Source organism: Leptopilina heterotoma, unplaced genomic scaffold (genome assembly GCF_015476425.1).
Source record: "Leptopilina heterotoma isolate Lh14 unplaced genomic scaffold, ASM1547642v1 Lhet_325, whole genome shotgun sequence".
In the NCBI taxonomy this organism is placed as follows: domain Eukaryota; kingdom Metazoa; phylum Arthropoda; class Insecta; order Hymenoptera; family Figitidae; genus Leptopilina; species Leptopilina heterotoma.
Genome location: NW_025111019.1, coordinates 1,321,444 through 1,465,622, shown reverse-complemented (window position 1 = coordinate 1,465,622; position 144,179 = coordinate 1,321,444). Strand labels below are relative to the sequence as shown.

The 144,179-nt window shown below is 24.2% G+C and overlaps 8 protein-coding genes across 24 annotated transcripts; 7 read left to right on the top strand and 1 right to left on the bottom strand.

Annotated features, from left to right (window-relative positions):
- Positions 1-60,826: 60,826 nt before the first annotated feature.
- LOC122504896 lies at positions 60,827-65,801 on the top strand. Its single transcript, XM_043616219.1, has 10 exons — positions 60,827-61,247; positions 61,385-61,515; positions 62,005-62,210; positions 62,720-62,905; positions 63,097-63,376; positions 63,854-63,998; positions 64,318-64,448; positions 64,665-64,870; positions 64,976-65,161; positions 65,451-65,801. The coding sequence occupies exons 1-10, from the start codon at positions 61,097-61,099 to the stop codon at positions 65,716-65,718; spliced, it is 1,890 nt and encodes a 629-aa protein (XP_043472154.1). The 5' UTR covers positions 60,827-61,096; the 3' UTR covers positions 65,719-65,801.
- A 1,897-nt stretch (positions 65,802-67,698) lies between these two features.
- Positions 67,699-68,845, top strand: LOC122504862 (acyl-CoA Delta(11) desaturase-like). The gene is made up of 3 exons (XM_043616175.1): positions 67,699-67,825; positions 67,981-68,173; positions 68,363-68,845. The coding sequence occupies exons 2-3, from the start codon at positions 68,073-68,075 to the stop codon at positions 68,652-68,654; spliced, it is 393 nt and encodes a 130-aa protein (XP_043472110.1). The 5' UTR covers positions 67,699-67,825; positions 67,981-68,072; the 3' UTR covers positions 68,655-68,845.
- Positions 68,846-72,672: 3,827 nt separating this feature from the next.
- On the top strand, positions 72,673-73,860 carry LOC122504864 (INO80 complex subunit C). Its single transcript, XM_043616176.1, has 2 exons — positions 72,673-72,863; positions 73,349-73,860. The coding sequence occupies exon 2, from the start codon at positions 73,349-73,351 to the stop codon at positions 73,724-73,726; it is 378 nt and encodes a 125-aa protein (XP_043472111.1). The 5' UTR covers positions 72,673-72,863; the 3' UTR covers positions 73,727-73,860.
- Positions 73,861-77,292: 3,432 nt separating this feature from the next.
- On the top strand, positions 77,293-84,749 carry LOC122504915 (myb-like protein H). 6 transcript variants are annotated; one of them, XM_043616253.1, is made up of 6 exons: positions 77,293-77,463; positions 78,848-79,380; positions 79,973-80,082; positions 81,047-81,217; positions 81,656-81,853; positions 84,500-84,749. In XM_043616253.1, exons 2-6 carry the CDS (start codon positions 78,864-78,866, stop codon positions 84,689-84,691), a joined length of 1,188 nt encoding a protein of 395 aa, XP_043472188.1. In that variant the 5' UTR covers positions 77,293-77,463; positions 78,848-78,863; the 3' UTR covers positions 84,692-84,749. The 6 variants fall into 6 exon arrangements, with proteins under 6 accessions (XP_043472188.1, XP_043472189.1, XP_043472191.1 ...); XM_043616254.1 differs by lacking the exon at positions 77,293-77,463 and adding an exon at positions 78,306-78,397; XM_043616256.1 differs by lacking the exon at positions 77,293-77,463 and adding an exon at positions 78,361-78,519 and having other exon boundaries at positions 81,089-81,217.
- A 3,690-nt stretch (positions 84,750-88,439) lies between these two features.
- LOC122504914 (transcription factor GAGA-like) lies at positions 88,440-94,329 on the bottom strand. Of its 5 annotated transcripts, none has more exons than XM_043616250.1 (6): positions 94,010-94,329; positions 93,499-93,694; positions 93,096-93,278; positions 90,637-90,910; positions 90,499-90,516; positions 88,440-89,162 (listed from the first exon to the last, which is right to left on the bottom strand). In XM_043616250.1, exons 2-6 carry the CDS (start codon positions 93,685-93,687, stop codon positions 88,567-88,569), a joined length of 1,260 nt encoding a protein of 419 aa, XP_043472185.1. In that variant the 5' UTR covers positions 93,688-93,694; positions 94,010-94,329; the 3' UTR covers positions 88,440-88,566. The 5 variants fall into 5 exon arrangements, with proteins under 5 accessions (XP_043472185.1, XP_043472181.1, XP_043472184.1 ...); XM_043616246.1 differs by having other exon boundaries at positions 90,499-90,522; positions 90,643-90,910; positions 94,010-94,328; XM_043616249.1 differs by lacking the exon at positions 94,010-94,329 and adding an exon at positions 93,820-93,880 and having other exon boundaries at positions 90,499-90,522; positions 90,643-90,910.
- Positions 94,330-94,617: 288 nt separating this feature from the next.
- On the top strand, positions 94,618-99,405 carry LOC122504874. Its single transcript, XM_043616195.1, has 10 exons — positions 94,618-94,822; positions 95,148-95,339; positions 95,444-95,571; positions 97,123-97,165; positions 97,281-97,427; positions 97,534-97,624; positions 98,008-98,169; positions 98,575-98,751; positions 99,051-99,196; positions 99,343-99,405. The coding sequence occupies exons 2-10, from the start codon at positions 95,160-95,162 to the stop codon at positions 99,397-99,399; spliced, it is 1,131 nt and encodes a 376-aa protein (XP_043472130.1). The 5' UTR covers positions 94,618-94,822; positions 95,148-95,159; the 3' UTR covers positions 99,400-99,405.
- A 1,508-nt stretch (positions 99,406-100,913) lies between these two features.
- Positions 100,914-136,654, top strand: LOC122504870. Of its 6 annotated transcripts, XM_043616186.1 has the most exons (20): positions 102,305-102,536; positions 106,428-106,818; positions 107,949-108,064; positions 108,264-108,412; positions 112,764-113,012; positions 113,178-113,741; positions 117,420-117,598; positions 117,793-117,838; positions 118,987-119,151; positions 122,354-122,480; positions 122,761-122,940; positions 124,174-124,341; positions 124,650-124,826; positions 127,172-127,317; positions 127,622-127,707; positions 127,916-128,522; positions 131,523-131,587; positions 131,703-131,922; positions 132,388-132,884; positions 136,365-136,654. In XM_043616186.1, the coding sequence occupies exons 2-20, from the start codon at positions 106,622-106,624 to the stop codon at positions 136,492-136,494; spliced, it is 4,068 nt and encodes a 1,355-aa protein (XP_043472121.1). In that variant the 5' UTR covers positions 102,305-102,536; positions 106,428-106,621; the 3' UTR covers positions 136,495-136,654. The 6 variants fall into 6 exon arrangements, with proteins under 6 accessions (XP_043472118.1, XP_043472121.1, XP_043472117.1 ...); XM_043616183.1 differs by lacking the exon at positions 102,305-102,536 and adding an exon at positions 100,914-101,151 and having other exon boundaries at positions 112,764-113,741; XM_043616182.1 differs by having other exon boundaries at positions 112,764-113,741.
- A 1,586-nt stretch (positions 136,655-138,240) lies between these two features.
- LOC122504873 (aquaporin-11) lies at positions 138,241-142,584 on the top strand. Of its 3 annotated transcripts, none has more exons than XM_043616192.1 (5): positions 138,241-138,434; positions 140,099-140,311; positions 140,817-141,091; positions 141,836-141,974; positions 142,261-142,584. In XM_043616192.1, exons 2-5 carry the CDS (start codon positions 140,131-140,133, stop codon positions 142,449-142,451), a joined length of 786 nt encoding a protein of 261 aa, XP_043472127.1. In that variant the 5' UTR covers positions 138,241-138,434; positions 140,099-140,130; the 3' UTR covers positions 142,452-142,584. The 3 variants fall into 3 exon arrangements, with proteins under 3 accessions (XP_043472127.1, XP_043472129.1, XP_043472126.1); XM_043616194.1 differs by having other exon boundaries at positions 140,090-140,311; XM_043616191.1 differs by lacking the exon at positions 138,241-138,434 and adding an exon at positions 139,180-139,378.
- Positions 142,585-144,179: the final 1,595 nt, after the last annotated feature.

Below are 144,179 nucleotides of genomic sequence, written 5' to 3'. Positions count from 1 at the left end.
TAGTATAATATCCGCCTACTTTAAGGCGTTACCTAACATAGTGTCCGCCTACTTTAAGGCGTTACCTAATATAGTATCCGCCTATTCTAAGGCGTCACCTAATATAGTATCCGCCTACTTTAAAACAAAAACTAATATAAGTCCCGCCAACTTTTTGGCGTCAGCTAATAGTATCCGCCTACTTTAAGATGTTACCTAATAATGTCCGTCTAATTTAAAGTAGAAACGAATAAAAGTCCCGCCTACTTTAAGGCATTGCCTAATAGTTACCACCTACTTTAAGGTGGAAACGAAATGAAACCCCGCCTACTTTAAGGCATTGTCTAATAGTTACCACCTACTTTAAGGGGTTAGCTAACAGTACCCCGCCTATTTTAAGGCGGGGTATGAATAGAAGCCCCGCCTGCTTTAAAGCGTAATCATCAAAGGCCCCGCCTACTTTAGGGCGTTACCTCATAGTATCCGCCTACTTAAAGGCGTTAACCAATAGAAGCCCCGCCTACTTTAGGGCGTAAACTTAAAAAGGCTCCACCTATTTTAAGATGGAACCGAATAGAAATCCACTTGCTTTAAGGCGTAGCTCAAAATAGGCCCCGCCTACTTAAAGGCGTTAACTCATATAAACCCCGCCTACTTTGGGACGTAAATCTACAATGGGTCTGCCTACCTTTAAGTTGAATAGAAGCTCCACCTACTTTAAGGCGTGGGCATAAAAGGCCCCTCCTACTTTAGGGCGTTACCTCATAGTATCCGCCTAATATAAGGCGTTAATTAATAGAGGCCACGTCTACTTTAGGGCGTTAACCAATATAAGCTCCGCCTACTTGAAGGCGGAAACGTATAGAATCCCGCCTACTTAAAGGGGTAAAGCTAAAAACGCTTCGCCTATTTTAAGGCCTTACGTAAACGATTTACAAAAATAAGAAGTTAATTAATATAAGCTCCGCCTACTTTAAGGCGGGAACGAATAGAAGCCCCGCCCTATTTAAGGTGAAAACGTAATAAAGACCCAAAAGAAGGCGGATTTAATATAGAAAGCCACGCCTACTTTAAGGCGTGGACGGAAAGAGTATTTTGAAGTTGGTGGGGAATTTTTTTGCATTTTTTTAAAGAGGGGAGAAAAAAAGGAGAATTTTTTGAAATAATAAAACTTCTCTAAGCTGAAATATCAATTATTCGAAATTGACTTCTGTTCTGTTTTTGCCGACACAACAACACCATCTTTAGGGTACAATTTCGGAGTGAACGTTTTCCAATAGTAATTTTTTAGCATGTATACACCAAGTATCTAGAGTAGATAACACACATCGTTTTTCTATAGCTATATATACGTAGTCACTGCCTGCGTCTACATATACGCTCACGGCACACTTGGGCATTGTTATTCACTAACTTAACGGTCTTTTTGGACAAACACCACACCCAACTCGTATCATCATTTCAGGGTTTAAACAAAATATATAATACTGTCGGGTGCAATATTAAATTAGTATTCTTTTGACTTTTTTTTTGACTATTTACAACTCTAAAAATTAATTCAAAAATTTTCAACCCCTAAAGAGTAATTGAAGGGATTTAAATCGAAATGAATATAGTGATCGAATGAATAGAAGATAAATCCTAAATTAATGAAAATGATAATTATTATAATTTTCACATTTCTCTAAGTTGTTAATTTCTTTTTTGAGGTTAAGTTGACAGTATATATAATTAGTAATTACTGACAATGAGAGAATGAATTTTTTTTTACTAATTAATTAAATTTTCGCGATTTTAATTTTAAGGAGAGAGAAAAAAGAAAAAAAGAGAGGAGAGAAAAGAGAGAGAGAGAGCGAGAGAGGGGGGGTGGAGAGTTTTCCTTAGGGCGGTTTAAACCAAGTATCAAAAGAATAAAGTAAGAGTGGCCCGCAAAAAGAAAAGAAGAAAGAGAGAGAGAGAGAAAAAAAAATTTCAAGCATGGCACTCCATTTGGCTGAGCAGATTCTGTCTCTCCTGTTCTATTCTCTCTTTGCAATGTCTACCATCTTTCACTCTTAATTCTCCCCCCTCTTCAGTGTTTTCTTTGTATCCGCCTTGCTGATTCTTCGCAAACCCTCAACCCGTCACCCATTTTCAAAAGTCTTTGTTAATTACTCGGTTCACTGCGCCTTCCTTATAAGATTCACACCCTAAATTATTTTTACTCTCCAAATGAACCAAAAACACTTTTTTTTTGAAAGTCAAATATATTCTTTATAATGTAAACAAATTTTTAAATTTTAAATATTTTCTTCAATTTAAACTTCACTTTCACTTCACTATTCTGCGTTATTCCTTCACTTTATAATCCCTTCACTTCACTTCACATTCACTTTACTTATACTTTAATTTTATTTCACTTTACTCTCACTTCGCTTTTGGTACACTTTACATTCGCATCACTTTATTTTACTATCAATTTACTTTCACTTCACTTTTACTTTACTCTCACATTACTTTCATTTCACTTTTACTTAACTCTCACTTTACTTTCACTTCACTTTCACTTTAGTCTCACTTTACTTTCACTTCACTTTTACTTTACTCTCACTTTACTTTCACTTCACTCTCACTTTAATTTCACTTTTACTTTACTCTCACTTTACTTTCACTCCACTTTCACTTCACTTTTACTTTACTCTCACTTTACTTTCACTTCACTCTCACTTTAATTTCACTTTACTTTTACTTTACTCTCACCTTACTTTTATTTAAATTCCACTTCACTTTTTCTACACTTTACTTTCACTTCTCTTTATTTTCACTTTACCTTCAAGTCACTTTCAATTTATTATTACTTTACAAGATAAAGTAGAGTGAAATGAAAGTGAAGTGAAATTGAGGTAAAAGTTAAGTGATTGTAAAGTGAATGTGAAGCTGAAGTTAGAGTGAAGAGAAAGTAAAGTGAGAGTGAAGTGAAATTGAAGTGAAAGTAAAGTAAGAGTGAAGTGAAGGTAAAGTAAAATCGAAGTGAAATCAAAGTGATAGTAAAGTGAAAGTGAAGTGAAGCTGAAGTTATAATGAAGTGAAAGTGAAATGAAAGTGAAAGTAATATGAAAGTAAAGTGATAGTAAAGTGAAAGTGAAGCTGAAGTTGGAGTGAAGTGAATGTAAAGTGAGAATAAAATGAGAGTGAAGTGAAAGTAAGGTAAAAGTGAAATTGAAATGAGTCAACTGAAAGTAAAGTGAGCGTGAAGTGAAAGTGACGTAAAAGTGAAATGGAAATAATGTGAAAGTGAAGTGAAAGTGAAGTGAGAGTGAAAATGAAAGTCAAAGTCTTAATAGTCAATTTCAAAGTCAAATTCGAATACAAAATCGCACCCCAGAGAGAAATCCCACTTTCTTTTCGACACCTCTCTCATCTTCATATGTTAATTTCTTCGCAAACTCTTTTTCTCTCTTCGTAATTCGAAAACTTGTTCCAATTCCAAATTGAGGATTACAAATGTATATAATATAATACCCGGAATAAAATTCTCTCCACACTTTGCAATAACAATAATAAGTTTCTCTATTCCGCACTCTTTTTTTTGCAAAATTAGATTTCTCTCCTTGCAAAAATCCATTAATTGGGTCACGCATTCAACGACGTAATAGCACAATTCCAATTATTGTGAGAGTTGGAAAAAAGAAAAAAAAATATTCTTTTTTTCTTTTCTTTTCCAAATGGCAGATGTCGTTACGTGCTCACCTTACAATTTGGTGTATATAGCGCGAGCGGCGTATAAACCAAGAAATGGGAGGTAAAAAAAAGTGAGGGAGGAGTTAAAAAATCGAATAAAACAGGCAGGATAACGATTATTGTTTTGCTTTTACGACCAATTAATTTTCGTCGACATTTTTAGTGCTGAAACTCGAAACTGCTCCCACTACCATGCCATGCCATGCCATAGCTTCGTTGTCGTTGTCGTTGTCGTCGTCACCGCCGCCGCTTTTGCTTTGTAATCGATTCTCGCCAGGCTGCCAGGAAGTGCTTCGAGAGATTCTCGCAGCAGGAATTAAAACCCCCTCCCCTCCCCTCCTCCCTCACCCCGCCACAAAACCTCCCCCTTCCTCGATCGACCGCGCACGCGACCAACAAATTTCGATTTATCCAAAATATTTAAATTGTATTTAAGTGAATTCTGAATTTCGGTAATTATGGTCGATTAGGGTTGTATATTATTTATGGAGCTTTTAAATTCTCGTCCTGTTCTAGGCATTTTCTGGTATATTTCCAATTTCAAAGGTACTAGGCATCATTAGGAAGTTATCTAATCACTAGGTACTTACCCTACTAATACCTACATTAATAGGGTTAATGTAAATAATATTTCCTACTAGTTACAATACTATTACTAATAATTCCTACTAATATCAATACAATCACTACTAATTCCTACTAATATCGATATTATTGCTACAAACTCTTACTAATATCAGTACTATCACTAATATTTACTAGTAATAATACTACTATTTCCTACTAATTGTAATTAATAGTATTATTACTAGTAAATAGTAGCATTATTACTAGAAAATAGTAGTAATAGTACTGATATTAGTAGACATTTCTAGTAATAGTATTGTTATTAGTAGGAATTAGTATAGTAATAGTATCGTTAGTAGTAGTAATAGTATTGATATTTTAATGAATTAGTGGTAATAGTATTGATATTATTAAGAACTTCTAGTAATTGTATCGTTATTAGTAAGAATTATTAGGAAATAGTATTGATTTTAGTCGGAATTAGTAATAGTATTGATATTAGTAGTAAATATCATAGATATTAATCCTACTAATGTAGGGATTGGTAGGGAATAGTATTTATATTTGTCCTACTAATATCAATGATATTTCCTACTAAATGCATTACTATTACTACTAATTCCTACTAATATTAATACTATTACTAATTTTTCGTGTAATAATACTATTACTTACTAGTAATAATAATACTATTTATTGCAAATAGAAAATAGTAGTAATAGTATCAATATTACTAGTAAATAGTATTACTACTACTACTAGTAAATAGTAGTATTACTACTAGTAAATAGTAGTATTACTACTAGTAAATAGTAGTAGTATTAGTAGTAAATAGTAGTATTACTACTAGTAAATAGTAGTAGTATTAGTAGTATTACTACTACTAGTAAATAGTAGTATTATCACTACTAGTAAATAGTAGTATTACTACTACTAGTAAATAGTAGTATTACTACTACTAGTAAATAGTAGTATTACTACTAGTAAATAGTAGTAGTAGTATTAGTTGTATTACTACTACTAGTAAATAGTAGTATTACTACTAGTAAATAGTAGTAGTATTAGTTGTATTACTACTACTAGTAAATAGTAGTAGTAATACTAGTAAATAGTAGTAGTAATACTAGTAAATAGTAGTAGTAATACTAGTAAATAGTAGTAGTAATACTAGTAAATAGTAGTAGTAATACTACTAGTAAATAGTAGTAGTAATACTACTAGTAAATAGTAGTAGTAATACTACTAGTAAATAGTAGTAGTAATAGTAATATTACTAGTAGCTGATACATAACTAACTAGTGATTAGGTTTCTTTATTAAATTAGCTAGTGATTCAATGGAATTTCCGATGGTCGGAAAATTTTTTTACCCTTTAAATTCCACGAGAAAATTAACCTAATTGGTTTTTCTTTAATAAAAAAAGAAAAATCAGAAATAAAAAAGAATAATCAGAAGAGAAAACTAAAAAGAAAAATCAAAAAGAAAAATTAAAAGTAAAAAGAATGTAAAAAAGGTGAATAGAGATTTAAAAATTAGATCAACGAATAAGAAGAGACAGGAGATATGAAGGAATTGGCGTAAGGAAATTCTAATGGTAATCACCCTCCCCTCCCCTTCAACCCTCCATCTTTACCTCACCCTCGACCCCACGGAGCTAAACTTCATCGACTCCCTTGGATATCTTAAGACGCAATCAAATTACCTACTCACTTTCCAGGACATTATCGAGTCGAGACTTCTACTCCTCTCTCTCTCTCTCTCTTACTTTTTTCTCTTTCTCTCTTCAACAATTTCTCCTCACGAAAATACTTTTCTTCTCGATCGGAAATTTTCCCTTTAATTTAAAACTTTAAAAAAAAATTTCCCCCTACATGTCAATATTGAAATTATTATTTCCTATTTACCAAAAAAAAAGAAAAAAAAATTTTAAAAAGCAGGAGAAGAAATGAGAAAAATTTTCTGTTTCTCGCAGGACCACATTTCTTCCATGACACTAGTACTACTGCTATTACTTGCACTACTATTACTATCAATTCTACTATTTTTACTAATAATAATACTACTATTTCCTAATAATATTAATATTATTACTACTATTACTACTATTTCCTACTAATATCAATACTTTTACTACTATTTCCTAGTAGTAATTCTACTTTTACTACTATTTCCTAGTAGTATTTCTACTATTACTACGATTTACTAGTAGTAATGATACTATTGCTATACTAATTCCTATTAATATAAATACTGTTCGCTACTACTAATAATACTACTATTTCCTACTAATTGTAATAAATAGTATTATTATTATTACTAGAAAATAGTAGTAATAGTATTGGTATTAGTAGGAATTAGCATTCATATCAGTAGGAATTTTTAGTAATAATATTCATATTAGTAGACATTATTAGTAATAGAATTGATATTAGTAGCAAATAATATTGATTTTAGTAGGAAGTAATAGTAATAGTATTGATATTAGTAGGAAATAGTATTAATATTAGTCCTACTAATGTATATATTAGTAGGAAATAGTATTAATATTATCCCTACTAATATATGTATTAGTAGGGAATAATATTAATATTGGTCCTACTAACGTATGTATTAGTAGGGAATAATATTAATATTTGTCCTATTAATAAGAATACTATTTCCTACTGTTTGCAATAATATTACTACTAATTCCTACTAATATTAATACTATTACTTCTAATTCCTACTAATAACGATACTATTATTATTAATATTTTCTAGTAATAATACTACTATTACTACAATTTACTATAGTGATGATAATACTATTACTATTATTCATTAGCATTACCACCAATAGTAATAGTACTACTAAAATGACTTCTAGTAATATTACTGCTAAATCTACTCCTACTGATACTAATAACACTGCTACTCCAGCTCACGCCGCAATTACCAGCGCGATCCATCTTTTCAGTGGAAGGAGTTGAGTTGAGTTTAGCCAAACAAGGCTAATTAAGATAAAACGTTTGCCTCTCTCCTCTCGCAAACCAAAAGGTTAATCTCAATTGCAAAACACGCGAATGCATTTTAATAAAACAAAAAAAGTAAATTCCAATCTGTGTGTGACCCAAATTGCATTATTCTCAACTGGATCAATACAGAAATTCCGAGTAGTGGCTTAAAAAAAGAGAGTGCTAACACAAACCAGTGGCACTGCACGACGAAAATCATTTATGATATATAGCGGGGCTCACGGCCGCGCCGGTGTTTTTCGATTTGTATTCATTCGTCCATAAAGTAACTGCCCGAAGAAAACAATATTTCTCCTGAAAAATACTCTTTTCGATAAAAAAAGGAAAGAATAAAAAAAAAATGCAAAGCTATTTTTGTTTGTGCACTTTTCTGCATTTGGCATTAGGAATATTAGTTTTGTAACTCACATCACTTTAACATCACCTTCAGTTCACTTTCACTTCACATTCACTTTACTTTCACTTCACATTCAATTCACTTTCACTTTACTTTCAATTCACTTTCACTTCACATTCAATTCACTTTCACTTTACTTTCAATTCACTTTCACTTCACATTCACTTCATACTCACTTTACTCTCAATTCACTTTTACTTTATTTTCACTTTACTCTCTCTTCATTCAGACCTCACTATCATTTCCTTTCACTAAATTTTCACTTTACTCACACTTTATTTTCACTTCATTCCCACTTCACTTTCACTTGATTTTACTTCGACTTTACTTCACTTTCACTTTACTTTCACTCCACTTGCACTTCACTTCACTTTCATTTTATTTTCACTTCACTTTTACTATACTTTCACTTTACTTTCACTTCACTTGCACTTTACTTCACTTTCATTTTACTTCCACTTTACTTTTACTATACTTTCACTTTACTTTCATTGTACTTTCACTTTACTTTAACTTCTATCTCACTTTAATTTCACTTCGATTTTAATTTACTTTCGTATAACTTTCACTTCGTTTACACTTTACTTTCAATCCTCATTCACTTCACTCTCTCTACTATCACATTACTTTTACTTCGATTTCACTTTACTTTCGTATCACTTTTACTACGATTTCACTTCTTTATTTTCACTTTCATTATCCTCTCACTTTACTTTATTTTGTAAAGTTACAATAAATTAAAAGTGAAATTGAAAAAAAAGTGAGAGTGAAGTGAATGTGAATTGAAGGTAAAGTGAAAGTAAAATGAAAATAAATAGAAAGTAAATTAAAGTAAAGTGAACGTGAAGTGAATCTGCAGATAAAGTGAAAGTGAATTGAAGGTAAAGTGAGAGTGAAGTGAATATAAAGTGAAAGTAAATTGAGAGTGAAGGGAAAAGGAAGTGAGAGTAAAGTGAAAGTAAAGTGAGAGTGAAGGGAAAATGAAGACAAATAAAGTGAGAGTGAAGGGAAAATAAAGCGAAAGTGAATTGAAGGTAAAGTGAGAATGAAGTGAAAATGAATAGAAGGTTAAGTGAAAGTGAATTCAAAAAGAAATTAAAATGAATTGAAGGCAAAGTAAAAGTAAAGTAAAAGTGGATTGATGGTAAAGTAAGAGTGAAGTGAAAGTGAATCGAAAGTTAAGTAAAAGTGAGAGTGAAGTGAGAGTGAAAGTGAATGTGAAGTAAAAGTGAAGTAAAAGTAAATTGAATATGAAGTGAGAGTAAAGTGCAAATGAAGTGAATATAAAGTGGAAGTAAATTGTGAGTGAAGTGAAAGTGAATTTAAGGTAAAGTGTAAATGAAGTGCAGATTCAGTCACACTACTCGACTATTTTTCTCAATATTTCGCAAGAAAAACAGTCGGTTCGTATAAAAAGCCAATCCCAGAACCCCCTTAGAACAAAAAGCAATAATTAAAAATCAATATCGACATGATGAATTAAACCACTTTCTATACATGCACACATGTATACAAAGACGACGGATCTGATTTCCGCAGCGAAGAAGAAGGAATTTCTTTTTGCACACACGATTCGTGCGAGAGTGAATGCCTTCGGGTTAGTTACACATGCGAGAAAACCACAGAACCGGTCGACCACCTGCTCCAATTACGCTCGTTAGGGGTGGTCGAACCCCCAACATTCACCCTTCTACCTCCACTTCGCTCCGTGTCTCGACTCACCACCTCATTCATTCACCCCCCTTCTCCCTCCCTCCCCCCACTCTATCCACACATAAACTCGTGATACGTATGCAGTGACGAGCTAGTAGACGTTTCTCGCTCAATCAACGTTACTATGTACGCTCAGGGCATATGCCACTTACTCTCATGTACGAGCGCCATATTTAATCCCCACCCTCACCCTCAACCTCACCCTCTACTCTCTACTTTCCATTCAAGTCGATTCAACGCTTGCGCAATATTTCGCCTTTTTTTCATTTTGTGATTCATTTATTAGGATCTCTCGTAGCAAAAGTTCACTTGAAAACAGAGTCACCAGAAATGAATATTATTGGATTAAGAGGATTTTCTTTTTCTTTTTTTTTTGGTTCCTTTCTAGGGGATTTTGGTGTGTGGAAGAATGAAAGGAGTGGTCGTGGAGTTTATCAGACACGCAAAAGTCATTTTGGGAGAAGGGACTAAAAAGAACAAAAGAGATGAAAGCGGGAGGGGGGGGTTTAACATTTCTCACAATTGAGAATGAACTCTCAAAAGGAATGAAATGCGGATCCTTTTCGTGTTCAACGATCCGGGTAATCAATTTTCGAGGCGAAAGAATTATGCACTTTTGGCTTTTTAATTGTGGAAAATAGGGTAATTTCAATTAAGTGGTGTGTTTTTTAAATTATGGTATTAAGAGGATTTTAAAAGATGTCGTCAATCGTAATTCTGTAGAATCGAATGTTTCTTCGAAATTCATTTTTGATTCATTTTCACTTTACTCTCACTTTGATTTCAATTAACTTTCACTTCCATATCACTTTGCTTTCACTTAACTTTCACTTTACTTTCACTTCACTCTCACTATACTTTCACTTTTTTTCACATCACTCTCACTTTACTTTCACTTTACTTTCACTTCGAGTTCACTTAACTTTATTTCATTTCATTCTCACTTCACTTTCACATCGCTTTCACTTAACTTTCACTTTACTTTTATTTTCACTCTCACTTCAGTTTCACTTCATTATAACTTTAATCTGAATTCACTTTCACTTAACTTTCACTTTACTTTTATTTTCACTTACACTTCATTCTGACTTTACTCTGAATTTACTTTCACTTCATTTTCTCTTCACTCTCACTTTACTTTGCAAGCTGGTAAGTTATTTGGTAACTAAGTTGGTAATTTAGTTAGTATCTACATTACTAAGAGAACAATGTGAGTTAGTAAGTTAACTTACTAACAAAATAACTAACTTACTAAGGTAAATGAAAGTGATGAGAAAGTAAAGGAAAAATAAAGTGAAAGTAAAGTGAGAGTGAAGTAAAGCGTGGAAAGGTAGAGTAAAGTGAGAGTGAAGTGAAAGTAAATTTAAATTGTAGTGAAAGTGAAGTGAAAATGAAGTGACAGTGAATGTGAAAGTAAGAGTGAATTGAATAAAATCAAATTTAAATAAAAGTGAAGTGAAAGTGAAGTGAAAGTGAAAAATCAACGAAAAACGTTTAAAAAATCCAGTCATCCAACATTTATACACTCGGGACAAAAATGTTCTCCCCCGTCGGTAAATACCTTTACTAAAAAATAAAAAATAAAAAAAACACTCGAAAAAGTTGACACAAAAAAAGTGTATCGTATATACGAGTATACATGGGAAAGATGCAGTAGTTGCGCCGACAGTTACAATTGAGTCCACTCACGTTTGCCGATAGAAAAGTTGTTCAAAGATTCGACCAATCGGTGCTGGATTTGCACTAAACTTCCTCAACGATCTGTTTTTTCTCTCTCTTTCTCTCTCTCTCTTTCTCTTCATCCTTTTTTTCTTTTTTTTAGTATCTTCTTCGCAGGAAATCCTCTACTCTCAATCGAGTGTTGTTCCAATCAAACAAAAAAAGAAAGTCTTTGAAAACACTATATATATAAATACTTATTTCGAAAAAAATTTACCGTAAATTACAGTTACATGCTTCCTTCTTTTTTTTATGTGTTATTTGATTTCTGATTTCTCTTTTTTTTTATTTTCCCATTCTCTGCACTTTTTGATTCGTGGGAGGTTATAAAAAGAGGGCAATTTCATTAGGATCTTTAAAAGATAAGAGCAAAACGACTTTTATATGAAAAAGGTAGTTTGACCTAAAGGTTGAATCTAGTAGGATTACAACAGTAGCAGTAGAAGTAGTAAAAGGTGTGTTTCAGTTCCTTTTTCGTTTTCGTATTAACTTTCGTTTGAAATCAGATTTCTTCCTTTACTGTTTTGTTCCTTTTTCCTCTTAAATCTCTTTTGTTTTGGCATTAAGTTTGTTTTGATTTTAAGTCGCCTTAAAATACTCTTATTCGACCTTAAAATACTTTTTAAGACCTCAAAATACTCTTTAGACCTTAAAATACTGTTTAGGTCTCAAATACTTTTAAAATACTTTTTAGACCTTAAAATACTGTTTAGGCCTTAAATAGTCAAATACTTTTTATACCTTAAAATACTCTTTAGGCCTTAAAATACTCTTTAGACCTTAAAATACTGTTTAGGTCTCAAATACTTTTAAAATACTTTTTAGACCTTAAAATACTTTTTATACCTTAAAATACTCTTTAGACCTTAAAATACTCTTCAGACCTTAAAATACTGTTTATGCCTTAAATAGTCAAATACATTTTATACCTTAAAATACTCTTTAGACCTTAAAATACTCTTTAGGCCTTAAAATACTCTTTAGACCTTAAAATAGTCTTTAGGATTTTATTCCTACTTGATTCTAACTTTGAATACTCCCAAGGTTAGAATCAAGTATAGGGCTATAAACATAAATGACTATAAAATCAACTATATATATAAATTACTTTCAATACAAACAGTAAAAATGAAAGGACCCTTGTAGGGCTCGAGATTAGAAGGCGGCGACACAAACGCTCAATGTTGTTCACATACATATAGACGACGAACACAACATTTTCCAGTACAACACGCACGACGCGACCCAAGGAGAGGTTCAACGTTGTTGGCGAGAGAGCCTTTGTCCTTTCTCTGTTTCTATCAAAACACTCTGCACCGAATACGAAGCACTATGGGACAAAGGGCGCTCCACATTGTCAACCACATGCACGCAACCTCCGCCATGACACCATCTCGTCGGCGGGACGGGGGCGGAATTTCTCACAATCTAAATTGTAAATTCCCTTCTCTTCTCACTCCCGCAAACCAACTTATCCTCAAAATTCATTAGTCACTTTTGCCGACATTTTGCACATCAGCGCAACGGACCGGGCGAAATAAAAATGTGTATTCCACTTTTGAACTCGTTTTCTCAATTTGAAACTGAGTATTTGGCCTACTGACACCTACTGCTGCTCACTTCAAGTTAACAATTTCTAATTCGAGGCCTGATTTTTGACAAAAATCGTTTACAGTTTTGTGAAGTGTCTAAAACTCGTTTTTTTTTGGTCGTCAGATTTAATTTTTCGATAGCTACTTTCTTACCACTTTTTTTTTAGTGAAAGCTCCTTTTTGAAAAATAATTATCGTCTGCGCAGTCTGAGAGTATGATTCTAATAAGCAATAGGCTTAGAAACTGTTGTAAAGAAAAAATTGCCAGGAATTGAATAATTTTCTCCGCCGTGGGATCTAGTGACGGATACATGCGTTAATGACGCGTAAATCTGTAAATTTCCAAAAGGGGGCTGGTGGTGGAAATTCGCCATTGTCATAAATAATACAAGCAGCGCGCTTTTGATACGTGCAAAGCATTCCGGACGTGAATTATCAGTTTTGGCGCTCGCGGCGGAGATAAATCAGACTCTATATATAGGACTATATTCGAATAGCGTTTCATGTGTCACTGAGTGTGTGTGTGTGTGTGCATCGACTTCAATGTGTGTACTTATCTAGATTAGGAAGAGGAGACTGAGAGATTTTTCTAAAACACTTTTTGAAACCTTAATCACAAACCTTATATAAACATTTTTCATTTCCGATCTTAAAAATTTAAACCGAAATTCTAGACACTTTTGTCAAATGAAGTCAAGCTTTATGCAAGATTGCAGCAATCTTACAGCCAGTTTGATGTCGTTTGCCAAAAGTGTCTGTACTTTTAAAAATTTGATTAATATTCCTCGGAGAATAATGGTTGGGTGTTTTTTGACTCGACTTAATGAATGTGTAAGCATGAAAACAAGAGGCACGTTCATGCAGTGCCATTGTAACGTATGGCGCGACAATAGATCTGATTTATTTTAGTAATTTAAACTGGACTCTCAACCCTCCCGATTCCGCCGCCGCTGCTGCTCCAGCTCCGGAAGTTGATTATTAAAAGCAAAAGTCTAGCGCGAATTAAAACAATATTTTATGTCGCAAGCATTGCCATACACTCCATGTTTTACACTGATTAAAAATACTTTCAAGGGGTGCAGGCGGCGGAGCATTTTTCGCAGAAGAAAATAGCATTTGGCGTTTACTAGTAGCGATGGTAGCAAATACTAGTGTACTAGCAGCAAATACTAGTATACTGTCATAGATAATTTACTAGTAGCTTATATGCTGTATATAGTATTCTATTATATAGAATTCTACCAGTATGCAGAATACTACTAGTATATAGTATTCTACTGGTATACAGAATATTACTAGTGTACAGAATATTACTAGTGTACAGAATTCTACTAGTATATAGTATTCTACTAGTGTGCAGAATACTACTAGTTTATAGTATTCTACTAGTATACAAAATATTACTAGTATACAGAATATTACTAGTATACATAATTCTACTATTATACAGTATTCTACTAGTACATAATTTGGAATACTTCAATTAAATATAAATTAAAAATTAAAACTTGAAATAATTTGAAAAAAATTTCGATTAAGCTTCTTGAAAAAAATTAGTTCCATAAAATTTTTAATTAAAAGTATGAAAAATTCAAATTTAGAAATATTTTTAATTATGAAATCTTTACAAAATTAAAATTGAATTCTTATTCATAATTTTATCAATAAATTTTTAAATAATTAAATTCTTTCGACGAATTTTAATCAAATTTTTAAGAATAATTACATTTTTCGAGGAATTCGATTAAAATTGTATTAAAAATAATTGAAATTCTGCAATGAGTTTCATTATTTATGAAAATAATTGAATTATTGAGTAGAATTTTATAAAAAAAATTCAAACAATTGATTTTTTTTCGAATAAATTCATGCGAATTCAATTTTTAATAATTGAATTGCTGTGAAATTTTCATTTTTTTTTAAAGAAAATAATTGAATATTTGTGTAGAACTCTGTCAAAATTGTTTTTAAATAATTGAATGGTATTAAAAATAATTGAAATTTTTAAACGAATTTTATTATTTATAAAAATAATTGAATAGTTGCTAAGAATTTTATTAAAATTCTCAAAAAATAATTGAATTCATGAAAAGAATTTTATTTTATTCGTGAAAGTAATTGAATTTATTACTTTCAAAAATAATTTAATTTTTCTAATAAATATTGTTATTAATAAAAATAATTGAATTTTGCAAACAATTTTAATAAAATGCCTTAAAATAATTGAATTTTTGGGAATAATTTTGTTATTTTTCTTTAATAATTGAATTTTTTCGAATAATTTTTAAAAATATTTTTAAATAATTGAATTCTTGTGAAAATTTCTAATATTTTTGTAAATAATTAAATTCTTCCTAAGAATTTAAAAAAAAAACATTTTTTTAAAAAACTGATTTTTTGATAAAAAATTTTATAAACATTGTTTTTAATAATAAATTTTTTTTTTTGAAACTTCCCGTGTGGAAAATGAAAATTGGTCCTAGCCAGGTCCTACCTATTTTGCCCTGTTAATAGCTTGGTCCTAGGTTGGCAGTGTAGGTTGGACCAACAATGGGTGGTGATGCGATTCTAGCCTGGTCCTAACTTGGGAGCCTAGTTAGGACCAGTTTATGGGTCCATTTTAGGACCTAGAAAGGACCATCTCAGACAGTATTTTCTATTTCATTATAATTTTAATTAGTTAATAATATTTGTTAAAGAAATAACCTAAATTATTAATAATAAGTATTAGTTTTAATTAATTATAATTTTTTTCAATTAAGTGATGACCAAAAGCGAATTCATAAATAATGTTAGTATATGTAGAGATTAATATATATTCCTCTAATATATACATTAAAAATTATAAAAAAATTAGAAATTTGTTAATTAAATTATTTTACAGTATATATAATCATTAAATTGCATACTTATACGAATACAATGCAGAAAAATCGGAATAAACGCAAACCTAAGAAGTAAATAAAATCTAACGCACGCGGGAATCGAACCTACGACCTACGGACTACGAGACTAACGCCCTAACCACTATGCTAATGAAACTAGTTGAGATAAAAATTTTTATAGTCAGTGACTTGTTGACTTGCTTTTGATGATTCAATATAGTATTTATTGACACCAATACACGATAATAAATAAAAAAAAATAGTTTAACAACAACAATAATAATAAAATAATATTCAAATATAAAAATTCAAAAATTAATATTTTTATATTATATCAAGAAAAAAAATATCTATACATTTTCGTTAAAAACAGGTTTTTCATTGTTCTCAATCATTTTTAACATTAATTTCTTGGTCTAAAAAAAATATTCGTCTTTTGGACTTGGAAATTTTTTCTAATTAATTAAGCGGGTGATCCACTTTTTAAAAAAATGTCAAAAAAATTTATGTTAAAAACACGTTTTTCATTATTCTAAATCATTTTAAGCATTAATTTTTTGTTGCAAAAATTTTTTTAGACTTGGACTTAGAAATTTTTGCTAATGAAACTAGGAAGCCCAGGTAGGTCCTGGGTTGGACCTGGGTGGGTCAGCCCACATTCGAATTGCAATATCTCTTAGTGTTTAGCACCAACTTAAACGAAACTTAAAATCAGCGAACGAAATTAGAAATATATTTTACTAATGATAATTATATTGCAGTCTGTATCTGTTTAAATAAATAAATAAATTTTGCTGTTATATTAACTTTTGTAACAAATTACTTAAAAATTTGCAGTTTTTATCTAACTTCGCGATTATTACACTTGAGTAGTGAAATATGAAGATAATTTATAATTTTAACAATTCAGCATTTGTTTAAACAAAAAATTGTTGTTATTTATTAATTCTTAAGACAATAAAGCGTCTAGACACTTGTAGTCTTTTAAAATTTTGCAATTAACTAATCTGAGTATTTACTTATTGCAAAATTAGAAAAAACTGCTAGTTTCTAGGTTGATTGTGTAAAAAGTTAGTAAATAACAATTATTTGTTTAAACAATTGCTGAATTAATAAATTAATAAATTAACTTTATTTTATAGTATTTGTATAATTTTCTGATTTATGTCAAACAATAAATTGTTTAAACAAATATGATTATCAATTAATTTTATAAATATTAATTGAGAATATTTATCAATTTTTACATGTTTTTCATGTATCAATTTTGACACTTTATTTTCCTAAAAATTTTTCTAAGTCATAACTGGATCTCCTAGCTAGTACCAAGTTAGGACCAGCCTAGGATATATAAAAAGGGGTTGCCAAGTTAGGTCCAAGCTAGGGCCAATAATCATTTTAGGCATAGCATGGTGATTTCTACACGGGTTTATGAATTTTATGAAAATTTTATTTTTAATAATTGAGTTTTTGTGAAAATAATTGAATTTTTCGATCAATTAATTTAAATAATAGTATTAAAAATAATTGAAATTTTTTTATGAGTTTTATTATTTATGAAAATAATTGAATTTTGGATAAATTTTATCAATTTTTTTTTTAATAATTCAATTCTTTTGTTCAATTTCATGAAAATTCAAGATATTGAAAATAATTTAATTTTGAATATTTTTTAGAAATAATTAAAACGTTTTAAAGATTTTGATTATAATTTTTGAGAATAATTTTTTAATTTCTATAGTATTAACAAATAAAAGTAAAAAAGGTAGTTAATAGTAGGTTTTAGTAGGATTTAATTACTAGGATACCGAGCAAGTAACTACTATACATATACTTGGATATTATGCTAGTAACTACTAAATACCAAGTTACTAGGTTAGTAACTACTATATATTAAGTTACTAGGATACTAGTCTAGTAACTACTATATATACTTCAATACTAGGCTAGCAAATACTAGGAGCTAGGCTAATAACTACTATATACTAGAATACTAAGAATACTAGAGTAGTAACTTGTTATATAGTAGTTACTAGCCTAGTATCTAAATATATGGTAGTTATTAGCCTAGTATCTATATATGTAATAGTTACTAGTCTATTATCCTTAGTATCCAAGTAACTACTATATATCAAGTTCCTAGGCTACTAATTACTAGGATACTAGACTAGTAACTACTATATGTTACTAGAATAGTTACTAGAATAGTTACTACTATATACCTGGATAGTAGTAGTAGAATATTCTAGTAATTACTAGGATAGTACTAGTAATTACTAGGATAGTACTAGTAGTTACTAGGATAGTTACTACTATATACCTGGATAGTAGTAGTAGAATATTCTAGTAGTACCTGGATATTAGAATTGTTACTAGGACAGTACTAGTAGTTACTAGGATAGTACTAGTAGTTACTAGAATTGTTACTAGGATAGTACTAGTAGTTACTATGATAGTACAAGTAGTTACTATGATAGTACAAGTAGTTACTATGATAGTACTAGTAGTTTCTAGGATAGTACTAGTAGTTACTAGTGTGACGCCCCAAGATGTCAAGGTGTCAAATTTTCTTTTTGATTAATATCATAGGAACAAAAGGATGCAGAATGTCCCATTTTAACTTTTAATTTTAATTTAATCATGCTTTTAAATGTATTTGTATTGTCTTGTATGAATGTATGTTGTGAATGTATTTTAATTTTAACTTAATTATTAACCATTTAATTAATTTAAACTATTTTATATTTTTGTTAGTTCAAATTTCACATCGTTCTCAACATTATAACCTTACAATTTTTACACAAAAAGGATGCACAACCGACAATCTGGTTCCTCGGGTTTTTCCTCTCATTGTTTGAGATCATTTGCGGGAATTCCTCTTTTTCCTTAATGTACTAACTTTCCAAAAAGTATAAATCTAAGTTACAATAAAGGAGTGAGCCCTCGAACTGGAAATAGTGTCAAACCAATTTTTTTTATTTTGGATCTTAATCCTTAAAATAACATCTAGCAATAGATAGAATTTTAAAGGAAGAGTGCAATAAAATTATTAAAAAGGACAAGAGTTGAGCCCTGCAATAAAATGCAATTCGGCTGGTCCTAGGGTCGCAGACCCCCCCCCCCCCCCGCAAGCATATGTTTGCTAATTATTGCACCTTCCTGGTATAAAAATTATACCTGGTCCACGTGGACTACGACCAGATTTTTTTTGAGTTTTTGGGCGTTACTCTATTTATTTCTTAGGAAATAAAAATCCTTAATTCCCCTTTTTTCCAAAATTTTTCCACTTCCTAAAATTTTCGCAAATTCCTCGGAGAGTGGGAACGAACGACGCGGGTACCCGGAGCGTCGTCCAGCATCTTTAAGTTAGTTCTTTTCGGTCACTGTTCAGGGATTTGGAAATTGGTTCTTTTCTTGAACATAATTTTTTTTCCTTGAGGTTCGACCTAAAGATTCTAGCAGTCCAAATTTGGCTGAAAACGCATTTTCTTTTAACAAGTATAAATCCTCGGAATAATTTTGTTTAAGTTAAGAGCCAAGGACCATTTCTCTTGAACATACCGTTCAAACATTTAAAATATTTAAATTCGCAACTATTGTAACAAAACAAATTTCTCAAGTGTTTATTAATAAATAAGTGTTTAAACTAAAATTCTTACTTTCCTTAAAAATTCCCTAAAACAACAATAAGGTGTAGTTTTAACTCCTTAAAACCTAACAAAATCTCACGACTATTTCTTTTGCCGCTCGAAGAAATAGTAATTTTTTTAACAATTAAATAATTAGATGAACGAGATTCACCATTTTTATTATTAATAAATTTGTTTTCTTTTAACTAAATATTAATTATTTTTGGTGACATTTTATGTTGATTTTATTAAATTGTTATTTTTCTTATTATGTTATGTAACATAAGATATTTTTGGTGACTAGCTTCCAATTTTATCTTATTTCCATGCCGTTCCGTAACACTAGGATAGTACTAGTAGTTACTAGGATAGTACTAGTAGTTACTAGGATAGTACTAGTAGTTACTAGGATAGTACTAGTAGTTACTAGGATAGTTACTACTATGTACCTGGATATTAGTAGTAGAATATTCTAGTAGTACCTGGATACTAGAATATTTACTAGGATAGTACTAGAATTGTTACTAGGATAGTACTAGTAGTTACTAGGATAGTTACTACTATATACCTGGATAGTAGTACTAGGTTAGTAACTACTTTATACTAGTATCCTAGTAGTTACTAGCTTAGTAACTTGGTATATAGTAGATACTAGTCTAGTATCCTAGTATATTCTAGTAAACTAGTGGAACACCCTAGTATAAAGTTAACAGCGAAACTAAAAGAGGAATTAAAACTTTTTCTTTTCTAAAAACTGAAAATTCGCAACTATCGCATAGTTTTATGAAAGGAGGGAAGTGTTTTTTCACAAATACGATTTTCACACGTGCGTTGCGGGGGATTAATGCAATAATTTTCATTCTGAGCAGGGAGGGTACATTCATGCGTTCGCAGTTGTTACTCGAGCGTATGCATGCGCACTTAGCTTTTCAAAGTCATGCCGCACATTCGTCGGCCGCAAAAGTGTTAATGCTCCATAGAAATATAAATGTGGGTCGAGTATCGCGTGCTCCAGTTCTACAAGAGACGATATCACACACAACACACTGAGTGCATTATATGAATTACACTGACACCTACACACACACGAGAATATATTATGCATATAAGAAAAGAGTAAAGATGCTGCATGCATATACAACACTTCTCGAGAAACAATATATACCTTCTTCCTTTTTGCAATCAACGTACTCTTTGTTCCGTGCATGCTGTATATAAAACCTGAATCAATATATATCGTAACTCGAGTGTGAATTTATACTTTTGTTTCTTGTATATTCTGTAAAACAAAAGAATTTCTAAGGGATAATAAATTATTCACAAGTTTCGAGTAAGAATTATGTACAAGTTTCAAGTAGGAAATAAACTTTCTTCTTGCGATAAAATTGATTCCAAAGAAAAATTATAGTTGTGTATTGAAACTAATTTCTTTTAACGAAACTGAAATAATTTTTTTTAAACCCCTTAACTGTCAAAATCTTTATCATCCGCAGTTAAGGGGTTAATAAACAGTAAGGTAACTGCAAGCTTCAGAAATTATACTTTACGCGAATAAATTAATTACCCGTGCAAATAAAAATACTGCAGTTATGAGGAAAAACAAATAATTTTCCCTTTTTAATCCTCAAAAGTTGCTCCACTTGCATAAATTTATGTTTTCAGTAAATATTTTCCATTTGAAATGCGACTAATTTTCATTTATTTCCTGATGGTTAATGTATTAAATGCTCGATATAATCTCTCATTCAGTGGTTAGATTTAATTCATAAACAGAATTTATCCTTTACAAATATAATAATTTACCCGCAGAATCCTATTAGAATCAAAGTATCGTCAGATAATGTATGGCTTACGGTTTCTGTCTATTTAATGCCTATTAATTGCATTTCAGTTCTCATGCACGCATATATACGAAACATTTGTCTATGATTATAATATATAATAAATTTTGCTAGCGAATTGATTCAAATTCATTCGCTATCATCAACTTTCTATCGTCTCTCTTTTATAATTGTTCTGATTCTAATCAATTTTAAGTTTCCTGTTAATTTTTTTTTATTTTAATTACTATAGTTGTTAATTTTATCAAATTAAAAATCTTCTAACTTTTGAATTTGATAATGGTTACAAATATCAAATTTTAGATCTGGGGAAGGATTATCTAACTTTGAATTCACTTTCACTTCGTTTTCAGTTCACTCTCACTTCACTTTCACTTTGTTTTCAGTTCACTCTCACATCACTTTCACTTCGTTTCCAGTTCACTCTCACTTTACTTTCACTTCAATCTCACTTCATTTCCACTTCATTTTCATTTCATTTTTACATCACTCTCACTTTACTATCACTTTTCTTTCATTTCGATGTTACTTCACTCTCACGTTACCATCACTTTCCTTTCACTTCACTTTAATTTTACTCTCACTTCAGTCTCAAGTCGCTATCACTTTCCTTTCACTAAGTTTCCACTTCACTCTCATTTATTTTCACTTCACTTTCACTTTACTTTCTCTTCATTCTCACTTCATTTTCACTTTACTCTCACTTCACTTTACTCACAATTTACTTTCCCTTCACTCTCACTTTACTTTCACTTCATTCTCACTTTATATTCAATTTACTTACACTTCACCTTCATTTCACTTTCTCTTTACCTTCAAATCACTTCAATTAACTTACACTTCACATTCACTTTACTTTCACTTCAATATTACTTTACTTTCACTTTCACTACACATTTACTTTACTTTCACTTAACTTTCACTTTACTTTTACTTCACTTTCACTAAACTTTTACTACAGTTTCACGTTAAATTCACTTCACTTTCACTTTACTTTCACTTCATTCTGACTTCACTCTCCATTCATTTTCACTTCATATTCACTTTACTCTCACTTTATTTTCCCTTCACTCACACTTCACTTTCACTTCAATTTCACTTCACTCACAATTTACTTTCACTTTATATTCACTTCACTCTCACTTTACAATCACTTTATATTCACTTCAATCTCACTTTACTTTCACTTCATTCTCACTTCACTCTCACTTTATTTTCACTTTACTTTCACTTAACCTTCACTTACACTTCACGTTGACTTTGCTCTCAATTTACTTTCTCTTCACTCTCACGTAACTATCTTTCTCCATTCACCAAATTTTCATTTCACTCTCATTTTTTTTAATTTCATTCTCTCTTAACGTTCAATTCGATTTCATTTTAATTTCTCAGTAAGAGTCAACTTTGAGTAAGATGAAAATAAAGTGTGGTTGATATTAAAGGGAAAATAAAGTGAAGTCGAATGAAAGTGAAGAGAGTGGGAAGTGAAAATGAAGTGAGAGTAAAGTGAAGATAAAGTGAGAGTAAAGTGAAAATGAATTGAGAGTGAAGAAAGAATGAAGTGAAAGTAAAGTGAGAGTGAAGTGAGAATGAAAGGAAAGTTAAGCTGAGAGTGAAGTGAATATAAAGTGAGAGTAAAGTGAGAGTGAAGGGAAAATGAAGTGAAAGTGAAATGAGAGTGAAGGGAATGTAAAGTGAGAGTGAAATGTATATAAAGTGATAGTAAAGTGAAAATGAAGTGAGACTGAAGGGAAAGTAAAGTGAAAGTGAAGATAAATGAGAGTAAAGTGAAAATTTAGTGAAAGGAAAAGATAGTGACTTTAAAGTAAAGTGAAAATGAAGTGAAAGTAAAGTGAGAGTAAAGTGAAATTGATGTGAGAGTGAAGTGAAAGCAAAGTGAGAATATAGTGAAAATAAGGTAAAGTCGAAGTAAAAGTGAAGTGTAAGTAAATTGAAAGTGATGTGAAAATTGAGTGAAACGAAAACAGTGACTTGAGAGTGAAGTGAATGTAAAGTGAAAGTGAAGTGAAAATGAAGTGAAAGTGAAGTGAAAGTGAAGTAAAAATGAAGTGAAAGTAAAATGAAAGTGAAGTGAAATTGAAGTGAAAGTACAATGAAGTGAGAGTAAAGTGAGAGTGAAGGAAAAATGAAGTGAAAGTGAAGTGAATGTAAAGTGAAAATGAAGTGACAGTAAAGTAAAAGTGAAGTGAAAATGAAGTGAAAGTGAAGTAAAAATGAAGTGAAAGTAAAGTGAATGTGAAGTGAAAATGAAGTGACAGTAAAGTAAAAGTGAAGTAAAAATGAAGTGAAAGTAAAGTGAATGTAAAGTGAAAATAAAGTGACAGTAAAGTGAAAGTGAAGTGAATGTAAAGTGAAAGGGAAGTGAAAATGAAGTGAAAGTAAAGTGAGAGTGAAGTGAATATAAAGTGCCAGTGAAGTGATAATAAAGTGACAGTAAAGTGAGAGTGAAGTGAAAGTAAAGTGAGAGTAAAGTGAAAGTAAAGTGAGAGTGAAGGGAAAATGAAGTAAAAATAAAGTGAGTGTGGGGTGAAAATGATTGGAAGTGAAGTGAGAGTGAAGTGAGAATGAAAGGAAAGTTAAGCTGAGAGTGAAGTGAATATAAAGTGAGAGTAAAGTGAGAGTGAAGGGAAAATGAAGTGAAAGTGAAATGAGAGTGAAGGGAATGTAAAGTGAGAGTGAAATGTATATAAAGTGATAGTAAAGTGAAAATGAAGTGAGACTGAAGGGAAAGTAAAGTGAAAGTGAAGATAAATGAGAGTAAAGTGAAAATTTAGTGAAAGGAAAAGATAGTGACTTTAAAGTAAAGTGAAAATGAAGTGAAAGTAAAGTGAGAGTGAAGTGAAATTGATGTGAGAGTGAAGTGAAAGCAAAGTGAGAATATAGTGAAAATAAGGTAAAGTTGAAGTAAAAGTGAAGTGTAAGTAAATTGAAAGTGAAGTGAAAATTGAGTGAAACGAAAACAGTGACTTGAGAGTGAAGTGAATGTAAAGTGAAAGTGAAGTGAAAATGAAGTGAAAGTGAAGTAAAAATGAAGTGAAAGTAAAATGACAGTGAAGTGAAATTGAAGTGAAAGTACAATGAAGTGAGAGTAAAGTGAGAGTGAAGGAAAAATGAAGTGAAAGTGAAGTGAATGTAAAGTGAAAATGAAGTGACAGTAAAGTAAAAGTGAAGTGAAAATGAAGTGAAAGTGAAGTAAAAATGAAGTGAAAGTAAAGTGAATGTGAAGTGAAAATGAAGTGACAGTAAAGTAAAAGTGAAGTAAAAATGAAGTGAAAGTAAAGTGAATGTAAAGTGAAAATAAAGTGACAGTAAAGTGAAAGTGAAGTGAATGTAAAGTGAAAGGGAAGTGAAAATGAAGTGAAAGTAAAGTGAGAGTGAAGTGAATATAAAGTGCCAGTGAAGTGATAATAAAGTGACAGTAAAGTGAGAGTGAAGTGAAAGTAAAGTGAGAGTAAAGTGAAAGTAAAGTGAGAGTGAAGGGAAAATGAAGTAAAAATAAAGTGAGTGTGGGGTGAAAATGATTGGAAGTGAAGTGAGAGTAAAGTGAAAACGAAGTGAAAGTATTAAATAGTAATAAATAATTCCTATATATATTTTAAAAATAGTTTTCAAATACTCTTTAAATATTTTTCTTCGACTGAATGTAACTAACTTTATACACGAATAAACTAAAGAACACGTTACATGTAATCGTAAATTGACACTAACACACGGTTAAAGAGCCTTTATAAGTAAATCCATAATATACACCAAACTAACGAGCGTATAACAATATTTTATAAATTCATAAAATATTTGGAACTTATATAGGTATTATATTTTAATAATGTATGCGTACATAAATCATTGAAAATACCGTATAAACATTATGATTACTGCAAACATAGGTTGTCTTTGTATTTTTTCATTCTTTTTAAAGAAAAGGCTCACAAGACTATTTATGAATAATGTTCGTCGGGGAAAATCGATTTCAGTTTTGTTTTTTCAGTTTTATTTTTCTTTTTGCGCTAATGACTCGCTGCCATGCTATATATCAATGTATAAAGACCATAGGCATCGAAGTGCGAAAGGTTCGTTGTCTTCACGAAGGAGGAAGTCAAACTTTGAATGACTGGAAAGTTAGATAATTAGTTAAAACACCGAAAACTTGTTCTAGTTATACTGGAGAATTACTTCTTTTTCAAAAAAAAAAAAAAAAAAAAAAAAATCAAAGGTGAAAGACAAACTTTACCCTGTTTTATTAAGCGAAATAATTGTTCGTTCACTCGCTTATGTTCGTTAAATTTAGTTTCTACTTCACATATTTATTTGTTTGTATATTTAGAAAATATAAAAAATATGAAAAAAAATATGAAAAAAAATTTTCCAAAAAACAAAATTTTTTTGGGAACAATAAAATTGTTAGTTTTCCTTGACACTTTTTTGGTTGGAATATTAAAAAAAAAATAAAAAAAAAATCCGCAACAAAAGTCTCTTTATTTATGAATAAGCGGAAAGTTTGAAAGCAGAATGTTCCCGTGGCTTGACTATTAATTACACAACCACACATCACACAGTTGTCTCGAACTGCGGTCAAGTTGTGTAAAGCGCATAATACTGTGAAGCGATCGTTTCCATTCCAATCTGTTCATGACAGTTTTGGTCTGTCTTCGCGGTCATTCGATTAACCATTGACACGAAATTGACACTATTACGTTTCCAGAGAGCTTTTCAGTTTGTTTTCGGTCTTTTTACAACAACAAAAAAACTCGAGTCCAGCTAAACTATTAAAAAAAAAATCAAATTGGTCAATTTTTTGGTCAAATTAGTCAAGAAACAAACAAAATTCTTTACAAATTAGGTCAAATTGCTATTTTGGCCAAATAGGTCAAGAAACGAAGCAAAAAAATTTAAATATTAGGTCAAATAGGTCATAAAATAACGAAATCCTTCAAAAATTTAGGTCAAATAGGTCAAAAATAACAAAATCCTTCAAAAAATAGGGTCAAATTGTTATTTTGGTCAAATAGGTCAAGAAACGAAGCAAAAAATTAAATATTAGGTCAAATAGGTCATAAAATAACGAAATCCTTCAAAAATTTAGGTCAAATAGGTCAAAAATAACAAAATCCTTCAAAAAATAGGGTCAAATTGTTATTTTGGTCAAATAGGTCAAGAAACGAAGCAAAAAATTAAATATTAGGTCAAATAGGTCATAAAATAACGAAATCCTTCAAAAATTTAGGTCAAATAGGTCAAAAATAACAAAATCTTTCAAAAAATAGGGTCAAATTGCTATTTTGGTCAAATAGGTCAAGAAAAGAAGCAAATTTTTTTTAAACATTAGGTCAATAACTGAGTTCCATAGTTTTTTGGTCATAAAGGTCTAGAAGCAAATCGAACGAAAAAAATAGGGTCAAATTGCTATTTTGGTCAAATTTTAGTCAAGAAACTAATTTCTTTTTAAAATTAGGTCAAATTCTCTAGTTTTTTTGTAAGAAAAAGTTGAAGAACCTATTTTTAGGTCAAAATATAACAAATTTTGTTCAAATGAAGCACATTATTCATTTTTGACGCCGAAATATCAGCAAGAAATGAACACAGCCTTAAAATTCAGGTCAATAGAGCCGCAATGTAAGGGGGACAATTTAAAAAAATAAAATGTCTAAATTTTTGAAAATTACATAATGCACTATGCAGGCGAACTGGTGTTAAAATTGTATGCCATTCGGAGGGGGAGAAATGTTTCCAGAATAATTATGCGCTATTAGCGTGAAAGACCTACAGTTCTGAGGTGTTAGTTAAAAATTCCAAAACACAGTGTGTGCAAGTGTGTGTAATTTTATATTCCTGTGGAAGGTGGTTAGTAAGTCGAGTGAAATAAGAGAGAAAAAGAGAGAGAAAGAAGGAAACAACTTTTGACCATACATGATCGATCCGCCTACTGCAAGTTTGCAACAAAATGGTGTTACTTTACGCTTGCAAAAATTTATATATATACGGAGAAAGAGAGAGAAATCGAGAAAGAAAAAAATTGAATTCAATTATTTTCATAAATTATAAAATTCTTCACGAAAAATTCAATTATTTTCATAAATAATAAATTTCTTCTCAGGAATTCAATTATTTCTGAAAATTTAAATAAAATTCTCAGCAACTATTTGATTATTTTCATAAATAATAAAATTCATCGCAGGATTTCAATTATTTTTAATTGAATTTTACAAGAATTGCTCGAAAACTGTAATTATTCTTAAAAATTTAATTTCAATTCCTCGCAAAAATCAATTATTTAAAAAAATGTTTTTTTAAAATTCTTTAGAAGAATTAAATTATTTACCACTATGTTAGTTAGTAACTAAGTTAAGTACGTAAGTAAGTTAGCAAATTAGTAAGTTAGTTAGTAATTTAATTAGTAATTAAGTTAGTTAGTAACTTAATTAGTAAGTTAGTTAGTAATTTAATTAGTAATTAAGTTAGTAATTTAATTAGTAATTAAGTTAGTTAGTAAATTAATTAGTAAGTTAGTTAGTAAGTTAATTAGTAATTAGGTTTGAAAGTTAGCTAGTTAGTTACTAAATTAGTTAATAAGTTAGTAAGTTATTTAGTAAGTTATTTAGTAAATAATTTAATAAGTTAATTAGTAACTAATTTAGTAAGTTAGTTTGTAACTAAGTTAGTTAGTTAGTTAATAATCGTTGAAAAAAAGATAAAGAGTGAAAAAGAGAGAAAAAAAATAGAAAAAGAAAAAAAAAAGAGAGAGTGTGAAAAAAGAGAAAGAGAGTGAAAAAAGAAAGAGAGAGAGAGAGAGAAAAAGAAAAAGAGAGAGACCTATATATACAATGAAAGGGTTATGTCGCCTGGGGAAGAGTGGTATGAAAGAGTTTTTCCTTTGTCAGATGAAAAAAAAGGGGGCGAGTGAGAGCATTTTTTTTTCTCCCCAGTTTCTTCCAAGAAAAGCGCCATATCGCCCCTCAAGTATGACCCGCTTGGTTTACGACCACGTTTTGCTTGTTGCTTGCGCGTACACGTCTCGTCTCATATTATAAACCTCCACTTCCTTAAGATCATTTAGAAATTTATTCACTACAAAAATAAAAAAAGCAGAAAAAAATAAGAACAAGAAGAAATTAAATATAGGCATAAAAACCCAAATTATCCTCTGAGAAGTATAAAAATTTTTCACGAGCGCTATACAAAAATGTCGTTAATATTATTCCTCTTCCTTCTTCACAAATTTCATAGAAAAAAAAAATAAATAAAGAAACAATAAAAAAGCAAAAAAAAAAATCGTAGGAGAAAAAAATATTCGTGATTTTATTTTGTTTTTTACTACCACACTATCTGCTAATAGTATTTTTTCTTCCTTTAAATTAAATTTAGACACTTAAACGTATCAGTCACTTTATTTTCACTTTACTTTCACTTTGCTTTCACTTCTCTTTCACTTCCCTTCCACTTCATTTTCACTTCACTCTCATTTCATTTTTACTTTATTTTCCCTTCGCTCTCACTTTACTTTCACTACATTTTCAATTCACTCTCACTTTACTTTCACTTCATTTTCACTTCCCTTTCACTTTATATTGACTTCACTCTCACTTTACTTTCACTTCATTTTCCCTTCGCTCTCACTTTACTTTCACTTCATTTTCAATTCACTCTCACTTTACATACACTTCACTCTCACTTTACTTTCACTTCATTTTCACTTTAGTTTAACTTCAGTTACACTTTAGTTCCAAATCCCTTTTACTTCACTCTTTCTACTTTCACTTCGATGTCACTTAACCTTCACTTCAATTTCACTTTTGTTTCACTTCAAGTTCACTTAAATTTCACTTTTGTTTCACTTCAAGTTCACTTAAATTTCACTTAAGTTTCACTTTACTTTCACTTTATTTTCACTTTACTTTCACTTCAATTTCACTTAACTTTCACTTCACTTCCACCTTACTAGTGGTAGAACAGTAAAAGTGAAATGAAAGTGGAGTGAAAGTAGAGAGAGTGAAGTAAATAGGAATTGAAACTAAAGTGAAATTGAAGTGAAAGTTAAGTAGAGTCGAAGTGAAAGTAGAAAGAGTGAAGTAAAACGGATTTGGAACTAGTGTAAGTGAAGTTAAACTAAAGTGATAATGAAGTGAAAGTAAAGTGACAGTGAAGTGAATATAAAGTGACAGTCAAGTGAATATAAAGTGAAAGGGAAGTGAAAATGAAGTGAAAGTAAAGTGACAGTAAAGTGAAGGTGAAGGTGAAAGTAAAGTGACAGTAAAGTAAAGGTGAAGGTGAAGGTGAAGGTGAAGGTGAAGGTGAAGGTGAAGGTGAAGGTGAAGGTGAAGATGAGAGTGAAGGTGAAGGTGAAGGTGAAGGTGAAAAGAAGTGAAAATGGAGTGAAAAATGAAGTGAAAATAGTGTTAAAGTGATATTAGAGTAAAGTGAAAGTGGATCGAAAAAGGTGTTAGATTTACATCAACGCAGCGTAACTCTTACAATTGAATTTCCCTTTTCAAATTCGAATTCATTGCCCTCGGGGTTAATTGACACTTTTTACTCAAAGTTCCACTGAAAGCCTTTGTCTCCTCCACAACTGAATAAAAAAAATCCGATTCTAAAGCAATAATTCTCCAAAGCTTTAGAAATCCAAAGTCGAGATTCAATGCAAGTTTTCAGACAATACCTGTCACTTCGATCTGCTCCTTATAGAACACAAATTCGAACCAAGAAGAAGAGGTCCAAAATCCAATTGTCCAAAAATTGGCATTTTTCATCAATTTCCTTTTTTTTGGGAATTAATATAACAATTCTTTTACCATAAAAAAAACTACGTGAGATTTTTTTTCCTCTTCTTGAGATACACTTTTCATCAAGGAAAGAAGAAATGAGGAAAAAAGTTTCTGGCTAAAAGTTTTAAGATTCACTCTGTAGGTATAGTATTATATAAAGGACGTGAAGGGTAAAGTTTGGGGCCATCGTTTCCAAATAGAATGGGGCGACTTGAAGTTGGCTGTACTGGCGGAGCGCTGGGTGGGGACACTTAGAACGATGCTCATGCTCGGTTTACGAGCTCAAATACCGAGAGGCTTTACAGGCAAAGAAAAGTATGTAGGTACTTGCGTGTATGGCTTTACAACGACACGAGAGAGGCAGAGGACTGGGGAGCGTGCTTCACCATCCGGGCAACGAAATCGACCGCACCGTAATGAGATTTCGTTTACGAGGGACACCAAAAACAATTTGTAAGCAATTCGTGTATATCTAGTGCCTGCTCACTATTCCCATCCGCCTCTGCCTTTAACAAAACGCTCTCCCCTTGCTTTAGCGTCCTGTATGTGTGTACTAATACTAAATGACAATGAGAAAAATAATCAGCGATGGGAGGAAAAAAGGATTTTTTTTAATTAGGTTTTTCGGAGTTCCTTAGGCTGTGGCCTAAGGAACTCCGAAAAACCTAATTAAAAAAGGTCCTTCTGCTGTAGGCTACGAATAAGACCGAAAAACAAATTTTAAAAAAATTGCATTTGAAACTTACTAACTTAGTTACTAACTAACTTACTAACTAACTTAGTTACAAACTAACTTACTAACTCAGTTACTAACTTACATACTAACTAACCTACTAAGATAGTTACTAAATTGAATCCTACTGCAAATTTAATTCCTGCGCAACGAATTTTATTATTCATGAATGAATTTAAATATTTATAATAATAATTTAATTCTTGCGAAGAATTTTATGAAAATTTTTAAATAATTCATTTCTTTTCGACTGATTTTTAAGCAAATTCTAATTTAAAATTTAAATAATTGAATTCATGAAAAATTTGTATTATATATGAAAATAATTGAATTACGAAGATTTTTACAACTTTTTTTTTTAAATAATTGAATTCTGTTTGGAAATTTTATGCAAAAAAAGTAGATATTGAAAATTATTTAATTGCAAAAATTTTTTAAAAATAATTAAATTTTACAATAAGAATTAAATTCAAATTTGTGACAATACATTGAATGTCTGTGTGGTATTTTATTTAATTTTTTTGAAAATAATTGAATTTCTAAAAAGCATTTTAATATTTATGAAAATAATTGAATTCTTGCAAAACGATTTTACTAGAAATTCTTAAAATATAATTAAATTCTTCTAAAGAATTGAAAGAAAACATTTTTTTTAAATAATTGTTTTTTTCGAAGAATTGAAATTAAATTTTTAAAAATCAATACATTTTTTGAGCAATTCCTGCAAAATTGTATTCCGAATAATTGAAATCCTGCTGAGAATTTTATTATTTAGGAAAATAATTGAATTCATGTAAAGAATTTTATTATTTATGTAAATAATTGAATTCTTGCAGTGAATTTTTTTATTAAACTTTTTGAAAATAATAGAATTTTTCTGATTTATTTTATAATTTATAAAAATAATTAAAATCTTGTGAAAAACTTATTACTTGTGAATAAAATAATTTAATTTTTTGATTAATTAATTTAAAATAGTATTAAAAAAAAAATTAATTGAATTGTTATTAAAAATAATTGAATTTCTGTGAAAAATTTTGTTATTTTTTGAAAATAATTGAATTCTTCATAAGAATTTTATAAACATTGTTTTAAATAATTAATTTTTTCCAAAATATAATAAATATCATGAAAATTTTATTTTTAATAATTGAATTCTTATCTGGAAAACTTTATTTGTGAAAATAATTGTATTTATTTCGATTAAATTATTTAAAATCCTATTAAAAATAATTGAAATTCTTCGATTAGTTTTATTATTTATGAAAATAATTGAATTCTTGCGAATGAATTTTATCAAAAAATTGTTTAAAATAATTGAATTTACATGAAAAATGTTATTATTAGTGAAAGTTGAATTGAAAATTGAATTATTGTGGAGAATTGTAAAAACCCCCTGAGTAACAAGTTTCAAGCGAATCGAATTAGTTTTTAAATTTGTCACCCGCCATATTGGATCCGCCATTTTGAATTTTGAATTCCAAGGGGATATTCGTCGAGAAAAGTCGAAAATTAAAAAAAAACCACAAGAGTCGGATTTTGGAAAAGAAGAGAGAGGGAGAGAAGAAACTAAAAAATAAAAATGAGAAAAACCGAAGAAAGATGGAAAGGGGAAAAACGGAAATAGAAAGAGGAAGGGAGAGGGGAGGGAAGGGGCGTATTTTATAAAGTGCCAGACACTTTAAAATGTAGTTCACGAAGTGGATTTCGTTGCCCGAATGGTGTTTCTCTCTCTCGTTCTGAAGAAGAAAAAAAAAAACTTTTTTCCTCGGGAGGACAACTTTATCGATAGGGAATGATACATGATCCGGAAATGGCGAGCTCGTAGTATTCCTTGATCGGAAGTATGGGCATGTCCGAAACTGTCTGTCTGTGTGCGTCAGTGGGTTTGTATGCGCATTTACACCACAAAGTAACTGCCTCTGCCTCTGCCTCTGCCTTCTGGCTTCCTTTTCCTACCTGATTTTCCCTTTATCGTCTCAAAACTTTTTTTTGCGAAACTAACAGATTTTCCTCTCCTCACCCTCGAAAAATACGCCAAGAAACTAAAAGCAATTTTCGCCATCGTATTACTATGTATATGCGGGGGGCATTTTATTTACGAGCACGAATAAGTGTATATGTATATAATATGCATGCATAGATAAAATACTTTCTTCAAGAAATTGTTCAAAAATAGGGGGTGGAAAAAAATGTTTTTTCAATATCTGCGGTATTTTCATCGAATTTCGCAAAACAATTCAATTATTTAACAAAGAATTTGATAAAATTCAATTATTTTCATAAATAATAAAATTTTCACAGGTATTAAATTATTTTTAATACCATTTTAAATTAATTAATCGAAAAATTCAATTATTTTCAACAAAAAAAAAATGTTTAACACAAGAATTCAATTATTTAAATTTAAAATCAAATTTTCATAATATTCATTATATTTCCAAATAAATTAATTATTTAAAACAATGTTTAACAAAAATTTTTATGTAGAATTCAATTATTTTTCAAATTACCAAAATTTCTCACAGAAAATCAATTTTTATTAAAATTTTTCGCAATAATTTCAATTATTTTTATGAAAAACAAAAATTCTTCTCTGGAATTCAATTATTTTTAAAAATTTAATTGAAATTCGCAGTAAGATTTATAATAATTTTTTATAAATTAATAAAATACTATTTAGAAAAATTTAATTATTTTCAAAAATTTGAATTAAATTCACTGCAAGAATTCGATTATTATTTACATAAATAATAAAATTCTTCACATGAATTCAATTATTTATCTGAATAATAAAATTCTTTGCAAAAATTCAATTATTTAGAAAAATATTAGAATTTTCTACAAGAATTCAATTATTTTCAAATATTTTCAGAAAATTGTTCGAATGAAATGAATTATTTTAAATTCAATTTTAATTAAACTTTTTTTTGAAATAATTCAATTATTCTTTTAGATTTTAATAAAATTCTTCCGAAGAATTCAATTATTAAAGATAAATAAAAAAATTATTCCTGAAAATTCAATTATTTTGAGGGCATTTCAATAAAATTGTTTGGAAAATTCAATTATTTTCATATATAACAATATTCATCACAAGAATTCAATTATTTTTAAAAGTAATAAATTTCTTCTTGAAAATTCAATTATTTTAAAAAATTCTAATAAAATTCTTCACAGGAATTCAATTAGTTTCAAATATTAATAAAATTCTTCCTAAGAATTAAATTATAATATTCAAAACTTTGAATAAAATTCTCCGCAGCAATTCAATTATTTTTTAAAAAATTAGTAAAATTCTTAGTTGGAATTCAATTATTTTTAAAAATTAGTAAAAGTTTTTATAGGAATTTAATTAATTTCAAAAACTATAGTAAAATTCTTTTCAGAAATTTAATTATTTTCAAATATTTATAAAATTTTTCACATTAATTCAATTATTTAAAAAAATATTAAAATTTTTGTTTCCAGAAATTAAATTATTTTTTAAATGGCGGATGACGAATTTGAAAACTAATTCGATTCACTTGGAATTTGTCGCTTATCAAAAATAAATAATTCTCCGAAAGAATTCAATTATTGAAGATAAATAAAAAAAATTATTCCCGAAAATTCAATTATTTTGAGGAATTTTATTAAAACTCGCTTTGCAAAATTCATAATTATTTTCATGAATATAACAATATTCATTACAAGAATTCAATTATTTTTAAAAATTTTAATAAATTTGTTTTTGAAATCGCCTGATTACGAATATGATGTCAGATTCTAAAAATTCAAAATGGCGGATCCAATATGGCGGAGGAAAAAATTGCAAATTTGTCAAATTTGCACAACTCGGGCGTTTTTTGGTCGCTGATTACAAATACGAAGTTAGATTTTTAAAATTTGAATATTTCTATATTGAATCTCTCTTTCTTTCACAAAAGAGAAAACTCTCTTCTTTGTTTTCTCTCTCTCTCTTTCTTTCTTTCATAAAGAGAAATCTCTCCCTTTATAATAAAGGGACATTATAATAAAAACGAATATCACGATTAGATACATTGACAGTAGCACACTGTCAAGAATATTGTTGGTACATATAAAGTGAGTTTTTTAATAAATCTCTATATTATTTTTCGGAGAAAAGAAATATTTTCCGATTTTCCTTTTTTTTTTTTTTGCGAGAATAAAAAAATTGTTCATTTTAATAGTCGTTTAAAGAGAGTATACGATTTTGTGAATTTCTGTACAGTACTCTATCTTGGCTACGTCTGAAATATTAATAAAATGCTACTATCCGTCAGATCGTTTATGAGATTTGCGCATAAACTGCATCTTTCTCTCTCACTCTCTCTCTCTCGCTCATAAAGTTCCAATGGTTGTAAACTCGACGAAGGTGGAATTGTGGAAAGCAAGGAAGTAGTAGGCATAGGTGTACGTTGGGGGTTGTATGTGATGTGATGTGATGAAACTGGGCGAATAAAGAGGGATGAAGAGGGATGGGGTGGGGTGGGGGTGACATGATTGTGAGCCCGACAGAGGCGCCACTCCGTTTAAGAGGAGAATGCGGGTCAACAGCCCGTACGAGTAAGTCGAAAGGCTTCTCTCTTCCTGGCATCTCTCTGAAGTCTGATAAGCCTCTCTCTCTCTCTCTCCCTCTCTCTTACTCCCTATTTCTCTCTCTCTTTCTCTCTCTCTCTCTTACTCTCTTTCTCTCTCACTCTCTCTCACTCTCTCTTCTATTTCTCCTTCTCACTTTCTCTCACTCTCCCAAGTGAGAGAAACCCTCTTTCTCTACTCCAGACGCCTTCAAGTCTCGCCATTCTCATCCAAGCGCATATAGCCGGCTTGGAATTGAAAATTGAATTGAGACACATAAGAAAATACAAAAATGAGAAAAGTTTGAAAGCTCTCGACAAATAGAAATAATGCATTGGAATGTAAAAATCCACCCTCACCCCCACCCCCCTCCAAGCAACAGAAAAATATGGTCAAATTTGTCTTTCTATATTCCGAAATGTTCCCCTGATTTGGCAGAGAATGATTTCAATTTTTAAAGGGACTTTGATAGTTTCATTTTTAGGTTATGTTTTTACTCACATTTTACTCGCTTAAGTCTTAAGATTTTGAGCTATTAGCCTAAAGTTTTAAGATTATAGTGAAACCTACCGGCCTAAGATTTAAAATTATAGGTTAAGCTGTACTGACGAAAATTTTAAGATTATGTCACACCATTGGTCTCTGTGTTAAACTTCTGGCCTAAAATTTTCAAGATTTTTTAAAACTACAGAACCTTAGTTTTAAGATTAAATTAAACTAGAGATTTGAAATTCAAAGTCTAAGGTAAAACATAGTGACATAAATTGTAACTTTTTGATACACCACCAACCTTAATTTTAAGATTATATGTTTGTTACGACTCGCGTGATTTTTAAGATTATTTTAAAATACTGATATAAATTTTAAGATTATGTACTAAACTACTGACCTGATCTTTATAACTAGATTATATTAAATTTCTGGCTTAAACTTAGTTACAAACTAACTAAGTTAGTTACCAAATAACTTCCTAACTTACTAATTAACTTACTAACTAAGCTAACTTACTAACTCAATTACTAACTAACTTACTAACTAATTTACTAACTAACATAATAATTAACTGGCTAACTAACTTACAAACTTAATTATTAATTAACTTTTCTAACTAACTTACTAAATAACTTACTAAATTACTAACTAACTTACTTACTAACTTACTAAGAAAATTACTTACTTAACTTAGTTACTTACTATCTTACTAAGTTAATTGGTAACTAAGTTATTAATTTAATAAGTCAGTTAGTTCGTTAGTAAGGTAATAAGTTAGTAAGTCAGTTAGCTAATATTTAGTAATTTTCTTAGTAAATTAGTTAGTAAGTTAATAAGTAATTAAGTTAGTTAGTTAATTAGTTAGTAAGTTTATAAGATAGTTGATTAGTTAGTTAGTCAGTTAGTAACTAAGTTAGTTAAATTAATTAGTAAGTAAGTTAATTAATTAGTAACTATGTTAGTAACTAAGTTAGTTCTTTATGTAAATAATTAAATTCTTGAGAAGAATTTTATAAAAACATTTTTTTCAAATAATTGATTTTTTCGAGGAATTGGAATTAAATTTTTAAAAAAAATTACATTTTTCGAGCTATTCCAGTAAAATCGTATTAAAAATAATCGAAATCCTGCGATGAATTTTATTATTTATGAAAATAATTGAATAGTTGCTAAGAATTTTCTTTAAAATTTTCAAAAATAATTGAAATCCTCTGAAGAATTCAATTATTTTTAGAAAATAATTGAATTCTTGCGAACGATTTTAATAGAATTTTTTAAAATAATTGAATTTCCAAAAAAATGTATTACTTTTAAAAATAATTGAATTCTTGTGATGAATATTGTTATTTATGAAAATAATTGAATTTTCCAAACAATTTTATTAAAATGCCTATTAAAATAATTGAATTTTCGGGAATAATTTTGTTAATTATCTTTAATAATTGAATTCTTTCGAAAAATCATTTATGTAAATAATTTAATTATTCTGAAGAATTTTATTAAAATCTAAAAAACTTTAAGGTCATATTTTAACTAATTTTTGGCGTGTGTGACCTGTGGGTGAAAAATTCTTGAAATTTGACCAAAATTGATGTGACTTAGAAACCCTTGAATTGTAGGTCAAGAATTAGGTCATATTTAACATAAATTTCTGACTCAATCTTATAACCTTCAAAATGTAGGTCAAATTGCACCTTAATTGACCTAACCTAAGGTCAAATTTGACCTAATTGTTATCGTATACTTCAAACCCTGGACGTATTGGTCAAATTTGACCTAAATTGACATAAATTATCAATCCTTGACCTATGGGTAAAAATTTATGTCAAAATGACCTAAATTTGACCTGAAACATGTCGTATACTTGAAACCCTGGACATGTAGGTCAATTTTGACCTAAATTGACATAAATTATCAATCCTTGACCTATGGGTAAAAATTTATGTCAAAATGGCCTAAAATTTGACCTAATTGTTGTCGTATACTTGAAACCCTGAACCTTTAGGTCAAATTTGACCTAAAACCCGTAAGAAACTTATTTTATGAATATATAGGAAGGTGATAATAATTCTCCCTCTCTCTCTCTCTTGCTCTTATTCTCTCTATATTGAATATTAGACAGATAAATGGGTTGAATTTGACAAAGCTAAAACAATACTTGATAATGGAGTGCCGTGCTTGGCCAGCAGTCTTGGCGCTCTGAACTCATATTGGCTCACCAAATAATCGAGTTTCGTCCGCTGTGTTGGGTACAAATTAATGCATATCTCATTCGAGTCTAACTGATTTTGCCTCTACTCTCGCACCTGCCACGATTCGAATTGATTCTACCTGCGCCAATAATGACAATGGGCTTTCAATTGCTCCTCAATTACATTTCAATTTTCATTTCATAAAATCTCCACGCGCCCTTCATATACATATACATATACATATATATGTAATTACAGATTCAAATTCAATCTGCTATTTTGACTTTTCACTCTCCTACTGCTATGGCTTTAAATTATCAAATTTATTTTAAATTGGGATCATTTTCAAAAAATTTATAAGTAAAGGTAACAAAATTTTTAAAAATTCCTAAAGTAAGGTAACTTTAAAATTTGGGAAACAATTAAAAGTTAAAATTAGGCTCGAAATTAACTTCAAGTTAAAATTAGGTTCAAGTTAAAATTAGGTCCAAGTTAAAATTAGACTCAAAATTAACTTCAAGTTAAAATTAGGTTTAAGTTAAAATTAGGTCCAAGTTAAAATTAGGTTCAAAATTAACTTCAAGTTAAAATTAGGTTCAAAAATAAGTTCAAGTTAAAATTAGGCTCAAAATTAACTTCAAGTTAAAATTAGACTCAAAATTAGGTCCAAGTTAAAATGAGGTTCGAAATTAGGTTCAAGTTAAAATTAGACTCAAAATTAGGTTCAAGTTAAAATTAGGTTTAAGTTAAAATTAGGTCCAAGTTAAAATTAGGTTCGAAATTAGGTTCAAGTTAAAAGTAGGCTCAAAATTAAATTCAAGTTAAAATTAGGCTCGAAATTAGGTTTAAGTTAAAATTAGGTTCAAGTTAAAATTAGGCTCAAAATTAATTTCAAGTTAAAATTAGGTTCAAGTTAAGATTAGGTCCATGTTAAAATGAGGTTCAAAATTAACTTCAAGTTAAAATTAGGTTTAAGTTAAAATTAGGTCCAAGTTAAAATTAGGTTCGAAATTAGGTTCAAGTTAAAATTAGGCTCAAAATTAATTTCAAGTTAAAATTAAACTCAAAATTAGGTCCAAGTTAAAATTAGGTTCAAGTTAAAATTAGGCTCAAAATTAACTTCAAGTTAAAATTAGGTTCAAGTTAAGATTAGGTCCATGTTAAAATGAGGTTCAAAATTAGGTTCAAGTTAAAATTAGGCTCAAAATTAACTTCAAGTTAAAATTAAACTTAAAATTAGGTCCAAGTTAAAATTAGGTTCAAGTTAAAATTAGGCTCAAAATTAACTTCAAGTTAAAATTAGGTTTAAGTTAAAATTAGGTTCAAGTTGAAATTAGGTCCAAGTTAAAATTAGGTTCAAAATTAAGTTCAAGTTAAAATTAGGCTCAAAATTAACTTCAAGTTAAAATTAGGTCCAAGTTAAAATGAGGTTCAAAATTAACTTCAAGTTAAAATTAGGTTCAAAAATAAGTTCAAGTTAAAATTAGGCTCAAAATTAACTTCAAGTTAAAATTAGACTCAAAATTAGGTCCAAGTTAAAATGAGGTTCGAAATTAGGTTCAAGTTAAAATTAGACTCAAAATTAGGTTCAAGTTAAAATTAGACTCAAAATTAGGTCCAAGTTAAAATTAGGTTCAAAATTAGTCCATTGGCTAAAAAACAAGGCCTCAATCTTGACCTAAAGATAATTATTTCTTTTTCTAAATAAAAGTAGGTTATTACAAAAATTAAATTTCACATTTTGAGCTTTTTAAGAATTTGCCTAAAAACGAAGATTTGAGTTTGAAATATAAGAGAGAGAAAGAGAGAGAGAGAGAGTGAAGAGAAAAATGAAAGAAGCAAGCGAGGGTAAGGAAGCTGCAAGGATCCAATCATAGTGGGATATTCTGGAATCATAACTCGTGAGCTCGCTTTCAACGAGAGTACCCAACTTCTCAAGGACTCTTTCTCTCTCTTTCTCTCTTTTTCATCCTTTCGCTTATTTTTTTCCTCCTTCTCCTTCTCCCCTTCTCCTGCCATATATAGCTCATTTCAGTTGCACACTGAGGGTATCTAATCAACGTGATATTTTTCATGTTGAAAAAAAAGAGGGAGGGAATAAAAAAAATATTCTATGCCCTTCATTTGAAACGTGAAATTACATTCAATTACTCACAAGCACTCGTCATTATCATCATCCTAATGAGTTTAACAAAAATAACTCCCCGAGTCTTTCGAGAGACTTGTATAAACTAGCGGAAAAAGAAGTTTCACTGGAAATTCATAATTCAATGGAAGAAAAAAGTTTACAGTGTTCTAGTTTTCGCTAAAAGTCAAATGTTCCTTCTGACCTACAGGTCCAGGATTTTTGGGATACAACCTATTTTAGGTCAAATTTGACCTTAGGTTACGTACAATTTAGGTCGAGTTTAATTTATTTTTCACAAAAATTAGGTCAAATTTGATTTTAATGTTACGAATTGCCACTTTTGCAAAATATTATTTTTACGAATTGTCATTTTTACAAATCGTTATTTTTTCGAAATGTTCATTTTTTCGAATTGTCATTTTTACGAAATGTCACTTTTTGTGAATCGACATTTTTACGAATTGCCACTTTTGCAAAATATTATTTTTACGAATTGTCATTTTTACAAATCGTTATTTTTTCGAAATGTTCATTTTTTTGAATTGTCATTTTTACGAAATGTCACTTTTTGTGAATCCCCATTATTGCGAAAATTGCTACAGTAAACTTGTATGATTTACTATAGCAAATTTTCGCAAAAATGACAATTCGAAAAAATGTCAATTCGCATAAATGACAATTCGTAAAAGTGGCAATTCGTAAAAAATGACGATTCGCAAAAGTGACAATTCGTAAAAATGGCGATTCACAAAAAGTGACATTTCGTAAAAATGACAATTCGTAAAAAATGACAATTCGTAAAAATGACAATTCGTAAAAATAATATTTTGTAAAAGTGGCAATTCGTAAAAAGGACAATTCGTAAAAATAATATTTCGCAAAAGTGGAAGCTCGTAAAAATGACGATTCGAAAAAGTGACAATTCGTAAAAATGGCGATTCACAAAAAGTGACATTTCGTAAAAATGACAATTCGTAAAAAGGACAATTCGTAAAAATAATATTTTGCAAAAGTGGCAATTCGTAAAAATGACAATTCGTAAAAATAATATTTTGCAAAAGTGGCATTTCGTAAAAATGACAATTCGTAAAAATAATATTTCGCAAAAGTGGCAATTCGTAAAAATGACAATTCGTAAAAATAATATTTCGCAAAAGTGGCAATACGTAAAAATGACGTTTCGCAAAAGTGACATTTCGTTAAAATAACAGTTCGAATGAATAAAAAAATAAAAAATAGAAACAAGAATTTGTAAAATTTCACACCTCTAATATAATTGAGGGAAAGAAGCGCAAAAATCGACTTGTTTTTGGCAGGGGGAGAGAAATATCGTGAAACGTAAGATAAGTCATTGTCACTCGCTCCTGATGGGGAGAGAAGGGGTTAAGTCGAGAAAATTGCCTCTCTTTCTTCTTTTTCTTCTTTTTCTTTTTTTTCTTTTTTTTCTTCCCTTTTTACTCTCCATCGTCCATCTCCGTTCCTTTGATGGAGAGTAAACTTTTTCTCTCGTCTATTTCGCTCCTCGTCGAACATTATTCTTCCCATTGGGCCCTACTATGTGGAAAAAAGAAAAAAAAAGAAAAAAACAGGCGAATAACACACAAGCAGAAGGGTTTTTCAAATAGTTGATGGTATGTCCGAGAAAACATGACCAAAAAAAAAAAAAAAAGTGTGCGAAGAGACTCATTCTATAGAGGCGAATATTGGGTGGCTTTAGTTCTTTACGTTCAAGTTCCTTGAGATGACATAGTTTTAGCAAAAAAAAAGGAAGGAAAAAAAATGAGTAGAGAAAAAAAAGAAAAAGAAAGAAAGAAAAATAAAAGAAGAAAAAAAGTAAAAAACGTGAGAGAGAAAATGGTCAAGTTTTCCATTGGGAGTCTGTATGTTAAATCTAGACCACAAATAGTGTTACTGAACCGCGACTGTGATTTTTTTCTTTTTTTTTTTTGAAAAATTTCTTCTTTTTTTTTATTAGGTACGTTTGTGAAAATATTTACAATATTGAACTGTAATTAATTTTTGTCGTGTATGATTTATGAGTGAAAAAGTCAAACTTTGTATTCGATAATTAATTTTAATAAAGTAGCAAAAAATAGCTAAAACTAAAAAAAGTAATTAAAAAAGTAATAAAAAAGTAAAAAGTAATTAAAAGCCATCGAAAAATTAAACTTGACAACCAAAAAAATCTCGTTAAAGACACTTCACAAACCTGACAAAAATTCCATTCTATTTTTTATTTTCCCGACTTTTTCCTAATTTTTCACCATAAATATTTACTTCTTTCTTATCCAACTGCTTTAAATTGAATTCCTGCGCAACTAATTTTATTATTCATCAAAGAATTTCAATATTTAGAAAAATAATTTCATTCTTGCCAAGAATTTTATTAAAATTTTTAAATAATTCATTTCCTTCGACTAATTTTATGCAAATTGCGAAAATTTTTTAAAAATAATTAAATTTTACAAAAAATTCTATTTAAATTTTTGCCAAAAATTGAATGTCTGTGTGGTGTTTTATTAAATTTTTTTTTTTTCAAATAATTGAATTCCTAAAAAACATTTTAATATTTATGAAAATAATTGAATTCTTGCCAACAATTTTATTAGAATATTTTAATGAATTGAATTTCCAAGGGGAAATTTATTATTTTTAAAAATAATTGAATTCTTGGGATGTATTTTTGTTATTTATGAAAATAATTGAATTTTACAAAGAATTTTATTAATATGCCTAAAAATAATTGAATTTTTAGGAATAATTTTGTTATTTATCTTTAATAATTGTTTCTTTTAAAAATAATTGAATTCTTGTGATAAATATTGTTATTTATGAAAATAATTGAATTCTTTTGAAGAATTATTTTTATAAATAATTGAATTCTTTCGAAGAATTGAAAAAAAACATTTTTTTAAATTAATTCATTTTTTTGAGGAATTGAAATTAAATTTTTTTAAAAAAAAAATTACATTTTCTGAGCAAATTCTGTAAAATTGTATTAAAAATAATTGAAATCCTGACATAAATTTTAATATTTATGAAAATAATTGAATAGTTGCTAAGAATTTTATTAAAATTTTCATAAATAATTAAATTCCAGAAAAGAATTTCATTATTTATGAAAATAATTGAATTATTGCGAAGAATTTTATTATTTAGGAAAATAATTAAATTCTTGTGATGAATATTGTTAGATATTTATGAAATTAATTGAATTTTGCAAAGAGTTTTATTAAAATGCCTCAAAATAATTAAATTTTCGGGAATAATTTTGTTAATTATCTTTAATAATTGAAAAAAAACAGTTTTTTAAATAATTTAATTTTTCGAGGAATTGAAATTATTAAGAATAATAAAATTTTTTGAGCAATTCCTGTAAAATTGTATTACAAATAATTGAAATCATGCGATGAATTTTATTATTTTATGAAAATAATTGAATAGTTTCTAAGAAGTTTATTAAAATTTTCAAAAATAATTGAATTTCTGAGAAGAATTTTATTGTTTATGAAAATAATTGAATTACTGCGAAAAATTTTATTAAAATGTTTAAAAAGAATTGAATTTCAGTAAAAAATTTTGTTATTTTTGAAAATAATTGAATTCTTTATGAGAATTTTATAAACATTGTTTTAAATAATTAATTTTTTTCGAAATATAATAAATATTATAAAAATTTTATTTTAAATAATTGAATTCTTATCTGGAAAACTTTATTTGTGAAAATAATTGAATTTTTCAATTAATTAATTTAAAATAGTGTTAAAAATAATTGAAATTCTTCGTTGAGTTTTATTATTTATGAAAATAATTGTATTCTTGCTGAGAATTTTATAAAAAAAGTTTTTTTAAATAATTGAATTTCCATGAAAAATGTTATTATTAGTGAAAGTAATTAAATTATTGTGAACAATAATTGTATAAAAATTTGGTTAAATAATTGATTTTTTCAAAATTTTGTTGAAAATGTAGTTCTAAATTAATTGAATTCCTGTGGAAATTTGATTATTTATGAAAATAATTGAATATTGAAGGAATTTTATCAATTTTTTAAAAAAATAATTGAATTTTGTTGGGAAATTTAATGAAAATGCTTGATATTGAAAATAATTGAATTTGGAATATTTTTTGAAAATAATTGAATTTGGAACATTTTTTGAAAATAATTGAACCCAAATTGTAGCCTAACGTAAAAAAGTAGTAAATAGTTATAATTTACAAATATATTTTTTAATAAATAGATGAGAGAGAGAGAAAGAACTCGCACTAATAAAGAGGAATGTTAGAATTTGTCAGAATATTGCTCTCCTGCTTTTCAACTTTATTGACAGGAAAGTTGAGAAAAGGGAACAAAGAGGAAGAAAAATGAAAAAAAAATGAAGAGGAAAAAAAACAATTTGACGCAGTTTTCTCTGTGTGATGTCGCAGATTTATTGGTCTCGCCTCATCACCACTGGGAAAACTCCTGCTCTTTCATATAAAATTTTCAATATAAAATGTCTCCACATTTTCCATTTCCTTAAACTCTCAATTTTCAACTATCGTAATATTATACAGAAAAATTAAAAAATAAATATTAATGAAAATTAAAAAGAAAAATAATAAAAAAATTTCTATTATTTTAATTTTAATTTTCAATTTCAATAAATTAAATTAGTAATAAAAATAAAAATAATAATAATAATAATAATAATAATAATAATAATAATAATAATAGTATATAATTGTAACAAAAATACTTTTAAAAATTATCACTTTCGTAATTTTACTTTTCGTATTTCGTAGTCCACTAATATTCCCATTTAAATATAAGTTGTAAATCAATAATTTTCTTTAATAATATAACAATCTGTTTATAACAAAAAAAATTTAGTATTTATTTATAGTTTCGAATCAATATTGAAAATTTACGAAAATAGTAAAATTATTTATAAATATTCTAAATCGGTAGGTATTTATTTGTTATCTAATAATATTTTCTATATTCTAATAATGTTTTCTAATAATATTAAAATTATTATTTGATTTAAATTAAATAAACTAGATTTAAATTTTATTAAATTATTAATTAAATGAAATTGATTTCATTACTAATAATTAATCCAATTAATTATTAATCATGTAATTTTACGTTCTTTTTTAAAAATGCTTTGTCAAATTAATTTCACGAGGCCTTTAAACTAATTAGGTATTATTTATTTTTATTGCTTTTTATATTTTTTATATTAAAATATTAATAATATTTGTTATTATTAATATTAATTATTATATTAATTATTATAATAATTATTATTATTTATTATTATTTATAATTATTATGATATAATAATTTTTCTAAATTTTAAGTTATTTTTGTTTTTAATTTTAATTTTTTAAAGAATTTAAAATTTAGACAAAAAGCGTATCAAAATTGTTGCAAAGCAACGTTTTGAAACGTTTTTTATCTGAATTTTTATTTAAAATTTAGACAAAAATCGTATCAAAATTGTTGCGAAGCAACGTTTAGATACGTTTTTTTCTCTAAATTTTAAATCCTTAGAAAAACCGTGAAAATCAAAAATATTTTCTTTGTTTTAAAACATATTTCAGTGGAAAAATAAAAAATTTAGTTTTTGTAGCAGGGCTGCGTGTTACGTAGGCCATGGTTGAAAGACCAAGTAACATAGCTAAGCACAAGCCATAGTTTTAATGTACCACAGAAGGGAACGCCAAGTGCACGTGGGTAACTGATGCACAAGGAGCAAGCCGTGGAAAATGAGAGAGAAAATTTTGAAAAAATCTTAGGACCACTAGGGATCGAACCCCGAACACCCGTTGGTGAGGTGAGCCGTGGGCAGGGTAGCCTTAGACTCACGGCCAACGTAACTGGTGTTGTACTACTGCGCCGAGAACGACCAGACCATTCACGTGCACTCGCTCTGTCTCCATCACTGCACGTTGACTTTTACTACTGATTTTCACGTTACGAGGGACAATTTATCTCTACCACTGATGTGAGCAGTGAAACATACGTGTATACGGCGGACTTATAAAGCGTACGACCAACAGCGGCTTGTTCTCCTTGTGCATTGGATGAAAATAATTCTACGATCATTAGAATAATAATTGTAATATTAATTGTTTAATTATAATATTAATTATTAAATTATAATATTGATTATTAAATTATAATATTAATAATATAATTTAATTAAATTATTATAAATTAAAATAATTTAATTTAAAAAATTATAATATTAATAAGTAATAACACACTCTAAATTTAAATTAGTAAAAATTCTAACTAATTTGAATTAGTGACTGAGGTTTTCTTTTGAATTAGTCAATTTTTCTAATCAATTTTCAATTAGTAGATCTGACAATTTATTAGTAATTTACCAATTAGTATTTAATTAATAAATATTAATTTCAAATTTTTAATTACAATTTATTAGTAATTTAACCATTAGCATTTGACTAAAAAATAGTAATCTCTACTACTAACTAATGGTAATTTACTAATTACTATTTTACTAATAAATAGTAATTTACTAATTACTACTTTACTAATAAATAGTAATTTACTAATTACTATTTTACTAATAAATAGTTATTTACTAATTACTACTTTACTAATGAAAAGTAATTTACTATGTACTATTTTACTTATAAATAGTAATTTACTAATTACTATTTTACTAATAAATAGTAATTTACTAATTACTACTTTACTAATGAAAAGTAATTTCTATTACTAAAAGTAATATTTAAAAATATTTAAATTATTTTAGTAAATATTTTAAAATTTACTAATTAGTATTTTATTAATGAATAGCAATTTCACAATTTTAATTACTATATTTTTTTACTGATAAATAGTAATTTCTACTAATAACTAATGGTAATTAACTAATTACTATTTTACTAATAAATAGGATTTTCTACTACTAATAGTAATTAACTATTTAGTATATGACTAATAAATAGTAATTTCTACTATTAAGAAATTACTATTTATTAATAATTAACTAATAAGCACTTACAAATTAATAGTAATTTCTACTACTAACAGTAATTGACTAATTAATATAAATTTTACTAATAAGTAATGTTTTTTTATAATACTAAGAAAGTACTATTTATTAACAAATGTACGAATATATATTCACTAAAAAATAGTCATTTCTACTACTAAATAATAGTGATTTCCACTATTAAAAAGTTACTATTTATTACTACGTTACTAATTAGTATTTTACTAATAAATAGTAATTTCTACTACTAATAGTAATTTAGTAATTTGTATTTTACTAATAGTAATTTAGTAATTTGTATTTTACTAATAAACAGTAATTTCTACTACTAATAGTAATTTTATTTACTAATAGTAATTTCTAATACTAATAGTAATTTCTACTACTAATAGTAATTTACTAATTAGTATTTGACTAATAATAGTCATTTCTACAACTAATAGTAATTAACTATTTAGTATTTGACTAATAAATAGTAATTAGTACTACTAATAAATTCTTATTTATTAATAATTTACTAAATAGTATTTACAAATTAATATTAATTTCTGCTACTAAAAAATAGTAATTTCTACTACTGAGATTTGAGAAAATACTACTTAATAGCAATTTACTAATCAGTATGTTACAAAAAAATAGTTATTTATATACTACTAACTAATAGTAATTTTTACTAATAGTAGAAATCCTATAATAAATAGTAATTCTACTAAAAATAGAAATTTGTATTTATTAATAATTTACTAATTAGTATTTCATTATTAAATAGTAAATTAAAATTTTTAATTACTATTTATTACTAATTTACTACTTAGTATTTTTTTGAATAGTAAATTATAGTAGTAAATTAGTAGAAATTACTATTTATTAGTAAAATGCTAATTAGTAAATTATTGTCAGTTAATTGCTATTAGTTAGTAGAAGAAATTACTGATAGTTAATTACTATTAGTAGAAATTACTATCAGTTAATTACTTTTAGTAGGAATAACTATTAATTTGTAGTAGAAATTACTATTAGTTAGTAGTAGAAATTACTATTAGTTAGTAATAGAAATTACTATTAAATAGTAATATACTAATTAATAGTAATTTCTTAGTAGTAGAAATTACTATTTATTATTAAAATACAAATTAGTAAATTATTTTGAAATAGTAATTCCTACTAATTTATTATTATTTACTAATTCAAAATCAAAAAGTCAGTCGCTAATTCAAATTAGTCAACATTTTTTCATAATTCAAATATCGTGTGCAATAATAATAATAAAAATAATAATATTAATAATAATTATTATTAGTATTATTAATTTTATTATTATTATTATTAATTTTATTATTATTATTATTATTATTATTATTATTATTATTATTATTATTATTAGAAATTAATTTTTCTCGTTTCTTTTTTACGTTATTTAAATTAAAATTAATATTTCTCTCGACCCCTTATTCTATATTATTATTATAAATGTAATTCGTAGAGAATATATGCGAGGTTATAAATTATTCGGGTCACTCGCAAAGGAAAAAAGATTAGCAATTTTCGTGAACAATTTCCGGTATGCAAAGAATTTAACGATCGAAAAAAGTGAGTTTATAGGTCCACGCGATTATGGTGCTGCTTTGACGCTTTAGAGATCCTTATTTTTTTTTCTTTCTTATTTGCTGAGAGAAAATAATTTTGTCGAAAAATAAATATTAGGAATTGAATAAAGAAATCTCGCTACTTTTAGTGGTATAATAAAATAACTTAAAATTTATAAATATAGTAATAGTAGATTATTAATAGTAGCAAGAGTAGTATTAATATTAATAGTAATAATAGTAGTAGCAGTAATAGTAACGTCAGCAGTAGTGACAATAATGGTAATAGTAGCAGCAGGAGAATAGTAGTTGTAGTAGTGATAGTAGGAGTAGGAGTATTGATAGTAGCAATAGTAGTAATAGTAGCAGCAGGAGAATAGTAGGAGTAGTAGCAGTAGTGATAGTAGGATTGATAGTAGCAGTAGTAGTAATAGTAGCAGCAGGAGAATAGTAGGAGTAGTTGTAGTAGGAGAATAGTAGGAGTAGTTGCAGTAGTGATAGTAGGATTGATAGTAGCAGTAGTAGTAATAGTAGCAGCAAGAAAATAGTAGGAGTAGTTGTAGTTGTGATAGTAGGAGTAGGAGTAGTAGTTGTACTTTTATTATTATTTTCCAAATTATTCTTCGATTAAAGGATCAATTAGCACCAGTTTGTGAATTTGCTTCTAATAAAAGAAAAATATTGTTCGAAAGGGAAACGGTGTGGGAAGGCAATTCGAAAATAGATATTTCCTTGTCAAAAAGTTTTGTCAAATTGGAAGCCACCAAACAACTATCAAAGCTGCTGAATCGAAGTTCCCTCTCTCTCTCTTTCTCGTTCCTATCAGCGCTGAATCGTTTTCCTCGTATAACTCTATTTATCTGCCTTTTGCCTCGACCTTCTCCTCCTCTTCCTCGTCCTACTACTACTACTACTGGCAATACCTTTGAAATGCATTGTACTTTTGTATTTGTGTCTCGCTTTCTGTCTGTGCTTGTCTTTGCTCTCTCGCGTGAACTTTCTTCATCTCTCTCTCTCTCTCTCTTTGGCTTGCGAGAAATTCTATCAAGTGCAACTTTCAAACTAATCGGTTAACCACATTAGTGAATTAATCCCAGAACAGTATTGGGTCTATATATATAAAGTCATTCTCGAAGAAGTTTCGCGACGATAGTTTCGTTTGAATTGTTTCGGTGTAGCTTTGCAGTATTGCAAAAGAGATCCCCCTTTGATTGGATGTATTGCGAGAGAAATCTCTTTTTATTTTCTTTCTCTGATAATTTTCTTGTCAATTCGATCTATTTTTTTTTTTTTTTTTTGATTTTCAATTATTTAGTTAATTAGTATTTAGTAGTTTCTTCTTTTGGTCATTTTTTATTTTTAGTCACTTACTCTCTAAATTTAAATTAGTAAAAATGTTTATTCATTTGAATTAGTTCCCGACTTTTTGCTATTAAATTAGTAAATTCTACTACTAAATAGTTAATTTTACTAAAAAAATAGTAAATTCTACTACTAAATAGTGAATTCTACTAGTAAATAGTAAATTTTACTACTATATAGTAAATTTTACTACTATATCGTAAATTCTACTACTAAATCGTAAATTTTACTACTAAATAGTAAATTCTACTACTAAATCGTAAATTATAATTAATTATAATTAATACACTCCATAATGAAGAAGTTTATATAGTTTCCTTGACTTGCAATTGTATATATATAGTAGATAAAGGAAAATTTAAATTAACATTCCTTTTTTTTGGTGGAAGGGGTGGAAGAAGGTGGTTTACACGTTGAACGGAGCTTGAAGAGAGTAAATAGAGAGGAACGAGAGTGCAATCAACGTTATTTAGCAAGACGATAAATACACGGACCGAATCTTATGCCCAGGTACATCAGAAGTTCAAGTTAAGAGTAATTAAAAGCACAGAGAGAAAACGAGAGACAATGGAAACAAGTCAACTTGCATGCGCGCTGGGCGATGCTCTCGGCGCAATAAACATCAACAATCGAGTCACCAGTGACAAGAGTCGACAAACTTTCAAGTTTAAACTACTATCGCTGCTGGAAAATCACCCCCTATATAAATACTAAAAACTACTATATCGACGATACTGAAAAACTACAACAAAACTATTATATCGATGCGGTATGAAAATTACTCTAAGTACTATCGATGGAATAAAAAGTACTATAAATACTGGAAACTACTATCGGTGGTGTAGAATTTACTAAAATACTGAAAATTATTTTCTTTACCATCGGTAGTAGGTTTTTGGTAGTTTTCAGTATTTATAGTAATTTTAGACCATCGATAGTAGTTTTCACTATTCATAATAATTTCTATATCATGAACAGTAGTTTTTACTAAAAATGTAAAAACTACTATCAATGGTGTAGAGAAACTGGTATAAATTTAATACTGAAAACTATAAAATACTATCTATTGTAGAGAAAGACTACTATAAATACTGAAAACTACTATCAATGGAATAGAGATTACTGTAAATACCGAAAAACACTAAAAACTACTATCCGTGGGATGGAAATTACTATAAATACTGAAAAATACTAAAAACTACTATCCGTGGTATGGAAATTACTACAATTACTGAAAACTACTATCGATGGTTCGAAAATTACTATAAATACTGAAAAATATTTAAAACTACTATCCATGGTATGGAAATGACTATTATTACTAAAAAGTACTAGAAACTACTATCGATTCACGGAATTTTTTAGATAAAAGAATTCTAAGAGTATAATTTGGTAGGATTAGTGCAATTGGAAGAATTGTTGGTGGATTAGGTCTCATTCTTTTATTAGAGAAGAGAACCATTCTCTTTCCCCTATGGAACTGCGAGAGAAAAACCTAACAAAATAAAGTATAAAAGACTAAAAATCCTTTTACTGGCAAATAAATTATTTTTCTAATAATTCATAACCCCCTCAACCCAATTCCTTGAGGAAAACTGCAAGCAAGTTGGATGAGGGGAAAAAAAAGTAAAAGTGTGATACTATTTTCAATCCAGGGAGAGTAGCAGCTACTGCTAGTAGCTTCATCGTCGAATAGGAAATGAATCCAGGAGCGATTCGATATCAGGGGCGACAACGTATGGCTACCACCCTCATAAATCTGACGCTTTTGCTCCTATAACGGAAAGTAATATTAAAGGCGCCATCTTTCTCTCTCTTTCTCTCCTACTCTCTCTCTCTCTCTCTCTCTCAATATTTTCTCTCTCTTTCTCTCTTACTCTCTCAATATTTTTTCTCTCTCTTTCTCTCTTATTCTCTCTAAATATTTTCTTTCTCTCTTATTCTCTCTCAATATTTTCTCTCTTATTCTCTCTAAATATTTTCTTTCTCTCTTTCTCTCTTACTGTCTCAATATTTTCTCTCTTACTTTCTCCCTTACTCTCTTACTGTTTTAATATTTTCTCTCTCTTACTTTTTCTCTTTCTCTCTTACTGTCTCAATATTTTCTCTCTCTTACTTTCTCCCTTACTCTCTTACTGTCTCAATATTTTCTCTCTCTTACTTTCTCTCTTTCTCTTTTACTCTCTCAATATTTTCTCTCTCTCTCTTACTTTCCATCTTTCTCTCTTACTCTCTCTCTCTCAATATTTTTTCTCTCTCCAATTCTCTTTTCTTTCTCTTTCCGACTTAGTTTTCTCTCTCTCTCTCTCTCTCTCTCTCTCGCTCTCCCGTGAGGATACCACTGACTACACAACTAACGCTACATCGACATTTTTTCTCTCTTCAACGATTTTAACTCCCACCGCTTTTTCGCCACCACTTTGCGGCATTGCTCCCCCTCTCTCTCACACACACCTTGTAAACTTATGCAAAAAAAATAGAGAGAGAGGGAGAGAGAGAGAAAACGAAAATGCATCATAATCTACTACGATCCAGGAAGCGAAGGAGGAACATAAATTAATTTACACAATATACACAGTGCACCGATCGGATCAATACACAACAACAAAAAAAAAAAAGAAAACTCCTTCCCCCCATAAATTAATCTACCTTTCAACTAATGTAGGGAGGAAAAAATTTCACCACGAGAACGAGAGGTATTAACAAAAAAAAGCCGAGGAAAATCTTGTTCCAAGTATTGTAATTAGTACCAGAGACTCGAGGTTTTGATTTATTACTGTAACAAACAAAGTGTATTGTATATTTAACACTAAACTGAAGTATTTATCACTGAATTGAACCGTTTAACACTAAACTGAACTGTTTATACCTAAAATAAAACGTTTATGACTAAATTGAACTGTTTAACCCTAACGTAAACCAATTAACGCTAAACTTACTGTTTATCCCTAAAATAAACCAATTAACGCTAAACTTACTGTTTATCCCTAAAATAAACCAATTAACGCTAAACATACTGTTAATCCCTAAAATAAACCAATTAACGCTAAACTTACTGTTTATCCCTAAAATAATCCAATTAACGCTAAATTTACTGTTTATTTCTAAAATAAACCAATTAAATGTTTGTACCAAAAAAGTAGAAACAAGCTATTAAAGCAAAAAACAAGGGAAAAATAAAGCTTTTTATTTTTTTTATTAACCCTTTTGAGTGGGGTAATTTTGAATTGTCCAAAATGGAGTCAATTGGTAATCGGGTGGGGGAAGGGAGGGAGGGGATTTGAGAAGAGGGGCTTACGGGTATGAAATTATGGTGACGTTGTCGACGCGAAAATTGCGGTAATCTCTCCGAAGCGATGGTAACGGAACAAAATTAAGCGTTTGCGCCAGTGGAGGATCGAGATTAGTAAGAGAGAGAGAGAGAGAGAGGACGTTATACAGCTTGCGATTGAGCCCATTTCGATCTTGAGCCCTCTTCCAAACTTTATTATATGTATAGTAAATCTCATCTAAAACTTTACCATATTTTACCTCGCCGTTATCTTAATATTCTGGGCAATAAAATCAAATTAGAATATTGTAACTTTTTGGTTTGGGGTTAATTTTGTAATTTGGTGCGGTGAATGAAATTTTCACGATGATTTAGTTTGTTGTAGAGAAAAATTTGCTTTTGGAATTCATTTTTAAATTCGAATCTTTAAACCAAATATTTTTCACACTTTTGCTCCTTTAGCTAATTTCTTCTTTAGTTTTTCGCAGAGGGTTAGTAGTCCCCTACCTAGTCAACCTTTTTTATTTTAATTTACGAAAAGTTAAACTCAGTGTTAAAAAGTTAAATTCAGTGAAAAGATATTTTTACTGTTTTTGTCAATTTTTCAAAAAAAAAGATTTTTTCAGTATTTAGTACTTTCTTTGGTTATGTTTACAAGGTTGTTTTTATTATTAAAATTAATTACTCTTATTTCACAATAAATTAACATCTGACAGATTTTAATAAAAACAATTTTAAGTCTCGTTCCTCTGGTCTAAAAAAAACTATGTTCGTTCCAAAAAAAAAACATGATTTTTTTGCACAGACGGGTTAGATTAAAAATAAAATTCTTTCTCTATATGAAAAAGCAAAATGTTAAATTAATTCAAAAATCTTTTTGGTATAATTTAAAAATAGAAATTTTCCCTGTCCCTCGAATTAAATTGTCTGACATTCCCTGACTTCTCTCATATGAATGAGAAATTCCTAGACTTCCCTTGAACTTTGGCCTCCCCAATTATATAATAGAAGAGCGAGAAAATTTTCGATGGTAGATGAAGAAAATATTGGTGATAAATAGGAAAAAACACCAAAAAAATAAAATTTTGCTCCTGCAATTGTCGTCCATTTCAAATTTTTATTAATTTGAAAATTGTATTTTCTTCAAAGTGTTTCTAAACTGAAAAAAATGGTAAAAAATTACTGACTTACTAAAGAATTATTTAAAAAAATAAATTACGGTTTGCTTTTGAATTACTAAATTTTACTAATAAATAGTAATTTCTACTAATTTATTGGTAAAATTTAATAAATTTTAATAAAGTTTAATAAATTATAGTAGAAATTATGATTTAGTAAAAATCTTAACTAATTTGAATTAGTGACTGATTTTCTGCTTTCGAATTAGTAAATATCACTATTAAATAGTAATTTTTTATTATAATTCATTAGTAAAATATTATAAATTTTAATAAAGTTTACTAAATTAGTCAGGCCTGAAATTTGAAATTAATATTTAGTAGTAAAATTAACTAATTCAAAAACAAGTCAATTACTAATTCAATTTAGTAAACATTTTTTTACTAATTCAAATTTCTAAAGTAGTAAAAAATTACCAAAATACTAAACTAAATAAAAATTACTAAATTACCAAATATTTTCCAAATGACCAAAAGACATCAGCTGATAACTTCACTTTGTACCTATTTCTGCACTAATCCAACCAATACGTTAAAAAATTATCAAACAAGACAATATTTTTAAATATTTCACTAGCTTTGCGCGGATAAAACTGACCGTCTGTTTATCATCTCAAGAAAACGAAAACAAAATGATATAAAAACTTTCAAGATTCAAAAGAAGTCCATTTCTTTTCTCATTGTTTCAAAAGAATCTTATATTGAATTTATTTAAATTCTCTCCGAAAGCTAATATAAAAGAAAGAGAGAGAGAGAGAAAGAGAGAGAAGAAGAAAACCAGCAATGGAAATTCGTTCAAAAAGAAATGTTTCAAAGACAAGAAGATATAATATATATACGTTATTCTTTTATCATATCGAAATAAGAATATTGAATGGAAATTTTAGTTCTTAATACATAATGAAAATTATTTTTGAATTAAAGTTATTTTTATGACGGAATAAAATTGTAATATGAGAGAGTGATATTCATGTTCCAATATACGACGAGATATTTCTGTTGTAAATTAATGTGAGAGGGTGGAGTTTACAATATAATTGTTGTGTGAAATTTTATTTTTAAATTCCACATTTTCCTACATTTACGAGATATGTGGAACAAATTTGTAAAATACGGTCATTGATTAATTTTTCATGGATAATAAAAGTTCGAGTTGATAAAATTAGACCGCGTTGTAATAATTAAGTGGACTTTTAGTCAAATTCTAGGTCAAATATTATATTGTTTTCGTGTCAATTTTTACGAGTGCTATTTCCAGTTAATTATAACTAACTTTAACTTTTGATCTTCATTATTTCCCCCTAATATTTTACTGTTAATTATTTGCTATTAATATTTTACTATTTACTTATTTCCTGGTAATATTTTACTATTAATTATTTCCTATTGATATTTTACTGTTAATTATTTCCAACTAATATTTTACTGTTAATTATTTCCCAATATTTACCGTTGATTATTTCCTACTATTTACTGTTGATTATTTCCTACTATTTACTGTTGATTATTTCCTACTAATTCCCTGCTAATATTTACTGTTTATTATTTCCTACTTATTTCCTACTAATTTCCTATTATTATATTACTGTTAATTATTTTCTACTAATATTCAAAATTTTTACTGTTGATTATTTCCTACTAATTACTCCCTACTAATTATTTCCTACCAGTATTTTACTGTTAATTAATTCCTACTAATATTTTACTGTTTTTTAACTTCCTAATAATTTCTTACTAAAATTTTGCTGTTAATTAGCTATTTCCTATTAATTCCCTACTAATATTTAACTGTTAATTATTTTCTACTGATATTTTCGTGTTGATTATTTCCTATTAAAATTGTACTGTTAATTATTTCCTACTAATATTTAGTTTTCTTCTATCAACTATTTTACTACTTAACTATTAATTTTTTACTATTAGTTTCGAAATTTTTTTACTGTTAATATTTTAGTTATATATAATTATACAAATTAAAAATAATATTAAAATTTATTATCATAAAATTAATAAAATTAATTATGATAGTAATTAATTTGAAATTAATTAAGTCAAAGAGGCATCGAGCACAAAATTCGTTTCGAGGTTACAAGCACCATTGCTTCACGATTATTAATGTTTATATTAACATTATGGCCTGGATTTTATAATTAAAACGCTAACTCTTTACTTGTTTAAATTCTAAATTACAAAATGAAAATAAGTAATTAATAATTAATTCGAATTTAATTTTTTTAATATTTATTATTATTATTATTAATGAATAAAAAATTTGTGTATTCTTTTACAAATATTTTATTACTTTTTAAATTAAAATTAGTAAAAATCTTTATTAATTTGAATTAGTAACTGGCTTCTTTCTTTTGAATTAGTAATTAGTAGTAATTATTTACTAATAAATAGTATTTTCTACTAATTTATTAGTGAATTTATTTTACTTTTTTTTAATATTTATTTATTATTTATTTTATTTACTTATTTTACTGTTAAATAGTAATTTCTTACTAATTTATTGGTAGAATAAAAAGTAGTAAATTATTACTAATTATTAATTATATTACTAATTACTATTTGTTAATAAAATTTACTAATCTTAGTAATAATTATTAATAAAATAAACTATAATAATTTACTAATTTTTTTTACTAATAAATTAGTAGAAACTACGATTTATTAGTAAAATTTACCAAATTTAGTAATGATTAGTAATAATAATAGTAATTAGTAATGAAATTAATAGTATTAATTGTGATTTCTACTAATTCATTAGTTACATAAAAATTAGTAAATTATTATTACTTATTACTAATAATTACTATTTATTATTCATTTTATGACTAATTATTATTACGTTTATTAATTATTACTAAAATTAGTAAAATTGACTAAAAAATAGTAATTTTTACGAATTTTTTAGTAAAATTATACTAATTCAAAAGCAAAAAGTCAGTCACTAATCAAAGTTACTAAACAATTTTACTAATTCAAATTTAGAGATGAGTTGAATTAGTGACAGAATTTTTGCTTTTAAATTAGTAAATTTTACTAATAAATAGTAATCTCTACTAATTTATTAGTAAAATTTACTAATTCAATAGCAAAAAGTCAGTCACTAATTTAAATTAGCAAACATTTTTACTTATTCAATTTTAGAGAATAATATCCTTTTTATTTTTATTAAAAAATAATTTTTTATATATATAATTTTTTATGTTTAATTTTTTTAATTTTTTATACATATTATTTTTTTATATTTTTAATTTTTTTTATCTGTAATTTTTATATATAACTTTTGACCTAAAACATAATTGATAATAAAATTTTCGATGAAAATTTATTATCAGAAAAAATCCAAATGGAAAAACAATTATTACAATAAAAAATAAATTTTCCAAATTTAAAAATATTGAACTACTTACATTCCTTGCTGGGTTCACCGGTGGCCGTATGTGTCAATGAACCAAGAATCACAATGAATCCAAGTGCCATGATGATGAGCCACCTTGGAATATAGTTCCTCCTAAGACGACCCCGCGGTCTTCGACAATGTGCCATTTCACCCCAATAGTCGTTGCACATTTTTCTTCATTTCATTTTTATCATTTTTTTATTTAAAATCAACGACGACAAATTTTACACCGTCTCTTTTGACAACGCCGAGGCGCACACCCGCGACGCTCTCTCCCGGTCGACATAACCTCCTGAAGCAAAAAAAAAAAAAGAAAGAAAATTTCCCTTCACAAATTTTTCTTTTAACACTTCAAAACCCCATCTTTTCTCCCACTCCACTTTCTCTTTTTTACATTTTCTTTTTCTCCCCCAGAGTAAAAAAAAATTTACAAAAGTTGATCAAACCGATAAGCTTGCACACACCGGAAATCGAATTTTTTATTTCTTATAACAATTAAATGAAAGCCGCCGGTTTATCTTTTTCACTTCGGGTGAGAATTTCGATCTGAAATTGACCGGAAGTATAAGAGTGAAAAGCGCGGACGCTGTTTAAGGGTCATGCACACACATAGACACACACCGGATGAGAGGGACAGAGAAGAAGAAGAAGAGGGTTAAGAGAACATTATACGTGAGGTTGTATGAACACGAGAGCCCGTCGTCAAGTTTCGTGGAAATTCCGTTTGAGGCCGTGGAAAGTTCGTATCGATCGTTTGAAAAAGAAACCCGCGACGTTGAACTCACATGAACGGCACCACCTCAAACTAGACCATGGAATAAAGTTAATTACACAATTTTTCTCTCTCTCTTTCGATACTGAAATTTTTACCCCTCTTGAATTATTTTCTAACTTTGAAAGTCTTTTCTTTTTTGGAAAATTATTCTTTTCTTTATAAATTTAAAGCAAGGGGCTTTTTTCATGAAACTATTTTGAATTACGTTTGGTAAATTAGTGCCGATCCTGACAATTCACATGAGGGTAGAAACACCCAGACGTACGCTTTGTTTTTGCGCCGACGCCTTAGGCGCATGCGAAGACATCTCGCGGAGGAAGTTGGGAAATAATTTTAGGCGCGTTTTATTCGAAAACCCACTTTGCATTTGTTTTAAGAAATAATAACGGTTTATTCGAAATACTATTTCTAAATAAGCAAACTTCTTTCAATCCTTTTAGCCCTATATAGCCTAATTTTTATAAAATTTGGTTCCGAATAATTTTTACAACTAATTTAGTGTAATGTAAATTTATTTTAAATTTAGTTTTAAGTTTCTACTATTAATTTTTTACTTCTCCTTTCTTACTATTAATTTTTACTACAAACATTTTAATATTATTTTCTACTACTATCGTTTTACTATTTGTTCTTACTTTTAAGTTGTTACTATTCATTTTTTACAACTAACATTCAACTATTAATATTCTAATACTAATTTTTTAATACTAACCTCTTTACTATTATTTTTACTGTTATCTTCTTACTATTAATATGTTAATATTAATTTTATATTACTATCTTTTCACTATTAATTTTTTACTATTAAATTTCTACTATTAATATTTAAATATTAATTTTTAAATACTATATTTTTTACTACTAACTTTCTACTATAATTTTTTATTACTATCAATCATTTTACTATTAATTTTCTACTACTAACATTTTACTATTACTTTTTTACTACTATCTTTAGTATCTTTTTACTTCTAAGTTTTTATTATTAAATTTTTACTAATACTTTTTACTATCTATTTAATTAATAAAAACAACTATTAAAAAAAGTAATAATTGACAATAATTAATATGAGTTATTTACATATTGAATCAATAAATAAACTATCAAAGAATATATATGAAAAAATTGTTATATAAAAAAATTTCAAATTCGTAACGAAATTTTTTGTACTTTTTTGTTTTTTTGCATTTTAAGAGAAATTTTCCCTGACTTTGAATGAAATTTCCCTGAAAATTCATGATTTCTCTTTGAATAAAAAAAAATTCCCGACTTTCCTAAAAGTTGTGCACCCTGATTATATAATAGAAGAGAGAGAGACAATTTTCGCTTTCCCATGGTAGGAAAAGAAGTGTTGATGATAAATAGGAAAAACACCAAGAAATAAAATTTTGCTCCTGCAATTTTCGTCAATTTTTGCAAATTGCAATTCCTGCCTTTGGTTTTAATCTGGAAAAAATAAAAAATTACTGAATTACTATAAAAAAAAATACTAAAATTAAAATAATTCTAAAAATTTCAAAATTATTAAAAATTTTACTAAATTGCTAAAAACAGCCACTTTAATATTAATTTAGAAATAATTTTCAGTACTAACCCATTATTTGTTTTATTTTAGTACCTAAGACCGGCTTTGATTACTATTATTAATTATCAATTTTCATAATTAATAACCAATAATTATTAATAATATTAATAGTAATCAACGTCTAATAATAATAATAATAATTATTATTATTATTATTATTATTATTATTAATAATTAATAATTATTTTTATTATTAATAGTAGTAATAAAAGTAACTAATAATAATTATTAATATTAATATAATAAATATTATTAATAATAATATTTATAGAAAATAACCTGACGAGGCCATAAAGGGCGAGTGAAACTAGAATCGGAAACCCTGAGCTCTGGCGAATAATTAATTTCTAATTCTGTAAATTAAGTTGTTTAGTATAACGATAGGTCAAGAGTTGGGGTTTTGTTTCAAGATACCATTGAGTCTCGAACCCTATGATTAATAAATAAATTAATTAAATTTTACATTTATCTTGGTAAATACATGTATATATAAAAAATAATTAAAATTTATAGTAATTCTCATTATTAGAGAAAAGAAATAATAATTGGTAATTGACATTAATTAAAATTGCATATTGAAACAATGAATAAACTATTAAAAATAGTAAAAAAATTGTTTTCACGTGGCAACACTGTTTTATTCAGTATAAGTGACTATATAACTGCTTCTCTCCACATAATTAACTAATAGTGAAAAAAAATACTCCACAACCTCACATTTCGCGTCACTTATTCGATCAAAAAGTCCATTTTTTCAATTCGATTATAATATTTTAATTTTTTAATTTTATTCCACAATTTTAAGTATTTTGGATAATTTTAACAATTTTAAAGACTCAGATGTTTAAATTATTTTCAATTTTTAATTATTTTAGAATTTTACTCATTTAACGAACAATATATATATAAAAGTCATAATAATAAATAAATAGAAAAAATAATTTAAAGGAAAATGGTTGCTGTCAGTGAAAAAATAAGTGAATCAAATACGAACGAAAAATTTATCTACACATATTTTATAAGTCTATTGGTGTATCATATTATTTGTTTCTATGGAATATTCACTTTTCCGTATTTTAATAAAAAGCGAACTTTTGCATGGTGTAAGTAATAAAAAAAAATTGCGATAATTCAAAAGATGTTTCCAAAAATGGCAAATTTTGAATCTTCACTAAAGAATAATAGTGATTATAATTTAGCGTTTTATGATTTATTTAATATTTTTTATTATTTATTATAGTGATAGTAAGCTATTCATTAACAGTGATTGGAGTAACGGCAGGTGTTCACCGTTTATGGACTCACTCTTCCTACAAAGCAAAGTGGCCAGTTCGATTGATACTTGCCATTCTTTTCTACTCTAGTGGTCAGGTAAAAATAAATTTCCAAATTTTTCTATTCTTGTATTTTATTAAAAATCCCCTTATAATTAAATTTTTAGCAAATTTACTTATTTCATTTTATAAATAATAAAGGACCCTCCCCAATTTCACTAGAAACCTCGACAAAATAAAATTTCTCTTGTTCAACACTTTAATATCAATATTTTCCAGAAGTTACATTTTAGTAAATATTTAAAAAAGCTGATTATAATTTATAAACAAATAAAATGTCTTTTCATTAATTTTGATAATTAAATTTTGAATTAAAAATTTTTTATGAAGCTGAAATTTTCACCTACTTAAGTTTTTGAAATTTTATGTTGATTTCAAACAGATAATGAAAAAAAATATTTAATAAATATAAGACTCTAAATATTTAACTTTGAAAATTGAAAGTTAATTTAATTTCCAAAATTAAGTCGGTGCTCATTTTTAAATTATAATTTAATTTTAAATTCATTAAATAATTGTGTTATAGTTTAAATTAAAAACCTGGGTTAAATTGCATCGTGCTCACCATAAATATGCAGAAACTGATGCCGATCCTCATAATACAAAACGTGGATTTATATTTGCCCACATTGGTTGGGCAATGTTGGAAAGACATCCAGAGTGTATTAAAAAAATGAGACAACTCAATATAACTGATATTATGGCAGATCCAATAGTAAAATTCGGTGATAGGTAGGAAAAACACCAAGAAATAAATTTTTGTTTTTACACAATTGGCAATAAATGTTGAGCCATTCACTTCTGTCATTAAAAAATTGCCAAAACCATACTCTTGGACTGTGAGAGTGTTCTGCTCCAACTGCAAAAAGAAATAAATTCAGAAATTAAAGATAAATATTAATAATAATTAACAGTAAATATATTAATAGTAAATTAATAATAGTTAGTAATTAATTAATTAAATTGTAATTAATAATTATTTAGCCCTCTGTTTACTCAGTTGACTGTCATGGACAAAAACGACAAATGCAGTCATCTGGTGAGGACTATAGAAAATAATTCCAGAGCGCTAGAGTGGGGATAGCTCAGTTAAATTATAAAGAATTATGATAAAAATAATATAATACTTCTTTAAATATAATTATTTAATAATCCTAATAAATAATTATAATAAATTAATAATTAATTTAAATGCATTGAGTAATGTAATTAGTTAATGATTGTAATTGTTTTAAATATAGATTCTTTGGTATTACGGTAGTAACATGTGCCATAATTCTTCCATCATTAGTGCCGATAATTTTTTGGAATGAAACCTATTACTGGGCAATAATGAGTCAGTTTTTTATGCGCACTTTCTTCAGTACTCATGTTGGTGGATTTGGAAATAGTCTCTTGCATATGTGGGGGACAAAACCTTACAATAGGTAGTTGCTAACATTTTATATCATTTCAAAAATGTTAATTTTTTGTAAGCTCGAACTAAAAAATGTATAACGACATTGATCTTAATGCGTATGCACCTCTTGGATAAATATAACCACATTAGAATGTACTCAAATAATCTATTTTAAATTGCAAAATTTCATTTTAATTTTTAACTGAATTTTAATTTCAGAAACATTAATTCAGTGAATAATCGAATAATGAATATAATTACGTTTGGGGAAGGTTGGCACAATTATCATCATTCCTTTCCAACGGATTACAAATCTGCCGAATTTGGATTTTATAAATTTAATTTCGTCACATTTCTCATAGAATTATTGGCGAAAATTGGTTTGGCCTATGATTTAAAACAACCGTCTGAAGCTTTAGTTAAAATGACATACGAAAGAAAGGGCGATGGCAGTCATCCAATATGGAAAACCGAGATTCCTTTTATATCCAATACTATCAATAATTAAATTTAATTAATTTATTAATTAATGTAATTAGAATTACCAATTATTGTCATTTCTCTAATTACTAATTAGTAGAATTATTTTAATTACCTCACGCATCAGAAAATTTTCAAAACTTTCTAACAAATTGACAATTAAAATTTTATTAGTACTTTTCTAGAACTTATATGTATTTAATTCAATATTTTTCCACGAAGAAGTAAAAACAGAAATTGAAAATTTGTATATCGAAAAGAAGAAAATATTTAAAATTATAATCTTAAAAAATATCAAGTGATACATTATTTATGATTATGAAAATAAATAGAAGTGAAAATGTTAATGAAAATAAAGTATATAATTTACATTTGTTAAACTGTTTCTTTCTCTGAACAATGTTGCAAGCATTTTAAGTTATTAAATTTATAAATTGAAATTTTAAGGAAAATTTTTTCAAAAACAGCAAAAAAAGTTAAAATTTTTAAATAAAAAATCGTCACGTCCCGCAATATGATTGAAATTAAATTCGGAAAATTAATGATTAAAGACATTGTAACTATTTTACTGTTTCACATTATCAGTCTTTATGCCATCTTTACTTTTCCATATCTCGATAAAAAGGCAACTATCGCATGGTGTAAGTAAAATTAAAGAGAAAAAATTTATATTTGATTACTTTTCATAATATTTACATAATATTTACACTCTAAAAATTTTACTTTCAATTTAACACTAAAAAACCGTTTAGATTAGAAACAATATTTTTGACTTAATCTTAGCCTTGAGAGTATTATTTTAGATCCTTAAGTTATGACTATTAAAGTCTTTCATGTTTTAAATTTTTTAATTGGCTTCTTTACAATCTGTTTTTGCTTTGAAGGATGTAAATTTTTTTGAACGTGGGTAATATTATATTTATTAATTTATAAAAATGAAAATTTGATTTTTATTATTAGTGATGCTTGGTTACTTGTTGACGGCACTTGGAATAACAGGAGGTGCCCATCGTTTATGGTCACACCGTTCTTATAAAGCAAAATGGCCTATTAGGTTACTACTTGCAATTCTTTTCTACTCTAGTGCTCAGGTAAGGACCGCTTTACTTTTAAAACTCAATTTTGACTAAATACCTCTAATCCTACAAACCCCCATCGTAATGTCGATTTAAAAAAAATTCGTTTAAATTAGAAACATTTTTAACTGATTCTTAGCCTTGAGTTATTCAGACGTTAATAATTTAACAAATAAACTAGAAAATATTTTTAAAAAGAAGAAAAAAGGACATAAATAAATTTATTTTCAGTCCCGTTTGTCATATTGGGTGAGACATCATCGAGTTCATCATAAATATGCAGACACTGATGGTGATCCAACAAATATTAGACGTGGATTTTTTTTCGCCCATATAGGTTGGATGATGGTGGAAAGTCATCCAGAGTACATTAAGCGAATGAAGGAAATCAACCTCACTGACATTGAGGCAGATCCAATAGTGAAATTCGGTGATAGGTAGGAAAAACACCAAGAAATAAATTTTCTTCATCCGAACAACAACAAAAATAATTAACATAATTTGCTGTATGGTAAATAAAAATTGTTATACCATTTTTGTAGATATTATGGTATTACAATATTAACATGCGCAATAATCCTCCCATCAATAGTGCCAATTATTTTTTGGAACGAAACCCTCTATTGGGCAATAATGAGTCAAGTTTTTATGCGCATTTTAATCAATGGTCATGCAACGGCTAGTGGAAGTAGCCTCTTGCATATGTGGGGTACTAAACCATACAACAGGTACAACTGAGTTCAATTAAATAATTATTTATTATAGTTATTTTGTAGTTTAATTCTAATTATAGTTCTGAAAGGTGTAGTTTTCATGTTCGAACAGCGTGACGAAAGTAGAACTTTTCTCAACTCCTCTGTACAAAGTGGTGAAAGTAAATATTAGTCACGCCAAAATTTACTTTCGTCACTCTTTTTCTTAAACATAAAAACTACTTCTTTCAGAGCAGGCTATGGAGAAGACAATTTTATTTATTTAAATAATAATAATAATTTTCAATTCAATTTATTTTTTCAGTAATATTCCTCCATCGAATAACAAGATATTAAATTTAGTCACACTGGGTGATGGATGGCACAACTATCATCACACATTTCCCACGGATTATAAATCAGCTGAATTTGGATTTTATAAAATAAATATTGTCACTTCTTTCATTGAATTATTCGCAAAAATTGGATGGACATATGATTTAAAGCAACCGTCCAGGGAATTAATTAAAATGACTTGCGAAAGAAAGGGCGATGGTAGTCATTTAATGTGGAAAGTAAAAGACTTGCATTAATTTTTTAAAAACAATAATAATGTAAACTTATTAATGAATTGACAATTGTTTCGTGAAAAATTCTGGGAAAATTCAAATAATAATAATAATGTAATTATTATTCTTATAATTGTAAACTTTAATTTTTTTGATTAAGTATAATTATTATTCATTTATATTTATAAATAATTGATAGTATTTAATAATAACGAAGAATTTAATAATATTTACATATTATCGAGTGCTGCTGACTGTATAAAAATGTCTATCTGTTATTTAAAGAACAAAGTAAAACATTGTGTAAACAAAATACATTTTTGATCTAAAGCGGTTAAAATGTTAAGGACATTGAAATCAGACAGTATTTAAATAAATAATAATTATACGTATGTTAAGTCTGACATTTAACCTCCTTTGTTTTAATATACAAATGAAGCGACAATGTATAAAGTAGAAAGAAATTTGTCAACTCTTGCTTTTATTAATTTGTAGCACGAAATAATAATTATTTCACCTCTTACATTGTTAACTGCAGGACGAAAAATTTTTCTCTCCGCGCAATAAGAAAACTTTTATATCATTTTTTATTTAATATATTTTTTTAATTTTAAATACATTTAAAAAGATTTTTCTCAAAAAATATATTTATTTATATTAATAAATATATTTATTAAAAATTTTTGTTTTATTTTAAAAAAAATAAAAATGAATTCAAATGATAAAAACGAAGTACACGAAAAATGGATTTTTCAAAATGTTATTTTTGTAATGTTTTATCATTTACTCAGCGTTTATACGATTTTTACCTTTCCATATTTGAATAAAAAGGCCACTTTTTCATGGTGTAAGTAAAAAATTAATTTCAAGTATTATTTAAATATTTTAGTATTGTACATTTTAAAAATTTTTTCTTATAGTTTATTTTATCTTTTATTGTTTATTTATATATTATTATTTACTCATAGTGTTTATTATTTATAGTACTTCATTTTTTATACAAATTTATTAGTGTTACAGTATTTTATTTTCTATCCATTTATTATTTAGCTCGTTGTTTATTATTCTAGAATAAGTTTTAATTTATTTACCTTATTTAATTTTTGAAAGTGTGCATAATTAATGTGAAATTATTTTAAAAAGTTAATTTTTTGATTCAAGTAATATTCTGCTATACATTTTCAATGATATTCGGATTATCTGCTAGTGCTCATCGTCTGTGGGCTCACTCAACTTACAAAGCAAAGTGGCCCCTTCGAATGATCCTAACAATGTTTTATTACACCAGTGGACAGGTTAAAACTTACTTATTTTTCATTTCAATTTCTGTTCTACTGCAAAATAAAGCTAAAAACAAACTTAATTCTAATTATATAATCATTTTTTTTCTACTGTTTATTTTAAATATGTAACGCGCTCCTAAGATAGGTACCCAACAAGAAAACGAGTTATAGGATACATTTGTCTTACTTTCATCTTTATTTAGAAGTTTCCATTCAATTATTTAAGACTAAAATCAATTTTTATTGAATATTTTGGAATAGAGTTGAACATTAATAATTTGTAACATTGTAATTGATTCTCTTTCTGTATTTTTACTCCAAAAATTAAACGTAACCTAAATTATTTTGCTTCTTAGATATATTTCTTAAGAGCGCGTCACATTATTATTACATGATTAAATTTTTTAAATAATTATATTATTATAATTATTATTGTTTTTATTGTTTCAAAAACGAACCAAAATCGAAAATTTTCTCTTGAAAGTCCAACACTCAAATTTGGCAAATAGGAAAAAACACCAAAAAAATAAAATTTTTTTAAACACGTTCAGAAGAAATGCTGAAACATACATGAAAGAATTAGTATTTATATATATATTTCTTACTATTATCATTATTATGATTATTAATTATTAAACCTAGTTTAAACTACATATCTGGGTGAAAATCCATCGCGTTCATCATAAATACCCAGACTGTGATGCTGACCCAATGAATTCAAAACGTGGAATGTTCTTTTCGTACCTTGGTTGGATTCTGATGGAAAAACATCCGGAGTGCACTAAACGATTACGGGAAATTGACATAAGTGACCTTAACTCAGACCCCTTCGTTAAATTTGGAGATAGGTACTTTTCATATTTTAATATAGAATTCAAAATGAGACACTGAATTATCGAAAAGCAAATCTCTGCCTTAAAACGAAGAAAAAACTATATAGTCAAAATTTAACTCACGATTTCTATCTTTCTTTCTCCTAATAAAAAAATGTATTTTTAAACAGATTTCATATTTTTTCCGTAATAATCTGGGCAGTAATTCTTCCATCTCTAGTACCGGTATTTTTTTTGGAACGAAACTTGGTATTGGGCAATTATGAGTCAAGTTTGTATGCGTCTTTTTGTACAGTATCACGTAACTTCATTTGGAAATACTCTCTTGCACACTGAAGGTTGGGGTACAAAGGCATATAATCGGTAAACTTTTTTTTCATTATTTCTTAAAAATTAAATAAAAATACAGTGGAACCTCGATGATCCGAACTGAAACCCGAATTAGTTCGGATAATCGAGGTTACACTGTAAATAAAAATTAAAAATTTTTTTAAAAAAATATTACCATAAAAATGTATTGTTTCACCATCTACAAAAAATGATTTTTTTTAGAAACATTCAGTCAGTGAATAGTCGCCTATATCACAATGTAACATTTGGAGAAGGATGCCACAATTATCATCACGTCTTTCCCTATGATTATAAATGTGCTGAAAATGGATATTCTAATATAAATTTTGCAGCCCTGTTCATTGAACTAATGGCTAAATTTGGATGGGCTTACGATCTCAAGCAACCATCTAAGGAATTGGTTAAAATAAACTGGGAAAAACAAGGCGATGGCACTCATCATCTTCTGAATGAGAAAAATTCCCCGAATTCAATAGAAAATGAACAGAAATAATTAAAAAATAATAAATCTTAATAGCATCACTGTAAAAAATAAGTCTTCGTTTAAGCCTTTGATTTTGCGGCTAAAACAACTAAATTTCTTATTTTTAAGACCTAAAATTATCTAAATTTTATTTCAAGCCCAAAAATAAGTTCAATTTAATAAGAAACAGGTATATTGATAATAAATAGTAATAAAATAAATAATTCTTAGAATTCACTTCCCTTTAAAAAAAATTTTAAAAGTCACTAATTTTACCAGACGATAATTTTTATCACTATTTTGTATTTTTAAAATGAATTCAATGAATAAAGAAAAAATAAATGTTTTATTAAAATTGTTAATTTTACGGAATAAATTTTTATTTCCGCCAGAGAGGGAAAGGGGTGTACCGAACTTTCATGAGAACCGAAAATACAATTTGATTTTCAAATCACGTGCCACTTTTCCCATTATTTCGATCAATTTCGCATTGACAACCACGACACAACGTTTAGCACGCGTTCAAAATAAATTTATGTTAAATAATATGCAATATTATCCATATGCATCAAATTGCCTGTGTATATATGTAGGAAAATGCGGGCAAATAAATATTTTATATGTATAGGTATTCAAGCACAATATATTGAGAAATTATCGTTCGAAATTAATTTGATTCAATATTTCATTATAAAATTTTTTCTTTAAAAAAAAGTAACACACGAAACAAAAGTATTTAAATACAAAATTTTTTTAAAATACCAATATTTTACTATTATTATTATTTTCATAATTGACATTATTCATGTAAACGATAGTAAATTGGTTTAGTGTTTCTATTTTAATTCCCTTGATGATAATAATTCGAAATTTCCCCCTTAGCATTGATAATAAATGATTATAATTTAATGACGTCACTATATTTGTAATTGAATAATTACATTAAGAGATTCTTTCTGTGTATTAAAAAAAAATAACAAAAAAAAGAGCAAAAATACACCGAAAAAATTTAGATTAAACGAAATAAGATAAAATTTAAAGGCTGACCTTGATATTATAAAATTCTCAGATAAAAAATCAAAGTCAGCTGGTAGTCTCGAATACAAGATTGATCGGTATCGAGACAAGCCGATAGTTAATAGTACCCCTAGACCACAGGCTGACTGATAGGAAATAGCAAATTGCGAAAGTTAATCGAAAACAATATAATTGGTATATATATATATATGACACGAGAAATATATAGTTTGATTGCTTCAATAGATTTCTTATCGGGAGAATTGCATAGCAATATCTTGATATACGCGATAAATTATTATACAAATATATAACGCAACTCAATATTTATTACTCGCGACTATTATCAAATAAATTATATATTCAAGGCTAATGAATACTACCGTAATTTAAATTTGCTTATTTTTATTTAAAATTAAATGCATTTTTTGAAAAAGAAAAAACTCAAAAGGCCAACTAAAATAAATAAAAATTTTGTTGATATAGTACAAATTGTTGTCCCACGTACATTTTTTTGCCGTATAACATTATAATTATTCAGTTAACTATATAAATTAATTACTTTTAATTAATTAAGTTATCTATAATACTAATAATATTTAGACTTTGTTAAACCAGTGGCATCATTTGCCCAATTTGATGATAAATAGGAAAAAGACCATATTTAACAAAAACTTTTATGCCTTTTAAAAGTAATTAACATTAATTAATATCATACTTTACTAACTTTCTTTCAAAATTTGTATTAATTAATATTAATTGACTAAAAAAGTATAAAATAGCTTTGGTAAAAAATCAAAAATTATCAAAGATTCGAAAAACCGAATTTCTTAAAATTCAACATTTTTTCCTCTCTTTTATAGGATTTAGCTTCATTATTTTTGTGCTTTTGGAAAATACTTTACTTATTTAATAGTCTCGACTCTTTGGTAAAAAATCTAAAATTATCGAAAATTATCAAAAATTCAAAAATCCGAATTTCTTAAAATTCAACGTTTTTCCTTCTTTTTTGTGGCATTTAGCTTCATTATTTTTGTGCTTTCAGAAAATACTTTACTTATTTAATAGTCTCGACTCTTTGGTAAAAAATCTAAAATTATCGAAAATTATCAAAAATTCAAAAATCCGAATTTCTTAAAATTCAACGTTTTTTCCTCTCTTTTATGGGATTTAGCTTCATTATTTTTGTGCTTTTGAAAAATACTTTACTTATTTAATAGTCTCGACTCTTTGGTAAAAAATCTAAAATTATCGAAAATTATCAAAAATTCAAAAATCCGAATTTCTTAAAATTCAACGTTTTTCCTTCTTTTTTGTGGCATTTAGCTTCATTATTTTTGTGCTTTTGGAAAATACTTTACTTATTTAATAGTCTCGACTCTTTGGTAAAAAATCTAAAATTATCGAAAATTATCAAAAATTCAAAAATCCGAATTTCTTAAAATTCAACGTTTTTCCTTCTTTTTTGTGGCATTTAGCTTCATTATTTTTGTGCTTTTGGAAAATACTTTAGTTATTTAATAGTCTCGACTCTTTGGTAAAAAATCTAAAATTATCGAAAATTTTCAAAAATTCAAAAATCCGAATTTCTTAAAATTCAACATTTTTCCTTCTTTTTTGTGGCATTTAGCTTCATTATTTTTGTGCTTTTAGAAAATACTTTACTTATTTAATAGTCTCGATTCTTTGGTAAAAAATCTAAAATTTTCGAAAATTATCAAAAATCCAAAAAACCGAATTTCTTAAAATTCAACATTTTTTCTTCCTTTTTATGTCAATTAGCTTCATTATTTTTGTGCTTTTAGAAAATACTTTACTTATTTAGTAGTCTCGACTCTTTGGTAAAAAATCTAAAATTATCGAAAATTTTCAAAAATTCAAAAATCCGAATTTCTTAAAATTCAACGTTTTTTCTTCTTTTTTGAGGCATTTAGCTTCATTATTTTTGTGCTTTTGGAAAATACTTTACTTATTTATTAGTCTCTACTCTTTGGTAAAAAATCTAAAATTATCGAAAATTATCAAAAATTCAAAAATCCGAATTTCTTAAAATTCAACATTTTTTCTTCTTTTTTGTGGCATTTAGCTTCATTATTTTTGTGCTTTTGAAAAATACTTTACTTATTGAATAGTCTCGACTCTTTGGTATAAAATCTAAAATTATCGAAAATTTTCAAAAATTCAAAAATCCGAATTTCTTAAAATTCAACGTTATTTCTTCTTTTTTGTGGCATTTAGCTTCATTATTTTTGTGCTTTTAAAAAATACTTTACTTATTTAATAGTCTCGACTCTTTGGTAAAAAATCTAAAATGATCAAAAATTCGAAAAACCAAATTTCTCAAAATTCAATATTTTTTCTTCTTTTCTATGGCATTTAGCTTCATTATTTTTGTGCTCTTTAAAAACACTTTACTTTTTTAATAGTCTTCACACTTAACTATGATCCTAAATTACTTTTCATTAGTATTATTTTTAAAAAATTATTATGTGGCAAATTCACTTGTTCAATTTGTCGATAAATAGGAAAAACACTATATAAAGAAAAACTTTTTAATTTTAAAAATAATTAAGTGATTAACTTTAATTAATAGCATACTTTACTAATTTTCTTTCAATATTTGTATTAATTAATATTAATTGATTTAATAAGTAAAAAATAACTAATAATTCCAATCAATTAATATTATTTTTAACAAAATGTTGATATAATGACAAATTCACTTGTTTAATTTGGTGATAAATAGGAAAAACACCAGCAAATAAATTTTTGTTCATATTACTATTAATCAGTAATAACAAATTTATTCGTTTATTATTAATATTCATATTAATAAATATTAATAAATTTACAAAATAAACAAAATTTGCTAATTAATATTAATACTACAATATTAATGTTCACTTCTTCTTGGTTTCGTTGCACTTTGAATCGATCGCTTTAAAGATACAAATTTTTTACAATGAACGGGGTGCCGATGAATGTTTGTACCTCAGTGTGCTTGAGCGGTGCATCGCCGAACGCCGACTATTCTCCGAACTAGTACGAAGGGGAACGGAAGTACTCGAACTAACTGAGAATCGTCGGCAACTGCATGTCAAGTTTCACATTAATCACTGAAAACTGTTTTCTTCGAAATCGTGTTAAATAAATTGTTAGCGGACAAATTTAATAAATATCGTTGGTCCGGAAACGAAACACTTCGAGTTAAACACAAGAAAGGTAACGACAAGCAACTAATAAGTAATAACGTACACAACGTTCTGACAGACACTATACTCACGCATGCGCAGTACACTTGTCTGATCAACGAATCACAACTCACGAACTTTTCGCGCAGTTTTTCAAAAAGTCGAAAACTATTTCTCAGAATAAATAACTTTATTTCAGAATAACTAAATGAATTTTTAAATAAATAAATTTTAAAATAAGTCATTAAATTATAGTAAAATAAATTAAGTTCAAAATAAATAAATAAGTTTAAAAATAAATAAGTAAATTATAAAATAAATTAAATACAATTAAATTATTGAAATATAATTAAATTATCCAATTTAAAATTAATTGTATTATTTAATTTAAATTAAATTATTCATTTTTAAATTAATTGATTTATTTTGAAAATCATTTGAATTTCAAAATTTATTTTCAAAATAAAATGTAAAGAAATAAAATTCAAAAAAATGTAATTTCTTTTTTTTTTGAAGATGGTAAACGAGGAAATAGTGGAAATAAATAAAAAGCCAATGCCAGTTTATAAAGATCCAACATTTCAACAACGCTTTCGACCAACAAATAGTTCGGGGAAAAAACGCATTTGGCGTTCATTGAAGCAAGTACTTGCACAAGAACGAGCCCTACCATGGTCCAGTGACATTGTACATTACAGTTCAATTAATGCACCGCCAAGTTTTAAGCCGGCGAAAAAATATTCCGATATTTCTGGCTTATCAGCACGTTACACGGATCCACAAACAAAATTATATTACGCGACAACCGAGGAATTCACAACAGTACGTAGTTTACCAATGGATATTACTGCCGGTTATTTAGCGTTGCGCGGTGCCTCAAGTATTGTAGGTTAAAAACTTTATTTTTTCGGCAACAAAAAAATGAAAATTGTGTTCTAAATTTAAAAAAAAAAATTTAATCTATACTTACAATAAAATTTATTCTATTCTTACAAAAAAATGAAAATGAAAAAAAAATGTATGTAATATTTATTTTAAATAAACATTATTGTTAATGGATTTTCTACGAACAAAAAATGTATTTTTAATTTCAATCCTATCATGAAATATTTTACTAAGGGCCGTCCATAAATTATGTAAATTTTTTTTTTGAAAATTTACCCCCCCCCCCCTTCCCCCTAAAAACCTTACGTAACTTATAAACGACCCCTTATTAGTAAAATTTAATTTAAAAAAACTAAATTTTACTAATTTTTAAAAAATGTATCAAATTAGTAATTTTTTTATATTAGTAAAATAAATTAACTAAATTTTACTATTCTTATAGTAAACTTTACTAATTTTGAATTTAATTTTAGGCAAAAGTCAATTTATGTAGTAAATTTTACATTATTAGTAAAATAAATTTACTAAATGTTACAATTTTTTTAGTAATTTTTACTATAATTAAAAGAAAATTCGTTAATTTTACTGTATTAGTAAAATAAAATTAGTTAATTTTACTAATTTTGAATTTAATTTCAAAACAAAAATTAGTAACTTTTACAATATCAGTAAAATAAATTTACTACATTTAACTGTAAGTAAATATAAATTAGTAACTTTTACTAATTTTAAATTTAATTTAAGAAAAAAATAAAATTATTAAATTTTACCATATTAGTAAAATAAATTCACTAAATGTTTCTATTTTTATAGTACCTAATTTTTACTAAAAGTAAAATTAAATTACAATATAAATTTCACTGTAAATAAAATTAAATCCGTAAATGTTACTCCACTGATATAAACTAATTTAATATTTTCTCATTTTCCAAATTTTCACACAAAAAAAAAAAAATTTCTTCGTTGTGTTGAAAAAATATCCTATAAAAAATAAGGCTAATAAAATTTTTCCAAAAAAAATAAAGGCAAAACGAGAAGTGCAGTGTTTTGATAAATAATTGAAGACACTCGTGATTCAAGGTGAAAATTGAATATTTGGACATTTGAACGATTAGAGTTTGCTCGATGCAAACGCAACTGTCCAATTCAATTAATACACGTTGAATTAGAATAAGCGAATATTTACAATGGCGCACTGTCTCGTTTTGATGAGTGCCAATCATGACCTAGTAAATGCGGTCTGTACATGAACTCTGTGACACACAATAATGCGACGAGAGCGTTGCACATGGATTTGTTTATTCGACAAATTTCCATCGCCCTCATCATCTTTATTGTTTCCTTTTTATTATTATTTTATTATTGTCATCGTCACTATTATTATTACTGTTATTATTATTATATTATAATTATTATTACTATTTTTTTGTTAATATTATTATTGTTTATTCGACAAATTTTCATCGCTTTCATCATTTTTATTGTTTCCTTTTTCTTATTAATTTATTGTTATTATTATTATTACTATTGTCATTACAATTATTTCTATTATTAATTAATTTCATATTAAAAAAACTATTTAGTTTTAAAAATAATTAAGTAATTAACTTTAATTAATATTTTTTTTTCATTATTTGTATTAATTAATATTAATTGACTTAAAAAATAAAAATTCACTAATAATTACTATTAATTAGTATTTTTTAACAAAATTATGATATAATGACAAATTGACTTGTTCGATTTGGTGATAAATAGGAAAAACACCAACAAAATAAATTTTTATTGACATTACTATTAATCTGTATCAACAAATTTATTCTTTTGTTATTAATATTCATATTAATAAATGTTAGTAAATTAAAATAATAAACAAACATTGCTAACTTTTATTATTATTATTACTATTTTATTATTATTGTTTATTCCCCAAATTTCAATCGCTCTCATCACCTTTATTTTTTTCTTTTTACTGTTATTATTATCAGTATTTTCACTACAATTATTTCTATTATTATTATAATTATTATTATTATATTATTACTATTATTATTATAATTATTATTATTATATTATTACTATTATTATTATAATTATTATTATTATATTATTACTATTATTATTATAATTATTATTATTATATTATTACTATTATTATTATAATTATTCTTCTTATTATTTATTTAATTAATACTATCATAACGTTTTACACAAATTTTGATGTCATAATGGTTCAAATGCTCTTAAAAGTAATAAAATTCGAGTATTGTCAATAAAAAAATGGTTAATTTCAGCTATACACGAAAAAAAAAAATTCAAGAAGAAAATATACTTTAAGTTTATTGATATTTCTATATGTATACTCACACAATACGTCCAAATTGTCATCATTCAAATGGAATATTTTCCTTCTCGTTGTCAATGAACACGTTCTTTTTATTATTTTGTCTAAATGTTCGAAGGAGAAATCGGAGAAATAAACACAGTGCGCGGAAAATCGGCAAACAAAAAAAGTGAGGTTAGGTTTGTGTTAAAATGTTCCAAATCGGAACTCTTCGGAAAATAGTTTCGCGGACTTTCATTATTATACATTTTACGTTTGATCGTTTATTTTTTTAAAACAGTTTCTCGTATTTTTATGGTTCGATAATAACGATAACAATAAAAAAACTTGCGAAACGAAACAAAAAACGGTGGGAATTTGACAGTTTTCATTTTCACACTGACAGAAAGCAGGGTTGCCAATACTAACGCAGAGATGGGAAGTTACCAACAGCGTCAGGGTTGGGTACGTAAAATAGAAAAACACTTTTACATTTTTCTTTTTTTTCTTTAATAAAATGAGTTTTTTTTTGTAGAGAAATACTTCTTTCTATCTTTTTATACTCCAAACGAAATTGAATTTTCAAATTCCGGTCTTAAAAAAACACACGACTAAAATAGTTTAAATAACCGAAAGAAAATCTAGGTATTTTTACCTTGCGTTTTTAGGTTTTTACTTACCCAACACTGTTTGCAGCTAACTTCAGAGTTATTTACCATTTAACTACAAAGTGTTTGGGTATTTACTAATTTACTATTTACTGTATTTACCGTATTTACTATAAAAATTAATTTTTTTTTACAGAAACATTGAAATTAACGAGTAAAATACAAGACTTTTTTTTCTCTCTGTGTATAGAAAAATAAAAAGTTAATTTGCATAAATTTTATCCACTCGGGACAGTTATAACACAGAGATGGGGGGTTCATGGTTTATCGGTAAAACGCGTGGATGCGTCATTCGCCAGTCGACCGTGCCATATAGACTTTGGGGTTATTATCATCGAGTGTAAATCATTCGTGTTTTTTTCCTGTTATTTTTCCTATTTTTCTCTCTCTCTCCTTCTCCTTCTCTTTTGATACGATTTTTCTCTTTCTCTCTCCTCTTTTGATACTATTTTTCTCTCCCTCTCTTTTGATAATAATTTTTCTCTTCTACAATTTGCAATGTCTGCTTGATCTCTGCTTCAACGAACACAAATTCCCTTCCGATTCCGAATGATGCGTGTATGTATCTTCTCCGTTCTCCCCCTCGATATCAACGCAAGTGAACGCAAGTAACACGTCAAGTAGAATCGCGATAGTAATTTTTATTTTGCTTTAAACGATTGGACCCGATATACTTTATTATCTCACAAAAATGCGTTTATTTATATTATCGAGAAGAAAATCTACAAATTTTTCAGTTTCGCGTAATTTTATTGGTTAAGTACATTATTTATTTTTTTCGTTTAAGTATTTGTTTTGTTTTCTTTCAATTTTGTTTCGATAAACGTTGATAACATTCATTCATAGATATAAATACGACGATTATTATATAGTTAATAAAGTAATTTTTTAATTTTTAAATGTTTTAAATATATAATTATCAATTTTAATTATAACGTTCAGTCCGTTTTTAACTTTTAATCTCTTTTTACACTTTTTGCTTATCTTTTCAAATACATTTGCAGCGACTGTTCATCGTTACATTGTTAACAATCTAAATAAATAAATTTTCGACAATTTTTTTATTTTTTTGTTCTAAAAAATATTCTATTATTATTTTTATTATTGTTATTATTAGTATAACCTTGGATATAATCCAGGTATCTGAATTTACAGATTTTCCACTTTCGACTACAAAAAACTAATTTTCGCCAACTTTATTATTTTTTCTATTATATTCATTATAATTTTTTTGTTATTATAAAATAATTTGTTATTATTGTTACAATTTATTATTAACTTGTTATTACAATTCTATTACAATTTCCTATTATTTATTATTACAATCTCATTAATTATTATTATAGTTGTTATTATTTTTTACAATTTTTATTTTTATTATTTTATTTATTTATTTACTTTTATTATTTCGAAAGTTTTTTCATTTTCTGTCCTTTTTTCCCCTTTAATTGATTTAATTTACAATTATATTTTTAATATTTATTTTTTAACAGTTATTTCAATATAATAATACTTGAAAATTTGTCCAATTGTTCAAGAAAAGAAATAAATAAAATAAAAATACTTTTTCTTCTCGTTTTTTTTTTTATTTAATTAGCGTTTCTATGACAACGATGACTGATTAGGTCTTCGGTTGAACAATCGCAAAGAACTTCAGTCTATCAATTGCGGTTACAAAGAAATAAAGAGGTCAATATTTTTTCTCTTTTTTCCCCGAACAATGCAGTTTGTAATTTTATTTTCGAAAATCGTTATATTACTTTCTTGAGAAATGCAGTAGAAAAATAAGAAACGTATTTTTTTTTGAAAATGTAAGAAAAATTTCTATAATTCAGTGTGTGAAGGACGAAAAAAAAATAATTTCCATTGGCGAGAAAAAAAAAGTGGAAAAGAAATATTAAATTTTATTATTAAAAACTGTGCCAAGGTGTTCGACCTACTGAAAAAAATATATGATTTTGTGCTGACGATTTGAAAACTATTTTAATTATTTTAAAAATAAAAATAATTATTAATTTTAATTTTATTATTTTATTATTTATCATTTATTATTTATTATTTATTATTTAGAAAAAATAAATAAAACGAAAAAATACAGAAAATAGAATTTTTTCCCTAATTTATTTTTTTCTTTTCCAGATTCAATGACAAAAAAATGTTTTGCCCTTCGTACGAAAACGAAAAATGCAAAAACGAATTCGGCTGGTGGATTTGCGAAACAGAAAATATTTCGTCATTTTCATCAACTTTTTCTTCTTCTTCTTCTTCTTCATCTTCGATTATCAACGAAAAGAATTTACAAGAAAAAAATTCATCGAATAGAAAAAATTTCGATAATAATAATTTAAAGCAAAATTCAATTTTTTCATTAAAAAATCATGAGTACAATTTTAATATTAATAATAATAATGATGAGAAAAATGAGGAAAAGGAGAAAACGAAAGAAATAAAATTGACAGTAAATGTCGATTTCGATAAAATTCAAGATGGTGAGGATGAAAATTTTATTGAAAATGGCTTTAGAAAATCTCACGGATTTTCCTACACTCCAGAAAGATTAGTGAAATCCAAAGAGTATAAAATTCTTTCTCCACCTTTTCAATTTGCCTGCATTCACTCTTCAAAGTTCAGACAAAGGAAATTGAGTGAACTTATCGATCCAAATAAAATTGGTGCGTTTTTTTCATCCTTTTTTTTGTATAGTAAAGGGAAAAAAAATATATTTTTAGTCTTTTAATTTGTTAAAGTTTTTTTTATTACTTTTTTCTTTTTCTTTTTTTCTTTCTTAATTTCAAATTCTGAATTTCCAAAAATTTCGAGAATAATTTAGCAATAAAATTATTAATTAATTTTCTACTCCAGAAATTCGGTTTTTATTTTGAAGAATTTTTACTTAATTTTTTTTTAAATAAGAAACTTGTTTTAAAAAAATGGAAAAATTTCAAATTTTTTTAAATTGCTTCTTATTTTTTTTCATTTATTTTTAATTTCAAGTATTTTTGCTTCTTTTCTTTAAAAACTATGGGAAATTCTAAAAGTATTTCTTTATTGTTAATAATAATAATATTTATTACTTTTTTACTTCAGAATTTTTTTTTTTAATTTTCAATGTTTTTACACTTTTTTTTCTTTATAAAAAATCGGAAACTCTAGAAAATATTTTTTTATTAATAATAATACTAGTCTAGTAATTAAATTATTATTTTATTGTTATTTTAATATTATTCACTACAATTCTAATTTTTAATTATTTTTATTTTTCAGGAGGAATTAATTTGCAGAAACTTTTGTGTCCGAATATAATGCCAATAGAGGATTATTTTCACTTGAAGGGAGATTTCGATTTTCACGACGTAAAAAATCGAATTAAAGAGGTAGCAAATTTTTTTAAAGGAAAATTTTCTGTTTTATTTACGAAAACAATGATTTTTGACGAATTTAAATAGTAAAATTATTTCCATTTGTATTTAAATTAGAGTTTTTTTTAATTTTAATTTTTTTTTCCTTTAAATTTAAATTTCTAAATTTTGAAAACAAAAATTAATTACTCAATTTCAAAAAAATATTTTTTTTAAAATTTTTACAATAATTTAGTTATAAAAACACATTTTTTCAGAAAAAATTTGTTAATATTTAGTTTATAATTATTCTCAATTTTTACAACAAGATTAATTGAAAATCTTCTTTTTTAAATTCTTTTTTACAAAACATTTAATTGAAAATCTTAATCTTAATTCTTAATCTTGAAAATCTTCAATTTTTATAAAATTTGGTTAAAAATACAATTTAAAAAAAAATTTACTAACATTTTTGTCTATATTTTATAAAAAATATTCAATTAAAAATCTTTCTTTTCATTTTTTACAAAATATTTTAGTTAAAATATTTCTTTTTCGATTTTTACAAAATATTTTTATTAAAATATTTCTTTTCAAATTTTACAAAAAAATTTTTATTTAAAATCTTTTTCTTCAATTATTTACAAAAAATATTCAATTACGAATCTTGTTTTTCCAATTTTTACAAAAACTTTTATTTAAAATACATTTTTATGGAAAAAAAAATTTTTTTATTCACTTAATTTACTTTCAATTTTTTGAATTTTAAATTCTCTTCGTTTTTTTTAAATATTAAATATTCTCGAATTTACAATTAAAAATATTTTTGTTCATTTCTTTTTGTTTCTATTTCTTTTCTTTTATTTCTTTTTTCTCTTTTTTTGTTGTAATTTTATTTATTGTTTCTTTTTTGTACCATTTTTGTTTTTTTTCTTTATTTTTTTATTTTTAGTTGTAATTATTGATAATTTATGAAATAGAAAATTAATCAATCTTAAAGGACAGCTTTTCCAGTTTAATATCAAATTTCAAGGAACTTAAGACGCTTTCAGAAGAAAAGGGGAACCACAAGTTCTCATCATCTGAAGATGAGAACACTTCGGGAATTCAAAGTCCCGGTTGGAGTTTGGATACTTCCAGTGACCCGACAAAAGCACTTCCAAGAGTTGAGGTAAAGAAAACAAAAAAAAAATTATACAAAAAATTTTATATATTTATTTATACAAAGGAAAAAAGAATTTATTTATTCAATAATTATTCAGTAAATCCTACAAAGACCAAAATAATTAATTACAATTATTAATTTTTACTGAAAATTTCTTTACAAAAAAGAATTATTTTCTCTTAAATATTCGCAATATTATTTTTAATATTTGAAAATAATATTGCGAATATTTAAGAAAATAATTCTTTTTTATAAAGAAATTTTCAGAATTATTTTCTTTATAAAAAATAATTATTTTCATAAATATTCGCAATATTATTTTTAAATATTAAAAATAATATTGCGAATATTTAAGACAAAAAAAAATTACAAATGAAATAATTTCGAAACAAAAAATTGATAAAAAATTGATAAAAAACAAAAATTAACCGCAAAACATGAAAGAATCTCAAAGGAAGTTCTAATGAGGAGGAGGGATTGATTTTTGAGGACCTTGAAGTTGAATCTGAATTTTCGACAAATTTATTATTGGATGATGATGATAGGGAGAATTTATCTGAAATTCAATCTAAAGTTAGAAGGCTTCAAGATGTCAATGAAGATATGCAGAAAGAAATTGTGACATTAAAGGAGGATTTTCAGGTTTGTTGAACTTTATTTCATTTAATATCACCGAAGAGTTTTTTTTTCTTTAGTTTTTAATTTATTTTCAAGCAAAAAAAAAATTATCCAAGTTTAATATAGTAGCTGGAAATTAATTTTCAATATTTGACAAATTTCTTATTTTGTCTATTAAAAAAAGTAGATTTTTCATTTATTTATTAAAAAATACATTTATTTATTTAAAAATATATTTATTTCTCTGAAGAATTTTATTATTTAGAAAAATAATTCAATTATAAAAATTTAATTATTGTTGAAAATAATAGAATTTTTCAAAAAAAATTTATTATTTACAAAAATAATTGAATTTTTGCAAAGAATTTTTCAATTTATACAAAATAATGAAATTTTCCCTGGAATTCAATAATTTTAAATACAATTTTAATTATTATTTACAAAAATAATTCAATTATTATAATTTAATTATAAAAATCCAATTATTTTTTAAAAATAATTGAATTTCTCGAGAAAAATTTTATTATTTACAAAAATAATTGAATTTTGGCAAAAAATTTTCACAATTTATACAAAATAATGAAATTTTCGCTGGAATTCAATTATTCTAAATACAATTTTACTTGAATTCCAGGAAACATTAAATTATTTTTTAATTCTTCGTAAGAATTCAATTATATCAATGAATTGTAAATTTTTTCCCAGAAATTCAATTATTTTAAGTACAATTTTCATAAAATTCTTTTTCCAAAAATTCACTTATTTTTTTAAATTTTGCAAAAATTCAATTATTTGTAGAAATAATAAATTTTTTTATGGCAGTGACTCTATTATTTAAAAAACTTTTAATAAAATTCAATTCAAGAATTCATAGAAAATTAAACTCTTTTAAACAATTTTATTCAAATTTTCGTAAATAATTCCATTCTTTTCAATTAAAAGAATTTCATTAAATTTCGTAAAAATAATGTAATTTTTTGAAAATAATTAAAATTGAAAATTTTTGAAAGAAAAATTGAAATTTACAGAGTTTTATTCAAAAAATTTTGAGAACAATTGAATTGTTTAGAAAAAATTTTATTACAATTTATCTTGAATATATAATTTAATTTCTTTTTTATAGAAATTTTTATTAAAATTGTATTTGAAAATAATTGAATTTCTCAGAAGAATTTTATTATTTACATTAAAATAATTGAATTCTTGTCAAGAATTTTACAATTTATAAAAATAATTTGTTTCGGAGAATTTTATTAGAATTATTTGAAAATAATTGAATTTTTATTAAAACTCTTAAAAATAATTGAATTTAAAATTTTAAATAATATTTTTTTTTTAAATAATTGAATTCTTTCGAGAAATTTTATTAAAATTGTATTAAAAATAATTGAATTCCTCCGAAACCATTTTCTTATTTATGCGAAAATAATTGAATTCTTGCTGAGGATTTTAATTAAATTTTTAAAAATAATTGAATTGTTACGAAGAATTTTATCTGAATTTTTGAAAATAATTGAATTTTTTGCAGGAATTTAATTAAAAATTTTGAAAATAATTTTATTTTAATAGAATTTCATCAAAATTGTTGAAAATAATTGAATTTATATTAAAATTGTTGAAAATAATTGAATTTATATTAAAATTCTTGAAAATAATCGAATTTAATTAAAATTATTTAAAAAATAATTGTATTCTTTCGAGAAATTTTATTAAAATTGTATTGAAAATAAAATTGAATTTCTCAAATTTCATTAATTTTTGTTTAATAAATTTTTGAATACTTATTTATTTATAGAAAGAAAAAATGAAAATTTTTTTAATCATTTTATTGATAGAAAAAAGAATATAAAATGTTTTCGTAAAAATTTTGATTTATTGGAAAATTATTTACAAGGGCCATCAAAATAAGAAGAGTAATTTTTCGATACATCGAAAATTATTGTAATTTTATGGAAAACAATTAATTCCATCGTAAAAATTTGAATATTCATTTTTTTATTTTTTCTGAATTTTCAAAATATTTTATTTTCTAATTTTCTTTTTAATTCGAAATATTCAATATTTTATTCTTAAATATTCCATATTTTTATTGTTGATTATTTTGGTATTTTAATTTTGAATATTCTTTTTAAATTCGAATTTTTTTTTTAATTTCGAATATTGAATTTAAAAATTTTAAATTTTAAATTTTGAATTTTGAATATTTTCATTTTTTATATTCAATATTTTAATTTCGAATGTTCAATAATATTTTAAATTCGGAATAATTTAATTTCGATTGTTTAGTATTTTAATTGAATATTTCAATTTCGAATATTCAATATTTTAATTGAATATTTTTATTTCGATTATTTTTGTTTCGAATATTGAATATTTTAAATTCGGAATAATTTAATTTCGAATATTCAGTATTTTAATTGAATATTTCAATTTCGAATAATCAATATTTTAATTGAATATTTTTATTGAATATTATTTTTTATTTCAATTATTTTTATCTCGAATATTGAATATTTTAAATTTCGATCGAATATTGTAATTTTTGTTTTCTCTCTAGTTTCTTTTTCTTTTTTTTGACGAATGACGATTAGAAAGTATTTTTATTTCGAATATTGGATATTTTAATTTTTGTTTTTTTTTCTTGTTTCTTTTTTTTTTCTCTTTTTGCAGAATGACGAGTGGAGAGTAAATATTCTATTGGAAGAGGCAATTAATTATCGACGTGAATTACAAGAATTGCAATATTTAGATAATCTCGTAAATCTCCTTCGCGGTGAACTCGAAAGAATATCACCAAAAACATGGCCATTTATTCGCAATCACACAGATCCTTACAGCGATGAAATTAATCTAATTATATGACAGTGAATGAAAAATTCTTTTTATACTTCGGCTTTATAAATTTTTATTAATTCCGTCCTATCTTCTTCTTATTATTCTTCTTATTCTTTTATATCGCATAAAAACTATTATTTTTTTCCCAAAAATCGTTTTTCTATTTTTTATTTTCTATATTTATTTATATAAAATTTCAAAAAAAAAAGAAAAGAAAGAAAATCCTCATTTCCTTCTTCTTTTTTATCTCCCTGATTATTATTCTCACATTCCTTTAAATATATTTTATTTACATTCACTTGTAATTATTAAAAGTGAGTCGCAATCGCAAACATTCAGCTTAGCGTCTAATTAATATAATTACTTTTTTAATTATAAAAACAAATCACGACTTTTAATTTTTACAGAAAGTTTAATTAAAATTCTTTCTTTTCAATTTTTACGAATAAATTTTAATTAAATTAATTTTGTTCTAATTTTTACAAAAAAATATTCAGTTGAAAAACTTTCTTTTCCATTTTTACAAGAATTGTAATTAAAAATTGCTCTTTTTTAATTTTTACAAAAAAATATTTAATTAAAACATTTTTTTCAATTTTTACAAAAAATATTCAATTGAAAATCTTTCTTTTCAATTTTTACGAAAAATATTCAATTGAAAATATTTTTAATTCAATTTTGTGTAAAAAAATTAAAATAAATGGTTTTTAATTCAACTTTTTGTAAAAATTAAAATAAATGGTTTTTAATTCAACTTTTTTGTAAAAATTAAAAGAAAGAATTGAAATTCATAATTTCCATTATTATAAAACAAATAACGATTTTAGAAATCTTTTTTCATTTAAATTTCCACAGAAAAATTTAATTAATAATCTTTGTTTTTCTTTCACTTCTTTTTACAAAAAAAATGAAATTACCTACCTAAAAATTCATTTTTAGAAAAAAATATTTTTTTTACAAAAGTTACGTATTTTTTTCTTGTATATACAACTTTTTTTCTTATTACACAATTATAACTAAAAGAAAATTATTTTCTTTTCTCTCAAAAGAAAACAAATTTTTGAAAAAAAATATTCCACTTGACCAGAAGAGTGTCAAAAAATAAAATTGAAAACTTAAAGAATATTTTTCAATAAATAAAATTAATAATTATTTATTTTTCCTCCTGAAATAAACATTTTGTTTTTGAAAACATTTCAATCTCATTAGAAATATTGAATTTTATCCTTTTTTCGTCTCTTTTTTGTAGAAAAATGATTGCGATACAAATGTGATCACAAAATTTACAATTTACAAAAATTTTCGAAAATTTACTATACAAATAATTAATAATTACCAATTAATAAAAATATAATAATATAATAAAAATATTTCAAATAATAATAATAGTAATATTGGAAAAAAAATTAAAAAAATTGTAATAATATAAAAATTTTTGAAATTTAACATAAAATTTTTTGTATACAAAAAAAAAAGGAAAATTTCGTGTATAGAAAAAAATGAAGAAAATGTAACAATTTTAAAAAAATGAAAGAAAGCGAAAAAAGAAAATTAGAGAATATTAAAAAAAATAAAAATAATATAATACAGACTTCGCACTCGATAAATAATTTAAAAAAAAATTGCTTTCAAAAATGCCTCAAAATAATTGAATTATCGGGAATGATTTTATTATTTATGAAAATAATTTATTTCTTGGGAAGAATTTTTATTGTTCATGAAAAATATTTGAATTTTTGTAAAGATTTTTATTAAAATTTCTAAAAAAAATAATTTAAATCTATCGAAAACATATTATTTAAGAATTAAAATTGATTTTTTGCAAAAAGGGTTTTTTTTTAAATTTTTCGAAAATAATAGAAATTATTTAAGAGAATTTCATTAAAATTTTACAAAGAATTCTATTAAAAAATTTTAAGAATAATTAAATGTCAGTGTGGCATTTTATTAAATTTTGTTTTTGAAAATAATTGAATTCCTAAAAAGCATTTTATTATTTATGAAAATAATTGAATTTTTAGAAGAATTTAATTAAAATGCCTCAAAATAATTGAATTTTTGGGAATAATTTTGTTATTTATCTTTAATAATTGAATTCTTTCGAAAAAATATTTCATAAAAATAATTGAATTCTTTGGAAGAATTTTATTAAAATCTAAAAGATTGAATTATTTCAAAAAAATTTAATTAAAATCGTACTTAAAATAATTGAATTCTTTGGAAGAATTTCATTGAAATATTTTAAAGTAATTGAATTCCAGTGAAAAATTCTAATATTTTTCTAAATAATTGAATTCTTTCAAAGAATTTTAAAAAAACGTTTTTTTTAAATAATTGATTTTTTCGAGGAATTGAAATTAAATTTTTAGGAATAATAACATTTTTTTAACAATTCCTGTAAAATTGTATTAAAAATAATAGAAATCCTGCGATGAATTTTATTATTTTTGGAAAATAATTGAATAATTGCTAAGGATGTTACTAAAGTTTTGAAAAATAATTGAATTTCTGAGAAGAATTTTATTATTTATGAAAATAATTGAATTAATGCGAAAAATTTTATTAAAATGTTTAAAAATAATTGAATTTCAGTGAAAAATTTTGTTATTTTTGAAAATAATTGAATTTTTCATAAGAATTTTCTAAACATTGTATTAAATAAATAATTTTTTCGAAATATAATAAAATATCGTGAAAATTTTATTTTAAATAATTGAATTCTTTTGGAAAACTTTATATTTATGAAAATAATTGAATTCTTGCTTAGAATTTTATGAATGATTTCTTTTTTTTAAATTGAATTTCCATGAAAAATGTTATTATTATAAAAAAAAAAATAATATAATTCTTGTGAAGAATTATATCAAAATTTCTAAATAATTGAAAATAATTGAATTCTTACCAAGATTTTTGACAAAAATTTTTTAAATAATTGAATTCTTTTTTCTTTATGAAAATAGTAGGTATTAAAAACCATTGAATTGCGAAAAGTTTTTAAAAATAATTGAATTTTTCAAAGAATTCTATTAAAATTTTTGAGAGTAATTTGAATGTCTGTGTGTTATTTTATTAAATTTTTTTTGCAAATAATTGAATTCCTAAAAAGCATTTTATTATTTATGAGAATAATTGAATTCTTGCGAACGATACTATTAGAATTTTTCAAAATAATTGACTTTCTAAGAAGAAATTTTTTACTTGTAAAAATAATTGAATTCTTGTGATGAATATTTTGTTATATTTATGAAAATAATTGAATTTTTGTCATGAATATTGTTATTTTTTTGAAAATAATTGAATTTTGCAAAGAATTTGATTAAAATAACTAAAAATAATTAAATTTTTGTGGAAAATTTTGTTATTTATTTTTAATAATTGAATTCTTTCGAAGAATTATTTATGTAAATTAAATTTTTGCTTAGAATTTTTTTTAAACTTTTTTTTTCTAAAAAAAAGTAACCAAATAGTAGCATAACGTAAAAAAACTAATAAATAGTAGGTTTTAGTAGATGAGTGCGAAGCCTGTAATAATAAAAATAATAATAATATTATTATTAATAATAAAAATAAAAAATAAAATAATAATAATAATTATAATAATATAATATAATAAAAATAATAATAATAATAATATTATTAATAATAAAAATAAAAAAATAAAATAATAATAATTATAATAATATAATATAATAATAATAATAATAATAATAATAATAATAATAATAATAATAATAATGATAATAATAATAATAATAATAATAAAATGACAATAATGATAATAATAATAATATAAAAATAGTGAAATAATTACATTATTTGAATTAGTGGAGAAATTTACAATTTCTTACCATTGATCGAAGCTCAATTGATTTTCAATTATTATTATTAGCTAATTATCATTTTCATCTGGCGATCGTCGGCGACGATAGACTTCTATGTGGCGAGACGTGCGTCGAAGGCGATGGAAGACTCGGTTTACAAACAATTTGCTCACAATTACTATTGTCCTGTGTCGATGAATAATTCGACACGTCCATCTCCGGCTTAACTTCAATCATCATTGAATCGGATGGCGAATGACTTCTTAAACCCGCGAAACTATTGAGTCTATATTTACACGAGGACAATAAATGTCTTCGCAGATTTCTCGCCTGTCGCAATGTTGCCCCGCACAATGGACAAACACCCGGACAATCTGAGGCGCCACGTATTTTGCCGCTCGTCGTTTGGAGCGAGGAGGCTGCCGCGGCCGCTGCTGCGATCATTGCACTTTGATTTTGTGTGACACAGGAAATTGGCGGGAAACCAATGCCAAGCGATGCGGGAAATTGTGGTATATGAAGTGGTGAATATGGTTGCATTGGCATTAGAGTGTGAAGTAGAGGCGGTTCCGAGTCGGATGTTGATTCTTGATGGAGATTTTCACTCATTGGCACGGGGCGAACTAGCGATGATGGCGATGGACCACGATTTAATTCTGAGTCACGATGATCCATTCCTTTTTTTGCGCAGAGTGAGAGAGTGATAGTGCAAAATTTGAAAAAAGAGAAAAAAGAATTAGTTTTTTTTTTTGGCGCAGAATTTTGATTTTTTTGTTTTTTGTTTTTCACGGACAGACACAATAATTAATAGAATTAGATATTAAAAATTACGGGCCTTGAACTCGAGAAGAAATTGAAAATAGAAAAGAAAAAAAATGAACGATTTTATCAACTTTATTGTTATTGAAAAAATAAGAACAGAAAAGAAAATAGAAACAGACGAACAAATAATAAAGAAAAGAAAATCGAAATAGACGAACAAGTAAAAAAGAAAAGGAAAAAATTTGAAGCAAATTTAAGAAAATTAAAGAAAAGCAGAGAAAAAGACAAAGAAATAAAGATGAAAAGAAAAAAATTAAGAAAAATAAAAGAATTAAGAAAAATTGAAAAAGACGAACAAATAAAAACGAAAAGAAAATCGAAAGAATTGAATAAGAATTGAATCGAATAATTCAAAACAACAATTAAAAAATAAACATTAAAAAATAATAGTGATAAGTAGAATGAAAGAAAAGAGAAGAAAATTGATAAGAAAAATAAAAAATGGAACAAAATAAATAGAAAGAAAACAAGAAAGAATAAAAAGCAGAAAGAAATAAAACTAAGAAAATTGGTAAGAAAAATAAAAGAATGGAACAAAATAAATAGAAAGAAAACAAGAAAGATTAAAAAACAGAAAGGAACAAAGAAGAATAAAGAAAGAAAAAAAGATAAAAAAAAACAAAAACGAATAAAAATAAAAAAATGAGGAGAAATATAATAATAAATAAATAAATCAATAAAAAAACAGGAAGGAACAAAAAAACAAAAAAGAATAAAAAAAACAGAAAGGAACAAAAAACAAAAAAGAATAAAAAACAGAAAGGAACAAAAAACAGAAAAGAATAGAAAAAGGAATAAAAAAACAGAAAGGAACAAAAAACAAAAAAGAATAAAAAAACAGAAAGGAACAAAAAACAGAAAAGAATAGAAAAAGAAAAAGGAATAAAAAAACAGAAAGGAACAAAAAACAAAAAAGAATAGAAAAAGAAAAAGGAATAAAAAAACAGAAAGGAACAAAAAACAAAAAAGAATAGAAAAAGAAAAAGGAATAAAAAACAAATAAAAAATAGAAAAAGAAAAAGGAATAAAAAACAGAAAAAAATAAAAAATAGTCGGCTAAATACTAAAAAGTTACCTACCCGAGTTAATTAAAACGAAGAAAGAGTTCAAAAACGAATAAAAAAATATTGAGTCCTAGGCCTGCAATTTTCAAAAAAAAAAATAAAACGGGAATTGAAAAAATATTATTACCTGAAAATAAAAATAGATTTTTACCTGAAAATAAAAATTTTATAAAGAATTTTCTGATTTTCTTAAATTATTTCCAAAAGAGAAAAATAAAATTACAACAAAAATTATTGAAATATTTTTTGTGTATGACAAAAAAATTTTTACCATCATCCGATGTCTCTTGATTCTTGCGATTATATTCATTATTTCTATTGTTTGCACGTTCCAAATACCTCATTTCTCGATCGCTTGTTTCAATTTTACGTATTTTCTCTGTTGTCGTCGTTGCTGTTGTTGCTGTTGTCGTTGTTGTTGACGACGACGACGATGTTTGTTTTCGTTTTCTTTTTCGTTTTCTACTCGAAACTGAGGGCGATGTTATTTCTTCTGTTTTTTCATTGACATTTGTTGATGGTTCTTTTTCCTCTACTTTCTAAAAAAGAATTTCGAACGAAAAATGTATAAGGAACAAAATTTTTTGGTTGAAAAACGGAAAATAAATATAAATAGGATTTTAGAATAATTTATAATTAATTTAACTCAGTGAACTTTTTTCAACTGTTTCTTAATTTTTTACTGTTTTCAATAAAGCAAATTATTTTTAAAAGTAATAAAATTCTTCACAAAAATTCAATTATGTTCAAAAATTTATTTCAATTCTCGTCAAAATTTCAATTATCTTTAGAAATATTAAAATTCTTCTCTGAAATTCAATTATTTTCTTAAAAAATCTAAAAAAAAAAATGGTCAACATTTCAATTATCTTTATAAATAAATAGCAAAATTCTTCGACAAAATTCACTTATTTTCAAAAATTTTAATAAAATTGATTCGAAAGTTTCAATTATTTTCATAATAATTAAGAATATTTATCACACGAATTGAATTATTTTTTAAAGTAATAAAATTCAATTACTTTCAAAAATTTTAATGAAATCCATTGCAAAATTTCAATTATTTTCAAAAGTAATAAAATTCTTTTTAGGAGAATTCAATTATTTTTAATAGAATTTTTAATCGAATTCCTCGAAAAAATTCTTATAAATTTTTATTAAAATTCGTCCAAAGAATTTAATTATTTAAAAATTTGTTGATAAAATTTTTAATAGAAATTGAATTCCAAGAAACATTCAATTATTCAATGAATTATTTATTTGCATTTTATTTTTATTTAAATAATTGAATTCTGGTAGAATTTTCTCAATTTTTTTTTATTTAAAAATAGATTTCAGTTAAAATCTTAAGATTATAATAATTGAATTCTTTCGAAGAATTTCATTAAAATTTTTAAAATAATTGAATTTTATCGAGACAATTTTTTTAAAATTGTAAAAAGTAATTAAATTTCTACCAAAAAAAATTTTATTAAAACTTTTTAAAATGTTTGAATTTCTGCTAAAATTCTGATATTTTTTGAAAATAATTGAATTCTTGCGAAGAATTTTTTATTAAGACTTTTGAAAATAATTGAATCTCTGCAAAGATTTTTATTATTTTACGAAAATATTTAAAATTCTTTGCGAAGAATTTTATTGAAATTTCTGAAAGTAATTGATGATTTGCTAAGAATTTTGTTATTTTTAACGCCAAGAATTTTATTAAAATTTTTCAAAATAATTGAATTCCTGTTAATTTTTTACAAGAATTATAATTATTTTTGAAAAATTTTAATAAAATTCTTCGCAAGTATTCAATTATTTGTCATAAATAATAAAATTCAATGCAGAATTTCAATTATTCATTTCATTTTATTTATTTTATTTCTTTTTAATACAATTTTAATCGAATTTTGTCGAAAAATGTAATTATTTTTAAAAATTTTATTAAAATTCGTTTGATAGAATTGAATTATTTGAAAATTTGTTGATAACGATTTTTTATGGGAATTGAATTTTAAGAAACGTTCAATTATTCAATAAATTATTTATTTGCAATTTTTCCTTTAAATTTGTATTTAAATAATTGAATTCCAGTAGAATTTTCGAATAAAAATTGATTTTCATAAAAAATGAATTTCAGTTCAACTTTTAGATAATAGAATATTAAAAGCAATAGAGCGTGAATTTTAAGAAATAATTGAATTTTGTAATTAATTTTTTTGAAAAAGTTTAATTGAGTTTTTTTAATATTATTTTTAGTTTCTATTTTCTAATATTTATTTAAATAAAGAATTTACGAATAATTGAAATTTCGTAAAATTGAATATTCCAAAGAAATGAATTTGGAAATTGTCAAAGAACTTTTTCGAAAATTATTAAAAACTATAGATATAAAGAAGAATTTTAAATAGAAATTCTTAAAAATAATAATTGAATTGATAATGATTTGAAATATTATAAATTATTTTTATTAATAATTGTTATTAATTATAAAACATGAAGAAATCGATGACTTCGAGTCGAAGACTCGGAGTTATCGATTTCTTCATGTTAAATAAATGAAAAAAAATTGGCATATAATTTCTGTTTTGTAAAAAGTTGTCTGTTTCTTTTTGGCAAAATATGAAATTAAATAATAGATAATTATTTGTAACTCATATTAAAATATTAAATATTAAATAATAAATTATTTAAATTGTGAAAAATGGAAGAAAAATGAGTGAATAAAAAATTATTTACGTCAGGTACTATCGTTGGAGGTGTTAATCCGTGAATATTTAAACAATTGGCTGCTTGTAGCAGAGAAGGCAATTGTGAAGGTTCAACTCTAACTTCTCCTCGATAAACAAATTCAAGAATTGTTTCTAAATCCTCGGCGCCGATTCCTGCCAACATTACGACAGGATGTTCACAAGGCGTACTCTGAAAATTATTTATTATTAACAAAATTGTCATTATTGTCATAACAAATTTATAAACTGAATTAAAAAGAACGAGTTTGTTAAAATAATTTTCATTGTTAATTTTACTATAATTATTATTTTTACTATTATTATTACAATTACAATTACTAGCGAAATTACTATTAAAATTACCATTATCAGTAGTATTTTAATAATTAATTAAAAAAATAAATAAAAACCTTCAATAATTTGAGAAGAAATGGACTCGCAGCCGAAAGGACAATTTTATGAGCAGCAAAACTTCGTCCACCTGCTGCTAAAGTAACATCGACTAAATCACCATGACCTTGGAAAATTTGAACAGCAGAGGCCAAGGATGATCCGAATTCACCCCACGAGAGGCTATAAAGTTGCCCACTACTTCCCATTTCTCTCCTAAATAAAAAAAAAGTCATTTTTCAAAAACAAATTTCATTTTCCTTCTTGTTTTTCTTCCTTTTCACACATCGACACTAATTTAATTTCCCCCCTATTTTACCTTAACAAAAAAAAATATTCACCATTCCTCGTTAATATTATTTTTTCAAAAACAAAAAAAAACCACGTCAAACGTTAATTAGATGAATTTAATTCTTTTTAAAACAAAGGTAGCGGCGTCGGAAACCTAACCTCAAAAAAAAGGGAAAATTACCAGAATTGTCAATTATTTCTCTTCTGTAATTTATAATATGAGGAACAAAGAATTATTACCTTATTTTTCAAAACAGAGAAGAAATAAATTTTCAAAAATTTATTTCGACTTTGTTTTCTTTTTTTTTTGTAAAGATGTTTTGAAGAATTTTTGAAAGTGACAACTTGAATTACATTTGTGCGAAAATAATGAGAAAATAAGAGAGGGGGAAATATTTCTACCCTTTTTTTTGGTATTATCACTAAAATTAGTTTTCAATTTTCACTGCGTGTATTTTTAATATTTTTTTTTCTTTAATTTAATTTTATAAAAAAAGGAAATTACGATCACTGAGAATAGAGAAAATTCAGAAAAGTCCCTCACTATCAGGAAGGTAGGAAAAGTGACTCCATCACCTCTATTGGTGAAAATTGTAAACTATTATAAAGTGTATAAAATATGTATATAAAAATGTATATAAAAATGTATAAAAAAAATCGCGACGAGAAATAATTCAAGGAAAATTTGAAGAAATTTTAATTGCATTTTCCTTTCTTCGAAGGAAAATTAATAATTTTCCAAGTTTTCGTTTTATATTTTCAAAAATCCCGCCACAAAAGAAAATTCCCAGAAATTCTCCGAAAAGTCCGCAAGAGGCGCTTCTTGTATTTTGAGGTTATGTTCGTGTCAAATTTTCTCGAGAACTTGAGTTTTCCTCTCGCTCTCAAGTCGCTTTTCCTAATCTGTTTGGAATTTCGTTTTTTGTTTTCGTGAACGTTTTTTCCAATGATCATCATTGAAAAAAAATTTATTTATTCACGCGCGCTTCTTGAAATTTAACATTATTTTCCCGAATAATCGACAAATTTTTAACGGAAAAAAAGTGAAAATCGGTAAGTTAGAAATAATTTTTCACGTCGCACAGTCCCACTTTTTTTTCTCTCTCTCTCTCTTGTCTCGACGCATATTTTCAATAATTGTGTTTATTTCCCTTTTTTTTATTATAAAAACAAAAGTATTTTCAAATTCTAGACAATGTTTTAAACTTTTCATTATAACTTTCTATAAAGAATTGGTGAGGATTTTTTTTCTATTTGAAGGTTAAGAGCAGGCGTTGTTTACTTTCTCTAAAATATAAAATTTGTACTCTCTTTGGAAAATGCGGGGAATGCACTTATGAAAATATTTTCTTTTTTCTTTTTGGGGGAAATTTTCCAGAATACGGGAAAAATGAGTGAAAATTGCACTTACGTGCAAAAGGTGATAACAGTTCCTAAGACATCGATAATTCAACATCAAATAAGTGATGAAATTATAAAAATACTTATTGAATTTCCTGATGGGGAGCAAAAACTTGTTGGTTTTCAAGTTTCGGATGAAAATTGTACAATTCAGGATTTATTGGTGCAGGTAAAAGTTTTGTTTTCTTTTTTTTTAAGGAGTGAGCGATTTTTTTGAATTTTTTTTTTTTTGTACGATGTTTACAATTTTGTATTTCTTTGTTTTTTTCTTAGATTGGCATTCCATTAGACGCGGAAACTGATATTTCTTTAGTTGAAGATCCATCCACTTTACAAATACACTATATTGTCGAAGTTAAAAATTTAAAACCGATCGTGGCCCATGAAACGCCGAGTTTCAGGTAATAAAATTAAAAAACTACTTTCTATTTTTCCTGGAATTAAAAATGAGAAATTAAAACCAATTTTTTTTATTTATTATTTACATTTTTTTGTTTTTTTTTATTTATTTGTCTCTTTCTTTTATTTTTTTCTATTTATTTTTTTTTGTTTTCCTATTTATTGTTCATCAATTTTTTTCAATTTATTTTTTTCTTATTTCTATTTAATTTTCCTATTATTACAATATTTTAATTTTTCTTTTATTATAATAATTTTTCTTTTATTATAATAACTTTTCTATTTAGTGTTTAATTAAATATTTCTTTTTCTATTTATTTTTTCTCTTTATTTGTCAGTTTTTCTATTAATTTTTCTATTTTCTATTTATTTCATTTTTCTTCTTTCTATTTATTTTTTAATTTTTCTATTTATTATTTAATTTATTATTTGTTTATCACTTTATTTGTCAATTTTTTAAATTTATTTTTATATTTATTGCATTTTTCAGCTTTTTTTCATTTTTCTTCTTTTCATTTATTTTTCTGTTTGTTTACTTATTTTTCCATTAAATTTTTTAGTTTTCAAATTTTATTATTTAATTTTACATCTGTTTTTCTACTTATTTCTTTTTCTATTTATTGTTTCATTTTTCCATTTATTTTCCAATTTTTCCATTTATTTTTTATTCTCCTATTTATTTTTTATTTCTATTTCAATTTTGTATTTATTGTTTAACTGAATATTTGTTTTCTCTTTATTTGGCAGTTTTTTTATTTATTTCATTTTTTTACTTTTTTTCATTTTTCTTCTTTTGTATTAATTTTTCTGTTTATTTTCTTAATTTGACATTAATTTTATAATTTTTCTATTTATTGTTTAATTTTCTATTTGTTTTTTCATTTTTCTATTTATTTTTTTTTGTTTCATTTTTCTATTTATCGTTTTATTTAATATTTGTTTTTCTCTTTATTTGTCAGTTTTTTCATTCATTTTTCTATTTTCTATTTATTTTTCTATTTGTTTCATTTTTCAACTTTTTTTCATTTTTCTTCTTTCCATTTATTTTCCTGTTTATTTTCTTATTTTTCCAATAATTTTTTTGGTTTTCTAAATTTATTATTTAATTTTTCATCTGTTTTTCTATTTATTTATTTTTTTATTTATTGTTTCATTTTTCCATTAATTTTTTTATTCCTCCATTTATTTTGTATTTCTATTTATTGTTTAATTTAATATTTGTTTCTCTTTATTCGTCAGTTTTTTTATTCATTTTTCTATTTTCTATTTATTTTCATATTTATTTCATTTTTCTTCTTTCTATTTATTGTTCTGTTTATTTTCTTATTTTTCCATTAATTTTTTTTTTGTTTTCTATTTATTGTTTCATTTTTCAATTTATATTTTTCAATGTTTCCATTTATTCTATTTATTTTTTTATTTCTTTTTCCATTTTTCCATTTCATTATTTTTTCTTTTTACATTTATTTATTTCCTTATTTTTTCTTTTTTTTATTTATTCCTATTTATTTTCCATTTTTGTTTCATTTATTTACCCGTTTTTTTAATTTCAGTCAAGAATTTACGAGTCCGAATCCTCCACCTCCTGAAGTTGAGGTAAGATTTTTCAAAAGTCAAAAAAAAAAAACAAAATTCTAAACCTATAGAAATATATTTAGAAAACAAAAAGAAAAGTAAAAATTTCAAAAAAATCTTTAATTTTCAATTTCAGGTTCCGAAGTTTGTAGAGGGAAAACTTGCCGTCTGTCGAAGATGTGGATTTTTGTCTTCGACTTTCCATCGCTGCCAACGTTGCAAACGAAAATTGCCCGACAATGTTAAGGCCGTTATAGATAAATATACGGTTAATGGAGCGAAAGTAAAATATTTTCTTTACAATTTTGAGAAATAGAAGGAAAAATATTCGAAAAAATTTAATTAATTTGACTAAATTTTTTCTTTATTTTCTTTTTTCATTATTTTAGAAACAATGCAAGGAAGGCGATAATCGACCGGTTGACGTAAAACCAAAACCCTCAAGTATAAAGATCGAGCAGAACAATGGACTCAATAATGGTGAGAAAATTGTTTTTATTTTATTCTATTTTATTTTTCACTTGTATTTTATTTTATTTTATAATTTTTCTTGCATTTTTAGTTTTATTTTTTCGTATTTTTATTGTCTTTTTCCTTTATTTTATACTTTTCTTGTATCTTTTATTTTTATTTCTCTTTATTTCTATTATATTCTATTTTTATATTTTCAATTTTATTCCTTATTTTTATTTACAATTCTTTCTATTTTATTGTATTTTCAATTATATTCAAGATAAATTTAATGAAATTTCTCTAACAGGTTCAATTATTTTTAAAATGTTATAATACAATTTTTCTAAAAATTGTATTTAAAAAAAAAAAAAACAAAAGGGAAAACTAAAATTTGAAAAATTCTTTTCCAGGAAGTGAACCACAGGAGGAATTTCCCGATTTTCTGATAAAATCACAGCATACAACTCTTTCGTGTCGTACCGTGAGAATAGGATCCTACAAATATTTCCCGCCAGAAAAAATTATTATCTCGCAATATGGAGTTCGACTCAGTGTTCCTTCTCTAACCGGAAGTAAGTTTTTTTCATCTAAAAATGGAAATATTAATTCATTATCAATTTATATTCTAATTTTAAGTTACTTTCGATTATAATTATGAAATTAAAATTTAGTTTGTAACTAAAAATTAAAATTTGGTTTGTAACTAAAAATTAAATTTTGATTTATAACTAAAATTTAAAATTTGGATTATAATTAAAATTTTTTATTATAATTAAAATTAAAATTTTGGATTACAATTAAAATTAAAATTTGGATTACAATTAAAATTAAAATTTGGATTATAATTAAAATTAACATTTGAAATATAATTGCAAAATTAGAATTTGGATCATAATTAAAATTCTAATCGAATTCGACTTGATATTATAATTAATAAATAATTATTATTTAATTCTGTTTTCCTTTTTTTGAAACAGGCAAAAAGAACGTGAATATAAATATTGAACTGCAAGATATCGATCGAGTTTTGATTCATTTCGGCAGAAATTTGCCCGTTATTTTTCTGATCACAAGTCCAAGTAGTGCTGAGCAAATTCGAGAGATTTTAGGAATGCAGCAGCAGGAGAATCCTTACTACGACCCATTGAGTCGAGGTAAGAAAACGAGAAAGAAAAAAATTAATAAAAATTTGCAAAGAAATTTTTCAAGTAAATTAAAATTCAATTAAAATTAATAAATTAGAATTTTAAATTAATTTTCATTTATAGAGAAAAAAATATAGAAACAAATAAAATTAATGAAAACAAAAAACAATTTTTAACTAAAAAGTATTTGTTAATTTGATATTTCAATTGTTTGAATAAATTATTTTGTATTTTTAATTTTAATTCACATAAAAATGAAAAAAAAAGTTTGATTTTAATTTAATTTCCACCCCATTTTTTTTTTGCAGATCTGACACACAAACGAATAACTTTATTACCAGAAAGTATCAGCGAAGATGCCCAAACTTTCCTCAAAGAATTGTTCCTTTTAAAATTGGAACAATTGAGTATGACAGAAGCCAATGAAATTCTCGTGAGAGCATCGCCGAGAGAAGTACGCTGAATGTCATAAATAATGTTTTTTTTTTAAATTTTCATTCCTTTTTTTCTCTCTCTCTCTCTCTCTCAAAAAAAAAAAAAAAATACACCATCAACTTGAAATTCTTCATATTTTCCTTTTTTTTAACATCTCTTTTCTAGCCTCCAAAAAGATTTCGTATCCGTCGAATGCCGGAAACGGGACAAGGAAATAATTAAAACAAGGTAGCAAAAAGAAAAAAAATGCGATTAAATTTTTTTTTTTTCACTTAATGAATTTTTTGTAAGCCTATAAAAAAAATATTTCTCAATTTTTATTGAGTTTCTCAACTTTTTAGAAAAAAGAAGAAACTAAAAAAATATATATAGATATATTATAAGAAAAAATCGTGAGGAGCTAAGAAAAAAAACGGAAAATTAACATCTTTTATTGAGATGGATATAATATAATGAATTTTTGCAGAAAAAAAGAAAAACAAATTTTTTAATTTAAAAAGAAAAAAATAATTTACAAAACAGACACACACACACACGAGTAAAAAAGAAAGAAAAACAGAAAAAAAGCCTGATTGCAGTTATCGTATTTTGTAGACTATTAAGAAATTTCTAATGTGATAGTACGAAATCCAATATTTCAGGGATTGATTATCATGAATTCATAAACTAATATTGTGCTTAATTATTATCATAATAATGTAAGAAAATAAAAGTACAAAAATAACAAAAAAAGAAGTTCGTTTTCTCTAATTTTTTATTTCTATTGATTCTGAATTTATTTATTTATAATAATTTAAAATAATTATAATTTTATATGAATTATAAAAATTTATTAATTAAATTAATTACTTAATTGTTATTATTATTTTTTTACAATTAAAACTACAAAATAATAATTAAAATGATTATTAAAAAAAATTACAATTTAAAAATTTATTAATTAAACTGAATACTTAATTGTTATTTTTTGTTTTATAATTGAAATTACAAAATAATAATTAAATTGCTTAATACAAAAATTACAATTTAAAAATTTAGTAATTAAATTAAACTAATAATAATTATTTCAACTATAATTAGAAAATAATAATTAATAATTAAAATTTTCATTGAAAAAAAATTTAATATCAAAATTTAGTAATTAATTAAATTATAATTATTTCAATTAAATTTAAGTACAAAATAATAATTAATAATTAAAATTCTTAAAAAAAAGTATTTAGAAAAATATTTCATTTACAAAATTTATTAATATATTTATAACAATTGTTAGTTTATTTAAAAAAACAATTATTTTCTTTTTTTTTAACTTTACCTTTTTTTGTAAACAAAAAATCAAAATATAGAATTTTGTGTAATTGATTCTATTAATAAAATAATATATTTCAGAATATTTAATTTATTAATAATTTTTAAATGTTTTTAAACTATTTTCCGATTTGAATTAATTTTTTTCACGTTCAAATCTTCCCGCCTTAAAAATAGAAACAACGTTTGTCAAACTTGTCACTATTTTTCACTATTTTTTCACTGTTATTACTACGATTACTGCTATTTATTACTAAAACTAACGAATATTTACTAAAATTTCAACTATTTTGAGAGAAACAAATATAATTGGACAATTTTAGAGAAATAAAAAATCTCCGACTAGAATTTGAGGAATTCGAGTAGTAAATCTATATCTATATATACACTTCCGTTCCAAACACAAACATAACCTTAAAATTTTCAACGAATTTCGATTTGGCCTTCAAAAAAGTGGTTTTTGTCACATGAGAAAAAAAAATTTACCAAAACTAACGAAATAACGAATTGGTCGTTTAATGCGGATATTTTTTTTCTGTATATATAATAAAATTTGAAAGGGGGGAAAAAATTGCACATCTTTACGCGAAGTGACAGAATCGATGCACAATTAATTTTTGTCGTGTTACGTGATCAATTCCATGCAGCAATAAACAGCAAAAAAAGGTAAGTGATAATTACTACAACTATTTAAAAAAAAATATTCTTTTTTTATTATTCACCTTCGAAATCTCGGAAAAATCGATACAAAAATACCTCTCAAACTATTCGTTTTCGTTATTTTACGTTTGAAAAAAGATAACCTATACAAAAAATTACACACTTTACACGCTTTTTTTAAATTCAAAAAAGCAAATATGTTGAGAAATTCACGAAGTTGACAAAAATTCCCAACAGAGAAATATTTATTATCAACATTTTGCATCGTATTTTTATCATTAAAGTCAAAAGTAAACAAAGACGGGAACACGTGCTTTTATTTTGATGGTTTACGGTTTTTGGTTCGTTTACGGTTTTAGAGGAACTGTCAAAATAGAAAAATTTTCGATGGTTTAGCGAGTTTTAGGAATACATGGACAATCAAACGCGTTTCTGATTGATTGACAAAATATAAACAATTGAAAATGCACTCTAACCTCAAAAATAAAAATCATTTTTGAGGGAAAAAATCGGTTCTAAAAGAAACAGCCAATAAGCGACAAGAACACTGTCTTTTCATTCGTCCGCTACTTTTGTATCCATTCTGGACAAGTTTTTCAGGCATCAAAATCGCTCACATGAAAACTGAGCCAAATTGGCGGGAGATTTGAATTATTCCCTAAATTAATTAATTGTTCCCTAATTTCCACTTTTTCAGGGGTGGATAATTAATTAATCTCTTAATCCTGGGTTAATGACCCATTGTTAAAATTTTGGTAATTTATTTTCAGAGTTATAAAGTTTTTTCCGAATTTAATCAAAGGGGAAAATTGTCGTCGAGTCAAAGGTGTGAAGAAAATAAAGGCGTAGACATTTAAAAATGGCGGAAAAGGATTTTTTTATTCGTAATTATCTTTATTCGTATTTTTCCTTTTTTATCGATTTGGAAACGTTTCGATGGAGGAAAAGAATTACTTATTTGTAAATAATGAAAATAATTGTAACAAAAAGGAAAGAAGATGTTAAAAATTATTAATTTCGTAGTTGATAGAATTTGGAGGGAATTTTTCGAATTTAGTTCGCGCCGTCGCCGCTAGGGTGGGGGTAACTTTTCACAAGTGAGTTTCCACTCTAGGTAATAGCGCGCATGGGTCACTTCGACGGTTAGTGATTTTCAGAACACGTAGACCGGAAACTGCTGAAAGTGGCGTAATCCAGTACTTTTGCGGCTCAAGGTGGCTTTTTCGCGATCATCATTTTTCTAAAGCAAGCAAAGAGAAAAAAAAAACAGTTCACAAATGGCGAAGTGTAGTTTTAATCATAGAAAGAATACAAAAAAGTAATAATCAACAAAATAAAGTGATCTAAATTCATCTTGAGAATAAAATTCATCTACAATTTTCAGCACTCGGGTGAGTTTTTGACCTCTTTCATCACTTTTACAAGACACACAAAAATGAAGCCTTCAATTGTTGTTTCTCCACTGCGCATCATTTTCATTTTCTAATTTTTTTAATATTTATCGTCTTTGCTTTCTAAGTTGTTTTTTTGTTTTCATCGCCGTGGTTCTTTCGTTTTCTCCCCCCAAGAATTTTTTTTTCCCGAAAAAGACAAAGTATTTGGTGACAAAATTCTTTTAAAGTCAAAATGGCAAATTCGTAATATCGTTACTTTGAATAGTTTGGTGAATTTTCTATGGGAATTTCGTGCTCATCTTCTTTTTTGTACATAAATTATTCTCATTTTGGGAGGGAAAATAAAAATTTCTTCTCTTTTTCGGGGAATATTTATAGGTTATAAGTACATTTTGCGGATTTATTGCATCAGAAAATCGAAATAGCCGGCACGCCTTTTGTAAATTTTCGGTGATAATTATTTTTAAACAAAAAAAAAGATAGTTGTCAATAATTCTATTTTTCCACCTCTCCGAATATTAAGTTTTGCAAATTTTTACCAAAAAATGAAACTATCGAGAAAAAGTATTTATTGATTATTTGCACTTTTTTATTAACTACTAAATTTTCGTTTCAAGATAAATTTTTCTCGTTTACTACCTGTTCGGAAGATAATAAATAAAAAAAGGGGGGAGGGGGTAAAAAATTCTCCCGCCATTTAGGAAATAATGTCTTTTTTCACTTTGGAATTTCATGAATTTTATGAATTTTATTAAATATTTTTAATAAAACGAAAGTTTTATTAATTATAATCGTGGTTTATTCATAAAAAAAAATGCTTGCAAAATAAAAGTATTTAAAAAATAAGTAAATAAAAAAATAGTTAAATGCACTTGTAAAAAACATTTTATTTCCAGATTAAAAAATAACAGTGTGATTATTACATCTCCATTTTCCTAACCTTTCTATCATCTAATTAATTATAACGAAATAAAACGTTTTGAATAAAAATTCTTCTTTTCTATATATTTGATAAAATTAAAATTATAAATTAAAGGATGCTTATTTCTCGTTTAATAAATTTAAACAAAAAAAATTGATTGATTTGTGACAGTGTGTACGTTTTAATATGTTTGTTAATTATTTATTTTTAAATTTTTTTCCTTCATTTTGTTTTTCAATCAATAAATGAAATATTATGTGAATGTTTAGGTTGTTATTTTTAACTCATTGTTTTAATTTTTTTTTATTTTCTATCAGAAATTTTGTTTTTTTAAAGTAGTGATTGTTATTTTTACAATTGAATAATAACAATAGTTAATAATAAGAAAAATAACAATTAGAAAAATAATAATAATAAGAAAAATAACAAGAGAAATAATAATAATAAGAAAAATATCAATAAAAGAATTAATAATAAGAAAAATAATAATAATAATAATAATAAAAATAACAAGAATAATAATAATAACAAGAAAAATAATAAGAATAAAAAATAAGAAAAATGATCATAAAAAGAATAATTTAATATAAATAATTAATAATAATTGTAATAATTATTAAAAATTATAATATATTAACTATTATTATTATTAATTATCATTGTTACTATTTAATATTGTTTTTATTACGTTTAATATTAATTTTCATTGTTATTATTTTCTATTGTTATTAATATTACTTTTATTATTAATTATCATTATTTACTATTGTAATTTATTATTTCATTATTAATTATTAATTTTCATTAATTATTTATTTATATTATTTTTTATTATTTATTATTATTATTGTTATTATTAGAATAATTAACGAATTCAAATTATTAACTTAAAATTTAGTTTAGAAAATGTGTGATTGTTGTTAATTTTTTCAATAATTTTTTTTTTCAAATTTTTTTTCTTTACATAAATTGTCGAAATTTTCGTAAAATTTTTCAGTTGGCACGAAACCTCGACTTGTGAAGATTTTTTCTAATTAAAAATTTATTGATTAATTTTTTTTCATCGCCTTGGCTTTTATAAAATTTTCTAAAATAGTTTTTTGACATTTTAATTAGAATAATTATTATTATTTTTTCATGTGAATTTTATTTTTACTTTTATTTTCTGTAAATAATTTTAATTCATCGATTTTTTTTTATTTATAAATAAATAAATAAGTATTTAGTTGTTTTTTAAGTAAAGATTTTTCTGTATTTTAAATAACTTTCAAAATTTGATTAATTTCTTTTTGTAATAAATTCAAAATTTGCTTTATTTTCATATTTTGTAATAAATTTAAAAATTAATTAAAAGATTAATTTTCTGTTATAATTAAATTAAAATTTGGTTTGTTTTTATTATTTGTAATAAATTAAAAATTTAATTTATTTTCATATTTTGCAATAAATTTAAAATGAGATTAATTTTTTTGTAATAAATTAAAATTTGACTCATTTCTATCATTTTTTGTCATAAATCGAAAAATAATTCCATTTACTTTAATTAAATAATTTAATTTTCTTTAATTACTTTATTAAAAAAACAACTTCTATTTATTTTTATTATTATTTATTTTCTTATTTTTGGAAATAACTTTCAAAATGAATTTTTTCGTTTATTTTTTTTTTTTGACAATTATTTTTTAAACGCAAAAAAATTTTTATATTTAAAAATAACTTTATTTTTTGCAGAATTAATTTTTCTTTATTTAAATATCAATGTTAAAAGAGAAATTTATTCATTTATTTATTTATAATATAATTCTAATAAAAATTAGAAAAAATACTTTTTTTTATGAATTTAAGGAAAAAAATTAAAATGGAAATTGAAGAAAATTATTTTGCAAAATTCAAAATAGAAAAAACTTGTTAAAGAATTAAAAATATTGAAAAATATTGATTATTAATGGAAAATATACGAAGAATAGAAAATATTTTCTTTCTTTTTTTTACTAATATTCGAAAATAAAAATAATTCTAATTGTCAAGAATTTTTTACTTTTTTTTTTTTTTTTTGAAAAAAATCTGAAGGAAAATGTGAAGCAAAGAAAACAAAAATCGTACACTCTGTCAAAGTTGCAATGGTTTCTGAAAATGTGGTTTCGTCTCTAAAGTTCAGTTGAACTTTAAAGTTATTTTCAGTATTTTAAAGTTGAGCTTTAAAGTTCAACTAGAAAAAAAAATGTGTTAAATCAGTGTCCTTTGATTTTCTTTTTTTCGTTAAAACGTTAAAAACGAAATTGTTGCATGTTTATTCACTTTTATTCGATTTTTCCGCTTTTTAATATTTCAATTTTGTATTTCCATTTTTTTCTCGCCCAATGGAAATTAAATTTGAAAATCGAAATTTTATTTTTCTTATGTAGAAAAAAATTAAATTTTTCTAATTAATTTTTATCGCATTTATTAAATTCTAATTTTTAATTGAAAATTAATTTTTCATATTAAAAAACTAGAAAATTATTAAACGAAAAAATGTTTTCTAATTATTAAAATAAAATTAACGTGGAAATAAATAAACAAAGAAATTAATAATTAATTTTATTCTTTTCTTTATAAAAAATTTTTTCTTTATTATTGAATTGAGAAAAGAAAATTTTCCCAAAGAAACATTTTTCCCCTTTTTTAATTGAATAAAAATTACAAAATTACGAAATTAAGAGAAAGAAAAAGAAAATTTTTTCTCTTTTTTTAATTCAAACAAAATTCCAAAATTACGAAATTAGGAAAAAGAAAAAATTCCAAAATGAAAATGGATATGAAAAGAATTTAAAACGAAACAGGAAGAATAAATAAAGAAGAAAGAAAGAAAGGAAGAAAGAAAGAAAATTAATCGAATCGAAGTGAATAAGTTTATGAATAAAAAAATTCCTTTCTAAACTATTTGAATAATTCTGTTATTAAAAAAAAATTGTGTTATTTGTTAGGTCACATTTCCAGATACCAGTGCATCGCATCGCAGAGATGATTTTGACGGGCTCGTGTATTTTGGTGCACTAGCAAACGAAAAGAAAGAAAGAAAGAAAGAAAGAAAAAAAAATACTAAATGTAAAGACAATTTTTTTTCTTGATTAACTATTATTAATAAAATATAAGATAAAAACAAAACAAAAATTATAATATGGCTCAACATTATAATATTTCTCTCGAAGAAGTACAAAGAATATATTCGGTTGATGGACAGAGTCTTCGATTTGTCGTTGGAGATCTTAATAACGGTGGGAATGGTTCTTCGCAAATAATTTATACCGTTCCGCAAAATAATCCACCGGCCATATATCCCCAAACAATTAATTTAGCCACACAATTGGATCAACGGTAATTTTTTTTCTCTTTCCACTTTTTTCGTTTTCTTTTCTCAAATTCTCAATTATTCTCAATTTTGTTTTGAAATTAATTCCAAAATTGTTCAATTTTTTCCTGGAAATTAATTAAATAATTGTTTAATTTAATTCAATTTTATTTTGAAATTAATTCAGAAATTTATTTTAATTCTTTTAAAATTAATACAAAAATTGTTTAATTCAATCAATTTGAAAAATTATTCTAATTAAAAAAAAGAAAATTCATAAATTTCAAATTTACATTTGAAAAATTATTCAAATTGAAAAAAAAGAAAATTCAGAAATTTTAAATTTGCGTTGCAAATTTGGCTATTAATTAGTTTTTCTATTTTTTATTGTCAATTAATTAAAAAATTCTTTAATTTAAATCAATTTTGTTTTGAAATTAATTCAAAAATTATTTAATTTATTTTAATTCTTTTAAAATTAATTCAAAAATTGTTTAATTCAATCAATTTTTTAATTAATTGACAATAAAAAATAGAAAAATTCAGAAATTTCAAATTTGACTAATAATTAATTTTTCCATTTTTTATTGTCAATTAATTAAAAAATTGTTTAATTTAAATCAATTGAATTCAATTTTGGTTTTAAATTAATTCAAAAATTATTTAGTTTAATTTTGTTTTGAAATTAATTAAAAAATTGTTTAATTCAATCAATTTGAAAAATTATTTAAATTAAAGAAAAGAAAATTCAGAAATTTCAAATTTTCGTTGCAAATTTGACTATTAATTAATTTTTCTATTTCTTATTGTCAATTTTATTTCTATTTATTATTCTTGATGTAATTATTATTTAATTATTTCTGTTATTATCGTTATTATTAATATTAATTAATTTTCAATGTCATTTGTTATTTATTTTTATTATTTTTGATAGTTTTTACAATTTTTTTAATTGAAGCTTCCAAAGTTTTAGTTTTATAATCTACTTTTTTTGAGGATTAAGAACCATTTTTTTCGGTCTGGATGATTTTAGAAATAAATAATTATTCTATTGATTATCAAAATTAGAAAATTCTCTTTATTTAATTCTCTTTTTTTTCGTTGAGTTTTGAAAATAGAGGAATAATTTTGTTTTCTCTTTTTTGCTTCTTTACAGACAAAGCGTTTATATTATTAAGACGAGTGATTCTCCAGGTACTCAGAATATTATAAAGGCTAATACTGTCGCAACACATTTGGTCACCGAGAACGTGAATTTTGTCGAAGCAAAAGGTGAGAAAGGAAACAAAAATTTTTGTCTAAAATTTATTTCAAATTTAATTTTATTACTTATTTTTGTTTTTTAATTATTTTTAATTTTAGTTATTTTTTTTTATTCTTTTCTATTCTTTTTATTCTATTTAAAAAATTTTCTTTATTATTATTATTTTTATTTTTTATTACTATTTTTATAATGAATATATAATTTCAGATTCAAAGGCAACGGTAAATAATGTCCAAGAGGCCCAACAGGCTCAATGGATAAATGTTCAGGACAAAATCAGTTACGAATCAGTTTTGAAGCAATCAACTTCATTGAAAACACAACCAAAACTTCAACAGCAAAACAATCTGCAAACGGTAATTATTTATTTATTATTTATATAAAAATTCAGTGGAAAAAAAGAAATTACTAGAAATTAATTTTGTTAATTAATTTTATTTTGTAAATAAAATTAATTTGGTAAAACCAAATTTACAAAAATTTTGGTTTAATTAACAAAGTTTTTACTGTAGCTAGAAATTAATTTAATTTCATTACTTTATTTCATTAATTAAAAAATTATTTTAATTAGCAAAATAAACTAAATTAAAACAATAAAAAACAGAACAAAAAAAATAACTAAATTTTGTACTACCCGGAAATTTATTTTGTTAATTAAACCAATTACAACATTTTTTCCCCTTAAATATGAACTTCAATTTTTTTAATAATTTCAGATTCAAAATTGAAAATATTCACTTATTAAATTTCTCGCAGAGATTCAATTATTTCCCCCAAAGAGAAAAAATTCAATTATAATTAAAGATTTTAATAAACTTTCTCGCAATAATTTCAATTATTTGCCTCATTTTTTTTAATTATAATAAAATTTCTTGAAAAAATTCAATTATTTTCATTGATAATAAAATTTTTGAAAATAATTCAATTGTTTTCAATACAATTTTAATTAAATTCCTAATTAATTTCTAATTTCAATTAAATTTTAATAAAAATCTTCCAAACAGTTCAAATAATTTGCAAAAATTATAAATTAAAATTTACCTAAAGAATTCAATTATCTCCGGAGAAAAGGAAAATTCTTCCCAAAAATTCAATAATTGTCGAAAATTTATATTAAAATTCTTAGCTAAAATTCAATTATTTTTAATAAAAATTTCTCTCAAACATTCGATTATTTAAAATATTTTAATAAAATTCTTCGAAAAACAATTATTTAAAAAAAATATATTTGTTCAAATTTGTTTATAAAAATTTAATTATTTTTATAAATAATGAAATTTCTCGCAAAAATTAAATTATTTTTAATATAATTTTAGTAAAATTTCTCTTTATGAGAATTGAAATATTTTTAAAGTATAATTTTAAAAAAATTCCTCGTAAAAATTCAATTATTTTCAAAAATTTAATGAAATTTTTCGCAAGAATTCAATTACTTTAGCACAAATAATAAAATTCTGTACAAAAATTCAATTATTTTCAAAAATTTTAAAGAAATTATTTTAAACGATTCAATAATTTAAAAAACGTTTTAATAAAAATACTTCCCAAAAATTCAATTATTTTCGTAAATAATAAAATTCCACTAATGAATTTAATTTCTGCCAAAAGTTGATAGATGAAATAGAAATTTCCAGAAATTAATTTTAGTAATTAATTCAATTTGATAGGTACTATTCATGAAAATTATTTTAATTAGCAAAATTTTGCACCATGAAATAATTTTATCAATTAATTTAATTTAATTTTTTACAAAAATTCAATTATTTTCAAAAGTATTAAAATTCTTCACAGATATTCAATTATATCCAAAAATTTTAATAAAATTATTTTCACAAATAAAATAAAATTCTTCTCAAGAATTCAATTAATATCATATATAATAAAATTCCTTTTAGAATTCAATGATTTATTTATTTTGAAGAAATTAAATTTAAAAAATGTTATTTTCAAAATTTTTAATAAAATTCCTTAAAAAAATTCAGATAAAATTCTTTCAATGAATTTAATTATTTTCATAAATATTAAAATTTTTCGGATAAATTCAATTATTTTCAAGAGTTATAATAAAATTTCAATTATTTTCAAGAGATTTAATAAAAATTCAATTATTTTCAAAAATTTTGATGGAATTCTATTAAAAAAAAATTATTTTCAAAAATTCAGATAAAATTCTCCGATGCAATTCAATTATTTTTATGAATTTTATGTAAAATCGTCCGCAAAAATTCAATTATTTTCATAAATAATAAAATGTTTCGGAGGAATTCAATTATTTTCAATACAATTTTAATAAAATTTCTCGAAAGAATTCAATTATTTAAAAAAAATATTATTTAAATTCAATTATTTTTAAATAATTCTAATAAAATTCTTCGAAACAAATTATTTTTATAAATTGTAAAATTCTTTGAAAAATTTCAATTATCTTTATAAATAATAAAATTCTTCATCGAAATTCAATTATTTTTAAAAATTTTAATAAAATTCTTGTCAAAATTCCACAGGAATTCCATTATTCAATATTTAATAAATTTCTTTGAAATAATTCAATTATTTTTATAAGTAATACAATTTTCACAGGATTCAAATTATTTAAAATACAAAATTTCATAAAATTTTTCGAAAAATATCAATTATTTTAAAAGATTTTTATAAAATTCGTCGCAAGAATTTAATTATTTAAAAAAAATTTAACATAGTTCTTTTCAAGAATTTAATTATTTTTATAAATAATAAAATTCAATTATTTTTATAAACTTGAATTAAATTCGTTGTAAGAATTCAATTATTTATATAAATAATAAAATTCTTTACAGACATACAGTTATTTTTATAGATTTGAATAAAATTCGTTGGAAGAATTAAATTATTTTTCAAAAGTAATAAAATTCTTCGCAAATATCCAATTATGTTTAAAAATTTAAAAAAAAAAATTCTTGTTAAAATTCCAAGTATCTTTATAAATAATAAAATTCTTCTCCTACATTGAATTATTTTATGAAAATTTTAATAAAATTCTTAGGAAAATTTTAATTATTTTGATAAATAATAAAAATCATCGCTGGATTTTAATTATTTTTTATACAATATTTTAAATCAAATTCCTGGATGAATGTAATTATTCTTAAAAATTTTATTAAAATTTGTCAAATGAATTCAATTATTTAAAAATTTATTGATAAAATTCTTTATGAGAATTCCATTTTTAACAATTATTCAATTATTCAATAAATTATTTATTTTTTAATTTAAATAATTGAATTTTCTTGGAATTTTCTATTACAAATTGATTTAAAAATGAATTTTATTAAAAATTTTAGATAATAATTGAATTTTAGAGAAATTTCAAATGATTGTAAGAATTCAATTATTTTCAAAAGTAATAAAATTCTTCGCAAAAATTCAATTATTTTCAAAAATTTTTATTAAATTCTCGGCAAAATTTCAATTATTTTTAGAAATAATTAAATTCTTCTTCGAAATTCAATTATTTTCAAAAATTTTGATAAAATTCTTGGCAAAATTTGAATTATTTTTATAAATAATAAAAATTTTACAGGAATTCAATTATTTTTGAAAATTTAAAAAAAAATTGTTAGCAATTTAATTATTTTCAAAAATAATAAAATTCATCGCTGGATTTCAAATTATTTTTAATACAATTTTAATCAAATTCCTTGAATAAATTCTTAAAAATTTTATTAAAATTCGTCAAAAGAATTTAATTATTTAAAAATTTATTGATACAATTCTTTAAGAATTCAAGAATTTTAAATTTAAGAATTTTTTTTTTCTTTAAGAATTTTTTAAGAATTGAATTTTGAGAAACATGTAATTATTCGATAAATTTTTTTTATTTAAATTTTAAATAATTGAATTCTAGTAGAATTTTGTCATAAAAATTGATTTAAAAATGGATTTTAGTTAAAATTTTAGATTATAATTGAATACTAAAAGAATTAGAGCGTAAATTTTTAGAAATAATTGAATTTTGAAAAGGTTTCCGATTAAAATCTTTGAAAATTTGAATTTTTCATATTTTTAACTAATAATTTTGTGGAATTAATTTCACTAACAATTCTGTGGATGAATAAATTTTTTTTAGAAGTTTAATTGCCGATTTTTTTCAATATTATTTGAAGTTTTTATTTTCTAATATATATTTATATTTGGAGAATTGAATAATTGAAATTTCGTAAAATTGAATATTGAACTTTTTAGAAAATTTAAAAAAAAAATTGATTTAAAGAAGAATTTTAGTTGGAAATTCTAGAAAATAATAATTGAATTGAAATGATGAAAATAATTTTAAAGAAGGTACGGTAACAATATTTTTTATAATATAAAATAATGATTTTATCACTCGGTCATTTAATTTTATAAAATTTAATAAAATTTTAATTAATTTTAATTTTTATAAAACTTGAAGAAATCGATCGCTCCGAGTCGAAGACTCAGAGTTATCGATTTCTTCTTGTTTTCCAATAATATTCTTTAAATTTATCGTTTCAAAAAGGTTTGAATTTAAAATATTTGAAAATCTTAATTTCTATGTAAAAAATAATAATGATTAAATATTTATTTAAAAATAAAGTTATTGATGTATTTACAAATAATTTTCCAATTAAAGAAATTCGTAAATAAACGAATTCTTTGAGTATCTAATTATTTTACTGACCAAAAAAATGTTTCTTTGTTTTCTTCAAGGTTGTACTGCAAACGCAGGGTCATTGTTCGCAGCCGGAACTGCAAGTTTATGGCTCCATGGAGAAGAAAAATCAACGATTTATCTCAGCTAAAGGAAAAAGTCCATTATCATCATCATCATCATCGTCGTCATCATTGGGACAGACTCCTCGCAATCAATCCGAAAATGTGACGCGTTTCATCTCACCACCAACGGCAACAGTTCGTGGACGTCTATCAAATGAACCAATAACAACAACTCAACAAATAGTACGTACAATAAGACCCCAACAACAAAATACAATAATGAATTCAAATCAACAACGTAATTCACCCCACATTCTACAGCGGAATCTCAATCGTAATTTAAATTCAGGCGATATCGCTCATTTGAGCGAGAGAATAAAGCGTGAAAAATTAAATCAATTGAAACAGGATCAGGTGCACAATGAAAAGCAGGCGATTTATCGTAATGTGGGACAGAAGACGCCGATAATAACGCAACGACCTATTGGAACGGCGAGACCTTTGCAGTATCGGCAGCAGCAGCAGCAGCAGAATTCGATGCGAGTGCAGACGCCGACGAGACCGATGCAGCAGCAGAGAATGATGACGCCGGTGATGAGTCCGGTGAAGGGGGAGCAGAGGCGAATTGTTGTTAATTCACCGCCTAGGCAGAGAACGCCGATTCGTGGGAATTTGCAGCAGCAACAGCAACAACAACAAAATGAGCAGATAATTCAACAAGAAATCGGGGAGAGGAGAATGACGCAGCAAAGTTGTACACCGAAATCGGATTCGAGTGAGCAAAATTCGAGTGAGAGTTACGCTTATTTGCAGAGAGTTATCGCCGATCCTCACACTGCCATCGTGCAGCATCAGATCACGGGCAACGTCGCCAAGATGCTGGTCGTCTTGCTCGATGGTGAACAGAGGCTCATTACGTTCGATATTCCAATTGAGGAATGCACGGTTCAGGATCTATTAGAGCAGGTACGGGTATGTCTGCTTTTCGTTCCTTTTACACATCCATTTTTCGTTTTTTTTTGTTTTCTACGTTTCTTTCTCAGTTGATTTTCATTTTCCCTTTTTTGTGTTTGTCTGTTTTTTTTTGTTTCGTCTTTTTTGTTCTTTTTTGAAAGTTGGTAATTTTTCTTATAATTCCGGGTTGTCACAGAAATTTTATTTATTATTATTATGAAACGATAAAAAAAATTTTATTTTCAAATATTAATTTTGGAATAATTTTAGATTCAAAATTTAAAAAAATTTATTTATTTATTAACTAATTAATTATAATTATTTATTGATATCAAAAAATTTAATGAAATTCTTCGCTGGAATTCAATTATTTTTAATACAATTTCTCCAACGATTACAATAAATTTAAAAATTTAAATATTTAATTTAAAAATCTGATGATTATTTTTTTGTTCGTAAAAATTCAATTATTTTGACAAATTTAGATTAAATTCTTTATGAGAATTGAAATTTTTTCAGTATTATTTTAATTATTACAATTTCAAGAAAATTCTTCACAGGAATTGAATAATTTTCAATATCAATGAAATTTCTCCAAAAGAATTCAATTATTTTTTAAATTTTAATAAAATTCCTCGAAAAAATTCAATTATTTTGACAAATTTTGATTAAATTCTTTATGAGAATTGAAATTTTTATTAAATTCTTAGCAAGATTTCCATTTTATTTTCATAATTTATAAAATGTTTCGCAGGAATTTAATTTACTTATTAATTATAATTATTTATTATTTTTAAAAAATTTAATGATATTCTTCGCTGGAATTAAATTATTTTTAATACAATTTCAATAAAATTTCTACAAAGATTTCAATGATTTTTAAAAATCTGAATATCTGATTTATAAATCTGATAATTATTTTTTTTGTTCGTAAAAATCTGATTATTTTGACAAATTCAGATTAAAGTCTTTATGAGAATTGAAATTTTTTCAATATTATTTTAATTATTAAAATTTCAATGAAATTCTTAGCAGGAATTGAATTATATTTAATACAACTTCCTCTAAAAAAATTCAATTTTTTTCAAAAATTTTTATTAAATTCTATATTTATAAGAATTGAAATATTTTAAATATATTTTTAATTAACTTCCTCTAAAAAAAGTCAATTATTTTTCGATAACTTTAATCAAATTCTTCGCAGGAATTCAATTATTTTTATTACAATAGCAATTAAATTTTTCCAAAAGTATTCAATTATTTTTTAAATTTTGATAGAATTCCTCGAAAAAATTCAATTATTTTCTAAAATGTTAATAAAATTTCTCGCAGGAATTGAATTATTTTTTATTTAATTTCTCAAAAAAATCCAATTATTTAAAAAAAAATTTTATAAAATTCTTTGCAGAAATTCAAATATTTTCCAAAAAAAATTAAATTATTTTCAGTCCAATCAAGTTCAATTACAGTAAAATTTCTTTAAACAAATTGAATTATTTCTAAAATTTTGACAAATTTTGATTAAATTCTTTATGAAAATAAAAACATTTTCAATATAATTGTAATTAAATTCTGATTCAGGAAAGAAAATTTAATTATTTTTGAACATTTTAATACAATTCTTTGCAGGAATTCAATTATTTTGATAAATTTTGATTAAATTCTTTATGAGAATTGAAATATTTTCAATATAATTTTCATTAAATTCAGGGAAAAAATTCAATTATTTTCAAAAATTTTTTTTTTAATTTTTGGCAAGATTTCAATTATTTTTATTACAATTTAAATTAAATTTTTTCAAAAATTTCTATTATTTTGAAAAATTTTGATTACATTTTTTATTAGAATTGAAACATTTTCATTATAATTGTAATTAAATTGAAGGAAAAAATTCAATTGTTTTCGAAAATTTCATTAAAATTTTTCTCATGAATTGAATTGTTTTCAATACCTACTATTTCAATGAAATTTCTCCAAAAAAATTCAATTATCTTTAAAATTTTGATAAAATTCTTTTCAAAAATTCAATTATATTTTGACAAATTTTTACTAAATTCTTTCTGAGAATTGAAATATTTTCAATTAAATTCAAGGAAAAATTTCAATTAATTTTGAAAATTTTTATTAAATTTATAGGTAGCAATAAAATTTTAAATTTATTTTCATAGTTTATAAAATTGTTCGCAGGAATTTAATTGTTTCGAAAAATTTTAATAATATTCTTCTTCACATAAATTTTATTAGATACTTTTAAAAATTTCAATAAAATTCTTTGCAGGAATTCAATTATTTTCGTTACAATTTCAATGAAATTCAATTCAATTGAATTAAAATTATTTTTAAAAATTTTATAGAATTATTCACAAAAATTAAATTTCTTTTTACAAATTTTTTATTAAATTCATTATGAAATTTGAAATATTACCAAAAAACTTTTAAATAAAAGTCCGAGAAAAAAATTTAATTATTTTCGAAAATTTTCATTTATTTCTTGTCAATATTTCAATTTTATTATCATAATTTATTAAATTTTTCGCTGGAATTTAATTATTTTAAAGAATTTTGATAAAATTCTTCGCAAAAACTTTATTATTTTGGAAAATTTTAATAAAATTCTTTATAAGAAAAAAATTTAATTCTTTTCCTTTTTTTCTTTTCTTTTTTAATTCTTTTGTCAGAAATTCAGTTATTTTGGAAAATGTTGGTAAAATTTCTTATAAAAATTAATTTATTTTGAATAAAATTCTTCCAAAGAAAACAAATCATTTTAAAAAAATCGGATAAAGTTTCTTCATAAAAATTCATTTATTTTATTCATATTATTCATTTGCAATTTTAATCACATTCCTCGAAATAATTTAATTATTTTTTTATTAAATTTTAATAAAACTCTTTCGAAGGGAATTGAATTATTTTTCAAAGTTTTATTAAAATTTTTAAAATGTCGTTATTTTTTAAGAATTCTGACTGAAGATTTGAAAAATTTTCAGTTATTACCAGAATAAGGAAAGATGTTAATATTCTTTCTGAAAAATAATCAAGAAAATCAATGTCAAATTTAAGTGGCAACCCTGTAATTATTGTAATCCTTTTTTTTTTCTTTAGAATCATTCCTGTTGCATTTTTCGTTTCAATCATAAATGCACATTTGCTTCAAATCATCTATTAAAAGCTTGTGTTTTTATTAATTTAATTGTCAAGAATTATTTATAAATCAATAGGGCGTCTACTAAGAATTTTGGTAATTTTTTTCAATTAGGATTTGAATAAAAATTTTTTTAATTTAATTCCATTCTCAAAAAAGTGGAGAAAGAGTGAAAAAAAAGTATTTTTAGTATTTTTTGAATTAATTAAATTTTATAATAAAGGAAAGATTAGTAAATTATTAGACGCCCTGAAAAGTATTTAGAAAAAACTAAGTAAAATGTTACAAAATTATTAAATATTGGACAAAATTAGACAAGAACGGATTTATTATTTTTACTCCAAATTATTCTTTTTACTATTTTTTTTTTTAATTTAAAAAAAACCTTCAAATTTTAATTAAGTTCTTAATTACTTAATTAAAAAATTGTAATCTATTAAATATTCAGATGAAAACGTCTATCAAATTGAGAGAAATAAATGAATATTTTTATTGTAAAATTAAAACTAATGTTTTTTGTGTTTGTGTTTTTTTTCATTTTTTCTCTCTAGGTTAATGTTCCATTTGGTTCGGAGAATACAGTTTCTCTCGTGAACGATCCAACTTTGGGGATAAATTACATTGTCGAAGTGCAACCGCCTTCAGAATCATCAAGCGATCAGAATGATTCTCAAAAACGTACACAAGAACTTCCGAAAAATTGTATTCGTAATCCTTCACCCACCATGAGGTATTTATTTATTTATTATTTATTTCTCTTCTCTTCACTTTTCTTTCATATTTTTTGAAATTATTTTTTTGCAATTTCAAAAAAATTTACACAATATTTATAATTTCAATTAAAATAATTTAATTGAATAAATAAAAAAATTGAATAGGATTTAAAAATACGATTATTAATAATTTTTCTTCGTTTCTTTTCAGTCTCCAGTTCGATGAAAATAGTAATTCTTCAACATCACAAATTGAGGTAAATTATTCGTTACGCAAAAAATAGGATCATTTTTGATTCGAAATATTTTTTTTTTGAAAACGAACTTTTATTTGAAATTTATTTTCTTAAAAATATTATTGTTATTCAAAAAATAGTTTTTCGAAAGCATTTTTTATTTTAAAAAATCATTTTTCACAAGTATTTTTTATTTCAAAAGAATTTTTTCTTATTCTAGAAATACTTTTGAAAAACTATTTTTTTAAAGGGAAAACATTTTTAATCAAATATTTTTTAAATAAAAGTTGTTTATAAATAAAAATTCTTGTGAAGAACTATTTTTATTTTAACTATTTTTATTTATCAACTATTTTTAATTATCAACTATTTTTATTTTATTTTAAACTATTTTCTAAATAAAAGTACTTTATGAATAAAAATATTTGCGAAATAAAAAATAATTTTAAAGAACTATTTTTTAAATGAAAAATTCGTTTTAAAAAGTATTTTTCTAAATGAAAAATACGTTTGAAAAACTATTTTTTAAATGAAAAATTCGTTTGAAAAAGTATTTTTTAAATGAAAAATTCGTTTGAAAAAGTATTTTTCTAAATGAAAAATACGTTTGAAAAACTATTTTTTAAATGAAAAATTCGTTTGAAAAAGTATTTTTTAAATGAAAAATTCGTTTGAAAAAGTATTTTTTAAATGAAAAATACGTTTGAGAAACTATTTTTTAAATAAAAGTACTTTTTAAATAAAAATACTTGTAAAATAAAAAAGTACTTTTAAAGAACAATTTTTGTAAATGAAAAATATTGTGAAGAAAATAGTTTTTAAAAAGTATTTTTATTCATAAATTATTTTCTTAAAAATATATTTCATTCAAAAAACGTGTCATTTTTTTTATTTCTACATTAAAAATTTTTTTTTTCATTTTTTTTTTCACTTTTTTTTTTATTTTTTTTTTCAACAAGCACATTTTTGTCATATCCTGAAAAATTTGCTCTGAAATAATCATCACTGTCACTAAAAAAAATCATGTATCATTAATCGAACATAGCGGAAGACCAATTTTCGAAATTCATTGAAAAGAAATAATTAAGAAAAAAAAAGAAAAATCATTTTTCTCGAATTATAATTTCGTTAAAGTAAAGTAAAGTCATTAAGAATTTTTGTGGGAGCAGGAGCCAAAGTATGTGGAGGGAAAGGTCGCAGTCTGTCCTTATTGCGGAGTACTGTCCTCAACGTTCAACCAATGTGAGAGATGTAAACGAAAAATGCCCGATAACGTCAAGTCGGTGTCCGATACACGCGGAAACAAGGATGCCAAGGATAGCCTTCCATACGACGTAAGGAAAATTCAAAACGAAATTGATTTTTTTTCTTCTTTTTTTCCAAAATGTAAACAAAAAAAAAAGAAATACAAATATTCATATTGTTATATCTGGACTTCCCCTATTGTCGGCTGATGATTGTCTCTTTTGAGGAAAAACAATTTTATACATTTATCTTCTTTGTGATTTTATTTTTTAAATATATTTTTGTATTTTTTTCAAAATACAATTTTTGCAAATATTTGTTTGAATTTTTCAAAATATTTTTTTTTTTGGTATTTTTCCAAATTATTTTTTTTACATTTTTTGTATTTAGAAAAATATAAAATTAAATTAAAGTACAAACTTCTTTGTACTTTTGCAAAATACAAAATTCTTTGTACTTTTATAAAATACAAAATTCTTTGTACTTTTATAAAATACAAAATTCTTTGTATTTTTACAAAATACAAAATTCTTTGTATTTTTTTGTATTTTCCAAAATATTCTTCTTTGTATATTTTTTATTTTCAGGCTTTGCATTCAACTACTTTTTTTCGTTTTTTTTAGAATTTGCACTACTTTAAATTCGCTAGTAGTTGAAAAAAGAAATTATTCACAAAGAATTTTAATAAAACTCTTAGAAACACTTCAAAAAATTTTTGAATAAAATTCTTTGAAACTGTTCAATTATTTTCAGAAATTTGAAGAATATTTTTTTGTGAAGAATTCAATTATTTTCCCAAATAATGAAAATTTTTTACGAAATTCAATTATTTTTAATATCGACTATTTTAATAAAATTTCACAAAAGAAATCAATTATTTTAAAAAACAATTTTATTACAATTCTTTGCAAAAACTTCAATTATTTTCATGAATAATAAAATTTTCACAGAAATTCAATTATTTGAAGTACAATTTTCATAATATTTTTTTGAAAGAATTCAATTATTTTCTAAATAATTATTATTATTTTTAGTATTATAACTATTTTCTGAAATACAATTTTTATAACATTTTTTGAAAGAATTCAATTATTTTCTATAAATTTTGATTAAAATTCATAGCTAAAATTCAACTATTATCAAAATTTTTTATAAAAAATTCTTTAAAACAATTCAATTATTTTCAAGAGTTTTTAATAAAAATTCAATTATTTTCAACGAATTTTGATAAAAAATTCTTCGAAACAATTCAATTATTTTTATAAATTGTCAAATTCTTGTCAAGAATTCAATTATTTTCAATATATAATTTTAGGAAAATTTCTCAAAAAGAATTGAATTATTTCTAAAAATTACATAAAATTCTTAGCAAAAATTCAATTATTTTGAAAAATTTAAATAAAAGAATTCAATTATTTTTACTTTAATTGTAATTAATTTTCTCCAAAGCAATTTATTTGTTTTCAAAATTAAAAAAAAAATTCCTTGAATGATTTCAATTATTTTTAAAAGTTTGAAAAAAAATTAATCAAAAAGATTCAATTTTAAAAATTTTGAATAAAAATTACTTCCAAAAATTCAATTATTTTTATTAATTCTGATAAAAAATTTGTCGAAACAATTCAATTATTTCTTTAAATTGTAAAATTCTTGGGAAGAATTCAATTACTTTTTGTAAATAATAAAATTCTTCTGAGAACTTAAATTATTTTCTGATACAATTTTTTGATTAAATTTCTAGGAAAGAATTCAATTAGATTCAAGCTAATTTTAATAAATTTTTTCTAAACAATTCAATTGTTCTCAAATGTTTTTAATAAAATTCTTTTGCAAATTACAATTATTTTAAAAATTTTTTTAATTAAAATTATTTTCAAAAAAATTAAGAAATTTAATGAAATTCTTTTAAAAAATGTAATTATTTACAAAAAATCTAAAAAAAAAAAGAATTTAATTTTCTATGAATAATTTTAATAGAATTTAATAGAAAAATCGTTAATTACAATTAATAATAAACACGAATATTTTAAAAAATTGAAAGAAATTCTTTATAAAATTCAATTGGTTTTTAATTTTCAGTAAAAGTTATTAAAAAAACTTCGTTATTTTAAAGAATTTTAATAAAAACCTTTATAAGAATTAAATTACTTTCAATACAATTGTAATGACATTTTCTCGAAAAAATTCAATTAATTGAAAAAGTGTTGCTAAAATTCTTGAAATGAATTCAATTATATTCAAATTTTTTTATAAACACTTTACAAGAATTCAATGAATTTCAGTACATCGAAGATTCAATTCTTTCTGAAAATAATTGAATTCTTGATCTTGAATTTTATTAAAACTTTTTTAAATAATTGAATCCCTGTCAAAAAAAATTATTATTTCTGCAAATAATTGATTTTTTGCCAAATTTAAAAAAAGTGAATTTTTGAGAAGAATTTTATGAAAATTGTATTTAAAATAATTGAATTCCAGGAAAAAATTGATTATTTATTGCAGTCATTGAATTCTTACGAAGAATTTAAAAATAATTTAATTTTACCCGCAATTCAAGTAAAATTGGATTTAAAATAATTTAATTTCAGCGAACATATAATTGAATCCCTAAGAAGAATTTTATTAAAAGTTTTTGAAATAATTGAACTCTTGTGAAAAATTTAATTATTTTTTTTTAAATAATAAAATAATAAAAAATTTCATTATTTTTATGAAAATAATTGAATTCTTGAATTGAATTTTATTAAAAGTTTTTTAAATAATTGAACTCCTGGGAAAAATTCAATTCTCTTTTTTTGTTGAAATAATTGAATTTTCTCGGAGAATTTTTTCAAGATTTTGAAAAAATAATTGAAATTATCCAATGAAATCAATTAAAAATGGAATTAAAAATTGAAAATAAGTGAAATTCAGATGAGAATTTTATTATTTAATTCAAAATAATTGAATTTTTGTACGAAAATTTTTATTATTTATAAATAGTTTTTAAATATAATTTCCGTTACTATTTGCACTTTTTAAAAGTAATTATCGAGTGCGAAGCCTGTATTTTTCAAAATATTTTTTTATATTTTTTGTATTGTTAAAATATTTTTTTTCTATGCCCAAATATTTTTTTTCTATTTTTCGTATTTTTTAATTTTAAAATATTGTTTTTCTATTTTGAAAATAATTTTTTATACTTTTCAAAATATTTTCCTCTTTTCTTCTGTATTTTTTAAAAAAAAAATTTTGAATTGTAAAAATTATTTTACTTATTTTTTATTTTGAATTTGCATTGTTTTTTTTTAGAATTTTTATAAGAAAGTCGATATGACTCCAAGTAAGGGGGAGAAATTGGAGAGAGAAGCAACGCCAGCCAGGGGACGTGGAAGAGGAAGAGGTGGAGCACGGGGTCGGAAACCAATAAAAGAACCAGGTAATTGTTTTTTTAAACTTTTTTTGATTATTAAACAAAAAAATTAAACGGAGAAAAATAAATATTTAGTGATTTCTTTTTATTTTTTTTTTTGTTCAAATAGAACTGGAATCAAATTGTCCATTATTTTAATTAAAGGATCGAAAAATAAATAAATAGTAAAAATAAAAAAAAGTAGTAAAAACCAAAAATAAAAAAGTAGTAAAAATAAAATAAAAACGAAAAAATATTAAAAATAAAAGAAATAAATAGTAAAATTCCTGTTCTTTTTTTTCGACAGAGTGTCTAATAATTTCTTCGGACGAGGAGCACGAGAACGAGAAGACTGTAAAGAAAGAAGGAGCGAGTAGAATATTTTCCGGAATTAACGAAGGTATGAACATGGAAGAATCGGAAATGATTTTGGAAAAGGAACCAGTAATAACGAATCAAAGTGCCAACGCGTCAGAAGGCATTAAAGGTTCGAGAAATAATAGTCAATTTAAAACAAACAAAAAAAGTTAAAGAAATGTATCTTCTTTTTTTTTGAATGATTTTTCAATGTTTATTGCGGAGTATTTTTTTGCTTTTTTGCAGGGATCACAGTTTTTCATTTATATATTTTCTTCTTTCTTTTTTTATTTTTTTTTGTATTTTGTATTTTTTTATTTTTTTACTATTTCTATTTTTTGTATTTTTTCCTGTTTCTATATTTTTGTAATTTAAAACTTTTTTTCTATTTTTCGTATTTCTCTATTTATTCTATTTCATATTTTTTTAATATTTCTATTTTTTGTACATTTCTGTTTTCTTGTAGTTTCTATTTTTTCTATATTTTTGTGTTTTTAAATTTTTTTTGTATTTTTTATTTTTCTATTTTTTCTATTTCAAATTTTTTTTAATATTTCTATTTTTTGTACTTTTCTATATTTTTGTATTTTTTAATTTTTTTCTATTTTTTGTATTTTTCTATTTTTTCTATTTAATATTTTTTTAATATTTCTATTTTTTGTACGTTTCTGTTTTCTTGTAGTTTCTATTTTTTTCTGTTTCTATATTTTTGTATTTTTCTATTTTATTTCTATTTTTCTATTCTTTCTTTATATTTTTCTTCGAAAAACGTACGTTTATCTTTTTAACGCAACTTTTTCTTTCTCACCTCCTTTCGGAAAATAATTCATCTACTTAATTAATTAATTATTAAAAATGTTAATATAAGAAAAAACAAAGAAGTAAAAGAAGAAAAATTACTGTGATCCCTGTTTTTGGTTCCTTCGGTTATCCTTCAAACTGAACAGAAATTTTTATATTTTATTTTTTTATTTTCTTTTTTTTGTATTTAGAATTTTTTTTCGCGTTTTTAAAAATATTTTTTGTCTTTTTAAAGCATCTTTTTTTGTTTATTCTTTTTATTTATTTATATTTATAGTTTTATTTATTTAATAGTTTTAGTTTTATTTTTTAAAATGTTTTCTCTTCTTTAGCAAAAAAAAAATTGCAAAAGCAAAAAAATTGGCTGTTTCTTGTTTTAAATATTTGGAAAATATTTTTTTCTATTTTGAAAAATATGTTTCCTTCTGTGCTTTTTTTTTAACTTTTCTTTGAATTTTGTTTTGGGGTTTCCTTTCCGATTCCTTTTTTATTTTTATTCTGTAATTAAAAACTTATCTATTCGAAACAGTAAAGAGAGAAGTTGAAAAATTGCTGCTTTCAGGTACAGAACGCGATTCCGATGATCAAATAACGGAATGTCCGACAAACACAATTCACACTTTACTTCACTGTCGAACTGTGAGGATAGGTTCCTATAAATATGTTCCGGTTGAGAATGTCATAATATCGGAACGTGGTTTGCGCCTTAATGTTCCATTTTTAGAAGATCGTGAGTATTCAAATTCAAATTCAATTTTTACATTATTATTTATAGTGAAAAAGTATTTTAATTTTTCACCTTAATATTTAGAAATGAATTACTTTTTCCATTTTCATATGGAGATTTTTAATTTTTTATTCTTCTTTCCTTTAGAAATTCTTAATTTTTTTTTCTATTTCGATACAGAAATTGTTAGCTTTTTCTACTTTGATATAAAAATTATTATTTTTTTTTCTATCAATTACTGTATCATATTTTTTTCTATTTTCATATGAAAAATGTTAATTTTCCTTTTTCTTCTTCTTTTTCTTTGATAGATAAAAAATTAGTGACCGTCGACGTGAAATTTAAGCACATTGTCCGCCTATTAGTTCATTTTGGAAAAGCGATGCCAGTTCTATTTTTCTATACAACAACAGCAACTGGAGTCATGATACGGGACGTCCTAGGAATGCAGGATCCAAAAGGACCGTATTTCGACCCTGCAAGTAAAGGTAATACTTTAATTTCATTTTTTTTTTTATTTCTTTAGGACTAGGTATATTTAAATTTTCCAAATTTTTAATTACAATTTAAAAAAAATATATATCATAAAAAAATAATTATTTAAAGTAAAAAATAAAATTATTATTTAAATACAAAAATAATTGATAAAATCTATATTAATAATCGTTGAATTCCGGTAATCTGTTCGCAGATTGTTTTTTTGTTTCCTAACTTTTTAAATAATTTTTATTTTTAGAAGTTTTAAATTTTAAAATTAATGTACTGAAAATCATTGAATTCTTACAAATTGAATTCATCAAATAATTAGAAAATAATTGAATTTCTTCAAAGAATTTTATTATTTATGGAAATAATTAAATTCTTTCGAGAAAATGTAATTAAAATTTTATGGAAAATAATTTAATTCTTGGCAAGATTTTTTTTTAAATTCTTTAAAATAATTGAATTGTTTTGAAGAATTTATTTCAATATTCTTAACAATAGTGGAGTTTTTTAAAAATAATTTTTACTGAAAATTTTGAAAGTAATTGAATTTTATGAAGAATTCAATTATTTTCAATAATTTTATTAAAATTCTTTGCAAAAATTCAATTTATAAGTAATAAAAATCTTCGTTTAAAAAATTCAAATATTTTTATGTAAACAGTAAAATTTTTATCAGAATTTCATTTATTCTCAATTACATTTTTAATCGATTTCTTCGAAAATTTCAATTATTTTTAAAAATCTTTTAAAAATTCTCCGATAAAATTAAATTATTTTAAATACGATTTTAATTGAATTCCAGGGAAAATTAAATTATTTTTAAACATTTTTTTTTTTAAATTCTTTGAAAGAATTGAATAATATTAATTAATTTAGTAAATTTTTCACAGGAATTTAATTATTTTAAATACAGAATAATAAAATTCTTCTAAAAAATTCTCTTACTTTTTAAAATATTATATAAATTCAAATATTATCAAAAGTTTTAATAATAATTCAATTATTTTCAACAATTCTGATATAAAATTCTTCGAAACAATTCAATTATTTTTAAAAAATGGAAAATTCTTGGCAAGAATTCAATTATTTTTGTAAATAATAAAATTATTTTGAGAAATTCAATTATTTTCAATTATTTACAATTTAAATAAAAATTTCTAGGAAAAAATTCAATTATGTCAATAAATTTTTTTTTTAAATTTGTCAAAAATTTAATTATTTGCAGAAATAATAAATTTCTTTGGCAGGAATTCAATTATTTATAAAAGTTTTCATAAAATTCTATTCAAGAATTCAATTATTTTCAGAAGATTCTTTCTAGAAAATGTACCTAATTAAAATTGTATTGAAAATAATTTAATTCTTGGAAGGATTTTTATTAAAATTCTTTAAAATAAAGTTTTTTTTAGTAATTTTTACTGAAAATTTTGAAGAAAATTGAATTTTATGAAGAATTTCTTTCAAGTAGTTCCTATATTAGGTTATATTAAATTTATTGATAGAAAATTAAATTCTTTTAAACAGTTTTATTAGAGTTTTCGTAAATAATTACATTTTTTAAAAAGAATTTCATCAAATTTCGTAAAAATAATTATATTCAATTCAAAATTAAATAATTTTGAAAATAATTTAAATTCACATAGAATTTTATTAAAATTTCTTTTAAATAATTGAATTCCTTTCGAAAAATTGTATGAAAATAGTAGATATTGAAAATCATTGAATTGGGGAAAATTTTGGAAAATAATTGATATTTTGACAAGAATTTTATTAAAATTTTTGAAAATAATTAAATAATTGAATTCCTTGGAAATATTTTATTATTTATGAAAAAAAATAATAATGTAAATAAATAATTGAATTCCTTTGAAGGATTTTATTATTTATTTTAAATATTTTAATTGTTGTGAAGAATTTTCTTATTTATAAAAATAATTGAATTCTTGCGAAGAATTTATTAATTTATAAAAATATAAATTTTATATAAATTTTATAAAAAATTTTGAAAATAATGATTTTTTTAAAAGAATTTCTTCAAAATTGTCGAAAATAATTGAATTTTTGAAAATTGATTTTAATTAATATTTTAAAAAGTAATTGTATTCTTTCGAGAAATTTTATTAATTAATAACTAAATATTATTATTAAATATTTGAAAATTAATATGTAATATAAATATTCGAATTAGTTTTGAAAAATAAGTATTCTAATTAGTATGAAAAATAAATATTTTAATACGTTCAATGAAAGTTGAATATGGAAGAAAAAAATGTAATTGAAATAAAAAATGTATTTTGAAACTTTAGTTTGAAGGGAAATGAAAAATTGGATTTTGTTCTTATTACAGATCATACGCACAAAAGAATAACACTTTTGCCCGATAGAATAAATGAAGAATCAAAGTCAATATTGAAGACATTGTACGAGGGTAAATTGGAGGAATTAAGCCCGAAGGAGGCTAACGACATTCTCGTTAGAGCTTCGCCAAAAGACGTGAGTTGACTAACCTTTTTCCCACTTTTCCTAAAATAAGAAATACGAAAAATTTTTTTTAAAAAATCTTAAATTACAAAATATAATTTTTCTTTATTGATTCTTTTTATTAAATAAAAAAAATTGGCTTGGAAATAATTTATTCTCTAACTAAAGAATTAATTTTCTTTATGTTTTTTCTTCATTTATTTCTTTTCGATTGAAATATTACGCCTAAAATTTCTAATCGATTTTTTTTTGTTTGCTTAATTTTAATGTTTCCATCTGGACAGAATTTAAGAGTGAATAACTGGTTTTTTTTCAGTGTATTCAACAAGTTCTTTCTAGACGTTCCAGTAACCAGACAAGTAGTTCTCACGCCAATACCAATGCCAACGGTGTCATTCAGACGTAAGTTTTATTAAAAAAATTAATTTTGTTACGATGAAAAAATAATACTGATAATAATTAATTGAGTGTTGAATTTTTAATACTAATAATCAATAAAATATAAAAATAATGATTACTTTTAGTTTCTAGTTTAATAGATTACAGTTTAATTTTATATTTTTACTGATAATATTTAAAAGAATATATTTTTTTTTTGTCTCAATTTCAGAATAACAACGTATCCACCGCCGCCAGCAAAAGGTGGCATCGCTATAAACACCGAGGACTACATTTGCCTCGGCGAAGATCAATTTCTCAACGATGTGATAATTGATTTTTACCTAAAGTATTTAACATCGGAAATTCTCTCCGAGGAAGATCGCAATCGCACCCACGTGTTTAGTTCGTATTTCTATAAGCGTTTAACAAGTCCGCACGCGTCGGCGGCAATGGACAGCAATATGCCGCAAACCGCAGCCGGCAAGCGTCATGCGCGCGTGCAAAAGTGGACGAAAAATGTGAATATATTTGAAAAAGACTTTATTGTTATTCCAATTAATGAACATGCTCATTGGTTTCTTGCGATAATATGCTTTCCCGGTTTAGTGGGGAAAATATTGACAAAAAGTGCAAGTGAGAAAGAGGCGGCGGAGCAGAAAAATAATGTACATAGAAGTAAGCGATTAAAGGAAGTGAAACTTCAATCGATGCAAATTGGAAATACGACAATTACGCCGGTCACGACGACAATTACTATTGATCAAGGTGATGATGGATCTGAGCGGGATGAGGCTGAGGGCGATGATGAGGAAATGGAAATGGATAGCGAGGATGATGTAAGTTTGGTACTTTTTTTTTATTATTACAGTTTTTTTTTTATTGTTCAGTTCAGTATTTTCTTTTTTTTTCTTTTATTTTTCAATGTTTTTCTGATCATTTTTCCGGCTTTTTTTCGATTTACACTATTTATTTACTTTTCACTATTTTTTTTTTACTTTCTTCTATTTTTAATTAATTTTTTATACTTTTTACTATTTTTATTCAATTTCTACTGTTTTTTTTTCTTTAAACTATTTTTATTCGATTTTTACTAATTTTCTACACTTTTTACTAATTTTCTATACTTTTTACTATTTTTCTTACTTTTTATTATTTTTATTCCATTTTTACTAAATTTTTTATACTTTTTACTATTTTTATTCCATTTTTACTCATTTTCTACACTTTTTACTAATTTTTTATACTTTTTACTATTTTTCTTACTTTTTATTATTTTTATTCCATTTTTGCTAAATTTTTTATACTTTTTACTATTTTTATTCCATTTTTACTAAATTTTTTATACTTTTCACTATTTTTACTAAATTTTTCATACTTTTTACTATTTTTTTCACTTTTTACTATTTTTATTCCATTTTTACTAATCTTTTATACTTTTTACTGTTTTTTTTTACTTTTTTCTATGTTTATTACATTTTTACTGTTTTTTTTTGCTTTTTACTATTTTTATTCCAATTATTTAATGAAAAAAATTTACTCAAATATTTCAAAAATAATTGAATTTTAAAAGAGTTGCGTTAACAATTTTCGTATATAGATGAACTTCAAAAAGTTACAATTTAAAATTTCAGAAATAATTTTAAAAAACGTATAGATTTTTGAAAAATTTCATGATAATTCAAATTCTTCTGAAATTAGTTAAATTTTTGTAATATTTAATTAATTATTAAAAATAATAGATTATAGAAAAATTTTAGTTAAAAACAGTAAAAAAAAATAATTGAATTTTGGAGAAGTTACAAATAATTGAAAAAATTCAATTATTTTAAAAAGTAATAAAATTCTTATCACAAAATTCAATTATGTTCAAAAGATTTTGAAAAATTCTCGTCAAAATTTCAATTATCTCATATAAATAATAAAATTCTTTTTCGAAATTCAATTATTTTCAATATAATTTAAATAAAATTTCTAGCAAAAAATACAATTTATTATATTTAAATATATTAATTAAATTCGATTATTTTCAAGAATTTTAATATAAATTCAATTATTTTCAACAATTCAGATAAATAATAAAATATTTCGGAGTAATTCAATTATTTTCAATACAATTTTAATAAAATTTTTCCAAAGAATACAATTATTATTCAATTATTTTTATAAATTGTAAAATTCTTGTCAAGAATTCAATTATTTTTGTAAATCATAAAATTCTTCTGAGAAATTCAATTATTTTCAAAAGTAATAAAATTCTTCGCAGAAATTAAATTTTATGTTCAAAATTTTTTTTAAATTCTCGTCAAAATTTCAATTATCTTTATATAAATAATAAAATTCTTCTCTGAAATTCAGTTGTTTTAAAAAATTTTAATAAAATTCTTGGCATTTCATAAATAATAAAAATTTCCCAGGGATTCAATTATTTTCATAAATAATAAAATTTCTTCTCAATAATTCAATTATTTTCATAAATCATCAAATTCTTCGTCGAAATTCAATTATTTTCAAAAATAATTAAAAATATGAATAAAATTGGGAGAATTAAATTATTTTTACTATAAATGTAATGAAATTTACTAAAAAAATTTAATTATATTTTCAAAATTAAAAAAAATTCTGGAACTAATATAATTATTTTCAAAAATTTAAATAAAAATGTTCAAAAAGATTCAATTTTCAAAATTTTGAATAAAACTTCAATTATTTTTATGAATAATAAAATTTTCTTTAGGAATCCAATTATTTTTAGTACAATTTTATTTAAAATCGTCAAAAGAATTAAGAATTGAATTATTTAAAAATTTGTTCATAAAATTCGTAATGAAAATTCAATTAATAAGAAACATTGAATTATTCAATAAATTATTTATTTTTGTATTTAAATAATTTAATTCTCGCAGAATTTTTTAAAAATAATTGATTTAAAAGCAAATTTTAGTTAAAATTTTAGATAATAATTGAATATTAAAAGCATTATTACGTCAATTTTTCAAAATAATTGAATTTTAAAAATGTTTTAAATTAAAATCTTTAAAATTCTGAATTTTTTATACTTTTAATTAATAAATTTGTAAAACTAATTTTTTTTGAAAAACCAGAAGAATTCAATTATTTTCAAAAAAAAGTATTAAAATTCTTCGTAGAAATTCAATTATTGTTGAAAATTTTAATAAAATTCTTCCAACGAATTCAATTATTTTCAAAAAATAATCAAATTTTTCACTGGATTTAATTATTTAGAAGATTTTAATAAAATTCTTCTCAAGAATTCAATTATTTTATAAATAATATAATTTAGGATTTCAATTATTTTTAATACAATTTTAAATGAATTCTTCGAAAAATGACAGTATTCTGTCTTTAAAAATTTAAATTTTGGTGGTAAATCTGATTTAACTATTTTTAGTTCCAATATTCAGTATTTTTTCAATTTCAAATTGTTTTTATTTTGTTACTTTTTACTATTTTTAGATTTAAATTTTCACTTCATGAAGTTTTAGGCTTTAAATTTTGCCAAAATTAGCCAAAGTTTTGACTTTGAATTTTTACTAAAAAAAATGTCCTTTTTATTCTTTTGCCCCGTTTTTTGGCAAAACATTAAAATTGTTCGTTTTTTCGAAATTTCATAGTATTTTCTTTCCTCTTCTACAATAGTGAATTGAATACTCAAAAAAAACTTTTCCGAAAATTGTTTTATAAAAAATGGATTTATAGCAGAAATTTCTTATTTTTTGTTCGATTTTTTGGATTAATTTTTTTTATACCTATTGTTTTAGATTAATTTAAGTTTGAAAAAAAAATTAATTAATAATTCTTTTTCTTTGTCTTTTAAGGACGAAATGGAAGAAGATGCGAATCTGAAGGAGCAACAAGCATCTCAGGAAAAAACAGAAAAATTGTAAGTTAAAGTTAAATCATTTAAATTAAAATAAAAAATAATTATTTAGGAAAAAAATTAATTTTTGGGAAAATTTCTTTTGTCTAATTTTTGTTTGTTTGATTTATTTTTTCAGACCTTGTATTCTGATTTTCGACTCGTTGGCCGGTGCGAGTCGATGTCGTGTCGTCGCAACATTACGCGACTATCTTTTCTGCGAGCACATCGCAAAAATGGGCTCGGAAAAAGTATTTTCCAAAGATACTATAAAAGGCGCCAGTCCAAAAGTCCCACAGCAATCGAATTTCATCGACTGTGGAGTCTATGTATTACAATACGTCGAAAGTTTTTTCAAGGTAATTTTTATAATTTCGATTTTTAATTCCCTTTTCTCTGCTTATAATTTTTTTTTCTTTTTTTTTGCTTCTAAACCAAAAAGCGAAAAAAATGGAGTAAAAATCAAAGAAACTTCTTTAGTTCCTTCAAAGCAAAAAAAAGAAACTGAAGCAAAACTTTTTTCTTTTTTTTAAACAAAAAAAAAAAAACGAAAAGAAAAGAATTGAATCAAAATCAATTAAATTAATTTTTTTCGAAAGAAATTTCTTTTAGTTCTTTCAAAACAAAAAAGAAGCGGAAAAAATACTAAAACTTCTAAAACACAAACGAAATTGCAATTTTTGGAAATAGATTTCGAAAGGTTTAAATAAATAAATAAATTTTTTTTGATTAATAAATAAATAAATTTTTTTTAATTAATAAATTTTTTAATTTTATTAATTTTATTATTTTTATTGATTTTATTAATTTAACGAAATTTTCAGGATCCAATTAAGGATTACACACTGCCAATAAAAATATTGAGAAATTGGTTCGAGGAAATAGTGGTGACGAGGAAACGTGAGGAGATCTCGAAATTATTAATTGAATTAATGAAGAAAACGTCGAAGGGCGATAAGTTGATAAGTTTGCCGAGCGTCAGTTTTCCCACGCAAGACGGGAAATTAAAGCCAAAATTGGAGTCGGAAAAGTCGGAAAAAGGTGAGAAGACGATAACGACAACGACGTCGACAACGTCAGCAGCAGCAACAACAACAGCAACAACGACGACGACGCCAACATTGGGAAAAAGTGATGAGGGAAAGAGAAAAATTGAAAACGAAGGAAAAACCAGTGCCACCGCTAATATTGAAAATGCCGAGAGTTCGAGTGAAATAACAAAGAAAATTTCTCTCATTCCATATTCATCGACCTCGTCTTCTAGTTGTAGTTCGACAGAGGGAAATGTCTCCGATATACTCACCGATATTTCCCAAGTCAAGTGAGTTTTCTCTTTATTTAACAATTTTTTAATCTTTTTTCCTTTTTTCTTATATCAATTTTTTAAAATCATTTTCTCTTTTTTCTTATCAATTTTTTAAAATCACTTTTCTTTCCTTTTACTAATTTTTTGAAATCATTTTTTCTATTTCCTTATACCAAATTTTTTAAATCCTTTTTTCTTTTTTGTCCTACCATTTTTTGAAAATAATTTTTGTTTGCTTTTTCCTGACTTTTCGCTAATTTTTAAACAAAATTTTTATTTTTTTTCCCCTAGTCCTAAAAAAATATTCTGATTCGCTCACAAAATTATTAAACACTCAAAAAAAGTTATATTACATTTAGTTACGAATTTCTCTATTTTTTAAAAAAACACCAATAACTTCTTCTTTAAATAAATATTTAATCATCATTATTTTTAATAATTTTGGAAAATTAAATATAATAATTATATATTAGAAAATAAAAGCCTAAAATAATTTTTTTTTAAAATTCAATTAAAATTTTTCAAAAAAATTAATTCTACAGAATTGTTAGTTAAAAGTCGGAAAAATTCAAATTCTCAAAGAATTTAATTTGAAACATTTTTAAAATTCAATTATTTCTAAAAATTCAAGCTAATAATGCTTTTAATATTCCATTATGAAAGTTTAACTGAAATTGATTTTTAAATCAATTTTTATTACAAAAACTCCACGAGAGAATTCAATTATTTAAATACAAATAAAATGCAAACAAATAATTTACTGGATGTTTCTTAATATTTAAATCTTTCGACGAATTTTAATAAAATTTTTAAGAATAAAATAACAATTTTCGAAGAATTAATTTAAAATTGTATTAAAAATGGTTGAATCTTAAAAGAATTTTATTAATTATGAAATAATTTAATTCTTGAGAAGAATTTTATTGAAATTTTTTAAAATAATGAAATTCCAGTGAAAAATTTGATTATTTGTTAAAATAATTAAATTCCTGCGAAGAATTTTCATAAAATTTTTGAAAATAATTGAATTGACAAAAAGAAGTTTAATACTTTTGAAAATAATTAAATTCTTCTGGTAAATATTGTTATTTATGAAAATAATTTAATTTTACAAAGAATTTTATTAAAATTACAAAGAATTTTATTAAAATTCTTAAAAAATAATTCAATTTCTGAGAAAAGAAATTTATTATTTATAATTGAATTTTTTCGAAGAATTAAACTTTAGAAATAATTGAATATAATTCAAAAAAATTTCACTAATTTCTATAAAATTAATAAAAGATATGAAAAATTCAGATTTTTCGAGATTTTAATTTAAAACTTTTCAAAATTCAATTATTTCGAAAAATTTTGCGCAACAATAATTTTAATATTCAATTATTTATCTAAATTTTAACTAAAACTCATATTAAATCAATTTTTATTAGAAAATTCTACGAGAATTAAAATTATTTAAATACAAAACTAAATATTGAATAATTGAATATTTCTTAAATTTGAATTCTCTCAAAGAAGTTTATCAACAAATTTTTTAAATAATTGAATTGTTTTCACTAAATTTGATGAATTTATCAAGAATATTTACATTTTTCGAGAAATTCAATTAAAATTGTATTGAGAACAATTGAATTGTTTAGAAAAATTTTATTACAATTTTTAAAAATAATTAAACCTGTTGGAGAAATTTTATTAAAATTATCTTGAATATAATTGAATTTTTTCCTAGAAATTCTATTAAAATTGTATCTGAAAATAATAGAATTTCTTAGAAGAATTTTATTATTTACATAAAAATAATTGAATTCTTGCCAAGAATTTTACAATTTATAAAAATAATTGAATTGTTTCGAAGAATTTTATATCAGAATTTGTTGAAAATAATTAAATTTTTATTATAACTCCTGAAAATAATTGAATTTTTATTAAAATTCTTGAAAATAATTGAATTCTTATTAAAATTCTTGAAAATAATTGAATTTAAATAATATTTTTTACATTAATTGTATTCTTTCGAGAAAATTTATTAAAATTGTATTGAAAATAATTGAATTTCTTTGAAACATTTTATTATTTATGAAAATAATTGAATTTCTATGCAGAATTTTCTTATTTATGAAAATCATGTAATTCTTGCGAAGAATTTTCTTATTTACAAATATAATTGAATTCTTGCGGAGAATTTTACAATTCATAAAAATAATTGAATCGTTTCGAAGAAATTTATCTGAATTTTTGAAAATAATTGAATTTTTTGAAGGAATTTTATTAAAAATTTTGAAAATAACGATTTTTTAAAAAGAATTTTATCAAAATTGTTGAAAATAATTGAATTTATATTAAAATTTTTGAAAATAATCGAATTTAATTAATATATTGAAATATAATTGAATTTTTTCCTAGAAATTTTATTTAAATTATATTTGAAAATAATTGAATTTCTCAGACGAATTTTATTATTTACAAAAATAATTGAATTGCCAAGAATTTTACAATTTATGAAAATAATTGAATTTACAAGAATTTTACAATTTATGAAAATAATTGAATTTCCAAGAATTTTACAATTTATGAAAATAATTGAATTTCCAAGAATTTTACAATTTATGAAAATAATTGAATTATTGCGAAGAAATTCTTAAACAATTTGTAAATAATTGAATTCCTTTGAAATTTTTATTATTTATGAAAATAATTAAATGTTTGCGTAGAATTTTTTTTAAATAATTGAATTCTTTTGGAAAATTTTATTAAAATAGTAGATATTGAAAATCATTGAATTGTGGCAAATTTTTGAAAATAATTGAAATTCTCCAAATAATTGTAACTTCTCCAAAATTACATTTTTTTTTGTGTTTTTGACTAAAATTCTACTTTAAGTCCATTTTTTCAATAATTAAATAAATATGATATTAAAAAATGTAATTAATTTCAGAAGAATTAGAATTATTTACATTTTTCAAAAATCTTAGTTCTTTAACATTTCTGATTAAATTCATTATTAGAAATGGAAATATTCTAAAATTTCAAGTTAAAACCTTTTCAAGTTCGTCTATTTACAAAAATCGTAAACGCACTTCTTTTAAAATTGAATTAATTTTGAAATATTTAAGTAAAATTATTCATTAAATAATTTCTAAAGTAATAATTTTATGATAGTCTTCAATAATTAAGTTATTTAAAAAGAAATAATTGTCAAAAATAGAAAAATTTTAAGGTTTTGTATTAGAATTCGTAATTATTAGAATTTTACAGTTTATGAGGCAAAAATTATTGTAAAAATTTAAATTTCACGAATATAAATGAAATTTTTTGTAAAAAAATTTGTAAATTTACAGAGAAAAGAATACAAAAATATAAATTTTAGAGTAAAATAATATAAAAGTACAAATTTAGAGAAAAATATTATAAAAATACAAATTTAGGAAAAAATATTATAAAAATGCAAATTTAGGAAAAATAATACAAAAATAAATAAAAAAAATTTTTGTTTAGATCGTCGGCTGAAACAATGAATTACCTGAAATCGAAAAGAATCCAGAGGATAATTATGAAAAGTGATAATTCTGACGATAAGCCAGCCGCAAAGAAACTGAAGAGCGACAACGGTGATGCCTGTAAATAAACGTTATTATCTTCATTTTTTTTTATTAAAAAAAAATATTAAAGCAAAAAAAAACAAAAAGGATTGTACAACTACATTGAGCCACTTTAAATCTATTATGTAATAAAGTATGTAGCTAATAGTTCTTTAAATAATAAAAAGAAAACACTTGTAAGTCATATAAGTGGGTAAAACTTGTTACTTTTTTTTTCTTTTTTTTCTTTTTTTGATTTTTTTTCTATCGATTCTTCTTTTTTTTATATCAATTTTTCATTTTTTTTTTTTTTGTTATTTTTAAAAAATGCTAATTATCAGTATATATAATTGTCAAGAATGAGACAAATACACACACACACATTACAATGTAGTGGAAAAAAAGAATAGAATAATAGTAAAGAAAAAAACGCGCTCGAGAAAAGGAGGAAAATTTATTTTTATAAAGGGAACTAAATTATGTTTTCTTTTATTCCCAGTTGTTTTTTCGATTCCTTCTTTTCTTTTTTAATTATTACGAAAATGAATTGTAAAAAAAAACAACAACATCATCATCAACAAAAAATGTACTGTTCAATAAAACAGATTTTTTTTCAAGAAAATAAAAAGGAAATTTTCTTTTTTTAACCATTAAAATATTTTTCGGTTTATAAAAAATTTTTTTCTACTGCTTTTTAGGTGTCAAAAATTATAAAATTATTATTATAATCAAAAATTATAAAATAAAGTTTTTAGGGTCAACAATTTTTTTTCGATTATTTTTAGATATAAAAAATTATAAAATTAAAATTATAATAAAAATGATAAAAAAAAGTTTTTTAAGACAATATTTATATTTTTTTTGTTTTTTTTTATATAAAATACTTAGTAAAAATTTTCAATTTTAAAAATAGTTTTTTGAGAACAAAAAATTTTTGTCAAAAATATTTTTAGTTCTTGAATTTTTTTCTCTGAAATGTTTTAAGATCTTAACGTTTTTTTTAGTACAAAAATTCTTTTCATTGGTTTTTTTTAAATGTAAAAAATTATAAATTATAAAATAATATTTATAATAAAAAAATTATAAAATAATTTAAATCGAAACTTATAAAACACATTTTTTTTTTTGATAACAAAATTCTTTTTTATAGTTTTTTAAATGTAAAAAATTCTAAAAGTAAAATTTCAATTTTAAAAAATTATTATAATAAAAAATTATAAAAAAGTTTGTTAGGGGACAAATTTCTATTTTTCGGTTTTTTCTTGGGTTTTATTTTTTATAAAATATTTTAAAAATAAAATTGTAAATTCTAAAATTATAATAATAAAAATTGACAATTTTAAAATAAAGAGTTTTTTGGGAAACAAATTTTTTTTTCTAAAATCTTTTAAGTTATTAAATTTTTTTCTAAATACGTTTTGAAATCTCAATGTTTTTTGGTGTAAAAACTTTTTTTTCTAAAACCTTTTCAGGTGGAAAAATTCTTTTCTAAAATTTTTTTAGGTAGAAAAATTCTTTTCTTAAATTTTTTTAGGTAGAAAACTTCTTTTCTAAAATTTTTTTTAGGTAGAAAACTTCTTTTCTAAAATTTTTTTTAGGTAAAAAAATTCGTTTCTAAAATTTTTTTCAGGTACAAAAATTTATTTTCTATAAATTTTATATTCTCTTCTGCCTTTTTTTCTAATTCAAAGTCCCTTGATTGGACAATTTGAACAAAGTTCTATTTATAGCGACAAGGTTTTAAGTGCGCCGATATATTTGTCCAACTATTATTTTTGTGCTTCCGAAAATATTTTCAGTAAAACGATTTCTCTCTTTGCAATAACAAGACTCAATGAATTTATTAATTTAAAAATAATTTTCTCAAAAAAAAAAAAAAAAAAAACAGAAGAAAATAGAAAAAATTCTCTAAAATCTGTTTTTAAAAGAAAAAAAAAATGTCTTCAACTTTTCCTCAAGAAGTTCGCTGTCTATTTTAATTATTTTGGTAAGTTCGAAAAAAAATTTGGTTATTTTTTTGCTTTTCAAAAATAATTCCGAATAATTAGTTTTTAATTAATAATAATTTTGAATAATTAATTTTCAATTTTTAATCATTTATTTTCGAAATCGAGTGAATAAAATAATTTAAAAAAAATAATCGAGGGAAGAAAATAATAAAAAGGAAAAATAATCGAGAGAATAAAATAATAAAGAAAAATAGTCGAGGGAATAAAAGAAAATATTATTACAAATAATTAATTTTCAATTTTTAATAATTTATTTTTTAAATTCGAGTGAATAAAATAATTAAAAAAAAATAATCGAGGGAAGAAAATAATAAAAGGGAAATAATCGAGAGGAAATAAAATAATAGAAAAAAATAGTCGAGGGAATAAAATAAATATAATTTCGAATAATAAATTTTCAATTTTTAATAATTTATTTTCGAAATCAAGTGAATAAAATAATTAAAAAAAAAATAATCCAGGAAATAAAATAAAAGAAAAATAATCGAGGGAATAAATAATAGAAAAATAATCTAGGGAAAAAATAATAAAAAAAAAAATAGTCGAAGGAATAAAATAAAAAAATAATCGAGGGAATAAAATTAAAAAAAATCGAGGGAATAAAATTAAAAATCGAGAAAATAAAATAAAAAAATTTTTTTTTAAATCGAGTGAAACAGAGAAATAAATGTATAACGTCAGTTGGAAGGAATGTGTTTACGATATATTTAAAATTAAAGTTGCAAACTTGTTGTATTGCGAGAAGAAGTGAAAGGCTCAACAATAGTAAAGTTGTCAGTCTTCATAAGGTTTCAATATTGGCAAAATTCACTTCATTTCTTTTAAAGCTTAATAAATATAATTTTTAAAATGAGAAACTGCAAACGAGAAATGAGGTTAATCAGACTGATTGTAAATTCTTCAAGGCTCAACAATATTATTTGTAAGTTAAAATAATTTTTTACAATTAAAAAAAAAAAATTCCACTATTGCTGCTGCTGGAAACAAGATTTTTATATTTTGCGCCGTTTCTCATTTCAAGAGATAAATAATTAACACAATTTTTTTTCCTACGCAAACTCCGTAGATCACCGCCAAAAATTTAATATTTTATATAATCGAAAATAATAATGTAAGTAGAAAATTATTTTTTTTTGTTGGAAATTATTATTTGTAAAAAGTAGATGATAATAATAAATAATAAACTATCATTTTTATTGTTAAATTGCAACAATTTTGTTTATTAATTATTATCTTTTATTGTCTTTTTTATTTATTTTTCTTTTTTTATTTTTTTTGTTTTTTTTATTTTCTTTCTTTTTGTTATTATTGACAATTTTATTTACTGTTATTATTCTTTATCATTTTTATTATTAAATTGCTGTTAGTAACAATTTTATATTTATTTATCGTCTTTGAACGTGATTATTAATAACTAATAAATAAATAAATAAATAAAAATATATTAATATTTTATTATCAAATTATTTTCTATTTATTAAAAATAATAAATTGTTACTATTATTTAATTATCAGAATTATAGAATTAAATTTACAAGAAAAGAGAAAATTGTTTCTTTTTGGAAATAAATTTAGTTTTTGAAATAAAAATTGAAAAAAAAGGATTTGTTGACTAATTTTTCGTTTCTTTCGGATTTTCTAGACGCAGAATTGTAAATTATTTAGAAAATAAAAATGACGGCCACGCCATTAGCTTTGGGAGTTTCGACATTTTTTATTGTACTGACAAGTCTCATTGCACATTGGCTGAGGAAATATGTTTCGTATTATGTTAATCAACCGTTATTGAAATCCTTATTTCTCGAGGCGATCGCCACCGCTGAACTCTGCGGAGGATGCTTCGAATTAATTATCAGTAAGTTAACTCTTTTTCGCTATTTAAAAAAAAAAAAAATAAAAAAAATTTTTCAAAAACATTTTTTTACTTTAAAAAAAATACTTTTTTGTCCGAAAATTTATTTATAAAAATATTTACATGATATTCTACTATTTCATGAATTAAAAAAATTATTAGAGAAAAAAAAACGTTTTTTTTGTTTGATTTTAAATTTAATTAAATTAATTTATTATTATTCAATTATTAATTTACTTGCAACAAATATCAAATTTTTATTTTCAAAAAGAATTCAATGTTATCAAAAGAAAAATTGATAAAATTCAAATATTTTCATAAATAATAAATTTGATTTCAGGAATTCAATTATTTTTGTATAAATAATAAAATTCATCGCAGGATTTCAATTATTTTTCAAAATTAGTGAAATTATTCTTTGTTATTTAAATTAGCGAAAAAAAATTGAATATTTTTTAATAATTATTAATGAAATTGATGAAAAATTGTGCATTTTTTGAATTTTCAGTTGCCGATAATTGGGGGATATCGATGTACGCGATTTATTTATTTTTCATGACAATTTGGTGGTGCCACGTGTGGGGCGATGCGACGGCCTGTCCCTACACACATTTAGAGGACGTTATCGAGGGAAAGCAAAATTTACGAAAGGCATTTTTATTAATTTGGGCACAATTAATGGGAGGACTTATTGTCTTTAGATACAATCAATTATTATGGTTCCTTGAAATTGTTCCCACGCACAAGGATCGAGCATTTTCCGAATGTAACACTGATCTTCAGGTGAGGAAACATTTCTTTTTTTTTAAATCTTTTTTGTATTTATTATTTATTTATTTTTTATTTATTCGCAAAAATATTTTCACCTGTCTTCCAAAAATCGACTAATTATAACCAAAAATAATCAATTTATCATTTTTTCCCCGCCTTTTTGTTATTTACTTGCAAATTTTATTGAATTTTCATTAATTTTTTGGTATTATTAATTATTTTGCCTTTGTTTATTTTTAATTTATTGTTTTTGTTTCTTTTGTCATTTTTTTGTTATTTATTTCCAAAAAAAACTAGAAAATTGTTTACTAATTCTTTTTTTGTAAGAAAATAATTTTTTCTTTGAAAGTTTAAAACAATTTTGAATATTTTTTGAATTTTTATTTTCTTTTTTTTGCCTTCGTTTGTATTTTTATTAATTTTTCGTTGTTTTTTTGTCTCGTTTGCTATTTTTATTAATTTTTTCTTGTTTTTTTTGCCTTCGTTTGTTATTTTTATTAATTTTTGTTGCTTTTCCCCTTCGTTTGTTATTTTCATTAAATTGTTGTTCCTTTTTACCTTCGTTTATTATTTTTATTAATTTTTCCCTTTTTTTTCTTCGTCTGCTATTTTTATTATTTTTTTCTCTACTTTTTTGCCTTCGTTTGTTACTTATTTTATTTATTATCCAAAAAATAGAAGAAAATTCTATTTTTTTTCTATTTTATAACGAAAATTTCTCTTCCCTGTCTGGAGAATAATTTTTTTCTTTCGCAGGTTCCAGTTTTTTACGGAGCAATAATTGAGGGGGTCGCGACTTGTATTTGCAGAGTCGTTTCCCGCATTCTTAGCGACCTTAATCCAAGATTTAGCACAATTATCGATTCCTTTGTTGGAACTTCATTAGTTGTCGCAGGTCAGTATTTATAATTCTTTTCCTTCTTTTTTCCTCTTCAAATATCTGCGAAAAAAAATTTCCAAACAGTTAGAATTTATATTTTCTCAATTAAAATTAAAAATTTCAATAAAATTAAATTAAAAACGAAAATTTCTATTAAATTAAAAACAATAATTTGAATTAAATTAAAAAAGAATAATTTCAGTTGAAATAATTTGAAGAAAAAAATTTTTCTGTCAATTGAATTGAATTATTAAAATATTAAAAAAAAATGTAAATAAAAAGGAAAAAATTGTGTTTCTAGCGGCTAATTATTCCGGAGGCTATTTTAATCCGGCGTTGGCAACATCATTGAAGTACGGCTGTCTTGGCACAACGACAATGGACCACGTGATTGTCTATTGGGTTGGAGCATGTGCGGGATCAATTGCTTCAATTCAAATTTATAGAATGCCATTTATTCAACGTTTCATTCACAATGAGAAAAATGACTAAATTTCCGTCTTATTGCCAAAAAAATAAAAAAGAAAATTGAATAAATTTCCGTCTTATTGCCAAAAAAATAAAAAAGAAAATTGACTAAATTTTCGTCTTATTGCCAAAAGAAAAAAAATGACTGAATTTCCATCTTATTGTCAAAAAAAAAGAAAAATGAAAAGAATAGAGAGAAAGTAATGAAAAAATTACGGTTTATTGCCAAAAAAAAAGAGACAAAAATAGAAAAAAGGAATAAAAAAAAATTCGATTTATTGCCAAAAAAGAAGAAAAAAAGGAATAAAGGAAAAAAATTTTAAAAAAATAATTTTAAGAAATTAAAAAAGCAAAAAGGAAGAAAAGAATAAAAAAAAATCCGATTTATTGTAAAAAAAAGAAGAAAAAACAAGAATGAAGGGAAAAAATTAGAAAAAAATAATTTTAAGAAATTAAAAAAGCAAAAAGAAAGAAAAGAATGAAAAAAAATCTGATTTAATGTCAAAAAAAGAAAAAAAAACAAGAATGAAGGAAAAAAATTAGAAAAAAATAATTTTAAGAAATTGAAAAAGCAAAAAGGAAAAAAAGAATGAAAAAGGTACGATTTATTGCCAAAAAAAGAAGAAAAAAAGAAAGGAAGGAAGAAAAGACAATTAAGTCTTATTGCCACAGATAGAAAAAGAAAGAAATATTAAAAATTATTGACAAAGAAACAAATTCTGAAATTATTACTAAAAAAAAATAAATTACAATTTCTAAGAAGAAAAAAATTAACTATATTTTTATATAAAAAAAGAAAAAGTATTTTCCATATTGGAAATTAAAATACGAAAATTGAACGTAAAATTATATATAGTTACTAAAAATTTTAAGTTACATTTTTCTTGTCTATTTTTCTCTAAATTACAAAAGAAAATATTTTTAATAATATTTTCTTATTTTTCTTATTATTATCTATTATCTATTATTTAAAGTTAATAATTTTGATTTAAAATCAATTTTTTTAAATACATTATTTATTAAATAAGAATAATTAATTTATTAATTTATTAATTCATCAATTTATTAATTTATTAATTTATTAATTTATTAATTCATTAATTTATAAATTTATTAATTTATTAATTTATTAATTCATTAATTTATTAATTCAATAATTTATTAATTTATTAATTTATTAATTTATTAATTTATTAATTTATTAATTTATTAATTTATTAATTTATTAATTTATTAATTTATTAATTTATTAATTTATTAATTCAACAGGAAGTTTTCTTTATTTTAAAGAATTTTATTCATTTTTTAAATTTAACAGCAAGAGTTAGAAAATAAAATCTTTATCGTACAAAAAAGTCTAATATTTGTATTTTGTAAATAGCACAACAAGAGAGAATTTAAAATAAAATAGTTAAAAAAAAAGAAGAAACGAATTTGTTATTATATTTTATGCAGTGTTTTTATTTATTAAATTGCTATTTATTTTTTTTAATTTATTTCATTTTTTTAACTTATTTTTTATTTTATTTTTATTTCAGTTTAAAAGAAAAAGAAAATTCAAAAAATAAGTAAATACGAATTTACTTATTTTTTGAATGTTCTTTTTTTAAAAATAAATTTACATTTTTCTCTCGCAGTTTATAAATTTATTATTGTTATTTATTTTATTAATTTTATTATTTATGTCGCTGACGTTTCTTTCTTTTTATTATTTTTAATTTATTTACTCTTCATTTTTTTTTTTTTTAATTA

Coding starts and splice junctions, on each gene's coding strand:
- LOC122504862 (XM_043616175.1), top strand. CDS start 68,073: ATGAGTCAAGTTTGTATGCGTCTTTTTGTACAGTATCACGTAACTTCA. Junction 68,174..68,362: donor GGTACAAAGGCATATAATCG/GTAAACTTTTTT, acceptor GATTTTTTTTAG/AAACATTCAGTCAGTGAATA.
- LOC122504874 (XM_043616195.1), top strand. CDS start 95,160: ATGAGTGAAAATTGCACTTACGTGCAAAAGGTGATAACAGTTCCTAAG. Junction 95,340..95,443: donor TTCAGGATTTATTGGTGCAG/GTAAAAGTTTTG, acceptor TTTTTTTCTTAG/ATTGGCATTCCATTAGACGC. Junction 95,572..97,122: donor CATGAAACGCCGAGTTTCAG/GTAATAAAATTA, acceptor TTTTAATTTCAG/TCAAGAATTTACGAGTCCGA.
- LOC122504896 (XM_043616219.1), top strand. CDS start 61,097: ATGGTTGCTGTCAGTGAAAAAATAAGTGAATCAAATACGAACGAAAAA. Junction 61,516..62,004: donor TTTTCTACTCTAGTGGTCAG/GTAAAAATAAAT, acceptor ATTGTGTTATAG/TTTAAATTAAAAACCTGGGT. Junction 65,162..65,450: donor GGTACTAAACCATACAACAG/GTACAACTGAGT, acceptor TTATTTTTTCAG/TAATATTCCTCCATCGAATA.
- LOC122504914 (XM_043616250.1), bottom strand. CDS start 93,687: ATGGGAAGTAGTGGGCAACTTTATAGCCTCTCGTGGGGTGAATTCGGA. Junction 93,279..93,498: donor TTCTTCTCAAATTATTGAAG/GTTTTTATTTAT, acceptor AATAATTTTCAG/AGTACGCCTTGTGAACATCC. Junction 90,911..93,095: donor CTCCAACGATAGTACCTGAC/GTAAATAATTTT, acceptor ATTCTTTTTTAG/AAAGTAGAGGAAAAAGAACC.
- LOC122504915 (XM_043616253.1), top strand. CDS start 78,864: ATGTTTTGCCCTTCGTACGAAAACGAAAAATGCAAAAACGAATTCGGC. Junction 79,381..79,972: donor TATCGATCCAAATAAAATTG/GTGCGTTTTTTT, acceptor TTTATTTTTCAG/GAGGAATTAATTTGCAGAAA. Junction 81,854..84,499: donor CATTAAAGGAGGATTTTCAG/GTTTGTTGAACT, acceptor CTCTTTTTGCAG/AATGACGAGTGGAGAGTAAA.
- LOC122504870 (XM_043616183.1), top strand. CDS start 106,622: ATGGCTCAACATTATAATATTTCTCTCGAAGAAGTACAAAGAATATAT. Junction 108,065..108,263: donor GAATTTTGTCGAAGCAAAAG/GTGAGAAAGGAA, acceptor ATATAATTTCAG/ATTCAAAGGCAACGGTAAAT. Junction 127,708..127,915: donor GCCAACGGTGTCATTCAGAC/GTAAGTTTTATT, acceptor TCTCAATTTCAG/AATAACAACGTATCCACCGC.
- LOC122504864 (XM_043616176.1), top strand. CDS start 73,349: ATGGTAAACGAGGAAATAGTGGAAATAAATAAAAAGCCAATGCCAGTT.
- LOC122504873 (XM_043616192.1), top strand. CDS start 140,131: ATGACGGCCACGCCATTAGCTTTGGGAGTTTCGACATTTTTTATTGTA. Junction 141,092..141,835: donor AATGTAACACTGATCTTCAG/GTGAGGAAACAT, acceptor TTTCTTTCGCAG/GTTCCAGTTTTTTACGGAGC. Junction 141,975..142,260: donor AACTTCATTAGTTGTCGCAG/GTCAGTATTTAT, acceptor TTGTGTTTCTAG/CGGCTAATTATTCCGGAGGC.